The following is a 144,179-nucleotide window of genomic DNA, read 5'->3' on the forward strand; positions in this document are numbered from 1 at the left end:
GGTTCAAATACAACCTCTGATGTTTACTATCTGTGCAAACCTTGGAGAAATCACTAACCCTTCTTGGTCCTCAATTCTTTCATCAGCGAAATGAGGGATTTGAAATAGGTGGCCTCTAAATTCCCTTCAAGATCTATAATCCTACAATATGTCATGGAAATAGAATTAACAAGATTGTCAACTGATGGGAACAGGGGAACAAGGGAGCCTTAGTTCACATATGTTGGATATTCAATGTAGATAGACCAGGAACTGGGACCATAATTGAACAAGAGGAAGAAAGCATGCTAGATTTATTTTTTGGAAATTGTTCAGGAAAACAATTTACAAAGGTAAAGATATGGAGAAACATTAATTGTTCATAAGTAGGCCATGCCAGTATAATAAAAATGGCAATACTACCCAAATTAATTTGCTTATTCAGTGTCATACCAAACTACCAAAGCGTTATTTTTTAGAGCTAGTAAAAATAATAGTGAAATTCACACATAAAAACAGAAGGTCAAGAAGCTTAAGGGAACTAATTTTTTAAAACTAGGAAAGAAGGAGGGGTAGCAGTGCCATATCTCAAACTATACTATAAAGCAGTACAGATCAAAACAATTTGGTACTGGTTTAAAAATGGACAGGTAGGTAAGTAGAATAGATTAGGTGGACAAATTACAGAAAACACTAGATTAGAGATCAGTAAACTCATAGACCCCAAATACTGGAGCAAAGATTCACTGTTTGACCCAAACTGCTGGGAAACCTGGAAAACAATATGGCAAGAACTAGGTATTGACCAGCATACATCTACATTCCAATTTAAGATCCAAATAGATGCATGACTTAAATACAAAGGATAACACCATAAATAAATTGGAGGAACAAAGAAGAAATTAATTTTTGGATCTATAGATAGGGGAAGTGTTCATGACCAAACAAGAGATAGAGAGAATCACAAAAGATAAAACAGACAATTTCAATGGTATAAAATTTAAAATTTTACACAAACAAAACTAAAGCAGTTAAAATTAGAAGGGAAATAGGTAACTAGGGTCAAGAAGGGGATCTTTGCAGCAAGTTTCTCTGATAGAGATCTCATATCCAAGATATAGAAGGAATTCATTCAAATTTATAAGAACAAGAGCCATTTCTCAGTTAATAAATGGTCAGAGCATATGAACAGGCAGTTTTCAAAGGAAGAAATATAAGCTAACAAGAAACATGAAAAATGCTCCAAATCACTGATGGAGAAATGCAAATTAAAACAACTCTAAGGCTCTGCCTTAAACCCATCAGATTGGCAAAGATGAGAATAAAAGAAAATGACAATTTTTGGAAAGACTTTGAAAAAACAAGCACACTTAGTGGAGCTGTGCATTGGTCCAGTCATTATGCAAAATAATTTGGAATTATGTCCCAAAAGTTACCAAACTGTGTACACCCTTTGGTATAGCAATACCATTACTAAGCCTAAATGCCCAAAAAACATCAAAGAAGAAAATGATCTATATGTATGTACAAAAATATTTACAGCAGCTCTTTTGTATTAGCAAAGGACTTGAAATTAAAGCCTCATTTATTGGAGAATGGATAACAAATTAAGCCATATGAAGTTAATATAGTATTATTGTGCCCTAAGAAATAATGAAATGAATGCTTCAGAGAAACTGCAAAGACAAATATGAACTAGAGTGAAGTGAGTAGGACTAAAACAATTTATACAATAATAACATTGTAAAGAAAAACAACTGTGAAAGACTTGAAAACTCTGACCAAAGTAATGACCAACCATGATTCCAGAGGCATGATGATGAAGCTTGCTACTCATCACTTGAGAAAGAGGTAATGGACTTAAGAAGTAGAAAAAGACATTTTCAGACATAACCAATGTGGGACTTCGTTTTGCATATTTCTGTGAATAGTTGTTATATTTCTTCTTTCAGTGTGACAAGATGGAAGGATTAGGGAAAATAGGATAAGAAAAAAAGAAAAAGGAAGAAAAGAAAAAGGAAGAAAAAGGAAGGGAAGGGAAGTAAGACACTGAAGCTTTTTTTAATCAATAAACATTTATTAGGCACCTATTATATGCCAAATATGCATAATCAAACAAGTTCCCATCTTGGTCATGTCCAAAAATACATGTCTTATTCTGTACTTTGAGTCTATCATCTCTCTGTAAGAAGGTGGAAAACCTGCTTCATCATTAATCCTCTGAAATTGACCCTGGCATTGCACAGTTCTTTTTTTTTTCCTTAGAGGCAATTGGGATTAAGTGACTTGCCCAAGGTCACACAACTACTAAGTATCTGAACCCAGGAAGAAGAGTCTTTTTAACTCCAGGCCCAGTACTCTATCTGCTGGGCCACTTAGCTACTACTTACTAGTGCTGTAAGATGAATGGGTTGTTTGTACAAAATACTTATGACACCTCTTTTTGTGGTGGCAAAGAACTGGAAACTAAGGGGATTCCTATCAATTGAGGAATGGCTGAATAAGTTATGGTACCTGAATATGTACCACCATGAGTATGCTAGAACATCACTGTGCCCATAAGAAATAAAAAGAGGATAGTTTCACAAATACTTGGGAAGATTAAAAAAAAAAACAGATACAGAATGAAGTGAGCAGAACCAGGAGAACAATTTATACAATAGCAAAAGTGTAAAAATAACTTTGAGTTCTTTTTAAGAATTCTGTGCAAGGGCAGGTAGGTAACACAGTGGATAGAGCACCAGCCCTGGAGTCAGTAGGACATGAGTCATCTTTTTATTTTTTTTTAATGAAAAGAGAACAGACAAGCAGGGCATCTTTGAAAGTTACAGGTTGAATTATATACTCAAAAAGTAAAATGAGCTGTACATAATAGAGATCTGCAGTTTCATACATAATCCTCTTTTATGCATTTCTATAAATATAGAATTGCCCATGTTATTAAGTTCAAAATAAAAATAAATATTAAAAGGAAATTTTCCATGGCTTTTAATGACCCTGAAAGTCCCATCTCTTTAAGACCCCTGTTCTTCTGGTGACTGTATTGCTGCAAATCATGGAATACCAGAGTACCAACAATTAAATTTGTGGGTTACCCAAAAAGGGAGAGGTTCATGATTGGCAAAAAGTAGACTACAGCTTATCAGCAATTAATTGTGCAGTTGTGTGATATTATCAAAGAGAGGTAAAGTCTGAAAACAAAGTATGATGGATCCTGTAGTGAGAGGGAAAGATAGCAAATGGACAATGTGACCCATTGGTAGCCCCTAAGGACCAGAGGAAAGCCCCCTGCACCTAGAGTAGACCCTTGTGGAGGATTTATGAGAAGTGGTCATGAATAAAGTAGACACAGGATGAGAAGGCATAGTGGGTTGCTATCTGAAGATATGCGTACAAACTACTAGTCTGACTTTAACATGAAAACTTTAAGAATTGATGTTATGATTTGACAGGACTGGAAAGATTTCCCCTTCCCCAAAGGGTGCCTCTTGCTAATGCCTGAAATTCTACATTAGGGAAGGGAAGACAAGAAGAGAGAGGGAGAGAGAAGGGGAGGACAGAAAGGGGAAGGGGTGGGGAGGCAAAGGAGCAGAGCCTACTGGATGTTCATCTTCTAAATACTGGGAGTAACTTGTTCTTTAAAAAAAATTTTAAAGAATAAGCGTAATCACTGTTAAAATTCTGTGTGTCCTGTGTATAGCTATACACATGCACGTTTTTAACTGAAGGACTGGAGGAAAATGAAGTCTTATTTCAAACCAAGAGAAAACATAGCCAAATGTGCCCCAGTCCAGCCTACATTTTATAGTTCCCCGAAAGGCAAAGCCCAGAGGGAGGGAGGGAAAGAGGGAAGAAGCTGAAGGTGGACTAGCAGAGGAGGCGGCGGGGGGCGGAGGGAAGGAGTTGAGGCGCCAGGAGCAGGGTGTGGGGAGGCGGGGCGGGCGGGTCTGGAGAAACCAGGGAGGCCGAGGAGGAGGGCGCGCGCCGGCCGGGGCGAGAGCGCGCGGAGAACTGAGCCGCGGTCTCCCGTAGGGGCTGCCTCACTTGCACCGGCCCTGCGCCTCCCTCAGTTCCCTCCCTCTTTCCCTCCCTCTCTCCTCTTCCTCCTCCTCCTCTTGCAGCCGCTGCTGCTGCCAGACCTCACCAGCTCAGATTCATCTAGCTTCGTTCTGCATCGTTCATACCTTTACTGCCCCGGGCTGGAGGGGAAAACTCACCCTTGCAGGTAAGAGCCCCCTGGGGCGATCGTCGGGCTTTTAGTGTTTAGTTAGAGCCCGAGCGCTGCGAAGCGCAAACGTCCGAGTGTGCACAAGTTCATAGGTGGGTCTTGGTGAGAAATTGGGATTTGCACTGAGGGAATGTGGGAGCGACTCTGCTGACACACAGGTCTGCGTATCTCTCAGCACCAGTTAAGACTTTAGGTATCAGGTGTGTACACGTGTGTGTGTGTGTGTGTGTGTATTTGTGTATTTAGAGGTAGGTGATATTCCAGAATATGAGTGTCCATACATCGGAATCGATCTATGCATAGAAATTTGTATTTGCATCAATGTGTTTTTAATTTGTTCACACTATTGTGTACATGTAAATCAGCAAGGTTGCGTGGATGTAAGTACAATTTTGTATGTTTCAGATTGTTTGTGTGTGCATATGCTTGTAGATATTTATGCCTATCAATGTGCGTGTGCTTCTAAGCCAAATCTCTCGAGTCCTTCAAGAACTGAGTTAATTAAAAGTAGGAGCGCTTAGTTCTGCGGCTCTGTCCCCTGGAGTTAGGTAGGCTCGTCCAAAGAAGCTGGAAAACACCTTCACGCCCGCCCAGTCCACAGACAGCCGCGCCCCCAACCCTCCCAACCCCCAACCCTGGCTACCCTGCAAAGCCTTTCTCTGTGCCCTCTGCCTAGAGGCTATGCAAACTCCCAGGTCGTGCGTAAGGACTATGAAAAAAGAGAGCCAAGCACTCCAGGTTGCTTATCTGCCTTGCGAGGGGCTTGCAAGGCTATACCTGCTGTTGGCTGGAAACCTCTGTGGAAGCTCCAATGGAAGAATTTGTGCGGGGGAGGATAGAGCTACCAAGAGAGGAGTCTACCAAGCTGGGTGGGTAACAAGCAGGGAGACGGAAGAAAATGCTTAGAGATCTCTACAAAAATCCGAGACTAAGGAGATGTGTTTTCCCCCCAGGGTCTTTGCTGGGCTTTGCAGCTGGTCATTAGAAAGATAGTGAAAAGCCTTAAGAAATCTGAAGTTGTGTTAAAAATTCACACATACACACATACACACACACACACACACACACACACACACACACACCCTCCTCTCTCCATAATATTAGCAATGAATGCACATTATCTCCTTTGAAATCCATTGTGGTTAATTCTTCCTCTAGGTTTGATATCCAGTGTGTATACATAAGAACATCTTTATGACTGGGGACTTTGTATATGTAGATCTGGCTGCCAGGTGCTGGACACTGCACGGTGTCCAAAGGGTTTCTGCTGCTTTTTTGCTACCTTTAGTGCCTAGTTTGGCAGAAGGGAAGGGTGGGGTAGGGACAGACGAGCAAGTGAATTCTCAGTACGGTATGGTAGACTCAGCCTCCCCTGCCCTCTATTCTCCTTTAGAAGTTACATTACATCCCAAGTCTTGTCCTTTCAATCAGCAAAGATATTAAAAATCCATTTGTCTTGTGTTTCCTTTGAGATTCAGGATGTTGAAAATACTCTTCCTGACCACTTTGACTCTTGCTCTTGTAAGGTCACAGGAGACTGAGGAGACCATCACATACACGGTAAGGTTTGATGGAATTTGAGATAACTTCAGTTTATAGAGATTCTGTGACACAGGAGAGAAATTACCTACCTCTGGCAGCAGATGTGGGATTACTTCCAGCGGTCTTTACCATGATGTGTGTAATGAATTAAACAATGCTCCAGCATCGGGGCAGACTTTCAAAAGTTTATTTACATCATGAACTGAGATAAGAACAAAAACTTAATATGTTAGCCAAGGCAAGAAAAAAAACTGATTTATAAACTAAAGTGAAAGATATTTATACATTCTAGACATACTCATTAAACCAGACAAAGCTTGAAAGGGTAAATAGGAAGTCATACAGTAACTGATAATGCCAAAAACTTAGTCCCAGGTTGCTCCCAATTAAAATCTAAGTTGAGTGCATAAAACATTACAGAAGTACCTTAGATCATGTGTATATTTAACTGGCATTTCTCATATGAAAGGACACTAGTTTATTAAATGTCTTAAGGGCTATGTGTGTTTAATAATGCCAACAGCAAAGTCAAATGTTTTGATGCATTTAAAGTTTCCCATTTGTGAGAGACTTTACTTATATTAGTCAAAACCTAGTGTTGGGTAAAAAGTTGTCTTAAAATGTACTTTGTGCAAGTAGGTTATATGAAATTTTTATTAGAATACATAAAATTTCCAATAGATCTTTGAGAAAATAATTGTGTAGTTATGACCAATGGTTAATAAAATATTGGAAATATCTTCTCACTCCTCCCATTGCCGGGAATTGATGTGGTAAGAACAGAGGAGGGTCGGGACTGCCTCACTTCCGGTAAGTTTTTCACCCTGCTTGTGTTTTCTGCTTTCTAATAATCAGTGTTATGAGGAGAATAATAACATTTGCCCTGGCTTCAAATGATCAAAACAACAGTTGATCCCAATTTGCAAATTTAATAAGTTCTCTCCAAATATTGTGGAAATTTTTTAAAATTTTCTTGAAAGTGAGTAAGTGTATTACTGATAATAAACATCATCTCACTTTTTCAATACCATGCAATCCTCAAAATGCTAATTTTTATCTGGCACAATCTTTGTGTTATTCAGGCTAATTATAATGAAACACAATTTACAGTGAATGATCTATTAATTTAATGATCAGATGATGATTTCTTCCTCTCCTGGGATTAAGCCTGGTCAGAGAAATACTAAATTAGTGCATCTCCTTTTTTTAATCTCTAGGCTTTAATGTTCACTTATTAATTCAGCCCAAAGTCACTCTTTCAGAAAGCTAAATTAAATTTGCTTCCTTTTTATTCAATTATTTAATAAAAGATTGTTGCTTTAATAAATTAGTTAACATAAAGAATGAGTTAATCTTGTAAGTGAATATTTATCATTCACTTATGCTGTCATATACCTCACTTTACTAATCACTTAAAACTTTTTCAACCTTAGCAGTCATATCTGTGGATTTTCTAAGAGTACATAATAATTTCAACTTCTTGATTTAGAATCCACTATTCATGCATAATAGAAGACTTCCTAAGTGCAACAATATTCTCATTGTACTAAGCCTATACTTGTTGTTCTGACAATAATGTTTATGGCCACGTTAATACTAGATTTAGTTTAGTATATGCTTAATAGCAGCTCTATATAAAACATATTAGTGTTAAGTACCTAAAACTAACTGGGACAGCATTTTCAATTATCATACTGATTACTTGTGTGAATCAGTTTCCTCTTATTAAGAGGAAACTTAGCAAAAGGATTTCGACTTATCTGACAAATATTCCCGTGTTACCCATCTGCGTTATAACCACATTTCATTAAGCAGTTATGTTAGCAATTACTAGAGGATGGTGGGGTGGGAGGAACAACCTTCATGCCCCTTGTACAGATAATGTAACACAGTGTGCATGGTAAGGCAAGGCAGTAATCAATCTCAGGTTAGTTAGAGAAGATATGAAGATTGGTTTTGATCTGGTTCTTGAATGGAGTGAATGAAAGAAATTGAGTTAATTTTAGGGAATAGCATGAGCAGTGGTATGAAAATGGGAAGATATAAAATGTGCAAGAAATAATTAAGAGATCAGAATAACTCATAAAAAGTATTAAAGATATCAGAGAAAGGAGGTTGAACGGGATGGAATGTGTTAGACTAGAAGGGGTGGATTAAATGGTAAATGGAGATGGCAGTTCACAAATTTCTGGGCAGAGAGGTGATTTGGTGAAGAGTGTTTGAGAACTATTGTACTGGCAAGTATATAAAGTATTATTGCTTGTTGTTGAGTCATTTCAATCGTGTTTGACTCTCTGTGACCCCATTTGGGGTTTTCTTGGCAAAGATACTAGAGCAGTTTGCCATTCCTTCTCCAGCTCATTTTACAGATGAGGAAAGGGAAGTAAATAGGGTTGTGACTTGCCCAGGGTCACATAGTGAGTAAGTGTCTGAGGCTGGATTCAAACTCATGAATATCAGTCTTCCTGATTCCAAGCCCAGTGTTCTATCCACAATGCCACCTAGTGCCCTGTATAAAGGATAATAACTTTAAATTTGCTCAGTGTTTTACATGTTATCTCATTTGAGCCCCACAACCCTGGGAAATAGGAGATAAGTTTACAAGCTAGGAGTCTGTTAACATAATCTGGGGGTCCAGGTATGAAGACTCCTGAATGATATGATGATTATAGAAATGGAACATATCTGAATAGGAGGCAATGATGTAAAAAAATTGGCAGAACTTGGTGAGTAGTGAGGAATTCCGAGTTAGAGGAAGAGTCAGAATAACTCTAGGATACCAGGAGAAAATGAAGTCACTAACTATGGGGAAGGAAGACAGGTTTGGAAAGTCAGATGATATGGTTAGTTTTCACATTATTAAGCTAACAGTATTAACAGGATTTCTACCCATAGATGACAACAGATATGTAAATGGAGAGGTGGTGAAAAGTTGAGTTTGTAGATATAGATTTAGAAGTTATTAAATAAAAGTAACTATTTAAGGCATGAGAGTAGAGGAGCTCTCCAAGAATATAAATCTAGAGGCAAAAAAAGAAACCCAGAAAAAACGAATGTTGGGGGAATTTCCACTGTGGGAGGAAGAAAAATCAGCAAAAGAGTCAATAAATTAGGAGCTCTGAGTCATCAGTGTCATATCAGTCAAATGAAGAAAACTCAAAGACAGTGCTCAGCAGAGCTGAAACAACAGAGAAATCAAGGATTGGAATTAAGAAGAGTTAGTTAAATTTGACTAATAAAAAGCATGCCCAGTTTACATACTTACCTGACTTCTTCCCAAACTGTTAGATAGTACTCAAAACATCCATCTCATCATAGATCCATGACAGAGAACACATAGATTGTCACTATAACATAAGACTGATGTTTCAGAATGTTTTAAAGGAAAGTGTGCATTAGTTATTTTATGGACTCACTTTTTGATGTCTCATACACAGCAATGTACAGATGGATATGAATGGGATCCAATAAGGCAGCAATGCAAAGGTAAATTAATTCTAAAAGTTTTCCATTTTAATTTAGCTTTCCATTTTTCATTTCATGATCAATTTATTTCATTTCTATACATTTACTCTTGTGATAAAGTATGATGCACACCTGAAAAGTGCCCTACTTATAAGAAACATTTTTCCCACTAAAAATATTCCTCACTTGTATTATTACTGACTACAGATATTGATGAATGTGAAATTGTACCAGATGCCTGCAAAGGAGGGATGAAATGTGTAAACCACTTTGGTGGATACCTCTGCTTACCTAGAACAGCTCAAATTATTGTCAATAATGAGCCATCACAGCCTGAAAGAGCCCCAGAAGCACCTACAGGCCGAAATAATTTTGTCATTCGAAGGACCCCAGCTGACCCCCAACGCATAGCTTCTCATCCTCCTCATCAGATTCAGTGTGTGGCAGGGTATGAAGCGAGTGAGCAGAATGTGTGCCAAGGTAAGTATGGACTCCTTTTTAAACATTAAAGTGCTTATTTTATCGTCATATTATGAGACTAGGTCATACAGACACCTATTTTCTTAGTAAGTATCAATTTATCCAACTGGAATTTGAAATAGTGCCATTGAACAGAGTGTCACTCTTATCTTTTTAAGATGTTTAGTTTTGTTTTTTTCTCAAACTAGCCACTAACTTCTTTCCTTTGTGATATTCAGGAATAGGAACCATGTTCCATGCTGCCATTGAATGATGTCCTCTTAGCCCACCCACATTTATCACTGTATTTTCAAACTTTGATTTGACCACATTTCACTTGTATCCCTTGCACCACTGGCACTGTCTTCCTGATTTTTTTGTTTGTTTTTATAAAGAGTGCTCATCACAGTGTCACTGTGGCAACAACAGTAAAGTTAAATGTACAAAGTTGATAAGAATCTGGTGTTTTGAAGAGATATAGGCTATTCACCAAATAGCAAGACTGTGGTGAGTGATTTTTGTGTCCGCTTCCCCCTCTCCCTTTTCTACCAAAAATGGGCCCAGGAGGACTGTCATTCATAGTAAGGAAAAATATTGCCGCCCTTGAGAAAGTGCACTGCTTTGCATTGTCCTAAATGTGAAAGGGAGAATACAGCCATCACATTAAATATTCTCAGACCTATGCTTCTGGAGCCACCTATGAGATTATTTCTCATTGGATAGTATTTGATCAATATGACTATTCATTTAATGTATATATCCTACTCAAAAGATACTGCAATTTGGAATGCCCCATTCAATGAAAGATCAACATCTGTGAAATCCATCATCTGCCTTTTTTTTTTTTCTAAAGTACTCCCACATCATGTACTGACTAGGAACAGGATTGTGTCACTTTTCAGAGGATTCTTCATATTAGCATCTGTTTTTTGTTACTTCCATGAGTCAGTATTTAAATATTGATGATGAATTCTTAAACATCTGCATGATGTCCAGTATATTTAAAGATTATGTCACATGGGATGGAAATTAATCTGATGAGCTGATAATGTTCATTATAGTGAAGTCTGACAAAATGACTTGAGTTTGTTACAAACATATCAACTTTCATTCTATTATTTAAATACATAAATTGGTAAGCTTGGTTTTAGTTTTTTTTAATGTAGATTTTATTATAACTTTTTTTCAAAGATGTAACTCACTTTTAAAGGTGCTGAGTACCCTGAGTTTTGGGTATGTTTATATCACTGTGTCAACCACAGTTTAAAAAAATAATGATGATTTCTCAGTGCTGTATATTCATTCCAGCTGGTAAACATTGGTAAGTGATCTACAGGGAGGGTACATAAAGACTAGAACAAGGCTAGAGTCAAAAGGAAAGAAAAGGGACAGTTAGGTAGTTATAATTAAGCATTCCTAGTATTAAAATTAATTTAGACGTTTATTCTTTGGCTTTATTGTAAGATCGCCATTTGACATTATTGATGAGAATATATCTAAATCATATTTGGTTTTCATTGAAAAATTTAGGGTACTAAAAATTTATTCTCAAATATTTAAGAATACAAAAAAAACTTCATAGTACTTAGTTTGGGGAAAACTTAATTAGTAAGCTAGAATCATTAAATACTTCACATATATAGCATGAATCCAATAAATAACTGTTGATTAACTGAGTGCACACTAGTATTTCCAATCAAAAAGATTCTCTCTAATCCATCTTGTAAAAAAAAATGTGATGGGGTCTGTATAACTTTTTTGCAAGGTAAAAAGTCTTTTGGCTTAAATTGGATTTCTTCCCACTTTACAGTTTTGCAAAGCTTCTACAAATGTGGATTTACTTAATTATTGTTAAAAGGGGGTTATTTCGTATGATAACAACTGGCTAATCTGTCAAGGGAATCTGACTAACTTAAGAAGAGTCACCCTTAGGCTTGCCTTATTATTTAATCAAACATGTAGTCCAGCTTCTTCTAATTGCCTACAGATGTATGACATTCTCATTCCAGTCCAGCAGCACTAAATAATATTTTATAACCAATGTGAATGTCTGGAGACCTCTGTTTAAAACAATAGTGCACTCTGAGGACCTATATTACTGACATCATATTGGAGGTTGAAGAGCCTTCTGCTATAATAAAGATACCCACTCCCTTTTAAGTATTGCCTGGTCGTGCCTGGTAATGCAAACACATTTACCATAAGCTGCTGCCTTCAAGTAAATGAATGAGTGAATGCCTAAAGATGAGTCACACTGGCACTAAAAGTATCTCTCATTTCCCCATAGATTTTTCAACAGGTGGAGTTCATTGACACATAATGTTTTAAAACTGAGAACATTTTATAACTTATTCGCTGATAAGTCCATACTAGCTTCCTCCTTAAATAAATTTTCCATTATATTTTAGTTACCAATTTTAAAAGAAGTTTTTATTATTATAAAATAAGGTAATTGTATTTGCATGCTTTTTGATAAACTATTTTAGAGATACTTTTTATTTAGTCATCAATGTTTTTACTAACAGTTATCAGTTGAATGAAAAACAGTCATAAAATCTGAATATATAGTAAAATAAACACTGTACATTTCTACTATCTTTATTTTATTTTTCCAAATTTTTTTAGTTTTATGGGAAAACAAAAGAATGTTAACACAGTGTAATATGTGAATAACAATTCTCAGTGGCTTCTTGGGCAAACTTTCACCACGAGTGTACAGTAGCAACCCACAGAAAGATTTTCCAATGAAAGAAGCTGTGTACATATAAAGTAGATAAAATTTACTGTTACCACAAACTAGACTTTTAACATGTAAATAACCTTTTATCAAATTAATTTTATATCATCATAACAATAGCTAGCATATATATACATGTATGTGTGTATATACATATATAATATATATTACTTATATATATATGTATATGTATACACTTGAAAGTTTGCCAAGCACTTTCCAAATATCTCGTTTTATCCTCACAACACTGGGAGGTAGGTTCTATTATTATCCCTGTTATACAGATGAGGAAACTGAGGCAAACAGGTTAAATGACTTGCCTAAGATCACATAGCTTCTAAGTGTCTGAGACTGGATTTAACTCAGGTCTTCCTGATTCCAGGTCCAGTACTCTATGCATTGCCCCACCTAGCTGCTTTAACAACAGTATACCACCAAATGCATCAAAGAGTAAAGGATAATTGCCAATTATACTAGTTTTGCTCTGTATCTAAGGTCTTATTTAGTTCTCAACATTTTTATAATATAGCAAATCATATAATCTCAATGTACTCTATCAGTTTAACTGAAAATACCAGTTAAGACTAGGAAAGATTTCTGTTCTCAGTCTTTTTTCTGTTACTCATAACTTTTGCAAAAGATAAAGACTTGATTGTGGAAAATGAAACAAAATTATCAAACCGCTGGCCAGTGGTGGAAAAATAGACTGACCACTGGGGGGCTTGTGGGGGAATGTGGGGAATACATATGTACAAAGATGGATAGATAGACAGATAGACAGATCTATGTATGTTTATATATTTCTTTCATCTAATGATTTCATTAAAAGAAATAAATGTTTATGCAGTAGTTAATAAGGCCAATCCTAAATTTTGTTCCTATATACAAGCAGCTTTTGAACAGAAAGACTGCTGTTCTTAGATTCAGGAAACTAGATTTGAATCCTGGCGCTGTCACCTGCGAGGGCAAGCCTGGGTGGGGCATTGCTGCCAAGGGCCTTGGGCAGCATGAGGCCACCTGGAGAATAAGAATAACTGAACCTTCAAAGGGAAGGAGAGTGCCAAAGACAAACTTTACCTTAGCCACAATTTTGCCTAAGGTTGGCGTTACTGAAACCTTTTCTCAGGGTTTCAAACATTAGTCATCAATTGTCCACAGCAATTAGAGGCCCCTCTGATCACCTAATAGCCTGGGTACTCCCAGGCTTAACCTCTTCAAATGTGATGCCATGTGGCTAGGGACAAGGAGCCCACATTGCCTCATTTTGGCACCAGCCAGCCCTTGACCTGAATGAGTGATAACATTTACTGAGTTCTGAGTTTCCCTAAATCCCAGAGCCCTGAGAGTGGATAGACCACAGTAGTTTCTTCCCAATCTTAAACCCCACCCACATCTTTCCCTGCTTTTCCATGAGTAAAATGCCAATTCCTTGAATGTCTTGAAGAGGATTTACTAGAAAGCACTACAGTGGAATCAATCAGTCAATAAGCATTTATTAAACATTTACTTTATGTCAGGCACTGTGCTTAGCACAGCACATACAAACTGAAAGAAAGACAGTCCTTGCCCTCAAGGAGCTTACATTTTAACGGGAGAAGACAATGCATAAAAGAAAGCTGAAAACCAACCTGGGAAGTGGTAGAAAGCTTGGAGTACAGTAAGTGCTTACCAAGGACTTTTTTTTTTTTTGAGGCACCTCAACACTGCTTGATAGGTTGATGGATTCACCCTAGGGTCAGACCTTCCATGGTATTTCTTATCCAGACACTTGAAGAGGACCCTCTTTGACACCTCACTTCCCCCTTCCTCTGAAGGTCTTCACACTTGTGTAGAAGCCCTCATCTTGACATTCCACCCCTTTCTCTCTCCTAATTGGCCTCCTGAAGCAAATTCAACAAGTTGGGTCTTCCTCATAGTCTAGTTCATCCCGTAATATACAGCTGTCACCACTTTCACCTATGACATTCAATCTAAGACTACAGGGTCCTGGCCTAGACCTGGCCCTTCCAGAATCTGGTTGTCCTGGCCCATATCTTGTGGTTCTCTCCTACAGACACAATCTCACTCGCTAATTCATAGGATCCTTCCATCATAGAATTAAATCCAGAAGGGACTCTAGAGGTCACCTAGTTAACCTCATTTTCCATGTAAAGAAACAGGCACAGAGAGATTAGTTGACTTCTAAATTCCTATTCTTAGGTAACCCCATCTCTCTCACATGCAGTATTGGATTGGCTGTGGCAATTAACTGGATAACTTTTCTTGTTCTCAGCTAAAATATGTGCTCTTACACTCACCTGGACGGTGAGTCATCGATTGTACTTGGATCCCTCCCCATTTCACACTAAATATTTTTATAGTCTACACATGAAAATTGAATAATCATAGAGCTATAACAACTTTTCTTATGCCCAAAACCCTCAGACTTCCCTTAACTGAATGTGTTATTTCATCACACTAAGCATTTAGATCTACCTAATGATGTTAGAACTGTCCTGGAGTTCGACCTAGAGATTCTCAAAGCCTTTCCATAGACTTCTGTTACTCCTGGGATAACTTGGCACTGAGACTCTTATTAGCTATGTTACCCTGAACAAGTCCTTAACCTCTCTCTGCCTCAGTTTCCTCAATTGTAAAAGAATGGGGGTGGTCTTAATGGACTCTAAGCACCCTTCTAGTTCTACATTTATGGTCCTGTGCTCCTGAAAACAGTAGTACCTCTTAGCAGCCTAATCCGTGGGAAAATCCACACCAAATATACTTATTGCATGGTCCTGACTAACAAACAGGTCAGAAAGCGAAATAAACATCCACTCAAAGTTTCTACCTTCGTCAAGTAATTGCTAGTTATGTAAATGCCAGGTGGATCAGTTATTCCTATAAACTGTCCAATTAGGGCTTCAATGAAAAAGAGAAAAGCAACAGAAGTCTTAAGATAAATTCTGGGTCAAATAATTCAGTGTTTATCAACATGTGGTCCATTATGATCCCCAAGAGGTTTCTTTGGACTAGTCTAACATTCAGGTCAATCAATCAGTAAATTAATAAGCATTTGTTAAGCACCTACTATGTGCCAGCACTCTGGTTTGGACTAGTTATATAAAGATAAAAATGAAAGTCACATAAAATGTATGGTTTCTTATTCTTTTAAACATTGTTTTTCTTTTAAAAGAACAAAAACAAGTATTTAGGCACCAAAAAATACTTTTGTTGTTTTTTGTTCAGCAGTTTCAGTCACGTCCAACTCTTTGTGACCCCATTTGGGGGTTTTCTTGGCAAAGATATTGGAGTGGTTTGTCATTTCCTTCTCCAGCTCATTTTACAGAAGAGGAAACTCATCTGTACATTTTACAGATGAGGAAAACAGGGTTAAAGTGACTTGCCAAGGGTCACACAGCAAGTAAGTGTCTGAGGCTGGATTTGAAGTCAAGAAGATGAGTCTTTCTGACTTCAGGCCTGGCACTCTATCCACTGTGCCACCTAGCTGCTCCAAGAGGGGCCAGGGGTGGCAGGGGAAGAGGAAAACTTTTCTAGGGAAATAAGTTACATAAGGTGTGGAAGGGTGGAATAAAAGAGGAATATATGGAGTAGGTCAGTGGTGTCAAACTCTAATAGAAACAGGGACCATTAAACCATACATAAAGATCGGTACCCAGCTGCATATTGACTTAGAAAACTACATATTGATGTTATCTTTGTTTTATTTTTATTTATTTTGTTAAATATTTCCCAATTACATTTTAATCCAATTCTGGCACCCTCAGGAGTGTTATGTGGCTCTCTAGAAGAGTAGCTCGTCCAAGGGCCTTTTGTTTCATCAAAGTAATATGGAGACTGGTAAGTTAAAGTGCACAACAACAAATATCTCTTCATGTTATGCTGCCCCTAAGAAAAAGGTATGCCTTTTTCCAGGGCAGTAGTTCTTTGGACTTTCCCAGGAAAAATGTAAAGACTGAGGAACTTCTGGCCTTAGGAATTAGCAGCATTCTCTCCCTGCTAGCACATCCTGTTCGTTTTCAAAATTAACATTTCAGGGGCAGCTAGGTGGTGAAGTGGATAGAACAATGGCCCTGGAGTCAAGAGGACCTAAGTTCAAATCCAGCCTCAGACACCTAACACTCACTAGCTGTGTGACCCATTCATTATCATCAGGGAAAATAATAGTAAAAAGTTGAAGTCATTGCTTTGAATTGGTATCAGTGATCTAAAATAGCCTGATACAATAATAACTACAAATTTTTAATTAAGATATGTCACAAATGAAAATAAACTCAATTCAACATTTACTATGTGCCTAGTATGTGCTAGGCGCTGGGAATAAAAAAGACAAAAATGAAATATCCCCTTCCCTCAAGGAGCTTTCATTCTTCTGGGGCACTATAGCATTGGGGTACACATATAAGTAAATACAAAGTAATTTGAGGAAGAGGGGAGCATGACAACTAAGAGGACTGATAAACATTTCACAAAAAAGATGACATCAATGGGAAACTGGTCGTCAGACAACTAAAATCTATGGGTTTTTTCCTCATTCATTTTATTTATTGGTTTAAAAAACTGAACTACAGTAGTAATAATTGATTATATGGTACTTTAAAGTTTCAGAGTACTTTCTGTAGTTTATCTCATTTGACCCACATAACCACCCTTTGAGTTGATGCTTCAAGAATTATTTTGAGGAATCTGTAGCTTGGGGAGCTTAAATGACTTGTCCAGGGTCACACAGCTATTATAGTGTGAGAGGAGAGATTTTAACCCAGATCTTATCAACTTCAAGTCCAGCTCCCTCTCCACTGCACTACACTGCCCCTAGTCATCAAGTTATCTGTCTGCTCATATAAATTCTTCCTTTCAAGTCTCCATTGAAATAAGTTGCCAGATTAAGTGATAAAGTTCTTCGTTGCCACTATTCACTTTTTCTTAGTACACTTTTATTTCCCTATGAGCCTGCAATCCGGAAAAAGCCTTCTTAAATTTAAATAGATTCTTTTCCCAAACTAGAGGTGTGTCAAAACATGACAAATTCGGGGGGAGGGGACTTAATTTGTACTAACTAGTCTTTTGCATCAATCTGAGAACTCATGTTAACTGTCTTCCCTAGAGTATGGAACAGGAAAGAATTCCAAGCAAAAGACACAGAATGGCTATTCTGAACAATTTTCTCTCTCTTCCTTAGTTCTTCATGTTTGGCCAAAAGTGTTATAAATTCACAGAATATCAGAAGTACTGTTTATAAATCTACATAGAAGAGATTCTGTGGCTGAAATGAAAGTGATTTTTGCATCTATCATTTCTCATTATATTTGCTGCTGTTCTCCTTCTCCAGGTCATTTAATCAAAGCTGATTAAGGTTCTTTTTTAAAAAATATAAACAAACTGAGTATGAAAGTACAAATACAAAATATTGCCAAGTTTTCAAATATAAAAGAAAACCATGCTTATGAGGAGCTTGCCTATTAATAAATGAACTGATCTGCAAACTAATATATTATGTCTAGATCCAGGGAAAATTAAATCACAGCTTTGATTCAAGGGTTTCTTTAATTAATGGCTTTTAAATCTTAAATTCATTAAAATGAACAAAAACCCACTTGATTATTTAAAAGTGATACTTGCCAATATAATTATTTTAACACCATTTTTGTTTAAATGAACTTCACTGTTGAGGAGAGAGGGGTTGAGTCCTGAATTAAATTTGTCTATACTTGGGCCAGTCCAAATGAACCCTTTCATGCATACAGGGTATCTAGACATTAGCACCTCCTTACATACATGTAAATTTTCAGTTAGCTCTACCATTCAGACTGGTATACATGAAAATTTACTACATCCCCAAAATGCACATTCTCACTCATTTATAAAATCCTCAATTAGATGAAAATTGTATTCCCCCAAATTCACACACAGTATTCAGTTGGATATTCATTGATTGGTAGATTTTTACCATCTGTGACTAAGGTACTATTTAAAGGCTCAAAAAGCCTAGCCTCTGGTAAAAAGTCTGTGATGTTAAGCACATTATCCCCAGCAATTAAATATTTTATGCCCTCTGGGATCATCTATTATCTTGATATTTCCTTTACAGACATAAAGAAAGCTAAAATATTGTTTTGAAAAGGAAAGATGATCTTAGCCAGCCCTCTACTCTAAAAAAGAGAAACTTGAACTAACATGTATGATGCTTCTTAGTGGTTGAAAACATCCCACTTCGACTTCTTTAATTTGCAACTTAAGTTACCTAACAATACAGAAAAGATTTTTTAAATTACAGTGTAACTAAGTAGTTTAGCATACCTGAGATTATCATTTCCAAATAGCTTTCTACATTGCCTTGCTGTTGATCCACAATAATGTTGTTGTGGTCTAGTTAGCTCAATTCATTTTTTGTAGGGAAATACCAAATTTTGTTATGTGTAATTACATAGCATAGCAAAGAGCTTTGAAATCAGAAACTATATACTAAGGGGGGGGGTGGACTCTGTGTTACAATTGAGTAAATTATAGTATTAACCCAAAAAAGTATAATACAATACAACAAATGTTAGCCTACCAAGGCTTTTTGGTTGTTAATTAAGTCTTTCTGTATTTAAAAATTCATTAAAGCTTTATGTATTATAGACTAATTTTTAGGATTAATGGTATCAAACATGGAATGTTAAGTTAAAGAAGTCACAATCATCAGTTCTGAAATTTTGATGTCATATTTTAAAAGTTACTTTTGAGAATTCTTTTTATTTATAATTTTCTTTCACTTTAAAATATTTGTATTTATTTAGTGATGAATTGCTATATAATTGTACTTAGAAACAAGTTTGGAAATTTTCACCAAAAGGTTGGATGCTAGTGATGTGAGGAGAAGGGAGGCATAGGAAACATGAAAAGGATAGCTGTCATTTCTGCACAATTCTAAAAAAAAAAAACCTGCTGTTCTTCTTCTAGCAACCCAACCTTAACTTCAGGAAGGTATAAACAACTCTAGAGAAAGGAGATCAGAGGCAAAAACTCTATCATCAGTTTGTTTGGGAAATAGGAGGAAAAGAATATTGGCAGCATCTCCTTATATTCTGTTCCTTGGCTCTGAACAGTCAATTAGCACTCCTGTTTAGTTCTCTGACCTGGCTACTGAGCACTGGCTTTGATTGCCAATAGTCTGACTTCAAAATCTGAATTACAACTCAGATATTCTGAGAATTGATTAGAAGCATGTAATTAACTCCCTAAATCACGGGAGTGAGGTTTTTGGATGTAGGCCACAAAAATGGGCATCTAAAATCCAGCAAACTGCTGTCATCTTTCTGTAATCCATGAGCTTTCTTTTTTTTCATATATCAATGTGACACTAATAACCTGCTATCAGTAGGGTTTTCACTTTTTAGTTGTTTTTCTAGTCATGCTGATGAGGTGTGCAATGGAATTTTTTTCAACTATCCCCCCTTAAGATAAATGACATAAACTTATGAGATGACCCCTGGGAGTTAGGAATTCAATTTATGGTTTATTCATAGGAAATAGATTTAGAGTTGAAAGAAACCTTGGTAACATAGTCCAACACAATCATTTTACAGATGAGGAAACTGAGGCCCACAAAAGTCACACAGGGAATTGGTGGCAGAGCAAGGATTTGAACCAGGTTTTCTGTTACCAAATCCAGTAGTCTTTCCATTATACCATGCTGATTATTCTCAGGAAGGCAAATAGCCTCCAAGGAGAAGTCAAACTCAGTCTTGGCCTTGATGCACCTTTCATCTTGTCATTATAGTACATCCAATTTCTTTCTTTCTTTCTTTCTTTTTTTTTTTTAGGCAATTGGGGTTAAGTGACTTGCCCAGGGTCACACAGCTAATAAGTGTCAAGTGTTTGGTCTGAGGCCGGATTTGAACTCAGATCCTCCTGACTTCAGGGCTGGTGCTTTATCCACTGTGCCACCTAGCTGCCCCTCAGTATATCCAATTTCAAAGAACAAAAGAGATATCTAGTTTAATTATAGTTGACTGTTTACAATCAAGCTGTCAAGCATCTGAAGAGTTTTCATTTACTGTATCATCTGTTCAAGTTTTGTTAAAAGATTTATTTTCTAATAATCGGAGATGATTCTTGTTAAAACTAGTTGATGCAATCTGTAGAATGAAGTCTCATCACATAATAGCAGCAATGAGAAGCAGATTTTAGTGAAAAACTGCAAGCCTGAGTAGCCTCAGGAATGTGTACTGGTCTTTGCTTATTATTACTTTCTCTAGGAGAAAGCCTCAATATTTTGTTTTCAGAAATCAACAAGTGGCTCAACTTTTAAAGACTACCCTTGCACTTGCTGAATTATTGGCACAGTTTTCTTCTTTAAAATCGAAGAGTAAACTGGCTTTTTCCCACATGTGCTTGGTTTTGCACAAATGCACAAACATATAATTTATTCTACATCTAAAACTCATCCTCATGTTTTTCCAGGCAGTAACTATAAATTGCATGCTGAAAAATAAAGCTGCTCCAAAATTAGCAGAAGAAATCATGTCATTACAAAACATTTAACCACAATTGTAGCCTTGTAGCACAACCTAAATAAATGATTGCAAACATTTAATAAAGCTGAGGGTGAGGAAATTATATGAAAGGGAGGCACAGTGCACAGATCCTGGTCTTAGCGTGGATGGTTTATTGCTGCAGTTTCCATATGGTTACAAATTTAAACTAAGAAGAGACCAATTTATCAGGCCATTTAATCATACCCTGACCAAACTCAGAAGCTTTTGAATAAAATCAAATTAAAAGACTGTGTGCTTCTTAAGTAACTATGCATCTACTAAAAGCTGTTGGATGCTAAATAATTGGTGATCAAGTTAACTTCAAGAATAAAAAAGATCAACCAGATAGGATAAAATCCTGATTGCCATTTGCTAATCAATGCAGTATGTCAAGGACACATGATTTTGTAGGTATGTAGACTCCCTCTACATGTGCAGATTACAACCCTCCTTTGCCTTAGTATGTGATGTTCATGAGATCATAGGATCATAGATTTAGAGCCAGATATGACCTAGTCCAACCACTTCATTTTACATATGAGGAAGCAAAGCATATAGAGGTTGAGTTACTTACCCAAGGCCATTCATGGGGTAAGAATTAGAGGCAGAATTTGAATCCAGCTCTTTCTCCAAGTCCAGTGCTCTGTCTGCTACACCATTCTACCTCACAGGAATAGGATTTAAATGGAGGAACTTAATTCAATTAGAGACAAATACTATGAACTTCTACTAAAGACAGAATGCTATGTTAGGGCTTATGGAAAATACAAAGTACAGAAAAAGCCCTTATCCTCAGTATGGTTAGGGAAATGGCATAAAAACATAAAAAGTTAAACAATAATACAGTAGTTAAGTAATAGTTCCATATAACAATGAAAGAAATGGCATGTGCAAGATGTGATACATTTACACAAACAGACAGTAAAAATATAGTGCTAACTCTTGGTATCTGAAACAGACTCTACTTCTGTTAACTAAAGCATGAATTGGGACAAACAAAGAAAGCTGAGTCTTGAAGGGTTCCAAGAAGTAGAAATCAGGAGAGAAGGCATTTTAGGCATAAGGAGTCAGCCTGTTCAAAGACACAGACAGGGGTTGGAATGAAATATGTGGCATGAACAGCAAGTAGACTGGAGCATAGGGTATGTGAGGATGAGTAACATGTAGTCAGCCTAGAAACATAGTCTGGAGCCAGATTGTGAAGGGTTTTAAATGTTAAATGTTTTAACATTTAGTATTTTATCCTAAAGTTTCTATTTTAGTCTATAATCCCTAGTGAGCCATTGAAGCTTCTCAAAAAGAGGAATGACATGGTTAGATTTTCATTTAGGAACATCAGTTTGACAATTGTGGGGAGGATAAATTGAAGAGTGGAGACTAGAGGGAGGGAGACCAATTAGGAGACTATTGTAATAGTCCAAATGAGAAAGCATGAAGAGAAGGACTAGAGCAGTTATGATATGTCTAGAGGGAAGTGGACAGATGTAAGAAATACCAAGAAGGTCAAACTGGCAAGGCTTGGAATCTGATTGGATGTGGGAGGGTGAGTCAGAGTGCCAAGGATGACTTCTAGGTTGCCAATGTGGGTGACTGGAAGAATGGTGGTGACCTTGACAAATTCAGGAAAAGTAAGAGGAAAGGTGAGTTTAAGAGGAAAGATAATGAGTTCTTTTTGGACATACTGAGTTTGGGATGCCTTTGGGACATCCAGGTGGACAATCCAGCAGATAGTTGGAGTTGTAGGAATGGAAATTAAGAGATAGATCGGGACTAAATATGTAGATTTGGGAGATATTTGCAAAGAAGGAATTGAATCCATGGGTACTGATGAGATCATTGGGGAAAAAAGTATAAAGGAAAAAGGGCTCAGGACAGAGCCCTGCAATGCACATATGGAGAGAGGATGAGGCATGAATGATAAACCCAGAAATGAGACCAAGAAAGATCAGTCTGACAGGCAGAAAGAGAATCATTTTATCAGAGCAGTGTCATGAAAACCAGGTGAGGTCTAGAAGAAGTGATAGTCAGCAGTATCAAATGCTGTAGAGAAAGAGATAATGGGTAATCTTACTAATTAATTCTTTTTGAAGAACTATCTTCCTTCAACCCACACTCCCAATTCTCTGAAAAAACTATTCAATAATCAGGGCTTCAACAAAATTCAACTTTCCAAGTCTTGTAGTATTATTTAAATGTACCTTTTATTCTAACCATTATTGTTTCAGCATACAGGGGCTTTTCAACAGATTTTGTTGTCTAAGGTATATCTCCTCTGAATCCATGGCCCCATTAAGATTGGTTAAGTTGTGTCTTTTCATGAGCAGCCTGTTCAAGACCTGGTATCAAAATATCTCTGATCTCAGAATCTATCCAGAAAGAAAAAAATCCAGCATAAGCTTTTAGAAAATGTTTTAGAAGCCCAGTTATTCATTCAGGATTAACGTCTTACTTCCTTGCCTACATTTAGCTCATTTACAGTTGTATTTATATGTAACACACATACACACACACACACACACACACACACATACCATTTATATAGACAGAGAACTATTATCTGAAATTGTACTAACTAAAATTGTATGATAAAGGGGTGCATAGTAATCCACTTCACTTTTCTCTGAATTTTATTCTCTGCGAAATAAGACATTAAAGCTCCAAAGTGATGTGATTTTTCTATCAAAAGAAAAAGGGGCACCTTGGACAGCTACCATATAGTTTTTCTCAGCCAATGGTTCTAAGGACTCCTATTAAATGTCAAAAAGGTCATCCATCCAATGTAAAATAACCTTAAAATAGGCTTAGATAGAGGAAAAGTATAAATGTTTCTTCTGAAGATATAAATTTGCCTCATCTCAAATAATGAAATATCATTATCCAATTTCTTTAATTTTGTCCTTAAGAAATGCCAACTTCAGTCCTCATAGGCAAATGTGTATTTCTTCCTGCAACATATTTTTTTAATTGAACAACTAAATTTATGGCAAAACTTAATATGATACAATAAAATAGAAAATAATAATGTTCTAGGAACTAATATATTACAATCAGAGCTATTTTATTCTTTGGACTTATAAAAGTTTTATCATCAGAAGACATTTTGGAACAGAACTCCATTCATTGAGCAAAGGTAGAAAAATCTAGTCATTCATGATAAATTAATCCTCTGTTTAGCTGTACACTGATCTCTATTTTCCTGCTTCAAGGGTCAGGTCAAGGAAGAAGCAAAAGGGCTATTAATCAAATATTCTGTGGTATGAAGATATATTTGGCCATTTCCAAAGTCTCACCAGGATTTTATTTTCCCTTTCTGTTTTATGGTTTTTAACAATATCTAGATCACAAAGTCACTCCAATAACTCACCTACCTAAGCCCCAAAGCAGTTCTTGTTCCTTATTAATTTATCCATCCATCATAATCTGCTTTCTTAGTCTTGACCAACAAAATACCTAATGTTTCATAATTTTACTTATAAAATGTCTCCAGTTGGAGATAATTTTTAGTGATCTCGTAACACTTAGGTAATGTGAAGTTTGTGTTCCTATTTCTTACTTTTACTCTTTAAAGGGGAAAGTTTTATGAATAATTTTTAAATTCTATATTAAATTTAGAACGCTAACAGCATTGGCCTCCATGACTTAGATTTATAGTGGATACTCAGTATCCCATGAGGGATAGCAGTATTCCATTCTAAAGTTAGTAGCCATCTGAATTGATTGAAAACTGTTAGACTGGCTATCTAACATGATCACCTTTCCTCTCCATTAGAAAAATCAATGAGATGTTTTTCATCTCACTTAGGTATTAGCTCATATTTACATTAGTTTCATTGTTTAACACTTTATGGAATGTAATAGATTCCAAAAAATATTTCCTGTTCTCTCATTAATGTCCTAAAATTGTTCTACTAAGTTCAGACATTTGCACCAAGACTAAACTTTGTTTTGTCTCATAGGTTCCTTTCAGTCATTTGCTTTCTTTAATAATTAAAAAAGGAATTTATTGCATTCATTGAAATTCAGCAGGGAAAGCTTTGCATCTTTTCTGATTAAACTAGTGAAATTTCTATTTAAACTTTAAAATTATTTAGAATTATTAAAGTAGGTGCTACATCTCATCTGGTCAAAGGTTTTGTTTATCAGGAAGGATATTTCATCAAATTTTCCAAGTGGAAAAAAAAATAATTCTTTCATCTCCTATCAGTTAGATAAACCCCTTAACTACATAACTGACATCATAAAAGAGTTAAACTATCCATTTGCAGGAGAATCAAAACTAGTTGCTGGTATCTAAATGACTTAAGTACCAAGCTGGACATGGATAAATTTTTTTCAATGTATATCCCAGGTTGTGTTGTTGGGATTATAAGACCACATATGTAGCTATACTAATTTCTTCCCCTTCTTCTTCTGAATGATTTATTCAATACTGTACTGAACAGTTTGCAGAAATTTAAATCCAGGTGCTAGTAGACAAAAGCAAAGGAAGCTGGAAAAATGACTGAGCTAGAGAGGAGTAGAATATAAAGTATAAGTCATTACGTTATACCAAAATGTGGGCTCCTTACTTTGGAATATGACAGCACAAAGAGTATGGGAAATAAGAAAAAGAAAGTAATAGGAAGGAGAAAACCAGTACTGCAAAGAGAAGAGAATAGGACTAAGATGATGAAGGAAAGAAATATTGTCCAACTGTAATGGATACTCAAGTTTCTTGTAACTATAAATAAGTTCTGTCACATAATCTTATGGGTAGTCAATTCAACAAGCATTTATTTAGTGCCTATTGTATGCTAGGATTGGTGCTGAGGATACAAAGACAAAAATGAAACAGTGCCTACCCTCAAGAAGCTTATATTCTACTAAGATATAATTATCAAAATCTACATTTCCATGTACAAACCTATTTATGAGGCAGGCCCTACATTAAAAGCAATACAAATCTTGCTCAAGGAAACAGGCTAAGAAAGAAAAAAGAACATAAAACTTAAATAAATGGATATTACTGTTGGTAAAATTTGACTTAGAAGATTAAAAACAATGGCTTACAAAAATTTAAGGTTTCCCTTGTTTAATACCTTAGAACATCTGTTTTACAGGAACTGACATTCATTTCTCTATTAAATTGCCAAGAACCATTAGAAAATGGAGACCATGTTTAATAACCTTTTTATATGTTTTCTGTACACAGAGAGATGAAAGACAAGAGATGGGGAGAATAGGGGTGAGAGAAGGGGGGGAGAGAGAGAGCGAATAGAGATAAGAGAGATGTTATGAGGTTATGATATAGTAGATAATAGAGGACCATCCTTGGAGTCTGTAAGACTTGAGTTCAATTCTTCCTCTGACATATACCAGCTGGATGACTGTGGGCAAATCAATGATCACTTAATCCAGAGGTCTTCAAACTTTTTTTATCATATACCTCTATCATATAGAGAAATAGGTAGAATATTTATTGAGCACTTACTATGTGCTAGGCACTGGGCCAAGCACTTGGTATACAAATACAAGCAAACAGGACAAAAAATTAACTTCCTCAAGGAACTTACGTTATAATAGAGAAAGAACACCTAAGAGGGATCTGGAAAGCAGGGAGGGGCACACAGAGGCTAGCAAGGAGGAGGAGAAGACATGGAAAGTCAAGGCATGGTTGAGGCTCTTCCTGAAATGAAGTCACCAATTAGGAGAGTGAGGTCTGAGGACACGGTTTTCTCTGGGGTGGAAAGGCAGCATAAAAAATTTTGGAGCACATACCCCAATGTGTATATATGCACCTATTTATTTATTTGTAAATTATATATCTATACTACCATACAAATAATTAAGTATATTATTAATGTATATATTTTTATATGCTAAAAAATAAAAATATAAAAAGTATGAGAAAAAGATGAAATCCTATTTGATCCTAGATTTAATAGGGAGCCACAGGAGGTTACTTAGAGGTGCAAGTGACATAGTCAGACTTGTCCTTTAGAAACATCATTTTGGAAGTTGTGTGGAGCATGAAATAGAGGAGAGCCTTGAAGCAAAGTGACTAAGTAAGAGGTTGTTGAAAGAGTCCATGTGAGTGGTGATGAGGGCCCAAACCATGGGGGTAGCTGTGCAAGTAAAGAGAAGGAGGCAGATATAAGAGATGTTTTGCAAATAGAAATGACAGGATTTGGTGACTGACTAGACATGTTGGATGAAAGAGAGTGAGCAGTTGAAGATAACACTTCAACACTTGAAGATAGTGAAAATGGGTGACTAGAATGATGGCGGTGGGGAAGTTTGGAAGAAGAGTCAGTTTGGGGAAAAAAAGATAATGTAATAAGATCACAGTAAGATGAAAATCTAAATTGATCCATGTCTCCTTATCCTGTGTGACTTTCTTTAAACTATCCAAAACAAAAAAAGAGAGGACTCTTACTTACAGGTAACAACTGCCTGAGGCTCAGAGTTTGAGGGACACCTCTGGCAGCCACATGGTGATCTGGAAGGCACAGGAGAATTTGCCCAGTGGTGATTGTACAGATGCTGCTGTAGATATCTCTACAATTTTAGGTTATACCTGCCCCTGAGGGTGCAATACCCAGTTCAGAAGCTGGGGAGGTTGGGAGTTTGTACAGAGAGGGAAAAGAAGGAGGAGAGGAGTATTAAGGGGTAAGTATAGGTGTGGATGAATTGGAGGCAAATCCTAAGATTCTCTGTTGTGGGGACAGTGAGATGTGACCCATCTTCCTACCCTCTGATCGGTTGATCACGTATCCCTTGGGGTGCTCCCATGGTCCGCACTTTGGAAATCATCTGATAAATTTCTGAGGCAGTTGTCTAAGACAATGAGTTACAATGGAGCCGTTAATTTACATGACTACAGAGAGTCTCTTTACAGGGAATTCCTTGTGCTGACACAGATCTGGACCAAAATAACAACATATCTGTGTACATATATACATGGGTTTTAACTGGGGAAATAGTTTTATACAGAGTGGCATTCAAAAGTATATTTTCTAATTTGCTTTTTATTTTCAGTATTTTACAATACAAATTAAAATGTAACTGTTACTATTAGAGATATTTTTAACTGCTTGGCAATTAATATGTTTTAATGTAATGGAAAAGCAAGAGATGAAGATACTCGTTTTTTTAAACTTCCTGATTATTGACATTTGCATAAGTTTTAAAACTTTAGAATCTCATTTAATATACGGTACTGATAAATGCCATATATTTATAATTTTTTATTAATAGCTTTTCCTTTGTTATTTGGATGGTATCTTCATTGGGAAAACATATCCAGGCATGTTAAAATGTACACTCAGAAGAGTTCATGCATATCTATGATCACAATGTGAATGACTCAAGGACAAGAACCCAAAAGTTTTAATGTTCTCTTGCTGTATATATGTAAAACAGGAAGTGTGATGTATGACGTAGGAGATAGGGTGCTGGAATTGGCTCAAAATGCACCTTGAACACTTAGTAGTTGTGTGACCAGAGGCAAGTCCCTTTCCTTTCTGCAGAATTGAAGGGAGAGAGTTAGGACTCAGTGGCTTTTGGAGTCCCTCCCCAATCTATGAACTAGTGCTAGTTGTTTGCTAAAGTCTGGACCATAATGCTGAAGCTTTTAAAGAGTAGAAATTTTTTATCTTGTGGTATATTCAGGAGCTAAAAATTTTTAACTCAATTCAAATCTTTGAGTTTCTTCTGCACTACACAATGTATAATCCCTCAGAGATTAAAGTAAGCTATTTTGCTTATGATTATATGATGTTAGACTTAGGTCAAGATAACATCAAGAGCCCAGAGTAGTTCTTTGTCCATTTCCCCCAAAGATGGATCTAATGCAGGGAAATAATTTCTTGGACAGTGCTTAAAAAGAAAATGGAAGGACAATGTTTAATCCAGAATTTCAAAGACAAGGTAACAATATTTTTAAGCACCTACAATCTTTCAGGCATTGTGCTAATAAGCACTGGAGTACAAAAGAAGGCAAAAAGGCCAATGCTAAAGTATCGCATAATCAAAAAGAACTTATTTGTACTTGATTTATCAACCCTCATAATGTATTTGCTCGACTAACCTCTCCTGTCTACATCAGAGACATTATTAGTCATTGTTGATATCGAATAATATGCATCTATATTTCCCCAGCTGGGATTCAGTCTTAATCAGAAATTAGCAAGGCTCAGAGTTTTTCTTGAGCTAATATGTGATTGTCTTTCACCAAAGAATTACAAGTAGAACCTTTCTAGTTACATCTGGATTTTTAATTTTTTCCCAAAAAAACTAAGTAGGAGTTAAAAGAAAAACTTGTAACCCCAGAAGGGCAGGAGCCTGGATGATTCAGATACACAGCCTGATGGGTGTGGTCAGAATAGGCAGTATACTGTCCAAAAGAAGATTTGAGCTGCTTCTAATATCTTTCTGGGAGGTTTAATAAATCTAATCTATTTTCCTCATAAAAGTGAAACTTCTAAAAATGGTATCAACTTATTTCTAAATGACTTAATAATCCTGGCTATCCTCTTTGAGTTCTCTGTTTTGATTGTTAAAATTAAAAAACACTTTTATTTGGATCTACACACAAAGAATATCCATGAAACAAAAAGAAAGTAGAAAAACATACATGCTAAATTAATCTATACAGATTGGCATGTTTCCATATTTCACTGGAATAAAGGAAATTCAATAAACACCATTTCTGCTCCATATTAATTTTTTTTGTTCAGTTTGGGAATTTACATTTTAGAGGAATTTAGAGTATGACAGCAAATTCAGAAACTGCTAATTTCAACACAGACTTTCCAATGCCTTGAAGAGGAGGTATTGTTAAGAAGCAGCTGGGTAGTATAGGGGATAGAGCATATGTAAATGTAGAGTCATGAAAACTTAAGTTCAAATCTAGCCTCAGACACTTAAAAGCTTATATGACCCTGAGCAAGCCACTTAACCTCAGTTTTCTCATCTGTAAACTGGGGAATAATAATAGCACCTACCTCCCACGGTTGTTTTGAGGATCAAATAAGATGTTATTTGTAAAGGACATTGCAAATCTTAAAGTTCTATATAAATGCTAGCTATTATTATTAAGGAAAACAATGGTTTATTGTTAGGAGAAAAATGATGAGAGAGATGAGCATAGACAAGGATGAAAATGTTTGATGGGAAGTTTGAGCAAAATCCTAGGAAACAGAAAAAATGGGAAGTTATTTTATTAGCCCCATTTTGAATTAACTACAATAGAAACACTTGGCATCAGTAAAGAACAAGAAAAATGCTATAGCATCTAAGAAGAAAAGTGACCGAAGAGGATTCTGTAGGGAAGATGGAAAGAAATCAAATATTCCTAAGTGGCTTTAAAAACCACATAATACAGTACTGTGTGGAAGACAGTCATTTTTCTCTTCTATTCACTCTCTCATCTGGATTTTTCCATGCTTGTTCAGTTTTTAGATGCCAATATTAAAAAACATTATGCAGCTCTATTAAAGTGCAGTTCGGTGATGAATGGGTGCCATGCAAGCCAGGTACATGCCAGCCTCTGGCTCCAGCATAAGAGGATTCCCAGGAGGTGACCCTGATCCAGGGCTATAACCAGGAATTCTTGGCAGTTCCAAAGTGGCGGCCCTGGTGTACATTCCTTACTGGGGTAAGCCCCAGGGTGTCCAGGTTGGAAAGAGAAGCTTTGTTTCCTTTGGTTTTCTTTGTGTTGTACTTTGATTGTATGGCATACCTATCTATTTGTGAATCCATTTTCATGACATAAGTAGACCCTCTGAATTCTTTTCTCTCCTCATCACTAAATCCAGATTGATAGTTTAAGGATTGCCCTTTCTGCCACTTACTATGAAAGACAGATCCAAACCAGTTTGTTTTACATTTTTTTACCTTAACCACATAGCTGCAAAGCTGAGTGGATAATCAATCATCTTCTGACTAAATCCATCTGGAACAAATTTGAAAAAGTGGTCATGTATGTTTCTTTCTTTAAAAAAAAAATAGACTAAAATCAGAGTTGATCTTTTCGATGGTTCAAAGAAAAAAAATTAATATACTCTGTAAACAAGATTTATTCCCTGCCCCTCCCTTGCTACCCCAATTCCCACCATCCAATTAGTATTGAGTTTAATTCACCTGAGGGCAGCATAAGAATTTCTGGGGAAAAGGGATGCCTGTTTGCACCCTAAGCAATGAAATCACAATCTCTGTTCTGATTAAATGACTCTGATTAAATGTGGCTAGGATACTGTCTACACATTCAGCACCCAAACAGGTAGAGATCACTTTGGAAATTATAAATTAAAATGACAATCAGTAAGGAAGAGCATGTTGTTATGGAGCCACTTTCCACAGCTCCATGCTTTGCAGATTCTAAATGGAAATTTAGGTATCAAGAACCATGTTTTGTTTTTTTTAATAGCCAACCTTTAATTTATAGAATTACAGAATTTCAGAATTAGAAGGAGCCCTGAAAGTCATCCAACCAAGATCTAATTAGGAATCCAACAACATCCCCAACAAATTGTCATCCAGTCTCTGCTTAAGGAAGCAGGCCTGTTAGGGGAAACCCACTAATCTCCCAGGAGATCCCATTCCACTTTCATTAAGTTCTAATTATTAAGGCAAGTTCTTCTACACTCCCCAGCCTTATGAGGTAGGTACTACAAGTATTTCTCTCCATGTAATAGATGAAAATAGTAAAACTTAGAAACATTTGCCCATGGTCATACAGTTGGTAAGGAAAATTTAAATCCAAGCCTTCTTGACTTGAGTTCCAATACTCTATCTACTATGTTTATATAAGAGAGGAGTGGGAAATAATGAAAAAGTTAATTTGTAACCAGATTAAGAGAGTCTTTGAATGCCAGGATAAGACTTTGGACATTATTCTCTAACTAATGGGGGGAAACGATGGCAGGGCCATATGGTTCAGGAGAAGCTGGGTTCAAAAGCTGCACATACTGACTTTGTGACCCTGAGAAAACCATAGGATCCTAGATTTAGAGCTGGAAGGAACCTTACAGGTCAATTTTTTCAACCCCCTCATTATACAAATGAAGAATCTAATTTCTCCATGCCCCAGTCAGCTTTCTTAAGACTATGTATGAGTTGCAAAGCAGTTGTGGATCCACATTGGTGGAAGGAGTAAGGAACCACAGAATGATTTTGAGCCACAGTAACATAATGAAAGCATTAACTTCAAATATTTTTAATGTGGTAAACAAAGTAATTACACATACATAATTTAACTTTGCTAATTTACCCTCATTGTGGCTAGTCAATCTGGTAGTCAAAAGTAAGGACATTTCTCAGGAAATAGTTGTACTAACTTCAAATACACTCATGACTTTATAGATAAGAAAGTAAAAAAAAATCATACATCACTATCATAGCAAACTTTATTGGAACTTTAATAAATTTATATTATATTTATATTTAATTGTATTTAATTTATTTAATTATATTTAATAAATTTATAATGAGCCTGTTCATGGTTGGAATGTAAATGCTATTAATAAAATAAATGCTATTTAGAAACAATACTTTCACTCCTAAGTAGGGTAAATGCTTTCCCAATTAATAGTAGTAATTGTTCAGCTATCACATTTATTCTAGATAAAGATAAGTATCCCCAAGACCCAGAGAGATTTTTGTGCTACCAGCAGCTAGTTGATCCAATCCTTCTACCAGGAAAAATACAGGAATGGGTAAAGAAGATAAATCCATTCTCTCCTCTGCTTCAATGGATAGTTTTTTTCAGAGAAAAATTGTAAGAGAAGAGAGTGTGACACAACAAAATTTAGAAAAGTGGCAGTTTGATTGCTGGGCTAATAAAATCAAAGCTTAGAGGATTTGAGAATAAATATATTGGCTAGCTTATAGTAAAACTCCAAAAGAATTTTAACTATGTTTAGATCCCATTTTATTCAATCTTGACCTTCCGGCTTTTCTTTGAAGACCTCCCCACAGCCAAAATTTGGCAAAGGTAAAACACCTGGTTTATCCATTTATTGGCCAATTTAAGTTTCCATCTTGGAACAACTCATAAATAAGGAGCATGCCTTTACTCATACTTCTCGGAGGTGAAGGTCTGCTTGAGATGATCTGTATTGACTGTGTAGACTTCCCTTTTTATTTCCCATTAGACTGGAGAATCTTAAATCTTGACATGTGGAAGGGAATTTGCTTTGTAAGAAATAGCACAAGAGAAAAGCATAAACATAGGACTTCAGAATCCATAAAAATCACTTCAAAGTAGAAATGAGCTTAGATTCAGTGCCCAGTAGAATATATTTTGTTAATAAAATGCCTCAGATCATGTTGAAATACAAATCTTTCAAAGAGCTCCCTCTAATGTGACTAGTTAGCAAATTTGAATAGGCAAATCTGACAACCTTTCATTCTCTGCAAAATGTAGTCTTTGGTCTGCAAATCTGACAACGTTTCATACTCTGCAAAATGTAGTCTTTGGTCCATAAAATACATTTTATTTTCTCCTAAGGCCAATTTCTGACAAATAGGTTAAACTGGTTAGGCTTTTAATATAATTAATTGGAACTGATTTTATAAGTGCTGCAAATGTAAATAAAGATGCATGTCATTAAAAAGAAAGTATGGTTCTGTTATTATGGACTTATGTCAAAACTCAAGTTACTCAAGGGAGACAAGTCTTTTCTCAGGAAAAAAAAAAAAAACTCCACAAGCTGCCACTTTTGTTTTTCTTGTACAAAGTATCATGACTTGCTGGACAGTCATCTCTCAGGGTCTATTGTATTTTGAAATGAGGATTTAAGAACTTTCTTAAGGGTACTGTTAGGTCCTGACTAGTTCAGATCCCATGAAGTGGCCATATATATTTCAATTCACTAGTCAAAGTTAAAATTATGTAAAATATGATAACTAGCTGTAGCCTAATGGAAATAGGCATTGCAAATTCAAATTATGCAGCCACTGGGGGTGAAGGAAATTCATTAATTTCACTAACAAGGACCTAGCTGTAGTTTGGAATTGAAATTGGAACATAACTAAGACTGAATCTAAATATTAATCTGATTTAGTATACTACCCCACAGACCTATGAAAAAATAAAATAGTGTCTATGTAATGGTATGCAAATCTCTAAACATTTGATCCTAGATATCATTTTAAAAAAATAAGATTATCCTTCTCTTTAGTATGCTCACGCTAGTCTTTATACATGCATGAAGTATGATTTTTCAAATGAAGACTTCATTTTCATTGCTTCAGGAAAATAGTGCAAAGAAACATGGAATCTAAAGTGTCATTATAACCTAAAAGCAATGCTTTAACACCACTGCTGCTGCTCCCTTCTTCATCTGTCCATTTCATTTTTCCTATATTCCACAGAATTGTATACTCATCCTCTAGATCAACTCTAGGCTTGGGAGTTTATTTTCTTAGTAGTTTTAAACAAATTAACAAGTGAACAGTCTTTAAAGTGAAGAAGATGGTACAAAAACTGGAGAAACAAAAAAAAAAACCTGGGGCAATTTATTGACAATACTTTCTCTTTTCTTCTCTAGCCTCCCACACAACCGCCTCCAACATGTTCACAGACGAGAATCTCATCTCATACTTCAGAAAATAGAGACCATTCACTCTGAGCTTCCTCTTCTTCCCTTCCTTACATCTCACAACCTCTAGACATCATTTCCATTTTCTGCTGCTTTGTTCCAATATCTGATGATGAAATGACCCTTCTCTCCAAAGCTAACACCTCTCTATATGGACATTTGATCCCCTCATCTTCTCTAGCAAATTGTTCTTACTATCATCTTCTCTGTCTCTATGTCTCTGTGTCTCTGTCTCTGTCTCTGTCTCTCTCTCTCTGTCTCTGTCTCTCTCTCTCTCTCTCTCTGTCATATCCAGCTTCTCCCTATTTCCCTAAGTCATATTCTGTGAAGTTTGGATTCAGTCAAAGGGTCATGCAGGTTCCCCACCCCTGCCTAAGGTCTTTCCCTAATGTCTACAAACATACTCAGGTCTCTCTCATTCGCAGAAAGAAAACCTCACTAGACCCTAGTATTCCATCAAATTGTCATCTCATTCCCCTCCGCCTCAAGGAAGCCCCGCCCCAGCTCCCCTTTAGGTGTTGTTTTCTTTCATTAGGATGTAAGCTCTTTGAAGGCAAGAACATCTGAAATGCTTTTATTTGTATCTGTCATGCTTAGAACACTGCCTGGCACTTAAGTAAGCACTTAATATATTTCCTATCCATCAAATCCCTTATGAAATTTCATGTTCTTAGGTTTAGTCCACCATTCTGGCCTATTGTTAGTGAACAAATTAGCAATCTGGAGCTTCATGTCACCTGTGAATGTGAGAATCAGAGAATTAAAAAATGTTAAAGCTGAAAGGGACCTTACAGATAGTTCAGTGACCTTGTTTTACAGGTGAAGTAAATGAGGCCCAAAGAGTTGAAATTTCACAAGTAGCAGAACTGGTACTTAAACCCAGGTTTTCTGATTCCAAAGCTAAGTTTTACTATGATATGCAAGCCATGCATATGTTCCCGCAACAGTGGGGACTAATAAGAAAAAAAGAATGAGAATCAGACTTAACCATAGGAGCATCAGTAAGAGATGTTTTAGGACTTCATTGTATGCCTCCAACACAGGGATTCTTCACCTTTTTTGTGTCATGAACCTCTTCACCCTTTGTGGAAGCCCATGGACCCCTCTCAGATTAATGTCTTTAAACTGATAAAATAAAATCAATAAAGCAATTATATTTAAAGATAGTTATCAAAATATTTTAAAGAGCAAGTTCGTGGACCGTAGATTTAAAACCGCTGCTGATATTTCAGATTGTGACCTCACATAAGTCCTTCAAAGGGAATCCCCCCAATGTGCCTTTATGTTATTATGATGGTACCAGTGTAGCACTGGTTTATTCATCTCTTATCCCTTCCTCTCCATATGTTACTGGTCTCTTTTTTTAGTTGCTATATTTCCTTTTAGACCACTTTTGATGTATAGGTGGTTGTTGTTGGTAAAGTCCCCTAACTTTTCACCCACCGAATGGGTGTTGTTGCAAGATCTTTAGATCACCTACAATGTTGACAATTTGGAGACTAGAACGTTCCATGATTTTTAGCCATGTAGCATTATCAGAGGAATTTTAGTGTTCAAGAGGTAGATTTTTGTTTCAGTGAGAATCCTAATCTAGCCTGGTTTTTTTCTTCCTACTTATGGTTGATTGTGGGTCAATCAAAAAGATCTTAATAAAATAAATACTCCTCACTTCAGTTTCTCAGGGAATTGTGCTTTTGTCCCTGTAGGTGCCCTATCCACATATGCAGACCACAACCTTCTCCACACTTGGGCCATCTCTCAGATGATAGGCATAAAGCATAACATAGGGCTCACACTTGAAGTTTTTCCAAAGTTATTCAACCTGGAGAAGCTTGTGCTCAGTGGCATTACCTTCAAAAATTATAGGTCCCCTCAGCACCACAATGAAGTATCAAAAGAGAATTTTTGTTTGTTATTGTTCAGTGGTTTCAGTCATGTCCAACTCTTTGTGACCCCATTTGGGGTTTTCTTGACAAAGATGCTGGAATGGTTTGCCATTTCCTTCTCCAGTTCATTTTACATATGAGGAAACTGAGGCAGAGTTCAGTGACTTGCCCACGAAAACACATCTAGTAAGTGTCTGAGGCCATATTTGAACTCAGGTTTTCCTGACTCCAGGCCCCAGAGCTCTATCCACTGTGCCACCCTAGCTGCTACAAAGAAGAATTTTAGTGGAGAGTAATAGAGAAATGGACTGTAAAAATGAAGGTAAAGTTCAATAAGGGAAAATGCAAATGTTTAGGGGCCCAAAAAAGAGCAACATTTTGTGTGTGTGTGTGTGTGTGTGTGTGTGTGTGTGTGTGTGTGTGTGTGTAATCAAGGAAGGTTACAATAAGAAAACATCCATCAATTCACCTGTCAGAGTTGTCAGACAACCTTTTACTCTCAGAGAATAAGACATCAGGGAAGAGTGGAATAAACTACTAAACTCCAAATAAGCAAGACCTGAGTTCAAATTCAGCCTCTGGTACTGATTAGCTGTATGACCCTGGGCAAATCAGTTAACCTTCGTCTGCCTCAGTTTTATTATCTGCAAAGCGAGGGAGTTGGACACAATATCCTCTAAGGTACCTTCAGGCCCAATAGTTATGATCCAAGAATCCATGAAAATCTGTGATCTTATTTCAAAGTTTTCCTTTTTTAGAGGAGCTGGTGGTATAGAGGAAGTTAGTATTGCAGTGGATAAAGCACTGGGCCTGGAGTCAGGAAGACCTGAATTCAAATTTGACTTCAGACACTTATTAGCTGGATGACCCTGGGCAAGTCACTTAACCTGTTTGCCTCAGTTTCCTCAACTGTAAAATGAGGGTCTTACCTCACAGACTTATTATGAGTATCAAATAAGATACTATTTGTAAAAGTGCTTAGTCCAGTGCCCATCACATAGTAAGTATTACATAAATGCTTATTCCTTTCCTTTCCTATTAACTTTAAGTACCATAGAATATACCCTCCATCTTTGAGGCCTAATATACACTTAATTTGCCCTCTCCTACAGCAAAAGTCTCCTTTTTTTGTCATTTGGGATTAAATAAGCTTTTTAAGTGGGATACTGTACTGTTTTCAAATGCCATTGGTCACTTTTAACATTAGCACTCAAACAGTCAAATGCTTTTTGAGCATCTGGATTCATACAGCATGACTTTTTTATTCAGCCCCAAATCAGTCATGTGGATGCTAAGATTAAATACTCCTTCATTATGTGCATGTGGAATTGATCAACAAGCAGTTTGGGGGAGTCTTCCAGGGTCTGCTCATCAGGAGGCCATCAGTCCAATTTTTTTATTTCTTACATACCCTCAATGAATCTGACCCTGAGCTTTGATCTATATAAATAGCATTCCTTTTCTGTTCAGCATACGTACCTACTAGTGATCATGGACATGGACAGGAAAGTGATGAGCTCTAGAAAATAATCCTTTCTCCATAAAGAGATGCTTTTATTCAGATAAGCCATTTATTGGATTGATTGGACTAGATCAGAGCTTTTTAACCTGAGATCTGTGGTTGTTGCTTTTTTTATATTTTAAAAACTATTTCAATATAATTAGTTTCCTCTGTAATCTTATATATTTTATTTTGTGCATTTTAAAATATTATTCTGAGAAGGGGTCCATGACTCAAAAATATTTTTAAAAAAACCCTGAACTAGGTGTTATTTTAGGACCCTTCTAGCACTGACACTTTTCTGTTTATAGCATGAGGCTCAAGGCTTAGAAGAATATCCCTTTTCTTGGCGGGGGGGGCGCTAAGCAATGAGTTAAGTGACTTGCCCAGGGTCACACAGCTAGTAAGTGTTATGTGTCTGAGGCCGGATTTAAACTCGGGTCCTCCTGAATCCAGGGCCGGTGCTCTATCCACTGCGCCAACTAACTGCCCCAGAATATCTCTTTTTTTGTAGGTAGTATTTTATTTTTTCCAATTACATGTAAAGACAGTTTTCAACATTCATTTTTATAAGATCTTGAGTTCCAAATCTTTCTTCCTCCTTCCCTTCCTTCTCCCCTCCCCAAGATGGCAAGCAATCTGATATAGGTTATACATATGCAATCATGTAAACATACTTCCACATTTGTCATGTTGTGAAAGAAGAAACAGAACAAAAAGGAAAAGCCACAGAAAAAGTGAAAATGATATGCTTTAATCTGCATTCAAACTCCCTAGTTCTTTCTCTGGAGGTAGATAGCATTTTCCATCGTGAGTATTTTGGAATTGTCTTGGATCATTGTATTTCTGAGAAAAGGTAAATCAGTCATAGTTGATTGTCACACAGTTTTACTGTTACTGTGTACAGTGTTTTCCTTGTTCTTCTCACTTCACTCAGCATCAGTCCATACAAGTCTTTCCAGGTTTTTTTGAAATCCACCTGCTCATCATTTCTTATAGCACAATGGTATTCCATTACATTCATATACCACAACTTGTTCAGCCATTCTCCAATTTGATGGGCATCCCTTCAGTTTCCAATTCTTTGCCACCAAAAAAGAGCTGCTATAAATATTGTTGTACATGTAGGTCCTTTTTCCTTTTTATAATCTCTTTGGGATACAGATGTAGTAGTACTATTGCTGAATCAAAGGGTATGAACAATTTTATAGACCTTTGGGCATAGGTCCAAATTGCTCTCCAGAATGGTTGGATCAGCTAACAACTCCACCAACAATGCATTAGTGTTCCAATTATCCCACAACTTCTCCAACATTTATCATTTTCCTTTTCTGTCATATTAGCTAATCTGATAGGTATGAAGTGGTACCTCAGAATTGTTTTAATTTGTATTTCTCTAATCAATAGTGATTTAGAGCATCTTTCATGTGATCATAGATAGCTTTAATTTCTTCCTCTGAAAACTGCCTGTTCATATTCTTTGACCATTTATTAATTGGGGAATGATTTGTGTTCTTATTAATTTGGCTCAGTTCTCTACTTATTTGAGAAATGAGACCATTATCAGAAACACTTGCTGTAAAAATTTTTTCCCAGTTCTCTGCTTCCCTTCTAATCTTGGTTGCACTGGTTTTGTTTGTGCAAAAACTTTTTAATTTAATGTACTCAAAATGATCCATTTTGTATTTCATAATGTTCTCTCTTGTTTGGTTATAAATTCTTCCCTTCTCCATAGATCTGACAGGTAAACTATTTCCTATTCTCCTAATTTGCTTATGGTATCACCCTTTGTATCTAAATCATGTACCCATTTTGACCTTATCTTGGTATATAGTGTGAGATGCTGGTTTATGCCTAGTTTCTATGATACTATTTTCCGTTTTCCTGAATAGTGAGTTTTTGTCAAATAGTGAGTTCTTATAACAGAAGCTGGAGTCTTTGGATTTATCAAATGGTAAATTACTATAGTCATTTACTATTGTGTCTTGTGTACCTAATTTATTCCACTGATCTACTGCTCTGTTTCTTAGCCAGTACCAAATAGTTGCAATGATTGCTGCTTTATAATACAGTTTTAGATCTTGTACAACTAGGCCACCTTCCTTTGCATTTTTTTTCATTAATCCCCTTGATATTCTTGACACATGAATTTTGTTATTTTTTTCTAGCTCTATAAAATAATTTTTGATAATTTGATTAATATGGCATTGAATAAGTAAACTAAGTCAAGTAGAATCATCATTTTTATTATATTAGCTCAGCCCACTCATGAGCAATTGATATTTTTCCAGTTGTTTAAATCTGGCTTTATTTATGTGAAAAGTGTTTTGTAATTGTGTTCATACAGTTCCTGAGTTTGGCTTGGCAGGTAGACTCCCATGTATTTTATATTGTTTATGGTTATTTTAAATGGAATTTTTCTATCTTTTGCTGCTGGGCTTTGTTGGTAACATATAGAAATGCTGATGATTCATGTGGTTTTATTTTATATCACACAACTTGGCTAAAGTTTTTAATTATTTCAAGTAGTTTTTTAGTTGATTCTCTAAGATTCTTTAAGTATACCATCATATTATCTATAAGGAGTGATAGTCTTGTTTCCTCATTGCCTATTCTAATTTCTTCAATTTCTCTTTCTTATTGCTAAAGCTAAAATTTCTAGTACAATATTGAATAATAGTGGTGACAATGGGCATCCTTGTTTCACCCTTGATATTGGGAAAGCTTCTAGCTTATCCCCATTACAGATAATGCTTCCTGATAGTTTTATATAGATATTACTTAATTGTTTTAAGGAAAGCTGTCTTTATTCCTGTGCTCTCTGGTGTTTTTAATAAGAAATGGGTGCTGTATCTTGTCAAAAGCTTTTTCTGCACATTCTGAGATAATCATGTGATTTCTGTTGGTTTTTTTATTGATATGGTCAATTTTGCTAATAGTTTTCCTAATATTGAACTAGACCTCCATTCCTGGTATAAATCCCACCTGGTCATAGTCTATTATCCTGGTGATAAATTTCTGCAATTTCCTTGCTAATATTTTATTTAAAATTTTAGCCTCAATATTCGTTAGGGAAATTGGACTATAATTTTCTTTCTCAGTTTTGACTCTTCCTAGTGTATGATGCATTTAATATTTCTGCCTTTCTGCATCTAATTGAGGTTTTTACACCCTAATACATGGTCAGTTTTTGTGTAGGTATGGCCATGTACCACTGAGAAAAACGAGTATTCCTTTGTATCCTCATTCATTTTTCTCCAGAGGTCTATCATATCCAACTTTTTAAAAATCCTATTCACTTCCTTAACTTCTTTCTTGTTTATTTTGTGGTTAGATTTATCTAGTTCTGAGAGGGGGAGGTTGAAATCACCCACTAGAATAGTTTTGTTTTCTGTTTCTTCCTGTAACTCACTTAACTTCTTCTCTAAGAATTTGGATGCTGTACCACTTGGTGCATATATGTTTAGTATTGATATTACTTCATTATCTGTGTTACCTTTAAGAAGATGTAGTTTCCTTCCTTGTCTCTTTTAATTAGATCTATTCTTGTTTTTGCTTTCTCTGAGATCAGGATTGCTACCCTTGCTTTTTTTACTTCAGCTGAAGTATAATATATTCTGCTCCAGCCTTTTACCTTTACTCTGTGTGTGTCTGTCTGCTTAGAATATCCCTTTCTAATCTTTACAATTCAAAACTTTGCAAAATAGGTTAACTTCTGAACTGTGATAGAGTGTATCTGCTGTTCTGGTCAACTCACCATCATTTTCCATTACCCAATTTCTCCTACCTACCTTGACCAAAAAAAGATACAAAAGTGTAATCTTTCACCTACATCTCTTTATACCTTGACCTTTGAAGCACAAACATTACAGCAGTATCTCCATGTTAGGAATTATAATTTCACCATTTTCCATTTGTCTGAGGTCAGAGTTAATCACTCTTACTCCAGAGCACTGATCTTGAAGAAAACAGTCCAACATGCTTAACACTGAGTTAGTGAGAGTTGAGGGGAACACTTAATCACTTGTGTATTCAACAGAGTAGCTCAGTCAACAGATAGCATGATGGGTTTCTACTTGTGATAATTGTTACTTGCTGGGAGTTTGGGATGGGAAGAAAGGAACGCAACCTTGGAATTGCATTTTTTTTAAATGACTGCCCTTTCATCAAAGAAAAATTTATTTGGAAAAAAAAAATGACCTTCTATTCTCTCATTCCCATTCAGCAAACAACTATGATAATTAACACCAAAATGGTTTTTTGTTATATCCAGTTTGTTAAAGGAAAATTCACTGACACTGTTTCCATCAGGAATTTTTTTTCTTTCCCTTATTATCTACAGTATATGTTCGCCTTAATGAAAGCTGTATTAAATTTTAAAATTTCATTGTTTAATAATAAAAATATATTTTATTGCTATGAAAAATTGTAGTAAACATCAATAACAATTCATTCTATTTTATTTATTACTATGAAACTTCCCTTACCAAAGCAGATGGGCATCTGTTCTGCAATTCATAGTCTTCTTTGCCTGGGACACTTAAAAGTTAAATGACTTGCCCAGAGTCACATCATGGAAGTAAATAAGCATTTATATGGTACCTGCTATGTAGTGTGCAGATAGTGCGCTAAGCACTTTTACAAATATTATTTCATTTGATCCTCACAACAACCATGTGAGGTAGGTGCTATTATTATCCCCATTTTACAATTGAGGAAACTGAGGCAGGCAGAGTTAAGAGACTTGCCTTGCTAACAAGTATCTGAGGTCACATTTGAACTCAAGCCTTCCTGATGCTAAGTCCAGTACTCTTATCTACTGTATCACCAGCAGCTACCAGTAGCCAGGATATGACAGAGATGAGGCTTGAATTCAGTTCTTCCTGACTGCAAAACCAGTTCTTTATCCTCTGTACTGTACTCTCTCTCAAATTAATAGGGCCAAATGAATTTAGAGCTGTTAAGGAACCTCAGTTCCCATCTACTCTAACCCTTTCATTTTATGGAACCTGGAATGTAGAGAGGTTAAAGGATTAGCCCAAGATCATACAGCTATAGACTTATTAAATGCAAAAAATCCTGGATTCCTTGTAGCTGGTTTTACAGCCTCTCTTTTAAAAAAAATTATTAGCACATTTTGTTTTTATATAACTCTTATATTTCAATATGTTCTTCTTAGGGAAGGAAAAACTAACATCAGAAGTGGGAAAGTAGTTTTAAGAAAAACAATAGAGTGTCCATTTAAATTTGTAATTCCATGCTATTAAGAGAACTACAGTGTTTAGCTACCCCTGGAAATAGTGAAAAGAGTTTTCACAATTAATGATCACTTATTGGGACCCCTTAAGCCAAGTCTGACAGCTTCACAATAAACAAAGTTAACCAAATCAGTGTGCCTGAAGCCAAAAGTCTTTATTAAAAGGTTTCCATAAATAAACCACTGAGTTAGTAAGAGAAAAGCTAATTTTGAGATTGGAAATTTAAATTGATTCCTTTTCTTTGCAAAAAAAGAAAACAATATTATAGAATCTATGGAAGGACTTCATACCATAATTATTTTAAGGAATATATACCATATCCATGGAAAATAAAGCAAAGCAAACTTTTTGATCTATATTCCTTAATGCTAAGAAATTCACTTTAAGGGTTATTTAATTTGTCTGTCTCTCTTAAATCAAATATGTGATATTTCTTCTTTGTTTTGTGTTCTCTGTGTGCATTACCTATTGTTTCCTTTTATAATTTTTTTCTGAATTTACCAAACACTAAGCAGTTCTGTAGTTTAATGACAATCAAGCAACACCACAGCTCCTTTGAGTAGGTATTGTATCTTTTTTCTTTTTTTTTCTTTTGGAACCCCAATTCTCTTACAATACCTGGCAAACAGTAGGTCCCTGATAAATGCTTGCTGAGTGATAGTTGCATGGTTGATTCTCAAAGAGAAAATTATTCCCAACACACTTGTGCAAATGAACTGAAAATTAAATAAGTCAGCTATCCTGATGAAACTGGTCATTTATCTAGTTGAGAAAGAAGGGTCACTTCTAGACTACTTTTTGCCCCTTTGATTAGGGAGCTCCTTATCATTCATGTTTGCCTTGGCTACCCAATTTAAATGTGGAGGGAGTTCTAAAAATAGGAACCTAAAATTTCATTTGACTCTGGAATTTGGGAATTCAAGAAAGCTAACTTCCAATGGGAACTTCGGATAAAATGTTACAAGCATAATTAAAGAGCAGAAGAATGTACTTTTTTGTGATTTCTTCCTGAGAAGCTTTTTTAAATGAAAACACTTAGCTTTCTTAAGTACTTTCATTAAACAAATAGTTTTTCTTTTTTCCCATCTTGCTTTTAGATATTATTTGTATATAAACACTTAGACAATTGTTTCAACGCTGCTGTTTCACAAGAAGCTAGCAAATCTGATAGATGTTCACATTTTTTTCCCTAACATCGTAAAATACAAAGACAGCCCATGGCATTAATCATTTGTATCTGCTATCAACATAAAATGGAAATTGATTAGTAGGATGAGGAGAATCTTGCTTTTTAATGATCCCAAACTCCTTTTAACATTAATGTCCTCTGTATTCCAGTAACAGAAATAATAGTCCTCTACATTTTACAAGCACTTTTCTCACAACAACCCTATAAGATAGATAGTGCACATATCATAATCTCTGTTTTGCATATGAGAAACTTGGGCACAAAGTAGTGACCTGACTTGTGTCAGAAGTTGGGGCTCTCAAGGCCAGTACTCTTACCAGAACACTACAATGCTATGTCTGAGAATAATGTAATGTCATGAAAAATTAAAACAACCAAGAACACAAAGGGCAATGGAAGACTCCTGGTGGTTGGAATTATAGCATGTTACTAAGAATGACTTGCATGTGAGCAGTAGCCTGAGAGGCATCATATAGAAAAGTAGGTTAGACAGTCTTCTAGGAAGATGGACAGCCCCAGGGCTAAAGTGGTACTTAATACTCTAGAGGATTGAGACTCCACTTCTAGAGCAATGATTGTGGACAAACACTAGGGCCAACGTGAAGAGAAAATAGAATGCTAGGCTTAGTGTCAGGAAGACCTACACTCCAGCTCTGCTTCTGAGTACCTTCTGTGTGATCCTGGGCAAAGACATGGCATCTCCCTAGGACTTACCTACAAAGTTAGAGATGGCTACAAACTGCCTGCTACCTTGAATTCTCCATACTGACAAAATCAGAAAGATCACAGCTCTTTTGGATATTTGGGTAAGAGCTTAAGGAAGAGACCTTATATCCAAAAAGAAGCTGTGGTTCAAGTTGGGTTCTAAGACAATAAACAGAATAGTGTGCCAGGTGAAGCCAAAGTTCAAAGGGTAGATAAATCCAAGGGAGTAGGCAATATTAAAGGAGTACATGGCAAGAGTCCAAACCAGAGAGTTCAACACATCAAGGAGAAACATACTACTACGGGAATACTAGGTATCATTGAAATGATCATTTTTCTCACACAACTTCTCTACCGAAGCATACATTTATGGCATCAGTATGATAGATGGTAATAATATGCACACATACACACACACACACACACACATGCATGTACCCCAACTCTATTGCATCAACATCATTATGGACCTGAACACTATAATAAAAAGGAAGGCCTTAAGTGAGTTCTCTATGGAGGATTTATGGGAAAAGATGAACAAAAATCACATTGCCTGAGGAGGAAGGGAAAGGTTGCAATCTATATTGGTAGAAGGAATACCCAGATGGATTAAATCATGGATCCATCAAAACATGCAACAGAAAAATATTATTATATTGAAAACTCTAAGAGAAATGATGACCATAATCCCAATATGGAACCAAAGCAAGGAGCCATTTCCTATTTGACTTCATGGCATGAAGGTCTCAGGCACAATATCATCATTGTTTACCTATAACATCTTGGCCAATAAATGTGAAATGCCTTAAAGCATATTGAGAGTTGTAGATTCTCCCTCATTAAAAGTCATCAAAAATACACTAAACCAGAGATTCCCAAACTTATTTGGCCTACTGCCCCCTTTTCAAAAATAAAATTATTCCATGCCTCCCTGGAAATCTACTTTCTTTAACCCTTTAACTTTTCTTTTAAAAATTGCATCATTTGAAAAAATATAAATTTCTTAAATGATGCATCTTAAATTTTATAATTTATTGTAAATTTGTGGGGTTTTTCTTGCATTGAAATTTTAATGATGCAATATTGTGTCATGTAACTATATAGTATCATATTATAAACAAGTCATTACACGCACATATTCCTACCAACGCATGCTGGACTTCCCAACAATGCATGACACACTTACCTGCCAACACTTGCTTGTTAAGACCTGTTGGCAGACTTGACCACTGATGGGTTATAACTTGCATTTTGTGTGTTTATTTGGAAAATAATGTAATAACTACAACTTTAATTCTGTTACACAACAGATGAAACATGTACAAATGGTTTTTCAAAATTTTCTTATCTTTTCTCCTTTCCTTATGTTTCCACCACCCCCTTATTTTTATTCAATGCCCACCAATTGCATGCAAGGCTACTACTGCCCCCCTGGATTATTCCAGCACCCCCAGGGGGTGGTAGCACCCACTTTGGAAACATCTGTGACTAGACAATCAGCTGTCCAGGTTAGGCGTGAGTACTCATCTGACTAGAGGACCCTAAGTGATCTTTGAAGATCAAGTCTTTTCCACGCATGCTTTGCCTAGCAAATTAACTTAAACCATCAGAAACTTAGGTTGCACAGTAGAAATTACACAAGGTCAAGAGAAGGAAGTTGAAATGAAGTGGCAAGCCAGAGCACTTCTGCAGAGGAACAATTTTAAGGAAAAGAAAATTTCACTAAGAGGAAAATGTCAAATAGAAGGCAATTATCTATGCCTTCCAAACAGCTTGCATGTATGGAGGTAAACAAGCAAGACCTGTTGATAGAATACGTGCAAGACAATCTGATGCTAACCTCCCTTAAATGATGAGCATCACAGCAGGACAAAGAACCTAGGAACCCTGTTAGCTTCATCCCTTGCTCCTACTTATTCATGCACGTTGCCAAAGCAGAATTACAGAGCTAATTTTAAAATACCAATAATTCATTATTGTTTCTATTTGCCTCAGTGTATCAGTTAATCACATGCTTTCTCAGAATCAGCACAATTAATAGATGTTTTCCCAGCTTTTAACATTTCAAGAATCTATTATTTCACCAGTATGGATACTTTCACTATGTATGAAGCAGTTTGCAATCAATCAACAAACATTTTGATTAGATTCTAGGTGCCAGGCACTGTGTTAAGCACTAGGGATACAAAGAGGAAAAAAAAAAAAAAGCAAAAACACCCTGCAAGGAGTTGATATTTGAAAGTACTTGAGGGTTTCTATGACCTAAAACATTAATCATTAATATTGCGACTAATCCAGCAAGAAACATCTGTGAATTTAGCTAAACTGGTCGTTAGACAGCAAACATAAAGTCCATCTGGCCCCATGGTCAAAGCCTTTCTTTTCATCTTGGTACAGCTTACCCGTGTTGGCACTCTGCTGACCTAACCACAAGAAAGGAACCAAGCAGGACATCAATAGAGATTGTCATTGATATTCTTTCTACTGCTAACAATATCAGGAAAATACAAACAATGGTAGAAAGCTCAGAAAGGAACAACCACATATTTGAGTCTTATTTAGAAGATATTGGGAAGCCAACAGAAATTTAGAGAAAAATTACCAAAGTCAATACTGTTTCCTATAAGTAAATTAAGTAGCATATCTCTATTTAATAGTCTGGCCAAAAGCTTCTGGAATCTGGTGCAGTGATGAAAATGGGAGTGATTAACTTGGTCTGACATTATTTAATTTTCACAAAAGCAATGATGTTTGCTTCATTGAACATTCTTTTCCTCCAAGTGGTGGCAGATTGTTTATTTGTCCCACTGTCTTTCAAAGTATCAAATTTAGGGGCAACTAGGTGGCACAGTGGATAGAGCACCAGCCCTGAAGTCAGGGGGACCTGAGTTCAAATTAGGCCTCAGACCAAACACTTGACACTTACTAGCTGTGTGACCCTGGGCAAGTCACTTAACCCCAATTGCCTAAAAAAAAAGTATCAAATTTAAATATCATTTCTGGGGTCATCTTTTCCTCCTTTTTAAAAACTGAAACAGGGAAGCTCTACATGAATAAATAGATCAGTTATAAAAATTCCAGGATATATCCCTGAAGTTAATTTCCTTCTTTACAGAATGCTCTATTCTCTATAAACTGTATCGTGGAGTATCTACTTTGGTAGTGTGCAGGCAACCAAAGAATGATCATTAGGGCCCTTGTTTCTTTGCTCACTTTTGTAAAAGTCTCTGGCTAATTGGCTCACGTGTTTAATGAATGGTACTGATGAGTCATGGAATCAATTTCCATGTGAGCCACTTAACTTTTCTCTCTTCCACAGCCATAGACCACACCTCTAACCCCCATCTGACCATTTCACAGATGTGTGCCCCTAGTCACAGGGGAGACAAGTCAAGAGAGGGTTACTGGAAAAAGCAACTAAAAACACATGCAGTAGCATCATTTTTACATATGAATGACAGCATATTATTCCGTTATGAAATCCAGGACAGTTGACTTGGCAGTTTGTGCAAAGACTTAAGTCCCATTGTTTAAAACGGGAACACTGAAAGGACTTTGGAGTGCTATTTGTTGAATTTGGGAAAGATTTTTGTTTTTAATTTAGGGCACAATGAATTATTTACCATCTCTTTTTGCAGAACTGATAAGCAACTGGAGCTATTAACCTCTTGTTGGACATCAGTAAAGATAGTTTTCTTCTGTTACCTAATATTGACATTCACTTTCCCTCCCGTGACAGTTTAGCATGGATAAATTCTAGCCGATTATTTCAGAAGGGTGAAAAAGCTAACTTGGACTGGGCAGAAGGCCCAGATTAATTTGATTCCAGTATTGTGAAGGAAGAAGCAAGGAAAATAAAAAGTCTTTGACAGAAATCGTTGATAATTGGCTGAGGATTGGGGAGGGAACCCAGAAAACTTGGAACATTATGAATGTTATTCTAATATGAAAGGAAGGATCAAGGGAGGAACCAAAAAACTACAAAGTAACAACCTTCGTAAGGAAAAATAGGACAAATGAGAAGAGCGATACATTTCTCTGGAATCCTCAAGGAGTGAGTTGTTCTAGGTAGTAGAGTTTTCCAGAGTTCAAGCTTTATCCCCATGAAGTACCAAACATTATTTTATTTTCACCACCTATAAATGCATTTTTGAAATGCACCACATTCAACCAAGCCTTCTTTTTTTTTTTTAACCAAGCCTTCTTAAACAGAGTGTATTGAATATAGTTAAACCTTTTCTTCGTGACTCGTCATCATTATGAGCATTAGTGATTATGACTGTAATAAAGTACTGCCTTTTAGAACTTCCGGCTATGTAAGGTTCTTTGACCCTACAGCAAATGGGCCCCGATTGCCATGTATTTTGAATTCTCGTGTCTTCTCTTTATAGTTTTTCTTTTTCTCCTCTTGCTGTCAGCTCTTATTTCTTGAATGCATCCCTATAGCAACTTCTGTCTCCCTGTCAATTTTGCTATTTCTAAGTCTTTGTGGACTTTAAAATCAGATTACCAGATTCATTAGAAATGTGTGAAAAAAGTAAGAGTAAATAATCTCTGAGCAAGAGCCTAATAGGTTATCTTTTAAGTGAAGTTCTCAGTTATATATCATTTGATCTCCATTTTTGCTTCATAAGAACTCTTGTGTTTACCTAGTGGTTTCCAGCTATATTCCAATTAGATGCGCTATTACTGTATGATGAGACTGAATGAATTCTAACTAATAAAGGTTTGTTGAGTTTGAATTTGAATAACAAGCGCTTTAGAAATATTTCCTTTGTATTATATCAGTGCCTAGCCCATTGACATTTAAATGCTTGTTGAATTGCTGATTTGATGTCAAATCGTCATCGAGAAGGAATTATGCATTTAAGTTTATTTAAAGCATTCAACTTTTTTAAAGAATCATGACAATGAAGATAGTTTTTAAAAATATTAAGAAAAGTTTACAAATGTACCGTACCCAAGATTATTCCATAGGGGAAAGAGAATAAGTGTGCATTAAGCATCTACTACGTGCCAAGCACTATGCTAAGCACTCTACAGATATCATCTAATTTAATCCTTACAGCAACCCTGGGAGGTGGGTGCTATTATTATCTGCTTTTTTTACAACTGAGGAAACTGAGGCAAATATGTTCAGTGACTTTCCCAGGGTCACACAGCTAGTAATTGTCTCAGGCTAGATTTTAACTTAGGTCTTCCTAACTGCAGGCCCAGTTCCCTATTTACTGACATCTAAACTGCTACCTTTATAAAGAGTCTTTGTTTCATTAACTATATTTAAGGAGCATGACTATTTAGAGAGCCATTAAAGAATTGAGATAATGAAATGACTGTTGCAAAAATCAGATTAAGCTGAGAGTATTTAATTAGAAAATAAAAAAGTTAAAATATTTGGAATATTTGGAAATAAGCCAACACATCTGTGAAAACAAATCAAATGAATTCTAAACAACATTAGGCAAGAAGTAGACTTTTAAGGATAGGTAGATAATGAAGCTAGAGGTTATACAAGTGAGGACAGATTTATCAATGCAAGAAAGCTAGACATTCCCTAAACTGATTTTCTGAAGATACATCTCAAGAGAGCTCTATGTACATGAGATGACATTAGGGAGCTCTGAGGCCTTCCCTTCATTCAATTATTCAGCAATATTTACATAGCATCTGTGTATAGGGCATAGGTACTATGTGGTGATACCAGAAAAGCTCTGTGATACCTATAATCCCAATCCTCAAGAATCTTAAAATCAATTTCAGAATATAAGAACTGTTGCTATCCAGTCATCTGGGATTTTGTCAGTCTGTATACTTCCTCCATTGGCACAGAACACAGCCTCCATTTCTATGTGAATTTGACACCACTGCCCTAGAGGTCAAACTAATTCAGCCCCCTCTCCCCAGGAGAGAACTGTGCCTAAACCATCCCAGACAGATTGGCATAGATTCAAATCTCAAAATATTCTAAAGAAGGACCAACTATAAGTGTTGTGTCTGATACTCACTAGACATTTAGATAGTTGTTATTTATATCAAATATAAATCCTTCCTGCCATTTCCTCTCATATGTTCCCAATGTTAAAGGGCCCCAGTTGGAAACCAAGCACAAATTGAAGTTTTTAAATACATACAGATCAAGAAACACCTGGCAGTTTCCAGGATTTCAAAAAAAAAATCTCCATTAAATAAAAATTGTAAAACATCAACATTGTTCCCGGTACTATACCCCCACTCAGAATATGCCAAAGATACGGTCTTTGTCCTACAGGAAAGTGGTGTTTGTTTGTTTTATAATCTTTCCATGATCATTATGAAAGGGGCTGGGGTAGACATAATGTCCACTTTATAGATAGGGAGAGAGAGGGGGGAAAATATTGGAATTCCTGCCAAAGACTACACAATGAAAAGCCAAGCCATAAAGAATTCAAGTCCCCTGCTTCTCAGTACTCCTTTTACCTTTGTTCTATAATGTCTCAAAAAAGTGATCATGAATTATTCCATTTTAATACACATCCAACACTGAGGATCTTCATAAATCAAAAAAAGGCCCTGGGGGGAGCTTTACAGAAATGTTTCCAGTGAAGTTAATTCTTGCACTGGTGAAAACTCACCGAAATGCCCATGTGCAGTGCAGTTATCAAGTTGTGGAAAGAACATTGCAGAGATTAAAATGTTGCATAAGACAGAGAGCAAGCAGCATGAGTCAGGGGTTTGGGAAATGTGAGTCACAGAATCAGGAGAAATTGCCAAACTCATGGTTTAGAAAATGAGAAACTAAGCAAGGTCTGAATGGACATAGGTGAAATGGGGACACAATTGTCCCCATTAAGCTCTGAGAGAAACCAAAATATATAATGCCTTGAAACAGTCAACAAGCATTTATTAAGCACCTACTATGTGCCAGGCACTGTGCTAAGCATTGAGGATACAAAGAAAGGCAAAAGATAGCCCGTGCTCTCAAGGAGTTCATTTTGTGGGGGGACAATATGCAAATAGACATACAAACAAGCTATATACCTACAGGATAAATAGGAAACAATCAAGAGAGGAAAGGCACGAGGGTCAGTGTTTCAAAGAGTCTGAAAGGGAAAGCAAAGCATAGGTCAGACGGGTTTATTTGAGGCAACTGATGACTCAGAACTGAAGATTGTGTTGCCAAGATCAGCAATAGGGACACTACAGTGTATATTGTATACACCTCAGTGTACCACTGAAGAAAGGGAAGAGGTGGTCACATTTCTGGAAAATGGGGAATCGGTAACTATGACTATTAACTATATTTCAGGTATTAGAATAAGGAAATGTGGCTTGACTTGTGTTTTATAACATTTTATGGAGTTGCACTATTCTAAGTGTTTTGTAGCTGATTTCAGTCTCTGTACTCGGTTATTATATATCCAAGCCACAGCCCTTTGCTTGACCTTCCAAGCCTTCTACCACCTGACCTCATGTCTTCTTTACATGGACTATTTGTTTCAGCCAGCTCAATCTAATTACCATTCTCCACAGAAGACCTATATGTTCTTGGCCCTCTGTTCTGTGTGGACCATTCCCTCTGCTAGGAATCTCCTCCCTACTCTTCTATAACAAACCAGACCTTCAAAATCCAATCCAAAATTCAATTCCTCAAGAAACCTTCCATGATTTCCACTTCTGCTTACACTTTTCATTCTATATTTCTCAGAATGTATGATTAATCCTGTGATCATGACATCACATATATTTAGAGCTGGCAGGGACATTAGAGGTCCTTGAGTTCTGTCCCCTCATTTTCCAGATGAGGAAACTGAGAAAGCATAACGGACTTTCCAAAAATCACACAGGAGTAAGTGTCTGAGGTGGGATTTGAATTGGAGCATTCTTGACTCAAGTCTAGCACTCTATGCAGTGTTCCATGCCACCTCCAAGACAATACCGACTTTAAAAGCTATTTCATAGGTAACTCCAAGCTCAAGAATTCCTAAGCTCAGGCACCGTATCTTCTAAAGAGGGAGGAGCATTCTGCTCCTCAGAGAAAGAAGACAATAATCCTCATGGTCCTGGGCAGTGTCCTGATTGGAACACAAAACCAGATAAAAGTTCCTGCTCTTTCTAAAAGAACTTCCCAGTAAGTTGTCCAAACATTTCAACTTCACCAGATGTTGGAAGCAGTGGAAACCACAGCTGAGCAGCATCTGGCAGCATCCAGCCAGGCAACATCCTGCAGGATGCAATGCGGCAATGTCTGGCAGCAATCAGTTGAGCAGCATCTATTGGACACTGGAAACCAAGGTCAGCAAGAAGCAGTCATTGTAAAGATATTAGAGTTCCCACGGCATAAGAATAGGAGTTGCCCCTCCCAGGTACATACTGGCCACATACATGCCTTTCTACTCCTTTATGTAACCTTTATGTGCATCTGTTCTCTGTACTCATCCTGAGTATATTTGTGGGAGAGGACACCCAAGATTAATAGGAGAGATGTTTTTTTTCTGTTTTTCTTGCCCTACTTTTTCAGTGAATACCTTTGCTTTGAACTCATTGTGTCCTCTGACTATTAAAGGTAAACACATTGGTGAGGGTTCATGAGCTTAGCTTTAAGAATATAGACTAACAGAGTACCTTGAATACAGTATAACTATTCTCTGGGGAACCTATCCTGTGAGTTAGGGGGTACACCCAATACAGCAAATAAATATTGAAATAAGCTGTGAGAATAAGGAAGGGCATTTGGGTCTAAGGAAACAGCATGAGCCAAGGCAAGAATAAGTAGAAGAAAGAATTGACAGAGTTAATGATTCATTGATACCCTGTATACCTAGTACCCATGGTGCTCAGTAAGCATTCAGAAGTGTTACAGGAACAATCCTATTATATCACAGAGGTGTCACTTAGCCCGTGCGCTGCATGTAGCCTACAATACTCTCTAGTGTGACCTGAGCCAGACCAAACCATAATTCCTATCTGATTTTAATATGTTGATGTATTAATAAAAAACAAAGAAATATATAAACATGTATGGTTTATAAGTCAATACGTGACCCCTCAGGGATGCTTATATACTCTACAATTTAGTGACCCTCGTTTCTTTCTAAATTTGTCACTACTGCTCTATTCCATACATCCTTCTTTTAAAATGACAGAGGATTTTTTTTTAACAATTTAACTTTGATGCATTTTGTTTTAATCTTTCTGAGTAATTAGTTTGTTTGCTGAGAGCAAGATCTTGTTGCTTAAAGCTGCTTCCTAAACCCTGGAGTAACTTCTCCAATGTTGCTGCCTATAGAAAGAAAAGTACTGGTTACAGAGGCTGAAGAATGCATGGATATCACTACACTGGGGATGCAAAGACAAAATGAAACACCTCCCTCAAGGACCTCATATTCCTGATTTATTATGGGATTAGAGGGGGAGAAGGAAGGAGTGAGTAGAGGCATATACTTTAGTGAATTCTAAGTGACTTCAGTTAACACTAGTAGTGTTTATCTAATATCAAATCCTTGCCTACTAAATGTACTTCCTGAGAGATGAATGGACATAGTATTCAGGAAGTAAAAAGTTTAAGCCGCACTGATTTTATTTATGAAAGCTAATTAATTCTAAATTTACCTCACAAGAAAACTCAAAATCTCAATCAGTTTTATCAAAGATTTTGGAATACAAAATAAATGGAAATATAGGAGGGTCCCAATATATAAAAAATATGAATGGGGTGGAGACATTATGAATAGAGAAGTCTTGGAAAAGTATCAGTCATTTTGAGGTTTCCTTAGAAAATGGAGCAATACAAAACACAAATCCATAATTAACAGCCAGCACTTGCTAAATGGGGAATCTTGCCATATCTGAATCTAACATTTCAGTATCTCTAAGGGCAGTTATCACTGTAAGTCCTGGCAAAGTTTCTTGACCTAAAACAATAGGAATCCTGCAGTCATTTTGCATGAGAAAGTCATAAAGTACTGAAGAAATCCCTACAGGAATGTTTTCATCAGCTGCAAACGAGAATATAATAGAAGGCATAAAGATTGCACAGATTTCCAAGAGGAGGTAGGCTCCACCTCTGGCACAATCCATAGCAAAAAAAAAAAAAAAAAAAAAAAAAAGCTGGTAATTACTGCCTCTCAGGAGACTGTTGAACAGCCAAGGAATTTTACAATACATTCAGAGGAATATGTCAGTACGTGTCCATAGGTGTCACATTGGTATATATTTGTCTGTCAAGTATATTTATCTAGCAGTAGAATTTTCATTAAAATAAGAATCTGACAGGGCATTTTCACAAGCCCAATGCAAGGTTAAAAGTTAATCTTTTGAGAGTTGATATGAAACAGGTGGACGTATACACTTGTCTATTAGCACCTGCCCCTCCCTTTTCCTCAGGGAAAGAACCTGTCATATCATTTCAATGTCCAGTCAGTTTGAACTGATGTCTGAAAAGCCTACCCTCTGCCTGAACTCAAGCTGTTCCATTGGCCGAATGGGGCAACTCAGGAAGATATTTATGCTTTAGTAATCCACATAGACATGTGAAAGACAAGTCTATAGTAAAGTCTGAACCATATTTAAACCAGCCAGATTTAAGATGTGTTCTTAAAATATCTGTATACTTTCTATGTGCTCGGGGGGAGGCAAGCATTGAGAATTAAATTCACATTGTTAATGGTCTATTTTCTACTGACTCATGTGGTCAAAATCATTCTCATTTAGTACATAAAAGAATCCATCATTTTTTTCCAAAGCACCACCCAGGGTCTGCCACTGTGATGTTCTGAAATCCCCAGTACTTGTATAAACAGCCAGTTCGGCTAAGATATTTGTCAACTAGAAATCACAAGTTTTGAGGCATTTGTTGATGTAGTTTACCATCTCCAGTTGCTGAAAGATTGCATAATCCTTTCATTTACAACTTTACAATAAAGATCATTCAAAGTAATGGTTTGATGATATAGAAAAAGAAACTGAAATTAAATTGTGTAAATTGCCAAGATCATATATATTAGGATACATATTACAGTAGATAGTACATGTGAATATACATATATGTATACACACCCAGAAATACACACAAAAGTCATGCTTTAAGCTCAAATTGAAATTTTTCCAAGTAACTGCATCATGTCTTAGATCTGAAGTTAAAAAAAATTTCTGTCCTTTTCTCTTGTAATAGGCCTAACATGAGATTTTCACACATGTATGGATATTAGAAGGGGGGGGTACACAATCTGACATTTTAAGTTATTTTGTTAGAAAAACCAGGAAGCTTTGAGAAATTAAACATTTAAGTTATAGCGCTCTGTAGTACCCCACTAGGATGTAACCAAATGTGTTTCAATTCATTTTGAAATTTGCAATGGTTTTATTCTTTATATTCAAATTGTGAAGTTTGCAAAAATAGCAATAGTATTTGCAGGTCAGGAAACAGACAAACTGGTAAAAATGTGAGATTAAAATTTGACTATTGATAGAGTTCAGTAGAACTTGAGTAAGAGGGCTACTTAAGTTATACAGTGATCATTTGGTTTCATCATTGTTTGGTATTCCTGCCATTGGTGCATATTGCAGTCCCTCCAAGTATTCTTTCTCATGCCATTCATTACTTCTCCCTGCCTTTCCTTAAGTCCTTTAAGGAGGATCAACCCAATGTGTTGGAGCTCTTTATCCAGTCCTTCTAGTAGCAATGTCTTCTGAATAAAATGGAAACAGAAAATTGCAAGAGAAAGAGATAGAAATAACAATATCTTTCACAGCTGGCTAAAACTACATCTCTATGTCTATTTGTTTTTGAAAGACATCGACGAATGCACGACAGGGACTCATAACTGTAGGGCAGACCAAGTCTGTATCAATTTAAGAGGATCTTTCAGCTGTCAGTGTCGCCCTGGTTATCAGAAGCGAGGAGATCAGTGTGTTGGTAAGTACTCTAGTGGGATAAAGCATGCTGGTTCTGGATGACATTTTAGTTTCAAGTGTATAGGTTTTTATGAAAAACCATCTCTATATTCATAAAAGATGACAGCTAATGATGGGAGGAGAGGAGAGGGAAAGGGAAGAGCACAAGCCTTTATTAAGCACCTAACTATATACCAAACACTGTATTAAGTACTTGACAAATGTTATCTACTCTCCTGCCACCAGCCTGAACCTGAATGCTAAAGAAAGTGCCTGGCCATTACTTGGACTCTAATCTTTGACTTTGCTAGCTAAACCTTAGGGTTAGAAAAAGACAGTCTGAAAAATCAGCAGGGACTCAACTTTTGTTCACCTCTTTCTTTGTCAAATAACAACAGTTTATTGAACACAAATGATATATAAAAGTCATTATTGCTGAAGAGACAGAAAAAAATCACTCACAGTCTTTTCAAGAGCATACAGTCTTCTCAAAGACATAAAATAAATATTGACAATAAAGCAAATAGAGACTGTAAACTACTTGAGAGCAGGGACTGTGTTTTACCTTTCTTTGTATTCATAGCACTTAGCAGTGTTTGGTGCATATTAAGTGTTTAATAAATGCTTATTGACATCCATTAAAAAGGCACAAAAACACATGGAATAGCAATGCACAAATGTAACAATAACAAATTACTGTGAAAGTTAGATATTCACACTGGAGCCTTCCTATAATACTATTTACAATAGGATGGAATTCAGTAATTTCACAAGCTCGTATCAAAGATTTCAATTCAGATCACACAAGTTCATCTTGAAGATTAATTACTTAAAGGATCTCAGTATAAATTTCTTTTACCATCAGGTAGCTCCACCATATAGTAGTATCAGAGACATAAAAACTCAATATGAATTACATATAAAACAATTCTAAATTAATTAGATGTTTTACTGAAAATATTAACCTTTCTCTCTATTGCTTTAATGTAAACTTATATTGGGAAATACCATCAAATACCTACTAGGTCCTAAGCACCACGCTTAGGATCTGAGGTAGATATAATGCTTAGAGAAGACGTGATCCATAATACTAAATAACTGACAGTCTAGTAAGACAATATGACACACAATTAAATATCTAAAATACAAAATAACAGATGAGAAACATCATGGTAGAGTGGAAAGTATCCTGCTACTGGAATCAGAAGGCCTGGGTTAGAGTCCTGGTTCTCAATGCTTATGATGCCATGAGCAAGTCACTTAACCCTCCTAGGCTTCACTTTACCCATCTTTAAAATAAGGAGGTTGGAATAGATGACCTCTGAAGTCTCTTGCATTTCTAAATCTAGGATTTTATCAGCATATAAAGTGTACAAGAAAAGTGTTAAGTGAAATATAAGAATGGAAAGGTCATTACTGACAGGGTAATAAGGGAATGTGTCATGGAAGAGGTGGCACTTGAGTTAGACTTTTAAATGATGGATAGAATTCAAAGAAGGGGTTTCAAGTGTGGGGAACAGTGTTGTCAAGGGCAAAAAGCCTTGAAAATGTCAATGGGAAAAGGCAGTAGAGCAATTTGGCTGAAGCATATAATACATGGAAGGGAATTATAAGAGATAAATATAGAATGGTACCAGATTGCAGGTGACCGTGAATGCCAAACAGAAGAGCATAACTTTCCTCAGTAGACAACTGAGAGCCATTGCAGTGTTTTGCCCAAAGGAATGGCCTGATCAGGCTTAACCATAAGGAAAATTAATCTGGCATTGATGGAAATGGATTGACTTAAGGACAGAGAAAATGGCAGTAGGGAGACCTGTTGGTCAATAATCTAGGCAGGTGATAACAAGTAGGCAGTATAGCTTTGGGAGCAAAGAGATATTTCCGAGATAGAATCAATAGGGCTTAGATTATTTATCGTCTATGAGAGGATGAGGGGTGGGATAGAGGAAAAGAGAGTCAAAGACAATGCCAAGGGAGAGCTTATAAATATTGATGCCACTGACAAAAAATAATGAATGCAGAGGAAAAGGCAGGCTTGAGAGAAGGCTTATAAATTTAGTTCTGGATATCTAAGTTTGAAATGCTAAAAATGCATTCGGAACTGAAACTTTGGAGCTCGGTAAACAAATCTTAGCTGAATGTTCATATTTCAGTGGCATCTACATAACGGTGACAGGTGAAACCAGGGAAGTAGATGAGCAATTACAGAGATAAAGAAGGTCCAAGGATAGAACTTGAAGAATACCCATCTCAAGAGATCAAGATGAGGAAGAGAAGACAACTAAAGAGACAAAGAAAGAGTGGTGGTAGAGGCAGGAGAACCAGAAAAGCCTAGTGTCTCAGAAGCCAAGGGAAGAGAAGGTATCTGGGGTCTGGGGGGAAGGGGGAAATAAGAAGAATCAGACACTACAGAAGTCAAAGGGGATGAGGACTTTGAAAAAGGTCATTGGCCTTGGTTATTATTATGGGTAGCCTGAGAAATAATAATAGCTAGTACTTAGGTTGTCCTTTAAGGTTTGCAAAACACTTTATGTATTATCTCATTTGATCCCCAGAAAAGCCTTCAAAGGTAGGTGCTATGATTATCCCCATTTTACCAATGAGAGAACTAAAGCCAAAAGAGCTTAAGTGAATTCCTCAGGGCCACAAAGCTAGTAAGTGTCTGAAGGAGGATTTGAACCCGATCTTCCTGAGTCAGGTCCAATACTCTATCCATTATGCCACCTCAAAAGAAAATTTTAGTGGCTGAGTGAAAGCCAGATTTCAAGAGGTTTTGGAAGAAGGGTACATGATGAAGCAGTGAAGATAGCAATTGAGGCTACTTTACCAAGGATTTTAGCTGTGGAAGAGGAGAGAAATAGGATGACAGCTCGATGGTGCATAACGGTCGAAGGAAGGGATCTGAAGATCTTTGTTGGCAGATAGGAATGAAGTGAGTTTGAAAACAGTGTGTGAGAGAGAGGACTTCTGGACCAAAATCCTGAAAAGATGGTGAGAGATAAAGGTATTAGCATTAGCTAAGAGGAGAAATAACTCTTTTTTGGCCCAGGAGGGAGAGTAGGTAGTGCTACATTTTTGAAGTGTAATTTTATCCCCATTTTACAGAGTAAGAAATTGAGGCACTGAAAGGCTAAGTGACTTGCCAAATATTCAGTGATGGGCTTAAAACCTAGATTTCTAGGTTCTTGGACATGGATCTTTTCCAATGTATCACCCTGAAATTTGAATTCTCATTTAACTTATTCATGTTTAGGCATTCTAAAGATATAACCCCCTAAATGACACACTAATATTTGAAAGTAATCATTGTATTCTCTTTAAGTTTTATGTACACACGATATTGTTCATAACTGATTTGCATAAATAACTCATCGCTCTTCATAGAAGCTTATGATAAGTGAAAGAAAAGACATCCTCCCACCTTCCTAATATCATGGTGAAATTTAGACCAGAGTATTCAAGGTAGTGTTAGCTATACCCCAAAGTACCAGGTACAGAGGGAAAAAAGTTTTTGAATTTCCACTTCGTGAGATTTATTTGCATTCACACTTTTAAACTAGGGGCATTAAACACAAACCACTGGGGAATATGACAGAGTAATGATATTTTTGTTCTGTGATACCATAGACATAGATGAATGCAGCATCCCTCCTTACTGCCAGCAAAGATGTGTGAACACACCAGGTTCCTTTTATTGCCAGTGCAGTGCTGGATTTCAGTTGGCAGCAAACAACTACACCTGTGTAGGTAAGCCTTCTCAGGAAGGGATAACAGCCGCCTTCGCTTATTTAGGTCTCCAAAAAAAGTTCATGACAAATAACAGCATTGTTATTTCCAGTTTGATGTGTTTTAGTGAACTGGTTTTCATCAGGATCCTTTAAGCAAATCCCCAAACAAAAAAAGACAATAACCAATCTGTTTTCCAAAACATATCAAGATGTGAATGGAAAATTTTTTACTCTTGGTTTTATTTCTCCTCTGTGTATGCATTAAAAAAAAAATACAGAGCAGTTGATGTACACACACCAATTAGTCAATATTGTGTGAAATAAGGGTTGGAGGTGCCAAAGGGACTGGGGGTTATTGCAAGTTCATGTACATAAACTTTCCACTGACAGCACCTCCAATTCTCACATGCTGCTTCTCTTTTCAGAATGCACTGTCACGGCACACAATTTTAAGATTGGCATGACATGGAAAGAATCTAGCACGGGAAAAATGTCTTTTCACAATATTTTCAGTGCCTCAGAGCATTGCAAAACTCTGTATGGGTCTCAAAGGCCCATGTTATAATTGTAATGGAATTTAACAGAACCTATTTAAAAAGTAATAAATAGCACAGATAAATCTTCACCACGGCATGCTGAGAGACCATATCAGTGTGTGTTTCTTATATCAATTATTTATAGACTTGGCATTTTGTACCTGAAAAAAGAAAGATGCTGGAATGTACAGTTTAATAGCAGCACTAAATTGTTTTTGGAAAGGTTCATCACACGTTAGAATAGCTGTCATTCCTCGAAAAATGATTCCAGTGTTTCTAAAAAGGAATGTAAAGTCCTGATCTGAAATTGTTCCAGCAGCTGTGAAATCTAAATTGATGTTCTCCATTGAGCTTCTGCAGGGCAAAGGATTCAGCTAGGGAAATCAAGCACTTGTCATCAGCTGATGCAACTGGTACAAAGAAAGAAAATATGTTTAAAGATACGAAACCTGTCCTTTCAGATATCAATGAATGCGATGCCAGCAATCAGTGTGCTCAGCAATGCTACAATATCCTTGGTTCATTCATCTGTCAGTGTAACCAGGGATATGAGTTAAGCAGTGACAGACTCAACTGTGAAGGTGAGTTATTTCTCAAGTCACATCTAGTATAAATAGTACAAGGGTAGGGGTGGCAGGAGGTGGGAAGGAATCCTGTACCTTTTGTGAAATGAATTTTTGCTCAAAGAAATTCAACTTTGAATTCCAATTAATAGAGTATAGCTATAAAACTAGGGCAGGTAGATAGTGCAGTGGATAAAGTGCCAGGCCTGAGGTCAGGAAGACTCATATTCCTGAGTTCAAATCTGGCCTCAGACACTTACTAGCTGCATGACCCTATACAAGTCACTTAACCCTGATTGCCTCAGTTTCCTCATCTGTAAAATGAACTGGAGAAAGAAATAGCAAACCACTCCAGTATCTTTGCCAAGAAAACCCCACATGGGGACACAAAGAGTTGGACATGACTGAAAATGACTGAATAACAAGTAGAAGCAGAGTTGGAATATGAGTTATCAAAAGGAAACAGAAGAAACCAAAATAAGTATGGTTTTATGATGGGTGACAAGTAGGCCATTTAATTTCCATCAGAGAATAATGTGATGTAGGCACCTGAGTACCAGACAGGGATTCAAGATGGTTCCATCCCTGCCACCATTTATTCAGTGATATGACTGTGATCAAGTCCCTTCAACTCTTGGACCTTAGTTCCTACAGGGTTCTGATCCAAATTCTACTGTTAACTACCTATGTCATAGTGCCATTGTCTTAGAAGTGAAAGTGACCTTAGAGGTCATCTAGTCCAGTCCCCTCATTTTTCAGATAAGGAAACTAAGGTCCAGAGAAGTGAAGCAATTTGTCCCAGGAAACACAGGAAATGAGTAGAAAGATTCAAATCTGTATCTTAGCACTCCAAATCAAACACACTTTTCATTCTCTCTGTGACTTAACTGATCAATGCCTCAGTTTCCTCATTTGTAAAAGGAAGAGGTAGGACTGTGTGATCGCCTGTTTCCAAAGACCGAGTCTTCTATAACCCAGAATCATGGTGGTACTGAGCTGAGATTTATTTCTTTGTTATTTAGTTGATATGGGAAGGAAAAGTGGCTTATCCCTTGAAGAGCATGCATGTGCAAAGTCCCACAAGTATAATTCAAAAGACATGATATTTTCCTGAGGGTGATATCATCTACATTTCATATCCCTTTCCACCCAAAGGATCCTCCAAGTTTCACTTGGGGCCATGAGGGTCATGCCCCACCCTGCAAGCCCCACATCATGACTACTGTACTTCAGACTGAAAAAGAGTTGCTCCCTGGAACTTGCCATTTGCCCCTTCTGAGCAAATGAGAGGGACATCACCACAAAGAAATGCAAAGCACTCCTTGCCTCCAGGCCTGAGCATGCCATTTCCCAAAGCTTGCCAGGCCTTCCCACCCTGCCAGGGTTGGGACTTTTTTAGTCAATCCTCAGATCATCTTTATGGCAAATTCACCCAATTTCTGAGAAGTTTAATTTTTTAAAGTATGCTTTAAGACTGCTTACTCAACAACAAGGGAAATAGATATAATTTATTAACTAGTTCATTCTGGATTAGAAACTCCCCCAATACCCAGAAAAGATTCTATCCAATTCACTTTGTGCTCTGAAGAGCAGCTAATATTGTTAGCTTTTGCTAAAACTTGCCTTTGCTTCTCATATTGTATAATTCTGTTTGTGTCTTAAAAGATTTATGTGTTTATTTCCATTCTATTGCTCATCTTCAAATATATAAAAGTAAAATGTAATGAAATTAGCACCCAGTATAAGTCTCTAGACTTTGTCTTATTCCCCTCCATGAGCTACATGAGGGTAGTATGTCTTATCTAAACTTTGTTTCTTCTCCAACAAGGAACACAGTGTCCTGCATACATCAGGCACTTCCTAAATATTTTTATCATACATGTTTATTTTTTAAACAGAATCATACAATCTTAGAGCTGGCATGGACTTCAGAAAACATCTAGGAGTAGCTAGGTGCCAAAGTAGATAGAGCCTAGTGTTGAGCGTAGAGTCAGGAAGATCTGAGTTCAAATCCAGTCTCAGAAATTTATTAGCTGTGTGACCCTAGGCAAGTCATTTAACCTCTGTTTCCCTCAGTTTTCTCAACTGTAAAATGGTGATAATAATGGCACTTATATCTCAGAGCTGTTGTGAGAATCCAATGAAAGAACTGTAAAGTGCTTACACAATCCCTGACACTTAGTTAAGTATTGCATAAACATTAACGTATCATTATTATCATCTAGTCTAACATTTATATGATCTGTGAATCTCTTTAACATTTTTAACAAGTTGTCTCAGAAAACACCTTCAAGTGACAGGGAGCTCCGTCCCTGCTTTCACATTAGCATGTAAGCTCTTGAGAGGAGGGATTTATTTCATTTTTTGTATTTATATCCCCAGCACCTAGCATAGTGCTTGGCACACAGTAGATGCTTTAATTGATCACAGTGAATTTGTTTCAGATATTAGCTCTTGTTCTCTTCTATAGACATTGATGAATGCAGAACTTCAAGCTACCTGTGTCAATATCAATGTGTCAATGAACCAGGAAAATTCTCCTGTGTGTGCCCTGAGGGATACCAGGTCATTGGGAGTAGAACCTGTCAAGGTGAGTTTCCTTATCTCAATACTTTTTAAGTATTTGGCATTAGCTGGGAATTTCAAATGGGGGAGGTTTAAAAGAAAAAAATTATTGAATTTTCTACTTCTGGCCTTCATTTCTCTATGCTAGCTCATGTCATGTCTAGCTCTTTCCTCCTTCATTCAGCAAGAAAGGTATCAAATCAAAGCTCCTTGCCTAATTATACAAATGATTTAAAACATTAACTTTTCTTGAGATTTTGTAGCCAGTCTTTTTCTAGCTCATTTCTTAGTTTTTCATGGATGGAACTTTTATGAAACACAAATCTTAGTATTACAGAACTTTGTTATGCTATATATGATCAATAACTTCCCAGTATACCAGGAAAAGAAAGTTCTGCAGTGAGCTTAATTCTCTCAGTGCCCAAACTTCAAGTAAATTACTTAGGTTCTTTTGGAAGCTACATAAATTGTTAAAGTTCAAGTTAGAAAGTCACTTAGGTTCTGGGAAAATAGGATTTCTTTTGTCATAGAACCTGATGCCTACCTGGACATAGCTTGAGCTCTTTGGAGAAAAAAATCCTATTAATCTCAATCTCTGTGTGTTACAGTTAAGAATAAGGATATTTAAGGTTTATGCCAAGAAACAGTAAGAAACCACCTAGGTAGTATAACTTCAAGGATTCTGGGAAAAACTCTTTTGGCCAAAAATATGCCTCTCTCACCTACTCTGTAAAAATGTGAATTTCTGTTACTGTGGGAGCCAAATGCCACTAAATGTGGGAACAAGGTCATCTGTGATAAAGCTCAAAAGGCATATACCAAATGAACACTCAGGTATTGATAAGTGATATCAGATCCATTCTTGAAAGGAGGGTTTGGATGAACTCAATTTTGTACCTACTTATTTGCACCTTGTCTCTCTTTGAAGGCTATATTTTTGCCTCAAGGCTTAGAATAGTGCCCATCACACAATATGTACTTAATAAAGGCTTGCTGGCCAAGAATATGCTTGGAGGTGAATGTAATTCCCTTCAGGGCAGAGACCATTTTTCATTTTTATCTTTCTATCTTCATGATATGGACAGAAACAGTGAAGTGGTACAGTGGATAGAGAACAAGGCCTGGAGTCAGGAAGACCTGAGTTCAATTCAGCCTCACTTCAATTCCATCACTTAAAAGCTGCGTGATCCTGGACAAGTCATTTAACCTTGGTGTGCCTCAGTTTCCTCAACTGTAAAATGGGGATCATAATAGCATCTATATTCCAGGGTTGTCATGAGGATCAAATGAGTTAATATTTGGATCAATATGAGATAACAAGTAAGATGCTTAGCACATTGCCTTGCATATAGTAGGAACTATATGAACACTAGCTATTATTATGACCTCGCATGGTACTTTTAACATATTAGGATTTTAGTAAATGTTTGTTGAATTGAATTGACTTTACCTTGGACTATGCCTAAATAAACTTATTAACATTAAATGTGAGGGGCTGATATATATATATGTATATATATATTATTTTTTTTTATTCTGCATACATCTGTTTACCTATAGCCCAACTCCTAAAGAGAGTATAAAGATATCCAGACCAGGACATTTTTTTTAAAATGAAGCTTAGTTATTTTAAGTTATAAAGGGAAAAACCCCTTTTACCTTATATTCTGTAAGCCTATCTGACTTCTTGTTGTTGTTCAGATTGAATTGAGCTGAATAGCTCCATCCTTCACATCAGCATCCTTACTCCAAGTACTGGAATTTGCATAAACCATCAAAATCATGTAGTACCACTACATATATAAGACAAAAGACCACTTATATAAGACAAAAGCAATCTTTTAAAGCCCATCTAGATAGATAAAGGAGTTAAATCAAAATTCACATTACTGGAAGTCATGAATGAAACTCCAGCATAAAGGTTCTTTTAGCAGTTTCTAGCCTTTAATTAACAAACTGCTCTTGGCTTCTGGTGCAACTAGAGAACAAATGGTACCTTTATACTTCAAAAAAAATAAACAAAAAATATTAAGGGGGAAAGTCTCCTGAAATTTATTCAGGTGGAATCTAAGATTTCTATTAATAGCCCCATTGAGTTTATAAGAAATCTCTCTTAATCATTGGATCTTAAAAGTTGTATGACATTTTCTAGAGATTTAGGTTAATTATAGACAAGTCAGAAGCCCAGCATGTTCATTCTTTACTTTTTTTTTTAATAAAATGAAACGTGGAAGACATTCATTTGAATGCCATTCATTTTGTTGAAGTGGAAATAGTGGTGACCAGGGCATAATCCTGGCTCAGTAACCAACTTTGTGACCATGGACAAATCATGTGACCCTTCTATAACTCCATTTCTTCTTCCATTAGATGAGGTTAATATCTAGCCCTATTCTACCTTACTAGATTTTATGAGGTTCAAAGTACAAAATAGACATAAAAGTGTTTTGATGAAAGGTAAAGTAATACGCAAATACATTACATTAAGGCAAAAATATCTGTTCCTAATAATTTTTAAAAGGAAAATAGATACCAGTCTTTGAAATGGTCTAGCCACTGTCCTTTCAGGAATCATGGTGATGATGATATAGGGATCTTTGCAGCTAGGTGGCAGAGTCAATGGACCCCAGGACTTGGAATCCGGAGATCTAAGGTCAAATTTCTGCCTGAGACAATTATTAGTTATGTGACCCTGGGCAACTAACTTAACCTCTCTTTGCCTCACCTTCTCCCAGAATTTTTGCGAGGATCAAATGAAATAATATTTGTAAAATACTTTGTAAACTTTGAAGCACTATATAAATGATAATAATATTTATATAGCAATTATATAGTGCCTAATATGTGCCAGGCACTGTGCTAAGTGCTTTACAAATATTATCTCATTTGATCCTCACAACAACTCTGGGAGGTAGGTGCTATTATAATCCCCATTTTTTACAGTTAAGGAAACTGAGGTTAAATGACTTGCCCACGGTCACACAGCTACTAAGTCTGAAGCCAGATTTGAACTCATTTATTCCTGACTCCAAGCTTAGAACTCTATCCACTGCACCATCTCCCTTCCTTATTATTATGACTGAGATTCCAAAAACTTCCCCCAAAAAATAAAAAAAAAACCTGGAAAAATCCTGGAAAGATGGTAGAATGAGTAAAAAGCCCCAAAATGCAGATGGAGAAGGGTCAAGAAGGGATTCAACATTACTAGATCTCAAGATATATAGTAATTAAATTTTTTTGACACTGGTTTAAAAAACAGAAAAGTAGACCAGTGGAACAGACTAGATAAATAAGAAGTGTAAGTAATCAAAAGCAGTTATATCAAGGAAGGAATCCCTTTTTGACAAGAAGTGCTGGGAACACTGGAAAGTAATATAGCAGAAATTTGGTTTACAACAACATCATATACCATATTACCACAATAAGTTCAAAATGGATAGGTAAACTAAATTTAAAAGGTCACACCATTAAAAAAATGGAAAAGAATGAAATCAGAAACCTTAGCTATTGAAGGGGAAGAATTCTCAAACAAACAAGGAAGAGAAAAGATTATAAAACATAAGATAAGCACTTTTGACTACATGAAATTTTAAACTTTTTGTATTAATAAAATCAAGAAAGACAGGATTAGAAGATAAACAATGGGAACAGTTTCCAAAAGAATTGCAAACCATAAATGACCATTTCAAAACTTGCTCCAAATCATTAATATTAAGATAAATGACAATTAGAACAACTCTGATGTTTTACCTTATATAGTAGAAAATGGCAAAAATGACAAAAGTTGGAATAGTCAATTTTGGGAGGATTACAGGAAGAAAGGCATATTGATGCACTATCGGTAGAACTGTGAAATGGTTCAACAATTCTACATACCATTTTGAAAGTATTCGAGAAAAATTGCTACATTGTCCATACCCTTTGATCCAGCAATGCCACAACCAGGCATATACCCTATAGGAAAATAAGTCAAAGACAGAAACTAAACTCCAGTATATTTCAAAATATTCAAAATAGGTCTCCTTGTGCTATAAAAAACTGGAAACAGTGTATCTATGCCCATTGATCTGGGGATGGCTGGAAAAAAAATTATGGCATATGACTATAAGGTAATAGTCTATTTTCAGTAAGAAACAATGAATTGAGTAGTTCAGAGAAATATGGGAAGAGAACAGAACAAAGAGAACAATACACATGGGGACTACAACAATGTAAATGAAAAGTTCACTAAAAGGAAGTAGAATTTGAAAGAACTCAAAAAAAGGAAAGTCTCAGAGAAGAAATAATGAAGATATGAGACTTTCGTATTATTGTATATGTTATCAGGTACACTTATTATATCTAACACTTTTGCTTAATTGTTGTTCTTTGTCATGATGGAAATGATGGGCAATTACTGTGACACTGATGCAAAAGGCTTCTATAAAACATTTTTGAAAATTAAATCACCTCCATTCTTTGTAAAAAGTTCTTTCTTTGTAAAAATCAGTATTTGATGTGTATACACCTTTATTTTTGTACGAAAATTATCCTGACCCATCATCTCCAGATATAAATGAGTGTGAGACAGCAAATGAATGCCGAGAAGAGGAAATGTGTTGGAATTACCATGGTGGATTCCGCTGTTATCCACGAAACCCATGCCCAGATCCCTACGTCCTGACATCAGAGAAGTAAGAAAAGTCATATCTCTTTCAAAAGATGGCACTGTTCACAACTCAGAAAGTCAAAACAGTTAGCAGCTTCATGAATATATGTCCATTTTGAATGCTTTCATTTTGTTTTGTTTTGTTTTGCAGTCGTTGTATTTGCCCTGTATCAAACGCAGTGTGCCGAGATCTTCCTCACTCTATAGTCTATAAGTATATGAGTATCCGATCAGATAGGTCTGTGCCATCAGATATCTTCCAAATCCGGGCTACTACTATTTATGCCAACACTATTAACACTTTCAGGATTAAATCTGGAAATGAAAATGGAGAGTTTTACTTACGAGTAAGTATTTTACATTAAGTCTCAGCTATGGAAAGGGGTGGCAGTATTATTTCTTGATAGGATGTCAGGCACCTCCACTCAGTCTTAAACAAAAGTAGAAAAATAACCCTTAAAAGTTTATTATTTTGTTAATCTCACAAATTTTTCATTTTTCACATGCAATCAAACGTACACACTTTCTCTCAATGGGTTGAGAAATGTTCTCCTTCCCAAATGAACCATTTTTGGCACTGGTACTATCACCATACTCCCAGTCATCACAAGCTAGAAACCTTAAAGTCATTTTCTCTTCTTCCCCTCCATTTTTCACTGAGCCCTTTCTTAGTCAAATCTACTCTTTCTTTACAACTGTCACCACTGGAGTTCAGGCACTTAACACATCACAACTGGATTACTGCAGTAGCCTCCTAGTACACTTGGTCTCACTGTTTCCAGTCTCCCCCTGTGCCAGCCTACATAATCTTAGTGAGTCTGTTTTTGGTCTTAAATCTGGCACATTTTAAGATAGGATCAACGCCCTTCACAGAGCAGTTACAAGTTGGTAGGGGCCATTTCATTCTAAAATAACTTTATTCATGAAGTTGAAACTTTCTCGAAAATACCTTTAGGAATAGTTTATTCTTAATCAACTTTAAAAGTCGAGGTTTCATTTTAAGAAAAGGAAAAATAAACTGGGAAAACTATGTTTGTGGTAAGGTTTGCACATTTTTACATGTTTACATGTTTACACAGTTCTGTGATGTGTATGTGTTTCTTTGCCAATGAGTTAGATATGATTAATTTCTTATAACTGACTTCTAAAAATAAAAAAATGGCCATCTGTAATTTGACTTACAGCTCTTTGCTACTCCCTTTGTTTACCTATAAAGAAGCATAGATTCACTCAATATTTAATGTCTAAAGCCTAAAGTGCCAGACATAAAATTTATTAGGGTGATTTTTTTCTTCCTCAGATAATGCTAGGCGAGTAATATTGGATCATATAAATTACCATGATAGTGCACAGCAGTTGGATAGAAACATGTCAAAACCTTTCTTTTGAAAAATTAACTTTAGAATTTAAAATAAGCATAATTTAAGACCTGAAGAAAATAATCTTGGGACAACTAACAAGCAGTTAAAAATGGGATACAGTTCAATCTGTCCTTTTCTATGAACATAAATATGTATTCTTTGAAAGTTGAGTGTAGTTCATCTTAGGGCGCTCCTCAAAAGTTAACTAAATTCCTTATTATTTGTTATCAATACAGTATATTCAGCTTGCTTATTTACAAACCAAATGCTTTCCCAAATGAAAATAATGAATCTTCCTTGCCATGAATGAGATAAAGCACTGACAGCTTTGGGATTTTAAATTTTAGCCATTTTTTTTTCTTATTTGATTCAACAAGAATTTTTAAAATGACTGTGGGAAGAGTATGATATTCCATAGTAATAGTGATAAAAGCATGGTTATTTCATATCCCATGATTCAAGAGTAACCAAAACAACTGCTGCAAAATTTCTCCCAATGAATTTTTACTTATGCAAAAGTTCAACCCATAAGTATCAGAGATTCACGAATTTCTTATTTAGTAACTACTGTGTGCCCCACCCCATGCTGGATGTATTGCAGGATGAAGAAGAAATATTAAATGTATTCCTGTCTTCAGAGAGTTATCATTAGACAAAATTAACAAATCTAAAACAAGCATAGAACAGTTTTGTACGAAACCAACTGGTGTTGATAATACTATTATTGAAAAAAGAAAAAAAGAAAAAAGAAAGAACAGTGTGAACTGCTACAGTTAGTCAGAGAAAGCTTCCTGGAGGAGATGAGAAATATACTGAGTTTTGACATTCCCTTTTGAGTACAATGACTACAATTTGAGTAACTACAATCAGATGAACAGTGACTGCAGAGGTCAACCAGGTAGCTTTTTCACAATATTGCATGATATCTGTCAATTTTCATTTTCCTATCAAATAAATTCTGATTAAAATTATCACAAATATTAACAATCAAATATTAAATTTTTTCTTTGTGGGCACGGACAATGTTTTTTGTGTCCCTCACAATTTCTGACACAGTGTTTTGTACATAATAGGTGCTCAAGAAATATTTGCTGAAAGAACATTGTATAAGAAAAGCATTCTGTGGTACATAGACACCTCTGACTATCGCTCCTTTTCTTTCAAGCCTCAACACAAATTTATGTAAAAAGTCATTACAGATCATTTCCATCAACCTTCATCTTCTCACTCTGTCAACTGGTATTAAGCATGCATTCATACTCTTACTTCTCTAGTCTTCTTTGCCCTTTGGATTACCTTACAATAAACAGAAAGAGAGAGGCAAAATGCTACAGGGTGATTCCTGTGATCTCCATGACACCCATCTAGTGCAAGGTTCTTAATCTCGGGCTCCTGAATTTGTTTGTTTTCAATATTTTCATAACTGTGTTTCAATATAATTTATTTCCTATGTAATCCTTACTTTATATATTTAAAAATATTATTTTGAAATGGACTATCCATTGGCTTTACCAGATTGCCAATGACACAAAAAAAGTTAAGAAATACCTAGTCTAGGGGCAGCTAGGTGGTGCAATGAATAGAGCTCTGGCCTTGGAGTCAGAAGGACCTGAGTTCAAATCCGGCCTCAGACACTTGACACTTACTAGCTGTGTGACCCTAGGCAAGTCACTTAACCCTGATTGCCTCACCAAAAACCATTGCCCCTTGCACTGTACCATGAGACCCCTTACTTTCAGTCCAAAGGGAATAATTTTCACTCATGTCACCATTTAGCTAATGTCACTCAACAAACATTTATCGCCTAACTTGCTTGAACATTCTACCTCCTTCCAATTATCCACCTTGCATTTGCACAATATCAGTTTCTTTAATAAGCTTTGTGGTTTTACTACTGTTTTACAGTGTGTCTCTGTCAGAAACATCTGAAAATAGTTTGTTTCTGACTTTTTAAAGAGGCCAGGCTCTTTTCCTTAAACATTGTAAAATCTCATTCAACCAAACACAGCAGTGTTTAAACAGAGATATGTTGTGGTTTTTCCATAAATGTCTTTTGAACTACAGAAAGATTTGTAAGTTGTTCAACTCCAGAAATTCATAATATTATACAGAATAAAGGGATATGGTACTTTCCCTTTAATATAAACATGATTGTTCAGTATTTTTAATATGCTTATTAGCATAGGCATACTAGCAAATGACTAAAGATTAAACATTTAAATTTATTGTATATATTTATTGTAGTTATAGATGTTAACTGAATTCCCACGCTTGGGAAACATTAAAGCCTGAGAATTTGCCAACCTTAGAACCTACTTATGAACTTACTGACCCAATTAGAGACTCACATGCTGAAACAACCATTTGTACATTACATATCTATAATTTTATTGTTTATCATCTTTAAAATATATGAGATCATAACTTATTTAGTTATAGGAACAAAATTTTAAGAGGTACACTAATATTATGGCATTGAACACTATCTAAAGGGTATATTTAATACTTTTAAATGATTTATAATCATAAATCACTGATATTTCCCAAAGCAATAGTTCTCAAACTTTTTCACCATCCTTCTCACATAGTCCATGCCTCCCCTCCACCAAAAGGGAGTCAGTGTATTCCTATCCCATTGAGACTTTTCATGTCTGACTCTTCATGAGCCCATTAGGAGTTTTCTTGGCAAAGATATTGGAGCAGTTTACCGTTTCCTTCTCCAGCTCATTTTACAGATGCAGAAACTGAGGCAAACAGGGCTAAGTGGTTTGCCCAGGATCACACAATTAGTGTGTGACTCACAAAATGCAAGGTCTTGTTGAAAATGAAGGACAAACAACAATAGCATCCCATTGAGACAATGATAATAATACCATCTTGACTTTTTCTGTTTATTTTTAAAGTGATCCACTTCTCATCTGAGTGATCTTTAGCTAAAGTTGGGTTCAATTAAAAGGAAGACTATATTAAAAAAAAAAAAAAGGAAGACTATAGGCATAGATGGAAGCCTAGAGGACAAGGTACTATCAGAAAGGCAGAAACTGGGTACCTGTGAGAAGGTAATAATGATTGGAGGTGAACAGGGAACAAGGTGAGCATAGCAGGCTACATTGGAAAAGGGTGAGGTAGTGAGAAGAAGATGATACCTTTCTTGCAGATTTTCCCACAGCTCTTAAAAGAGCTATAGTTCCTAGTGAAAAAAGTAGCAGCCTGAGAGAAACTTGTCTTCTTATTCTCTTTTTTTTCTAATTGCAGCAAACAAGTGCCATAAGTGCAATGCTCGTGTTAGTGAAGTCACTATCTGGACCAAGAGAATATGTTGTAGATCTCGAGATGTTGACAGTCAACAGCATAGGAACCTTCCGGACCAGCTCATTGTTAAGACTAACAATAATAGTAGGGCCATACTCATTTTAGTCATTCATCAGAAACCACCATAGGCACTTAAATCAGCCAAAGAATATTGTTATCTTAAAGTACTAAATATTTTATTTATAGACATATCTAGTAAGCCTACATCTGTAATCTGTACACTCACCTATAATTCAAAAAAATTAGCACCGTGTTTATAAATGGGCATTGTCACATACTGTCAAGATTCAAAGTTTGCCTTTATTACTGTTTCTGAGTTAGACATTAATCCACTAAAGAGGTCTAGTTCAAGAGATCTATGAATATACTATCCTGTGAAATTTCAGGGTTGGTTTGTTTTTTCCTATCACAATAGGACAAAGCAAAAGATAATACATGACACTCATAATGGTTTAAAAAACAATTTAATACAACTTTACTGACAATCACATAAAGGAAACAAAAATTTAATATTAAGTAACATACAAGTGAAAATTTATCTAATAGGTTAAATGTATTTCTTTTTTTAACTGCCTTGTAAGGAGGAGAAAAGGTCAATAAAAATCTATTTCTTTAGAAAATGAGGACCTATCTTATATTTGTGTTGTTTTTTACATCTGGCTTAGAGGTGGTTATTTATTACATGGCAGAGGAGAGATTGTATTGAAGCTTTGATTACAATATGATGATGTTCATTTCCAAGGGCCATCCTAATTTTCTTTTTTTAAAAATATGGATTATGATTATTCATTCTTTCATTCAATACATTCAATAAACATTTATTAAGCACCTACTATGTGCCCAGCACTGTAAATTTTGTCCAACAGTGCATGAAATTTTTAATAGAAAATTATAGTGTTGAAAAATATTTTCAGTGTTCTTTGTATAAGAAAATCATGACTATTTCTAGCTCTATGGCATACCCGTTGTCACTGATCTGAAGAGTCCCAAGGAACAGGAGAGTTTCTTGTGACATTAGAGTACCATGTGACATGAAACAAAATGAAGATAAAACACAATTTTTCAGAATTCTTTTGCTGAAGGGGTTTGCCTTCCTGGTTAGAATTTAAATTCCAAAGTTTGCTGCCTTATAAACATAGCTTTTAATTAGTACATGACATATGCACAAAGATGGAAAAAAAAAAGCAGGTCTGGTCTGATGTATAAGACTTAAGATTTTATTCCTTATGTCCAGATTAGGGAGGGGCTGGGAACTGACATTCAAGTGAACAAAATCAAATTACCTTTCCATTTATATCTGTGAAAAAGCTTTAGTGTCCTCTTCTTTGTCTCAAATGTAACAGTTTTTACTTTGATGTACAAATATATTTTTTATAAAAATAAATGTAATTCTTATAGTGGATCATCTAGTCTCTGGCTTATGTGAGATTCTGACAGCCTATACAATTTTGGTTTCTGGAAACAAATGAGAAGATTATTCCAAATCTGTGCCCCTTATGGGAGGTGGACTACAACATTCTGGTAGTTAAGATCAATTAATAGGATTTACTCAAGGAAAAGTAACCTCCTGAGGAATAAGGACATGGTTCAGGTCTTGATATACGGAAAACAAAAAAAAAAAAAAAAGAAAAGCCAATATTGTACCAGTCAATGCAAAGTTAATAGTCTTACCTGTCAACAAAATCCAAATGAGTAAGAAGTAGGAGTTTACAATAAAAGTCAAAACCTGGGTTAGTTACCACAAGGTTGAACAAGGAAATTCCCTTGACTGAGCAATGGGTATTGGCAAAAAGGTTGGTTTATCTCATAAAACTTCTTCACCCAAGGCACCATTCTTTTATTATGGTGATATCACAGCCATGACTGCTCTTTGTTGTGCTATATCAGCATCATTGTGAGCCCAGACGCTACCTTTCCCTATAGAAAGTGTGGTGAGTGAAAGATGAAATAACTAAGGAAACAAAGATTTGATCTTCCAAAAATATCAATTTATTAAGCAATGCATGCTAATTACCTAACAAATTGGACCAGGCCACTTCCTTAGTTTTGGGATGGACCCCGAATAGAGGGGGAGACAGATTTTTATACATTAAAAATAATTAATAAAAAAAGGAAATAATATGACATTAGGTAATCTGATTTCTAATTGGATAAAAGATTAGGGACTTTCCAAGTTGGGAGGGGGAGAGTGAACAGGTGTAATTCAAAAAAAGAGGTATCCCATCTCCCCCCAAGTGTCAGTGAACAAAGGAACATGGAAACAGTAATTGTTTAGTTTTCAGATAAGACACGTGGGTTGCTTGAGATAGACAATTGTGAGAAAATTCCTTGCATCACTCTTTGGAGCTGACTGAGTTTCTGATCAGCATAGCCGAGGTTCTTTGTTAAGAGTGTCTAAACAACAGGAAGAGATGGTCCAGTTTCCCAGTCATGAAGAGCTAGGTTCAAACAATGCAATAAGGTTTTCTCCTAATTCCCACAATTGAATAAATGTTTCTCACAAGACAAAATTTGGACTAGACCCATAAATGAATAGAAAGGAAACTGAAGCAGCTCCTGAATTGAGTCAAGATGGAGTCAAAAGCAGAACTCAAGTCTGTGACCTGATAGGGTAGAGTAGGAAGACCTTTTCCAACCCTGAGATATACATATTTTCCTCTCTTCCTCTTCTCAGGGCCATAACCCTTCATAGGACATACAATATTACAGATGGAAAGGATTTTGGAGGTCATCTAACGAAAGGTCAGACTCAAATAGAAATAGGAACAACTAAACTATATACAAGGATCCCTACAAGCCACATATTGACAGTTCTAAAATGTAATAATATCTGTTTATTGTATATTATTTGTTAAATATTTCCCAATTACATTTTCATCTAGTTCAGGTCACACTCAGGTCTCACACATGTGAGCCACATGTAGCCCACAGGCTGTGTGCTTGACACCTCTTATCTACCACGCACTCATTTTACTCACAAAGAAACTGAGGGGCACAGAAGGGAAGTTTTCATCTCTCCTTCCCTTAGGCTCATGTGTCCTCTATAATTCCCCTGGACCCTAAATTGCCCCATTTCCTCTTCTCCACAGGCCCTTCCTTAGGGGTTTCTCTAGTCCTCTTCTGGCTATAATACCCATGGTCCCTTCACCTCCCTCCCTCATTCCCCCTATGCTATGCTTTGTCTCACTTCACCTCACAAGTCCTTTCCAGACCACCAGATACTTGAAGGAGCCTATTGGGAGTCATGGTTCTCTTTGACTACATCTTCTTATTGCTTCCAAGATTATTAGGGTGGGTTAGGATTTAGGGACCAAGGTGAACCCCCTACAGTAAGGATGAAGTGAATACAAGATTTCTCTGTACCAAAGAAAATAGTCCTAATTAATAGGGCCAAATGGCTCCCCACCTGTATTATGTGATTATATTATGACCTTGCCTACAAGTTTCCAAGATTGATTGGTATATGTTTCCAAAGATAATCAGATCTGATCTATTATACTTAAAGCCTCCTCCCAGGGATGCTATGGTGGTTGAGCCCCAGTTTTTACACCCCTTTTTTTCCATACCAGTAGAATGTACTGCAAATTGGCCTGGACAGCCCCTGACTTACTCAGGTAGTTGTCAACCATGGGACTATGATGCACAGGATGGGTGGAGAGAAAAATCAGTGATAGAAACCATAGTTTGTTGAAGGAACAAAGTAGACTGAGGTGAGGTGGGGTGAATATTTCAACTGCATTATTATTACATGAAAGAAAGTACGGTGGTTAAATTGATTGGTCTACAGGCATATTAAACTCTCATGGTTCATGTGGATAATGATGGGTGCCATGTTCTCTCAATATGGTGCCTTCATGCCTCAAAAGTAGACTTACTTTGAATAGCTATTTCTTTTATATTATGTAGTTCCTTTTCACTGCAGTCAATATGAGGGATCAATATACACAGGGCCAAACCATGGAAGAGAACAGTGTGGCCTGTGAAAAGATGACTCCTACTGTGACATTGGATACATCAGCCATAAAAGAATTATACACACACACATATACATATATATGTCATATAAATATAAATATAGATACATATAAAACCAACATGGCTAAATTGTATAAAGGTAAAAGATTACAATATATACTTAAATAACAGATAGAATTCCAATTCACTTGATCATAAGCTCAATGTGATTCACAGTTGATGTTTGATAACGTTGGAAGTATAGGAGTACTAGTCCTCACTGTACCACCATCTCCATGACCTTGGCCAAGATTTTCTCTGGATCTTGAACTATTCCATCTATAAATATAGATAATGACACCCTTATGGTCCATTCCAGAGAAAAAAAGAGAGTTATGATAATGTGAGTTATGAGAACATTTACTAAAATATATATTTTTGTATTAGCACCTCATCTCACATTATCATACTGTATATGTATATATGTATGTGTATACACACACACATACTGTCCACTAATAGTGTAAAGTATCTTAAAGTACATGATGTAACCTTTAAAGTCTGCCACTGCATAAATCCTTTGACTGAGCAGCCAGGAATAGGGTAATATTCTATTGCAGAATCCCAACTATCTGTTACTTCCCTCACAATGTGTTAAATGAAAACTGTAGAAAAAGAAAAAAGCTAATGGTGCTAACTTCTCTTCTACACTGCCTCTAGGTGGTAAATGTTTCAGCAAACTGAATACATAGAAAGTTCATTCAATACCCCAAGACCACCTGAACATAGGATGATGAGATTATTTTCTTTGGAAACTTCAAAAATCAAATTTATTGTTGAATCATGTTTCCATGATTCCAAGCAACTGCTTATGTTTTGAATAGCCATGCATGTCTCTAACTTTATAACTATCCTGTTAAAATATAGAACAGCTGCTGGACTGGTCATGTGTCATGCATATGGAGCCCACCAGGGACAAAACCCACTGTTAACATGTAGAATTATTTTTAACACTCTCACATTTCTATACCAAATCATTATCTCAAAACTGTGGCAAGGTTCCAAACTTCCCAGCTGGGAGAACACCTGCAGAACACGAACCTAAGTTATGATACATCTGGTACCAAAAATCAGAATTGTTTCATCTGGCCAGTAGACCAAGGTATCAGGTCCACTGAACAAAACTGGGGTAAAAAAAAATGAACTCCTCCTATTTGGTCAATAAAGATGCCTAGGTAAGATGTTTGTTAGCAGAACACAGACCCATTTTATAAGACAGGTGTGATTTAAGAGAAATTAAAGATATGAATTCCACAACTCAATTTTAACCTTCCCTAAGAAAACATTCTTCCATATCAAAGTGTTGTCATTTAACAAGGGGACACAGCACATACTAACCCCAGCAAAGCAATTTAAAGTTCTCTTAAATCACACTTCTCTATCTTATAAAATATCCTGTTTCTATTCAATTGAACCTGGGGTTCAGTTTTAATTTCCCTGAGCCTTAGTTTGCTCTTCTGTATAAAATAGGGATAAAAATACTTTGACTTTCTGCTTCACAGGTTTTTTGTGAGCAAATCACTTTGTAAATGGTAAAGGTCAGCATATAGGGGAGTCATAATACTTCCTTTAACTCAATTGATTTCTCACCCCTGCAGCTAAAAACTGAGATGCCTTATCAACCAAACTTTTCTAATCTTGACCTCATAAAATATACCTGGCTTCTTCTCATCCTAAATGTAGGGATGTTATATAAGGGGAAAGAGTGGAAGGTTAATTGTCAAATAGGTGGTATGTACACTAAATGAGATGAATTCAGAAATGAGAAATAATAGGGAAAAGATGCATGCAAGAGGAACCTGAGCAGGGCCTTGAAGGACAGGTAAGCTTTGGACAAATGGAAAGGAATAGGGAGAATATTCCAGACCAGGCAGATGCTGAAAGTCAAGACAGATGGGCCCTGGCACTGGCATGACCCAAAGATGGGTCTTTATTTAGTCCCACTGATGGCACTAGAAAAGTCTAGAAAAAAAAAGTCTAGAAAAGTTGCTGACCCTTGGCTTACACTCAAAATATGGGAAATGCAAGCAGCTGGGTCGCACAGTGGATTGAGTGTTGGACTTAAGTCAGGAAAACACAAGTTCAAATACAGCTTCAGACAAACCTGGGCAAGTCATTAAACCTCTCTGTTGCCTCTGTTTCTTCATCTATAAAATAAAGATAATAATAGCAGCTATCTCCCAGGGTTGTTGCGAGGATAAAATGATGTATTTGTAAAGTGCTTTGCAAGCTTTAAAGTGCTATAAAAATGCTAGCTATTATTATCTCTTCTTGTCAGAGTTAGCTTGGTCTTTGAGCCACATTCCTATCAATTAGTTGCGTGTTTCTGAACTGGCTGCCACCAGAAGTCTTCTTACCTTTATTTTCCATTAAGATTTGATGAAGAGACAGTAACAAGTTAACAGAGACTCCAGAGAAATCACCACTACAAGCCTGCATGTACTCTTCTTCCCAAAACCAGCCTCATTATTCTAATATATGTGGTATAGCTGGAAGTTTCCTATCATGCCCAGAATACTTTTGTTTTGGGAGGAAGGGGTCTAGACCTGTGATTTCATCAGAGTGCTAAGTAAGGCTTAGGCTGGGACCTATTGTTGGTCCATCAATGAGAGCTAGAGTGATTTGGATTTAAGGCATAGTCCTTAAAAAAGAAATCTTGAAATCCCAAGATATCTTGTGTGGTTTCAGGGATCAAAATTTATATTCCTTTGGGCAGAGCACTCACAGGTAAGGGTATGATTCCTTATGTGGACAGAGGGAGAGGAGAGAGGGAGAGAAGGAGTGCAATAAGGAAGGAGGGAAGGAAAGAAGGGCTCTGATGGCTCAAAGTCAGCGTAAATAGCAATTGTCTCTGTTTTGGCCAGAAACCCTGCAGCCTTCCCCTCCCAGATTGATTATGATTTATTTCATTTTGTGGGGTGTGTGTGTGTGTGTGTGTGTGTGTGTGTGTGTGTGTGTGTGTGTTTAACTAGGTAAAAGAGGCCATTCTTTGCCTCATTTCTTACCTAGACTTAATCACTAAATGGGTATTGCCTCAGACAAACTGAGACCTGGAAAAGAACTTAGCTTAGAAAGGCCAAGGTCTCCTACTGTATCTGGGACCATCACCAGTCATTCTGATCTGTATCTTGCCACTGGACTCAGATGACTCCGGAGGAGAAAGTGAGACTGGTGCTTTTACACAGCCCTCCTTCACTTAAATCCAATTCACTTGCAAGTCATGACATCACCTTCCTGATGTCATGGTCCTCTTTGAGAATGAAGGACAAACAACAAACTAAACGATCATCAGGTTAGGTCATTACCAGCATGGAAACTCCCTCCACCAGTACAGATCAACTATTCATCTGTATCTTAAACTTCCGAGAGTTTCCTCAGAAGTTAAGTAGATTACCCATGTTATCACAACTGATATTCATCAGTTAGGACTTGAGCTCATCTCTTCCTTGCCCCAAGGTGGGCCCTCTATTTATTATGCCACACTGTGGTGGACTGAGGGCTAGGCAATGAAAATAGCTATTCTTTCCCCCAGGTAAAAAGAGTAGTCTGTGGGAGTAAAGGGCAGACTCTGATTTCCCATTTTATTTTGAAATCCAATTCTTTTGTTTCATATTTCTTCCTTTTATCATCCTCCCCCTTTCAAAGTCGAGGATTAACAGAAAGTTAGTTCCCATATTTCTGTATATTCATGTCCAATAAGACAAACCATCCCCATGTGAGGTCTTTCCAGGGGACTCATCCCTGTCTCAAAAAGGACAGTCAGTCTTCTATTACTTAAAGAAGTAACTGAATAATAATGGAAAGACAGTGTAGATAGACAAAAGAAAGCTTTTGGAAGGAGCTAAAAATTAAAAATAAATCATATTTCTATAGCACATTATGGCTTAAAAAATGATTTCCTCATATCAACCCAATTTCTGCTACTGTACAGAAACTAATTGTTATCTTCTATGTTTTATCTACGCAAAGATCCATTGGCCAACTTCACTCAGCATCAATAATAATCTGCTGGGGCTTGTAATTTATACTCTAAGTAAAATGACTTACCCCTGACCACAAGTGGAATTTCCCACATATGGTCCTGTCTAGCACATGCATGGATATCCACCTAAACAATCCTGAGGTTTCTAAGAACATGGCTGCATTGCTTCCTCGAGGCCTTTGTGACTGTTGACAATTGTAGTGTGATTTCAAACAGAGCTGAGTTCTGTTATCTCCAGATATGACAACTGAGATATCTCCAGATATGAAAACTCCATATGACATATCTCTAAATATAAGAATAGGGAGTGTTTTAGGATAAATTTCATAGAAAAGGACCTCAGACCCAATTTCATTATGGCATCTACTTTGGCATTTGCTTTGAGATTCAACAATTAGTATAATTTTAGAATAGCAGTTCCTAACTTTTCTTAGTATTAGGATCCTTTTTTAATATAAAAAAAATTTTATAGACCCACACAGGATAATAGTTATACTATTTGCATCCATTGATTGAGAAAATATGTAACAAAAAACTACTAAGAACTTAGTAATATTTTAAATGAATTTATGTTTATTAACTCCAATATCATCTATGTACATTTCTTAAAAGTAAGCCATATGTTTGAGATATATTTATTCAGCCTACAAAATGCCAGTGCTTGGTGCATATATGGATTTTCAGACCTTTCACAACCAACTTTCTGATGCTACAGAGTTCAGAGACTGAAAACTACTTTTTTAGTTCTTTTTGTGGTGGTAAAGACTTGGAAACTAACAGGATGCCTATCAATTAGGGAATGGTTGAACAAATTATGGCATGTGAATGTAATGGAATACTATGATGTCATAAGAAAAGATGAAAGGAGTGGGTTCATAAAAACCTGGGAAGAATTATGAATTGATGCCAAGTAAAGTAAGCAAGAAGAAAAGAACAATCCATACAATAAAAAGTATTGTAAATACAAACAACTTTGGAAGACTGAAGAATTCTAAACCATGTAGTGACCAACCAGGATTCCATGGGGCAGATAATGAACTACGCTACTCACCTCCTGATGGAAAGGGTGCAGAATGAAAGTACATTTTTGGAAATGGACAACAGAGGAATTTATTTTGCTAGGTTGTGCGTATTTGTTACAAGGGTTTTCCTCTTTTTTTACATTTTAAATGGGGAGTAGTTAGGAGAGATAGAAAATAAATACTTGTTTATTAAAAAGAAAAAAGTGATTGCTTTAGCTAGAAGATATTTAGATCTAAGTATCTACATGTTTGTCTAAATATTGATTTTTAGAAACAACCAGGGCAGAAAGAAAGAAAGGAAGGAAGAAAAGAAAGAAGGAAAGAAGAAAGAAAAGAAAAAGAAATCTTAAAAGTTACATTCTAATATATGTCACATGTTTCACATTTCCCTGTTCTGGAATACCAGTTAGAATTGCCCCCCCCAAAAAAAAATACCCAGCACTGTTCCAAATACAAAAATCAACATAGATATGTGGCCTTAAGAATTCCACAAATACTGACTGGTTCAGTTAGGAGCATGAAGTGAAAACGAATTGCCATAAGGTCTTGTCTAGAACAAGGTAAGGTAAAATTTACCAGGTAAAATAATCAAATGAGATAGTTTTTTGTTTATCTTATTCCACCTGGAGAAGTATATACCAAATATAGCCAACCTAATTAGAAAAAAATTCCCATCAAAATCTCAGCAACAGATTTCAATGCCTTCTAGAGAACTGAGCTATGAACCAATAGAAAGATCACCAAACTAGGGCAGCCCATGACAACCAAGAGCCCAGTTCTTGCAGTTCTGTAGCTAGGCATGACACAACTTTGATTAATGGTTCTCAGGGAATTCTTTCCATTTTTGAAAGCGTTTAAAGAAGGTTGCATAAACACAGACTGGGCTCTAACTGGGGGGAGTCCAACTTCTGCCTGCATCAAAGCTGGCAAGATCCAAGGGGACAAAAGGAGATGTGTTTTGAGAAGACTGTTTTTTTGTAAGCTTTCCCAGTTTGTAAGATGTATAGTGTGAAAAATGATTCTCAGAGCTTCCCCCCAGCCATCCCCCTTCTGAAAAGTTCTTCAGAAGGATATTACTGATAGTAAGATTGCATTGAGTCTTATCTTGGTCAAACTCCAACCCAGGCCTGGGTTGATTTTATCTGCTCAGGTTTGGGTGGAGACAGATTCTTCTGCCTAGATAGCCCAAAACTGGGGGTGATATTTCCTCTGTCTGGATGACTGGATGATATCAGCCTCTTTTGACTAAGATTAAGTGACCTAAGTCATGCACTCAAGATCTCATTTTAATATAGTCCCTCCCAGGGACTTGACCAATCAGAGTTGATTGGCACCCCTTGGGAACACCTACTCTTCGAAGGGCATGTAACCTTGTACCCCTAAATGCCAAATTGAGCCAGTTCTGAACTGGCACCCTTAAGGACTGAACTCTCATACAATGCATGTCAAACCAGCTTGAGAGAAATCAAAACGTGACACATACACCCTAATCCGTTTTTCTCTTTCTTAGAACAAACTCTGTCTTTTTTATCTGGGGGTGACAATAGCATCTCAGCCCTGTAAAACAAATAAACAAAATATCTGGTCCATTATTTAGCTATAAAGGAGCCTGGGAAGACTTAATCAAGTAGCTAGCTACCTTTGTACAATAAAATTTCCGTAGTATTCCCCAGGGTCCAATAATAGTAACCTTCATTATCATGGTTTATGTTCTCTAAGAAAATTCATTAAAATGCATTGCCATGATGCTAAAAATTATAACCATGGAAGCACCAGCTAAGTTTTCTGAGGCTCCAGCCTGGGTCCAGCCATGGCAACTGCACCTCTTCTGAGTCCATGTTTCCTCTATCACTGTTGTTGTTTGTCCTTCATTCTCAAAGAGGACCAATGACATCAGGAGGGTGATTTCATGAATTGGAGTGAGGCAGAGCTGAACATAGTCATCAGCCTTGCTCTGTCTTCCAGAGTCATTAGATTCTGATAGCAAGATGAAAGTCAAGACAATTGATGATGGCCCCAGTGCAGTGGGTGACCTTGGCCTTTCTAAATTAAGGTCTTTCCCAGGTCTCAGTTTGTCTGAGGTCATACCCATTCAATGAATAAGGGCTAGGTAAGAACTGAAACAAAAGGTGGCCCAATTTACCATCCTAAAGATATCAAGACCCTCAGAGTTTCTAGCCTTAACAGAAAACAATTTCTATTTACATTCATTCTAAACCAACAAAATCTAAACAATGAGCCACAGAGGCTTGGTCTGGGCCTATTATTGGCCATTCAAGGAAAGTCAGAATGATTTGAGTTTAAAGGGTAATCAAGTAGCTCCATTTAAAATACAATGGGCTTTTTTAAGCCTTTTTTTCAGAGCTACACTTCAAGAAATCAAAAAAAAACAAAAACAAAAACAAAAACCACACAGGACAAAAGTAAATTGTCTCAGCTTTAAAAAGAAATAATGAAGGAAGAGGAGGAGGAGGAGAAAAGAAATAATAGCAGCATTTCCCAAGTTCTGTTCAAATTGACAGGTTGGGTCCCCAAAAGGCAGCTACTACTACTCTCAAATTTCATGGTAAAGACAATTAATACAAAACCTTCTTCTAGGAACCTGTTTCACTCCTTCCTGCAAGTACACACAGCATCCATGGGAGGAGTTGGCTTAAACTTAGAACATAATAGTAGTGAGGCCCAGATGTAAGAAATGCATGTCACAAGGTTTAACTCCCATCACCTGTTCTGGAAGTCCTTCTCTCTGCGTAGAGACTTCATGCAGAATCTTTGTGGTTATTGTTGTCCTAGTGTCTCCCTGCAGCCAAACAGCCAGAACATGGTCCTCCGGGGTGCTTTCACCACAGCCTTGGCCTCTAGGTGACTGCAATTTTGAACTCAAATAACCAACCAAGTTGCAATTGGTCATTTTTTCCTGGAATCATCACAAGGATGAGCCCATGAAGGAAAACTGTGAAAATATGTCTCCCAAGGAAGGAAAGCCCTGAGGTGGCAAAATCAGATGAAACAAAAGATTACATGAACCAGTTTTCACATGAAGTACTCTACCACATCTTTAGGTATCTGACTCTGGAGGATATCATGTATGGAATGCCTCTTCCAGAAGCTGAAGGAGGCAATGACCCCGCATCTGAGAGTAGTGAAAATCACAGATCCCTGTGCAGGCCACTTGTGGGAATATATGCCAACTGGCTTTACTGATTCCAGTTTTCTAACACTCAAGAAGATGCCAGGCATCAAGCAGTTCTATGTCATTTACCTTGAGAGGCAATGGTCCATAGCCATGAAGTCTTTAGCATTCCTGATGTGCTAGAAGCTTTGCAGGCTTGCTCACTTACTGGGCATGAGACTACATTTGGAGTTAGTGGAAGCCATCTGGATGTATAGGCCTCAAGTTCATATTTTGGGGAAGTTTCATAATCATAATGAAGTTTTTCCCATCCCTTCTGAAAACAAACTGAAAATTCTCATAAGAGCCAAAATTCAAATCTTACATCTAGTATGGATGAATGTTCCTGAAATTCCTTGTATCCCAATGCTTAGGCACTTGTATTTGAAGTGGGTGAGATTTACCAGGTCCCAGTCTTTTAAAGATTTCTCTACATCAGCATATGCACTTTGGTCATGAGGAATGGTAGAGGGTCTACAAACTTTTTGAAGTATGTGCCATTGTTAACAGTATTAGCTTCTGCTTGAAACCTGGAACAATTAGAATTGGTTCAAGTTCCTTTCCTTAAAAGTCTCATCCAACGCATAGTTGGATACAGTTGGTGATCAGGTTGTTTTTTAAATTTGTATGCTATTGTTTTGGAGCTGTTCTGGAAGTAAATCTTGGCTACCTCATCAACACTGCTGCTCGAAGATTACATGAAGTAAGAATACAGCCTTCTCCAACCAAAAATGGCATCTTTTCTGCCCTAAAGATGGCAGAATTGGAGTTCCCACAGTTTGAAACCCTCCACTTAGGATATGTAGATGAGTTTTTACTGCAGTGAAAAATGAGGGGTGATGAATTGGTGAAGGCCTAGCTGATGTTGTAGAAAATCCTGGCATTCTCACAGTTAACAGGACAAAGGCTGTCAATGAGGGTTTTTTTTTTTCCTATATCAAATACCTGCTTATTTACAATTGCCTTCATTTGCATAACCCAGATATTTGGATCCCAGACCATTCAAGTTTATTGACCTTGCCTTGGTGAGACATTATGCAGTAACACTTGAAACTTTCTATCAGTTCGTTGAATTGTTGCCAATCCTGGAATTTATCTCTTTAGACTAGAGGTTTTGAGAACCATCCAAGGTTTGTGGACTTGTTGGTCGGAGTGCAGGTATAGGGAGTGACATTTCATCAGCCCTTGTGAGCAATAAGAATTCCAATAATGAAAATGACCATCATCAAAACATCAACCCCAATGTGCCCAATAATAATTCCCAGAAGGTCAATAATCAGAATGAGGAGAACAAGACTACCAGGATGGACAGGCCAAAGATCAGTAGACTGCAGTTGAGGCATTGAATGAAATGTAAGAAATGCTTCACAAAGATAGAGTAGAAACGAAGGCCCAGTTCACAGCCAGGCTGTTTGTTCCATGAAATTTGTGGGAAACCTATCAATCCATCAATTCATAGAGGTTGATGAAAAGCAAACAGGACTCAGTAGTCTTTGGCATGCTTCAAAAGCACCACCAATTACCCTTCCTGATTCAAACAGCAAAGATGAGAAAGAGAGTATGGGAGTCCCCAGAACCTGCATTGCTAAGAATAATTCTCAGAACTACTTTAACAAAAAAGACAAAATTAGAAAGCCAGTAGAATACAGGCAATTCCCAGTGAGTGAAAAAGGCAAGAAGCCATTTCTAAAGAAATGTAACTCCTCTCATCAAATGGGCCATTTGAAATCATCTATAGCAAGGAAAATAGCTTTGAGAAAGGCTGCCAGGTCACAAGCGAACAGATCCAAGCAGATATGAAAGCACCCAGGGACATGCCCAAGAAGAAAAAAAGCAAAGATGTTTATCCCAGTTGTGACAATAAGTCCAGGTTCTATGGGCAACCTCCCCTTATGAAATACTGCTTCTCAAAGCCATGGTTTTGTAAGGGTTGGTACTGGAAACTTTGGTGAGCCCAGCACCACAGCACCAGACCCATCCCAGCCATGTATCTGCTCTCCTTGTAAGACTGAAAGTTCAAGGATTATTGATAGAAAAAACTCAGTTTTCTGCAATAGATTTCAGGAAGCATATAGCAGAACTAGCAGATGTTCTAATGATGAACAGCCTTTGACCAGTAGAGACTATGTTGTAAAAGGTCCCTGTGGCATAGGATCAGAATTTTTCTTTAGGATTCTCCCAACTGATAGGTCTCCAAGTCCAGTCAATGACAAGAGGACTAATGGGAACGCCCATGGAGCCACAGGAGATAACAGGACAGGAAGCTCCCAATCTGAGAGTTTTGAAATGGAGTATAATGAAGACTACCCTCAAAGACCTCCAATGAGAGCCAGGAGCAAACATTCCCATGGACCACTGGTATCTGAATCAGAGGTTGCCAGATCAAAGTCATGTCACGTAGTGAAGTGGAAAAGTATAACTGATATGTCCATAAGCATCAGCTAGGCTATTATCAAAGATGATCATAGGCAGTTCTTGACTTGAAATTCAAAAATCTTATTGGAATCACAATTACCAACTGTGGAATCACAGATGTAATACTAAAAGATTGTCCTAAGATGATGTTTATTCATTCTACAAGATGTCAAGTCCTGAAGTACTTGAAAGTTAAGAATACACCAATTGCAAACCAATCTGACTGCTCAGTGCCAGAAATTGAACATAAATCAGGTACTAGATCAAATTGTAAGTATGCCTCCAAAAAGAAATCAAATCTCATACCTTTTTGCCCAATGCAGCAGGTCAACACTCCAACTTTGGAGTAGAAGATATTCAGTGGCCTCTATCACATCTGTATCATTCACAAATTTAATAACCCTCCAATGTACGGAACAGAGTTCACATTCGCCATTGGATGGATATAGTAGCAAACATCAATCAAGAACTAATTAAATATGAGTTATTTCCTGAAGCCATATAAAGTGAAGAAGACCTGAAGAAATATACCAAGTTCCCTTGGGGAAGAGAGATTTATATTCTAGAAGGTGTTGTAGATGGAGCCTTATATTTCATGATTATAGACTTCCTATGGCTGAAGTCACTATGGACAGCAGAGCCTAATAGCTATTCAAAATATGACTTTAAAGATGATGAAAGAACCACCATTTACGATCCTCAGAGGAAAGGGCAGAAGTCTGCCAACATTTGTAGGGCAACAATAGAGGAGGAAATCTCAAAGTGGCATCAGATGAAGAAAGGAGTTCTTCAGTGAACGGTAACCATTTTTAGCCAGTATTGTGATGTCAATATGGAGCCAGTAAAGGATGACTACATATGATTGGGTTGAGTGTGCTCCACCAGTCACTGGTCACTCCCACTTTCCTGCTACTCCTCTGGCAGAAAATAAGAGGATATGTTGGACTACCTTAGTGCACTACAATTTCTCAGGGCCAAATCCTTGAAAGGGGTCAGGGACCTAGCTTGATTTTGTTTAGAGTATGTAGTAAATATATAAGAACATTAAAAGTATGTACAAAGATTTGTACATAATGGAAATATGGAGGGGGGAGAAGTTTCTTGAACCTCAGACTTTATATTATATGTTTATACAATTTAATTTAAAAATTCTTGTTAATGAAGGCAGGTAACACAGAAGAGTTGACACAGTTGTTTGTTTCTTCTTGGCTTTTTTCATTCCTAAGTGTCTCTTCATTTGCCAAGTCAAGACTTCAGTGGCTACATTCAGAAAAATCATCAGCATCTTTTTAAATCTGTGCCTTTTTCTTCCTGAGCAAGTTTGAGTAAATCTATTGAGCAGTTTTCGTGTCTCTTGTGCATTAAAAAAAAAAATTGACTGCTGTACAACAGGAGAACACGATTGGAGAGGGTGGAATAAGATTTTCTGTATGAGACAGTATTATATATATTTTTTTTAAGTATTGCAGTTTCCACATTTCTTAAAATCAAATAAATAAAAAAGGCTTATGGGCTGAAATTTCCTGAGTTTGAAAACCTGAAAAAAAATTACGACACAGGTTGATTTTTTTTTCCCATAAAAATATGATGATTTCCTTCATCATATGGCAGGCAAAGCATCTTTCCTGGAGAAGAACCTAAATTTGGAGCTGGCAAGGGGGGGGGTGGGAAGGGAGAGGGGCAGGAAGGAATAACAATCGAAAGCTTACTTCATCATTTTCTCTCCTCACTTTTATTTGGGCCCTCTTCCCCACCCAGGGGTGTGCTGGAGCTAGCTCAAACCAGCTTGTGAGAGCCAATTGTTAAATTTTCAGTAGGAGTATTCATACCTCAGAAATGCTTGTTTTAAAACACCCCTGAGGAGGGACAAGGTCAAAAGAGAGAATAGAATGAACAGGGGGTGGGATAGGATGAAGGGAAATATAGTTAGTTTTTCACAACATGACTACTATGGAAGTGTTTTGCATGACTACACATGCATAACCTGTATCGAGTTGCTTGCCATCTCAATGAGGGTGGGTGGGGAGGGAGAAAGGGAGAGAATTCGGAATTCAAAGCTTTAAAAACAAATGTTAAAAATTGTTTTTACATGCAACTGAGAAATAAGATATATGGGCAATAGGGTATAGAAATCTATCCTTCCCTACAAGAAAATAGAAACGGGGGGGGGGGGAATAAGAGAAATGGAAGGTGATAGAAGGGAGGGCAGATTAGGGAAGAGGTATTCAGAATGCATGCCATCTTGGGGTGGGGGAGGGGCAAGATGAAAAAAATGTGGAACTCTAAATCTTGTGGAAATAAATGTTGAAAACTAAAAATTAATTAATTAAAAAAAGAAATGCTTTATTGCTCTGTTGATTGTCTAGAATTAAGAAAATGATGGAGAAACATCTTAATAATGCAGATTAAACTTAAAAGTACATTGTATGAACATTTTTTTGAGAGCTGGTTGTTTAACATTTACCAGTACACCCGTGCCTACACCCTTATATTAGAACCTGTTCTCAAGAAGGGATCTGATGGCAGGTATCTACACCTAGAGTATTTCAACACTTCAAGAAGCAATTATTTCATTCATATAGATATTTCCTCTGCTGATATAGAACATAGTATTTCTCTGCCTTAGTTGGTGGCTTTTATGAAATTTGTATAGTCAAAAAAATTGTTGGCAATGAGAGCTACTGAGAACAAAAAGAATGACTCTAGTCGTTATTTGTCGATTATGAAAAGGCATTTAATTTGGTAGAGAAAAATAAAATCTTAAAGGCTATCCTCCAACTAGGAGTCAGCCATGTATGTGCCAAGGTCAAATGAAATGTAGTTAGGCGCTGCAGTGGACAAAGCCTTGGACTTGGAATCAGGAACATCTAAGTTCAAATCTGGCCTCAGAGAGCATACAACCTTGGGCAAATCATTTCACCTCTGTTTGCCTCGGTTTCTTCATTGGTTAGATGGGGATAATAACAGCACCTCTCAAGCATCTCTCGTAATAGCATCTCTCAAGGTTGTGAGGATCAAATGAGATAATATTTGCAAAGCACTTTGAAAACCTAGATGGAACTATATAAATGCTAATTATTAGTCAACCAAGCAGTAAGCATTTATTATGTATCTAGTGTGTTCCAGGCACTGTGCCAGACTCTGGAGACATAAAGATAAAAGTGAAACAATCTCTGTCCTTTAGAAACTTATAATCTAGCTGGAGAAGACAACATGTACATATACAGGTTTGAAAAAAATAAGATACCAGGTAATTTTAGAGGTAGACTATTACTAGCTGGGGCTTGGGGATGGGGAGGGGGGGATCAGGAAAAGATTCACTCAAAGATGTTTCTTGAGTGATGAGTCTAAAAAGTAGTGAGGATGACTACATTCCAGGAATAGGGGACAATCAGTACAAACAGAGGAAAAGAAGAGATGAAGGGCATTGCATGAGGAATAGTGAGAAGGCTAGGACCATAATGTCTGTGAAGAATACTAATGTAATGTGTAATAATAAGGCTGAACAGGAAAAGCAAATTGGGCCATTAGGACCAGACTGTGGAGGGCTTTAAATAGCAGAGAAATTTATACTTGATCCTAGAGGTAATTTAGAGCTATTGGAGATTTGTTTTGATTTTTTAGTAGGGAGTAACATGGTCTCACCCTCACTTTAAGAAAATCACTTGGCTGCTGTGCAGAGGATTGATTGATATTGGGAGAGACTTGAAGCAGAGAGACCAATTAAGAGGCTATTTGAATAGTCCAAGTGACAGGTGATGAGGGCCTGAACAAGGGGGGAAGGGGATGACAACTTGAGTCAAGAGAAGAGGATTAGACTGTAAGTTTCAGATGTATGGTCCCATCTGAATCAATGGAGAAAGTTTCCACACCAATAAAATTACACAAATAAAATTTCCAGACCAGGAAATAAAAAGATGCTAAATTATAATTAATTCAGACCTGTCGAAGAATAAGGCAAATTTCATTACAACATGTTCAAGATTTGGCATCTTTCCCCTCTGTAAGAGCAAGCCTAATTAGCCCTGTGGAAAGCTCTAGATAACAAGCCTACTCCATTTAGCTTCATGCATAATACAAACTGGAAAAACTGTTTACAAATCATCAGGGATTTATTCTACTCTTCTCTTTGTGATTGGGCCTGAACAAGTTTAAAAGGGAACCTTGGAGCTTCAACACATGTGGTCCATTCTGTTTTCTCCATCTTAGCTATGATTTCCAACTTCTGCAGAACTGCAGCATCCTACTGTGCTTAGTTTTAACTTATTCTATTTCCTCACCTTTCCCAAAAGAACATTTTTTTTAAAATTTCAAATTGATAATAGGAAAGTATTTTTGTTCAGAGACTACTTTGAGAATATTGTGATGCCCCTTGAGAAAAGTAGAGACAAATCTGAAGTATCCCAAAACCAAGACTGCATATAATTACCTTAAATTACAATGAGTTATGAGTTAGCAAACAATTAGTAATTACCTACTGTCTGCAAAGAATTGTACTAGGCCAATATACAAAATTTAGGTAAGACTAGAGTCTGTGCCCTCAAAGAGCTGACGTCATAAGTACTTTAGAGCAAAAAAAAAAAAATGCTTTGTGAGATTCAAGGTGGAAAAGGTGATTACCAAATGGAGGAGACCAAGGAAGCCTTCATGGAAGATGTAGCATTTGAATTGGACTGTCAAAAATGGGTAGGAATTCAACAACTGAAAAGAGATTTTAAAATTTCTGGCACAGGAAACAGCATGAGTGCAAGTATAGACAGGAAAGTGAAGGGCATAGCAGTACTTTTTGATAGCAACAAAGAGCTAGAAACAAAGTGGATACTCATCAGCCAGGAGATGGTTGAATAAACTGTTGCCAATAAAAATAATGGAATATTATTGTGTAGTTAGAAATAATAAATATGAGGAATTTAAAGGAAGACTTCATTGAACTGACACAGAGTGAAGTAAGAACTAGGGAAATAGTTTGCAGTGACTAAAAGGATATTAATGAAAAAAATTAAAATGAAGCCAAACTATAAATGACTATTGTTATGTCTAGGTCCTTGAAAACAGTAAATGAAATATTTCTCTTCTCTTAGCAGTGAGATGGAGGACTGCAGGACCATGATATTGCACACATTATCAAATTGGTCACTGCTTTGCTTAACTTTTTTCTTTATTACAAAGGAAAGCTTAGTTTGGGTGGGCATGGGGGAGGGGCAGGAAAGACCCAGAAATGGCTGTGATATAAAGGTAAAAACCATAAATCTTATTTTTACAAAGGAAGAAAGGAATGAAGGAAGAAACCTATTTAGAAAACAGAGTAGTCCAGTTTGACTAGAGTGTAAAGGTAAGCAAAATAAAATAAGACTAGAACGGTTGGATGGCACCAGATTGTGAAGGGCTTTTTTATAACAGGCAAAGGGATGAATGAAATGGATGAATGAAAAGCATTTATTTAATACTTACTATATACCAAGCACTGTGCTAAGCATGGAGGATTCAGTACAGAATCATTTACTTAGAGAGGTAAGAGTCTTTGCCTTCAAGAAGTTTATATTCTAATAGGAAGAGACAATACAGAGGAATATAATGTCCAGGGAAAGATGTTTTAGTCTGGTAAGTCACAGAGATGGTGAGTGAAGAGAATTGAGATGTTCTTTCTTGAAGTCCTGGTAGTACTGATTTGATTGATTTGATTACCATTTCCAGAGCAAGAAGTGAAAAATGGAGGAGGAGGGGGTGAGGCAAGAGGAAGAAGATGCAGGTAGGACAGACATCAAGAAGACAGCCAGAGTGGACAGCTGGATCATATGTAAAACATAGTCTAATAGGTCATTATCAGGACAGCTCCTGCCCAGGGCAGGAGTTCCAAAGCTGAGTAGAGTGAGTCCTCCAGGGCAAGCTCTCCAGAGGTCTGTGGGTTCAAGGCATGCAGTAACAGGGGGATGGAAAAAAGACGGCTGGGGTAGAGAGCAAATTAGGATGTAAAGTATCTCAAAGGGTTTTTGAACTTTATCTCCAAGGCAATAGGAAGACAGTGAAGTTTTTGAACACGAGTGGCATGTGCATAATAATAATGCACATTTATAAGGCACTTTTTCAGATCTGCAAAGTGTTTTCCTCACACTAACCCTGTCATATAGATCCCATGACTACAATTATTCCAGTTTTCCTGATGAAAAAACTGAGTTTCATAAAGATTAAGCCATTTGTCACAAGCACATCACTAGTAAATTCCAGAGCTTGGATTTAAACTCAAGACTCCTGACTACAAGTGCCATGTTCTTTCCATTAAACCTCATTACCTCTGCTTAGTCGGACAGAGGTATGAAGGATGGTTTGAAAAAGAGAGGGAAAAACAATGGGGGGGGCAGAGCCAAGATGGCAGAGGGAAAGCAGTGACTTGCCTGAGCTCTCCCTCAAATCCCTCCAAATACCTATAAAAAATGGCTCTAAACAAATTCCAAAGCAGCAGAACCCATAAAAAAAAACAGAGTAAAACAAATTTCCAGCCCAAGACAACCTGGATGGCTGATAGGAAAGGTATATTGCACCAGGCAGGGAGAGGAGCATAGTTTCATGTGCTCCAGGGTTGCCACAGCGACCCTGGAGCAGGCGTCAGAGGACTGAATCAGGGGCAGCTGTGTTGGTTTGCAGACTTCTCAACCCACAAACACCAAAGACAATTTAGAAAGTCAATGGGAAAAGTCTGTGACTGCAGTGAGAGAAGAAGCTAGGTCTCAGCCACCCCAAGGGCAGTGGCTGCCTCCTGAGCTTCCGGCCCACAGACTGAGGGGGAACCGAGTGGCTGATCAGAGGGGGATTGAAAGGATCTCTTTGCCAGTGTTGAGGCAGGAATCTCTTGCTTTGCCCATGCTTGGATCTGGGTCACAGTTCTGACGGGCGATCCTGAGGCAAGGAGGAGCGCTGGCCTGGTGGACCTTGTTGTGCCTGTGGAGAAGAAACACCTCGACCCTTATCATAGCACCTTGGAAGAAGTCCCTAGAAGTATCTCTGAAAACAGCTGTACAAACCCCCGAAGCTTGGGACAGTAAATTCTCTACATTGGAAACAGACTCTTACCTTAACAAGAGTTTAAAACTCAAGTAATTGGTTGGGATCATGAGTAAGCAGAACAAAAGGAGTCAGACTGTATTATCTTACTTTGGTGACAAAGAAGATCAAAACATACAACCAGAGGACAACCGAAGACAACAAAGTCAAAGCTCCTACATCTAAAGTCTCCAAGAAAATCATGAATCAGTCCCAGGCCTTGAAAGAGCTCAAAAGGGATTTTGAGAAGCAAGTAAGAGAAGTAGAGGAAAAACTGGGAAGAGAAATGAGAGTGATGCAAGAAAATCATGAAAAGCAAGTTAACAGCTTGCTAAAGGAGACCCAAAAAAAATACTGAAGAAAATAACACCTTAAAAAATAGCCTAACCCAAATGGCAAAAGAGGTCCAAAAAGCCAATGAAGAGAAGAATGCTTTAAAAAGCAAAATTGGACAAATGGAAAAGGAAGTCCAAAAGATTACTGAAGAAAATACTTCCTTAAAAATTAAAATAGAGCAATTGGAAGCTAGTGACTTTATGAGAAATCAAGACACTGTAAAACAAATCCAAAAGAATGAAAAATTAGAAAACAATGTGAAATGTTTCATTGGAAAAACAACTGACCTGGAAAATAGATCCAGGAGAGAGAATTTTAAAATTATTGGACTATCTGAAAGCCATGATCAAAAAAAAAGCCTAGACATCATCTTTCAAGAAATGATCAAGGAAAACTGCCCTGATATTTTAGAACCAGAGGGCAAAATAGAAATTGAAAGAATCCACCCATCTCCTCCTGAAATAGATCCCCAAAGGAAAACTCCTAGGAATACTGTAGCCAAACTCCAGAGTTCCCAGGTCAAGGAGAAAATATTACAAGCAGCCAGAAAGAAACAATTCAAGTATTGTGGAAACACAATCAGGATAACACAAGATTTAGCAGCTTCTACATTAAGGGACTTCAGGACATGGAATGTAATATTCTGGAGGGCAAAGGAGATAGGATTACAACCAAGAATCACCTACCCAGCAAAACTGAGTATAATTCTTCAGGGGAAAAAATGGTCATTCAGTGAAATAGAGGACTTTCAAGCATTCTTTATGAAAAGACCAGAGCTGAGTAGAAAATTTGATTTTCCAATACAAGACTCAAGTGGAACATGAAGAGGTAAACAGGAAAGAGAAATCATAAGAGACTTACTAAGGTTGAACTGTTTACATTCCTGCATGGAAAGATGATATTTATAACTCATGAGACCTTTGTCAGTATTAGGGTAGTTGGAGGGAAAAAATTATATGTATGTATATATATAGGTAGATAGATAGATAGATAGATAGAGGGCACAGGGTGAGTTGAAGATGAAGGGTTCATATCTGGAGAATAAAATTAAGGGGTGAGAGAGGATTATACTAGGAGAAGGAGAAAGGGAAAGGTAGAATGGGGGAAATTATCTCACAAAAAAACAGAAAAGAAAAAGGCTCTTACAGTGGAGGGGAAACGGGGGAAGGTGAGAGGGAATGAGTGAATCTTATTCTCATAGGATTTGATTTAAGGAGGGAATAACATACACACTCAATTGGGTATGGAAATCTGTCTTACCCTACAGGAAAATAGTGGGGAAAGGGGACAAGAGAGTAGGGGGATGATAGAGAGGAGGGCAGATTGGGAAAGGGAGTAATCAGAAGCAAATACTTCTGAGGAGGGACAGGGTCAAAAGAAAGAATAGAATAAATGGGGGGGGCAGGATAGGATTAAGGAAAATAGAGTTAGTTTTTCATAGCATGTCTACTATGGAAGTGTTTTGCATAACTGCACATGTAGAGCCTATATTGAGTTGCTTGCCTTTTCAATGAGGGTGGATGGGGAGGGAGGAAGGGAGAAAATTTGGAACCCAAAGTTTTAAAAACACATGTTTAAAAAAAATGTTTTCACGTGCAACTGGGAAATAAGAAATACAGGAAATGGGGTACAGAAATCTATCCTGCCCTACAGGAAAATAGAAGGGGAAGGGGATAAGAGAGGAAGGGGAGAGATAGCAGGGAAAGCAGACTAGGGGAAGGGGTATTCAAAGTGCATGCCATCTTGGGGTGGAGGGAGGGGCGAGATGGGGTGAAAATTTGGAACTCAAAATCTTGTGGAAGTGAATGTTGAAAACTAAAAATAAATAAATTTATTAATAAAAAAAAGAAAAGAAAATCAATGGGGAGACTTACTAAGAGGCTGCTGTAATAGTGCAAGTGGGTGTTAATCAAGGCCTGATGAGTGGCAGCAGTTGGAATAGAGAGGAAGAGAGCTCTTGCAGAGACAGAATTGACAGGGCTAGATGTGAAAGCTGAGGCAGAGAGAAGGCTCAAAGATAGTGATAATAATTTATATTGTGCTTTAAAGTTTACAAAATATTATTGTCACAACAGCCCTATGAGGTAAGCTGCATCAACAGTACTATTATATTTTATCAGTAAGGAAATCGAGGTTCAGAGAGATTAAGTGATTTGCCTGAGCACACAAACTAGTAAGTGTCACAATAAGGACTTGAAAGCAGGTCTCCTGTTTCCTGGTCTCATATTGTTTTCATGACACCATACTGCCTGTCAAAGATGACGCCAAGCCTTCCAACTCTGGAGGCCAAGGTGAATGGTAGGGGAAGCAATCAAATTGGAAGGAGAAACAGGCTTGGCCTATGTAAAGACAATAAAGAAATACACCCAGGGTTGTGAATGCAAGCTACAGAACAATGGAAAGTCCAGTATAGAATTTGAAATCTGAAATCCTTTCAGCATATAAGCTGCCCACCCTTGCTCATGAGGATGGAGAAATAAAACCATCTGCTACAAAAGCATCAAAGAAACCTCTCTTTTTTTTCTAAAAGGCCAAACCAAATCAAAGAAGATATTTCATCTTGAGGACACTGAATGATATCGATGCACATTTTTTATTCTACAAGACGTGCTCAAAAGAGGGTGGGACCAGTTTCGGTGTCAAATAAATCAATGGAAATGATAAATGAAAAGCAAGAGATGAAAAATGATGTAATGCAAAGCTATTTAACTCTGCCAGATGCTCCCGTAGCGTACAATGCGGAGCACAAAGCAAATTAAATCTATGACTCTTTATCTTCTCAATAGTTTCCGTAACAAGCTATTTGGTGTGGCAGCAAGATCAGTCCCTAGCTCTTGACAGTTTTATAGTTCCTGGTCAAAATTTCCAACCACATTTTGGTCAGGGCTGACTTTAGATTTTCACATAAGCAGTTTCCACTTGCACATACACAATTTCATCCTTACGGTATGCCAATAAACCAGGTTATATTAGGCCACAGACAAAGAGAAAATGACCAAAATAAAATGGGAATCCTGGATTTGATCCTATGGAGAACAAAAGGATCCAGAACATTTCCATTATTCCTTCTTGCAATTACCACAGAAAAGCATGTCAATTACCAATACATCTTCTGGGTTATAAGCTGAACGTGCAGGAAGGAACAAAGTGAGCACCGGGATAGCACTGGGTATTGGAAACATAGCTGGACTTGGAATCAGGAGAAACATAGCTTTGAATGTTCCCTTCAGTGGGCAAGTCACTTAACCATTTTTCAACTCATTTTACTCATCTATAAAACAGTGATGATACCTACCTCACAGGATTATTGTAAGGATCAAATGAGACTTCCTTATAATTAGAGCTACCAAAAAATACAATGGGCTGCCTTGAGGAGTAGTGGGTTCCCCCTTACTACAGATATATTCAAGCAAAAGCTGTATATGTCCTTGATTTCTTTATCTGTGAACACATTCAATATTCCTAGTAGACATTCTTCTATTTCTCTTGAGGGCAAGAACTATCCCTTTTGGTTTTGTATCCCTAGCACCTAACACAATACTGGCCTATAAGTACATGCATAATGAATAGTTGTTGGTTGGTTGATTGTTCATTATTTGTAGGGTGTTGTGTAGTGGAAGGTTTTTGGTACAGGTTAAACTAGATAGCTGCTTCTAACTCTGAAATGCTGTGATTCTATGAAGTACTATAGAAACACCAGCTGTTACTCCTTCCTTCCCTGTGTTTCATATACTCACTTTTCCCCTCCTCCCCAAATCAGAGAGGGATCTGACACAGTGATTGATTGCATATTAAAAGTGAGGTGTTGTCAATGTTACCTTAGCCAGTAATCTCTAATTTTAAGATGAAGGACTTTGTTTTTCTGTTATAGAAACTTTAGGCATTCACAAGAAAGGAGGAAAATATTCAGAAAGGATAATGAAGAAAGATTGTCTGTACACTTGTGTGTGCAATTTTAACAAGTGTTTAAAATATCCTGAATGACAAGAATGTAACAAAAGGATTTGGGAAGAAACCCATATAACCCATATGTCCCTATTAACCAACTCGCAGTATCCCAAATCTGTTCAAGGTCAGGACTTCTGAAAGATTTTAGCACTTAGAGATAAAAAGTTTTATATGTGTGTCTGTGTGTGTGTGTGTAAAACTGGGATATTTGGGTTTATCAAACACTATACTATTGTGTTTGTTCGCTTCTCTCTGTTTGTATGCCTAATCTGTCCTACTGATCAATCTTTCTTTTTTTAAACCAATACTAAAATGTTTTAATTATTAGTGCTTTGTAGTACAGTTTGAGATCTGATACTGAAAGAATTCTTTACTTCTCACTTTTTTTCATTATTACCCTTTGTTCTTCCATGTGAATTTTGTTATTATTTTTTCTAGCTCTATCAAATATTCTTTTGGAAGTTTGATAAAATATTAAATAATTAAATTAATTTAGGTAGTGCTGTCATTTTTGTTATGGTGACTCAACCTATCCATGAGCAATTAATGTTTTTGTATTGTTTTTAGGTCCTTATTTCTATATAGAGTGTTTTATGGTTAGATTTACATGGTCCCTGGGTGAATATTGGAAAATACACTCTCAAGTATTTCATTGCTTCTGTAGTTATATTGAATGGACTATCTCTTTCTAGTTCTTTTGGTTGAGTTGTATATAGGAATGCTAATGATTTATGAGGATTTATGTTATATCTTTCAACTTTGCTGAAGTTATTAATTATTTCAATTAGTTTTTAGTTGACTTCTAGGATTCTCTAAGTACACCATCATATCATCTGAAGCCTTCTTACTATACCATGATGCCTATTCGCATAAAAAATCATTCCTATACAATGTAAATAGTATTCTTTACAATAATCTTTAAAATGTGACATACAACTATCACTGGAAAGGAAAAAGTAGTTGATTTCAATTTACACATTGTAGGCTCAGTGAGTCCTATATGGGTATGAGGACATCTGGACTTTTCCCACTCATAGCAATGAAAGAGAGGAAAAACGAGAATTTTTTCATATGAAAACAGAGCCAAGCCCCTATTTCTCTGCTAAACAAGAAAGAAAGAAAGAAAGAAAGAAAGAAAGAAAGAAAGAAAGAAAGAAAGAAAGAAAGAAAGAAAGAAAGAAAGAAAGAAAGAAAGAAAGAAAGGAAGAAAGGAAGGAAGGAAGGAAGGAAGGAAGGAAGGAAGAAAGGAAGAAAGGAAGAAAGGAGGAAAAGTAAAAGACTGTTTCCTTGTGGCCAAGCAGAAAGAGAGAGAGCCAGAAAGGTAAGAGCAAATATTTCAGAAGCCCTGGGTCTAACACTATCTACTGCTTCCAATCAAACTAGGTCAAGTACTTCAAGCTAACTTCTCAACTACTGCCTCAAAGGGTGGAACAATACCTAACAATACATTGTTCTCAGCTCAGAATTTTCTGGGACCCTGCTTCTTTACCCCACACATTTTCTGTTTTGCCACCATATGCTTACCAACTCTCCCTCTATCTCCTCAGCTTTCCACCTTGTTCTGAGAACCCAGATCAATATTGTAATCATCTGTAATCCAATCATCATTGACATTGTTTCTGAAGAAGGTGTGTCAATACATTTCTCCATTCCTGCACTCTCCATTCCTGCAGCATCCCAAATCAAAATTCTTTTCTCTGGTCACCACTTTCCTATATGAGTGGCCTCCCCCTAAAAGAATATAAGAATATGGACTGTCATTGCTTTTGTATTTGTATTCTGAACATTTAATAAGTGCTTAATAAATAGCATATAATAAGTGCTTAATAAAATATTTTAATCCATTCATTCATACATTAGAAGTTCCACCAGCTTGTAAGTACTAAGTTTTGGAACAGAGGGAGTATGACATCATCATTATCATCATCATAACTAGCATTTATTCAATTTATATATGTGTGTACATATATGTTAAATCTTAAAACAGCACTAAGACTTTTGGGACACTTTGTATAGGGCCTTCAAAGCTTGCAAAGCACTTTACAAATATTATCTCATTTTATCCTCACAACAAGTCTAGGAGAGAAAAAGAGAGAAAAAGCAGTCTCCCTTAATACAGACCATGTAACTTCTCAGGGATAGCACAACTAGATTAAGGAGATCCTATCCTGTATATATTATAGAAAGTCATATTCTACATTCCATAACCTTTTCAAGAACCATAGTTACATTGGCAGGAACTAGACAGGAAATAGGCTCTTTCATGACCTTATTCATACAATTATAGGGTATAAGTTGCTAACTGATAGTGTCAGGGAAAGTGGGGAGCTCAGGATGCTTCATCACATGCCTAGGAAAACCTGGGTGGTAAACTGAAAAGAATCTCTCCCCACCAACTGTTTTATAGCCAGTAAGTCATTTTGACTATTATAAATACCCAAATTAACTACAAAGGACCTGTGAAGGAAGATGCTTTCTGCATCCAGAGAAAGAACTGATAAATAGAAGTCTGTGTAGAATGATCACACACAGACATTTGTGTCTAATGGTAGCTATCTTAGGGGGGAAGGGAAGAAAAAAGGGAAAATATAAAGAAAGCTACAGGGCAACTAGATGGCACAGTGGATACAGCACTGGACCTGGAGTCAGGAGGAGCTGAGTTTCAAATCTGGCCTCAGACCAGATACTTGACATTCACTAGGTGTGTGACCCTAGGCAAGTCACTTAACCCCAACTGCAAAAAAAAAAAAAAAAAAAGTTATATGATAAATATTATAGATTTAAAGGAATAGTAAGTTGTACAAAATAGATTTGCAGTTTCATGTGCACTCATCTTTTTTTCAATTCTACTATGTTATGGAAATGCTTGCATTATTTCATAAATTTGAAATATTTTAAAAAAGTATTCCAGGCATGGAGGTGAGATGTGGAATGTCATATTTGAGGAGCAGCAAGTAGGCTAGTAGGAGGGAAGGGGGAAGGGAAGAGGAAATGCGTACTATATGCCAGGCACTGTCCTAAGCATTATTATTTAATAAACATTATTTCATTTGATCTTCACAATAACCCTTCCAGGTAGATGCTATTATTATCCTCATTTTAGAATCGAAGAAACCAGGCAAACAAAGGTTAATGACTTGCCCAAGGTCGTAGACCTGGTAAGTATCTGATGTCTGATTTGAATGTAGGTCTTTCTTACTCCACAGCCAGCATTCTATCTAGTGCTCCACCTTCCTGCCTCCAATTGGCTGGAATGTAGATTACATGAGAGGAAGTAATATCAAATATAGAAAGTCCAAGTGGAACACTGGGAAGGGCTTTTCAATGCTCAACAGGATAGTCTCTGTTTTATCCTGAAGCCAATAAGGAGCCCCTGAAGATTTTTATGTACAGGGAAGTGACATGGTCAGACCTATGTTTAGAAATATCCATGGAGCAGCTGTTTGGAGGATAAACTGGCAAGAGAATGGAAGCAATGAGTCCAATTAATAGGTTACTGAAATAATCCAGGTGAGAGTGCTCTAGAACATTGACCCTGTGAATGGAGGAAAGGTCCCAGATGTGAGAAATATTGTGGCAGTAAATAAGTGTAGAAGAGTGCCTGACTCATAGTAGGCATTTAATAAATACTTACTGATAGCTTGATAGAATTGATCATTTAACATTTACACTCTAGTCCCACTCTTTCAGGACTAGGCTCCTTCATTGCCCCTCAGTGGTCCAGGGTACTCTGAAGGGTGTATGGGGTATTCTTTCCTACTGCCATTGACTCAAGCCCCATTAACTGTTCCCCTATTTGTAAGGAACCTGTGACTAGTGCCCCAATTCCATTTTACCACTTAACATTGATTGGTTTTTACAGAGGGATGTTAACTTCAAAAATACAGCAAAAACAAACATACAAACGTTTCTCCCAATCCTTGAAGGCATAATTTCCCCAACACATCCTTGGTTTCTGGTGGAGATTAATCTCAAAACTTAACTCAGTTCTTATATAGTATTGGTCCCATAAAGTTCACATGCAAAAGTGGCATTGCTGTCATCCTTTGGGCTGGGGTCCTGGAATTTACTCATAAAGGTCACTCTTTGCTGCCTTAGAGCATCAATATTGAGCTGGCTGCAATATCAAACTACTCCCAGATTCCTTTAACTTTGTACTCCCAACCCAGATTGGAAACTCTACTCCCTGCACCAGGTGCAATGAGTGAGGAAAATCACCTTGCTCCACCAGATGCCTTTTTGAAAGTCTCCAAAGTCAATCAGACAACTTTCCTTTTATCACAGAGTTAGTCCACTGAAATCAGTTACAGAAGGTCCACACATGTTTCAGACTCTCCAAGGCACTTCACTTACACATCATCACAATTCTCTTGGAAGTAACTCTTCAGCATCTTCCAGATGGTAGAGAGACATCAACTCAGGTGGTCTGGACCTGTGCCAGACTCTCATTGCAATAAGATTTGGCAACTGATCCAATATGGAGATGAGTGAGGGGATGAGTGAAAGTGACGAGTCAAAAATGACTCTGAAGTTGTAAACTTGCATGATTAGAAGGATGGTGGTACCTTGTCAGAAATAAGAGAAGTTATGAGGAGGGATGGGTTTAGGGAGAAAGACAATGAATTTGATATGCTTATGAAACACTCGGGTGGGGATGTCTACCCAGAGTCTGGTGGTTCAGGTAGGGACCTCAAGTTCCACAGCAACTGGAGGCTCAATAGATAGAGTTCTGGGTCTGGAGTCAGGAAAGAAGTTCAAATTCAACCTCAGATACTAGCTGTGTGACCCTGAGCAAGTCACTTAACCTTTCTGCCTCAGTTTCCTCATTGTAAAATTGGGATAATAATGGCACCTACCTCCCAGGGTTGTTGTGAGGTTCAAATGAGATAATTGTAATGTGGTTAGTACAGTGCCTGGTGTGTAATTAGTACTATATCAATATTAGCTATTATTGTTTATGAAATCTTTTCTAAATACCCATAGTGTCCTCTTACCTATATGTCCTCCAATTACACTTGCTTTCTGTACCATTTGTTCAGCACACACATCACACCCTGCCTTAAAATGCTATCTTGGATTGTCATTTATCTTTTCACATGTGTTTATCTTGTCTCCCATCTAGGTTGTCTGCTAGACATTTTCACCTAGAGGTTTTACTAGTATATCAAACTCAACACTTTCAAAATTGAACTCATCAACTCCACCCCCCCCAAAAAAAAAACCAACTCTGCTTTTCCTCTATTTCTTGTTAATGATTCCACTATTCTTCTAGTTATCAAGGCTCAAAAATCATGGTGGTCACTGACTACTCCATCTCCTGTGCCCCTAACATCCAATTAGATGCCAAGTCTTAGACTGATGAAAAGAAACCAGGTTGATGATAGCCTTATGTCCTTCCTTATCCACAAGCCTAATCAAACCAACAGCAATGAAATCATTCCATATTGAGCTACTTGATTTTCACTAAATTTGGAGGAAACTATCTTTTCTTGGGCCAAGGTGACTTCCTTCATCCTGAAAACATGATGTAGGCAGCAACTGGACAATTATTTATCTTGTGGATGTTTTTTTTTTCCTCAAATATAAACATCTTTTTTAAAAAACATTTGCATTGGTGTAATTGCCATTCTCATTTACCAACACAACCCCCATCTCAGATTTAATGAACCTATTTTGTTTTATGGGTGCTACAGAAGATTTGGCAAAGGGCTGAATGGAAAACATGAACTAACTTGCTACATACTAGTTTCAAGGGAGGGGCTTACAATCCCCTTCCAATTCTAAATGTCCGATTCAAAACTTAGTCAAACTAGAGGCACGCAATTTTAATAGGAGAAGGAGAATTCTTGCTCTTCTCTCTTTTGCATAAATCTTAAATAGTCAAAGATTTCAGTAGAATATGAAAGATCCCAAGAGATCATGGCAGCCTACTCAACAGTATTTAAAGAGAATTGTGTTCTCATCTGCCACACATGAGGGGCGCCCAACAAACTCCCATGATAGATCAGAATCATTCTGCCTTTCTTGTCCAAGCAACAGAGAACTCGGACTCTGAAGAAAGCCTAGATCACCAAACATTGACAAATAATTTACTCAATACCCACCATAGTACAATACACATAATAGGTGTTTTAAATGTTTTAAATATGAGCAACATCAAGGAAGATCATTATCATTGTTACCAAATAACTTGGTAACTTTCTTTGTATGAAGTAGCTATGATAATCAGAATAAAGCTTCATAAGGGTCAAGTCTCCTAGCAACTCTAATCAAGGTTGTAGTGAGGTCAGTCTAAAATGAATTAAATTCAGTATTAACTGAGTTGCTACTGGGGTTTGGCTACATTTCTCCGGCTGGAAACTTCTGCACTGGAACCCTTTCTCCACTAGACTAGTTTACCACTTGACTATATACCTCTAAACTGACTTCTTGTTTTTATGTGGTAGCTCAAACAGTCAGTCAGTTGGCCAATAAGCACTTATTAAGCACTACTATATGCCAGACATCGTTCCAAGCACTGGGGATATAAATACAAGCAAAAAGAGACAATCCCTGACCTCAAGGAACATACAATCCAATGGGAAGAGACACCACATAAAAACAGAACTGAACAGAGTTTGAAGATTTGTGTATAATTCTTTTTTTTTTTTGCTCTTCTTTGTATGTTCAAATAGTCATTTTATTTGGATTCAATTCAGAACAAAATTTTTTTTAAGAATTGTAAAAGAATTGGTCTTTTTTATAGATTTATTCAATTTACAACTGATAAGAGTTCTCTGTATTTTATTAATCCAATTTTTCTTCTACAATTTTACAAATCCTTGCCATGTTCTTAGAAAAATACATGTTATTACCTTTTTCTATGTTTCAATCTTTAAATATACATTAACATGTTTTTAAAAAAAAACTTGCAAATTAAATAATGGAACAACACACCATTTTAAAGTGCAACCCATATTTTTAAACACTTTTTAATGATAACCTGGTAACTATTTTTAAATTACAAGATAAAAATGAAAGCCTCAGATCATAATTTTAGAACTGGAAGGGAACTTAGAGGCCATAAAGTCCAACTGCTTCATGTTACAGAGGAGGAAACCAAGGCAGAGAATCAAGTGAATTGCCCAGAGTCACATAGGTATTGGGTCTCTCAGACAAGATTTGAACTCAAGTATTCCTGGCACTAAATCTAGAGCTCTGTCCACTAAGCCACCCAGATGTATGGTGTTGTCAGAGGACTAGGTAAATACAGCAGTCATGCTTGATTTGTGCTACAAAGACCTAAAGTTACAGTGTCCAGTGAGGTGGTGCATCATAAAAACAGAAACTGCCTGTACAAGAGATGTATCTTGTCTAACACTACCATTATAGAAGAGAGTATTGTCACAGTGTCTTACAAAGAAATAAGGCAGGGGAGGAGAACCTTAACTAGCACTGTATAACCAAAGCTTTGCCTCCAGGCACTGACATGCAGGGAGCATGCTTATTCCCCAAAGTGATTACCAGTTGCTCTCACTTCTTCCCCTGGTCCCCATCTGCCATACCCTAGGTCCTGTTGCTGTGGTACCCCTCTCTACTCCAGTACACTAGACATTTATTAAGTACTTACAATGTCAATATTTTTAAGCAGTTAGCACAGTTGGCACATAGTAGGCACTTAATAAATGCTTATTCCCTTCCTTTTGAATCAATATGTGCTATTTACTATGTACTAAGCACTAGAGATAAAAAAAAGAAAATGAAGAATAGTCCCTGTTTTACATTATATAAAAGATATGCAACATCTAAACAGCTAAGAATATATATGATAGTTTGAAGGGAAGGGAAAAACATTATACCAAAGGAATCAAAAAAGACTTCCCACTGGAAGCAGTATATAGGATTTAAAGGAAGATAGGAATTTAAAGGGCTGGCAGAGGTACAAGAAAGTGCATTCCAAGCTTAGGAGATAATTACATGTGTGTGTGAATGCCCTGTATGTAACCTAGCATTTCACAGGAAAGAAGGAAACAAACATTTATTAAGCCTGCAATGCTAAATAAGTTTTACAATCCTGGCATGTGGGTGCTATTATTACCTCCATTTTACAGCTGAGGAAACCGAGGCAAACAGAGGTTAAGTGATTTGCCCAGGGTCTCACAACTAGTGTCGGAAGCCGAATTTGAACACAGGTCTGCTTGACGACTTTATCCACTGGGCCACTAGGTGTCCTAACCATCTACCCAAAATAGTAGAACATTTCAGTTTTTTCCAAATCTCAATCCTAGTTCATTGCTGCATTTTGTCTCACTGATTAATTTTTTAGAACAGTTTAATTTACATGCTAACATAAGTATTATTTTTAAAAAAACTTGTCGATATGTATAAACTGATGAAGGATAAAATGATGAAATCCAAGAGAACCATTTACACAATAACAACATTGTAAAAATAAACAAGTTCAAAATCTGTGAGAACTCTGGTCAATGTAATGACCATTCATGATTCCAAAGGACTGATGAGGAAGCGTTCGCAAGAGTAAGATAAATATAGAGATAGTTAGATGGATAGATGGATGGATGGATGGATGGATGGATGGATGGATGGATGGATGATAGATTTTTTTAAAGGTAGAAAATTTTGGCAGCTGGGTGGTACAGCGGATAGAGCTCTGGGCCTAGAGTCAGAACCTGAGTTCAAATGTGACCTCAGATACATACTAGTTCTGTGACCCTGGGCAAGTCACTTAACCCTCAGTTTGCCTCAGTTTCCTCATCTGTAAAATGCACTGGAGAATGAAACGGCAAACCACTCTAGTATCTTTGCCAAGAAAACCCCAAATGGGGTCAGGAAGAGTCAGACACCATGACGAGACAGCAACAAAGAGGGAGTTTGCTTTGCTTGACTTTACATATTTGTTAAAAGGAATTTTTTTTCTTTTTTCTTTTCCAGTGGGATGGGGAAATGGTGAAGGTAGAGAAAATAAATCTTTGTTCATTAGAAAAAATTTTAACTTCAAAAATTTTAGAGCATTAACTACTAGACTATGATTTTTCAGGCCCTCTTAGCTCAGGTCCTATAGCATGTACCTACTTTAGCACTTGCAGGAATTTGGTTGGTTTAGTTTTCTCTAACCCCTTCCCCTCCAACACCCTCCCCCTAAGCTCCTAAGAATAGTTTAGTGAATGGCTCCAGTATTAAACATTTTATCTGTTTGCTTAAATATTCATATCTGTATCTTTTGATCACCTTCCAAGTTTTGTTCCAACTCTTATAATTCATTAGTGGAAATTATATTTCAGTTTGGCACAACCTATTTATCTTGGAGGCATGGTTACTTTCCACTAAATATAATAAAAAATTCCAGTGACCACAGATTGCAACTTGGAAAACTGTAAAGTCTTCAGGTGAACCTTTTCCTGAAGGATAGCCTGAAGAAAAGAAAATTGCTGAAGTAGTTCTTACAAAAGAAGATCTAATTGCTAAATTAATCCAATCAAATTAATGCAATTAAACAAGTACTGAGTCGCTTTATTTATAAGTAGAAAAAAAGGAAAAAAAGAACTCTATTTTCAATCTAACCAGCTGTGTTTTCTCTAATTTCGAGAAAGGTAACTAAAAAGTCATTTAAAGGAAGAGGAGTAAAATGAAATTCATCAATCAATCAACAAACATTTATGTACGGTTCAGGGTATGTGTGAAGTACTATACTTGAACCATAGGCTCACAGACCTAGGGCGAGAAGGGCTCTCAGAGGTCAGCTACTCCAACCCTGTCATTTTACGGAGGCGTAAACAGTGGTCCCAGGGTGATGAGTTGTCCAAGATCACAAAGGTTCAGGGGTGAGATTTTTACCTAAATTCTCTAAAGTTAGTATACAAAGAAGTGAAAGGCATAGCCACGGCCTGGAAAAAAAAAAAAAAAAAAAAACACCTTATATTATCTGTAGAGCCAAGAGATAGATATTGTTGAATGCACTTGATCTTGGGCTGACTGCTCCTGCCCTTGCTGACCATGAGCTGACTGAAACTGACCTTGTCCTCGGTCCCAAACCCATGAATTGCCTGAGGCTGACCACATGTTACCAACCCCCAGACTGACTATTTTGTAAAAATTCAATTCTCCCCTCCCAAGATTCCCAGCTTTCTCTATGGACTTTTGGTTGTTATGGAAAACAACTTACCTTGTAAAATCTAGTATGTCCCAACCCCCTCATACATGCAGCTGGGTCATCCCGATTTGTACCCATCTCCCTCCACCCTGGTTCTCTATAAGAAGCTCTCCACCTAACCTCCTCCTAAGATACTCCAGTACTTTGGTGCTTCCAGTTGGCCCCAATTACAATCCCCTTTGGTAGTATTCTTTATTTCAGGTTGACAACATGTAAACAAAGATAATATGAAAACATTTAGATTTAATGTGTTAAAATACCACATGTATTGTAATATATAATATTTACATATAACACAAAAATAAGCATTTTCATGTGGCACATGAAATAAAATATGTAAGATATAATATTTACTTGTGGTGTGTGAAATGTAGCATTTGCATGTAGCATATAAAAGAATGTATTTACTTATGGTATAAATTCTAATATTTACATGTAACATATTTTATTGTTGGGTTGTTTTTCAGTCATGTCCAACTCTTTATGACCCCATTTGGGGTTTTCTTGGCCAAGATACCGGAGTGGTTTGCCATTTTCTTCTCCAGCTCATTTGACAGATGAGGAACTGAGGCAAACCAGGTTAAATGACTTGCACATGGTCCCACAGCTAATAAGTGTCTGAGGCCAGATAACACTTCAAAAAGATGAGTCTTCTTGACTTCAGGCCCAGCTCTCTATCCACTGCATCTCTATCCACTCTATCCACTCTCTATCATCTGCTATGTAACATATAATATCAAAATATAATATTTGTGCATCATATGTAAAATGTAACATTTGCAGGAGATATGTAAAAAAAATAAGGCAACACAGACATTAAGTCTGTGAGGAAAGAAATGGGAACTGTGGGTTTGTTATCTGGGAAGGAGAGTTGAGCTGAATCTTAAAAGATAAATAAGATTTAAATGAATAATAGAGAAGTAGAGGACATTGGAGAACAGAATTTGCAAGTGGAAGAAATTTCAGAGATGATTTAATCTATCCACTCATTCTACCAATTAGGAAATTGAGTTCCCTGAACACCTTCTGTTAATTGAGTACATAGATATTGAAATAACATCCCAAAAAAAGGTTTAGAAGGATGATACAGGTTGCTAGAATTATTTCTAACAATAGTTATTAATCATATTTCTAGATCTATTTATAATGCACAAAGTATTTTCCTCACAACAATAACTCTGTGAGGTAATTATCACAAATATATGAATACTCTAGGGTTCTCCTGGTTACTGGAAGCCTGTGTGGCCCTGATGTTATAATATCAAGTAGGGAGGAAAGACAGAAAGTTGTATACCTTAGAAGATTTAGGAATTCATCTCAACAGGATGTCCGGCTTTTCAGAGACTTTCTGAGCCTCAGGGCCATTTCAATCAATGAACATTTATTAAGTGCTTACTATGTGCCAGGCACTGTGCCAAGTAGAGAAATTTTAAAAAAAAAGGCAAAAACAATCCTAGCCTTAGGAAGCTTACACTCTAATGGGATAGTACAATGTACAGCCACTGACCTTGGGAGGAGCTTAATTAGATTTGGGTTTGTTTGGAGGGTTGGTGTCTTTTTTCTTTTGTTCTGACCCTGACAAGCTGCATATGACTGTTGGTAAGTCACTTGAAGATATCCAACAAACATTAAGAACATTGTACTGTGTCACTTACAATTCAATGAAGATTAAGTCACTACTGTATACATTATACTCTGCTAGATGCAGAGTATCTTAGCTACTTAGCAGTAGCTAAGTCAAGCCCCTGCCCTCAAGGGGTCTTTTAGACTCTCTAGAACTCAATCTAGGTTCTGTGAGCCTCAGTTTTCTTACCAAAATGGGAAATCTGCAGCAAGTTAACTGTGGCAAAGTGCTAGATGGAGTGCTAGAGTCTCAAGGTCACAATGCCCTGGGTTCAAATTCCACTGCTGACATCTATTCACTGAGTGATCCAGGAAAGCCATTTAACTCCTCAATACCCCCAGGCAATTCGCTATAACTTTAAACTACAGAATCATTGTCAATCTGCCTTGGTAGAGGCAGTTTCCTCACTGAGGAACTGTCTAATAATAAAATCACAGGTATGGGCTTAAAAAAAAAGGGAGGGCTTATTCTACCTACCAAGAAGGAGAGGTTGTAAGGCAATCACAAGGCACCATATATAAATGTAAGCTGGAAGCTATTATTAGCATGGGATTTCTCTTTTCAGTTTAGCAGAGTTTATTAACTCAAAATTAGTCCAAGCATATAACTTCCTAATATAGAATAGACCAAGGAGGAGAGGAACGGTATGAGCCAAGTGTTCAGAGCTAAACGCATACTGAAACATCTGCGCTGGGGAATCTAGGATAATAAGCCAAGAGGGACTGAATTTCATGATGTGTATGTTATCTAGCTATATGACTTTGGGCAAGTCATTTCAGTGCCCTCAGTTACCTCATTTCCAAAATCAAAGGGTTGGACTAGATAATCTCTAAATTCTCTTCCAACTTCATCTATCTCTAAAGTCCCCTTCCAGCTATGATTCTATGATCCACCACACCCAAATGCATCTCTGCATAGAATCATGGCATCTCATGGCTGGAATGATCCTGGAGAGGTCATCTAATCCTCCACCACCACCACACTTGACACCCCACACCCACACCCACACATTCAAACAATTCCCTGTTTTCTTTCAGAGCCCAGAGACATATTTTCTGTAAACTGAACAGTATTAAGCAAGCCTTGGGGGCAAGCTTCATTAGAGTTCTGTGATGATATCTCTCCCCAAAGGGCTGGAGAAATGAGAAGAGATGCTAGGGAGATGGGGGGGAACAAGTCGGTTAGCTGAGAAGACAGAGAAAGAAGCAAGGAAGAGGAAAAATAGAGAAATAAAGATTAAGGAGGAAAAGCCCAGGAAAAGAATCAAAAGGAACTTGGGACAGATAAAACCAAAGAAGTGGAAAAATAAGGTTTCAATTTTGTTTTGTTTTGGCATTTTTTTTTCAAAGGCAATGAAAGCTTATAATACAAAAGAAACATTACAATATTCTATACTCTGGAAAGAGGAGAATTTCTGAGGCAAGAAGAGAGAAGTAAAGGACTGGAAAAAAGGAAGTATCAGGGTAAAATGTCTCAAGCCTACCTTACATTTGTTTTTCAAGAGATTAAACTGAATAGCTAACAGGAACACTCTGAAAAGCTTTAATTTTCCTTCCATGCTCCCATGGCTTCATATCACTTCTATACAGTGTTCTTGTCTTGTCAATTTGCACTTTCACAAATGGGGTTTGAGGAGAGATATATGAGTACATGGAGGCTCCTTAGATTGGAAAGACTCCAATCTAAGGGGTCCTGGGCTTGGTTCACTTGCATTTTGGGAACTCCTTTGCTCTCACTTTGCTTAGGGGCAATGTGCTACAAGAGCTTTGAGCAGTACTTTATTTATTAATGGGCCTTCTAGAAAAAATTTCTCCCCCTATTTCCTGATTTTGGAAGGTGGGTTAACTCTTCCAAATGACTGGCTTTCCCAAGCAATAATTGAAGCATTAAGAGGGCAAGAAAATTTGAGTCAATGTGCTTGTGACTGACATACTGTGAGAACCTACTGTGCTGTAGGTACAGGGGAAAGAGTAGTGGTTTGGAGGGGCAGCTAGGTGACTCAATGGATACAGCACCAGCCCTGAAGTCAGGAGGACCTGAGTTCAAATCTGGCCTCAGACCAAACACTTGACACTTATTAGCTGTGTGACCCTGGGCAAGTCACTTAACCCCAATTGCCTAAAAAACAAAAATGAAAACAAAAAACAAAAAGAGTAGTGGTTTGGGAGTCAGAGGATGTGGGTCTCAATCCCATTTCCCATGATCACTACCTCTATGACCTCAGATAAGTCACTTAACCTCTCTGTAGCCCAGAAAAGGGGAGAACTAGATTAGATGGCCCCAAATCCTTCCAGTCATAGATACACGATCCTATGGGTTTTTCCCTAGGCTGTATGTCTTGCTCCAAAATTGATTTAAGAAGTGAAGCATTGACGGGGGACCTCTGGGAGATCCAGTCCCAACTTGAGATGATGGGTCCAAGACCCAGAAAGAACTCCCTCCTCTAAAGGGTAAAAAAGTAACATCAGCAGGGAATCACTTCAGAGTAAATAAAATGTTTTTTAACAGGAAAATAAAAAAAAAAAAGAAGTCAAGGAGGAGGCATAGTAACTCCCTCCCGGCCCAAAGCTGACTCCCTGGGAGGGGCTCCCCGGAGCAGCCTTCGAGTCTGTTGACCTGTTTTTTTAAGCTGCTAATGTAACTTGCAGCTACAGTGGTTTGTTTTGTTGTTGTAACATGGTCTCCATAGATGTGCATTGAAATGGTGCCCAGCTGCACTGAAGCCAGTAACCATGCAATCGAGAGGTTGTGCAAGCACGGCAGATTACAAGGATCCAAGGTATCCAGTGCCTGCCTTCCATGGCCCCTCCTCTTACCTCTGGAGCTCTGGCTGTCCAGCCCATGCCACTGAGCCCTGCTACAGGTCTTGGATCAAAGGCTCTTAGACAGGTAACTAGGTAAACAAATAAGACAATAAAACCAGAGATTCACTTACATGAGTGTATATTGGGGAGTGAACTATCTATAGTAAACTGAACCAGACAGATAAAATTGTGAAGATGAAATTTCACTTTAGGGGCTTTCTCTTCCCGTTCCTGTGCTCTTTTCCCTCCCTCTGCAGGAGCCAAATGATGTGCTCCCCACTACCACCTTCTCAATCAAACAGGCTTCTACTAAAAGATCTGGGAGAAATTCATTCACAGCAAGGGATACATTGACTCATGAGTTAAGGTATTACCAATTCATCTTTAACGAAGGCAAAGCCACTTTTTTGGCATAAACCAAAGGAATAAAACCATCCATGAAACCAAAGGCTTCTGACTAACCTTAATTCGTCATTCGCAGTAGCAACATATGTTTTGGTCTCCAGATTTAAAAAATGAAACCCAAAGATTCTAGATAAATTTTAGCCTCCATTGAGAGACTCAGTGTCCAATGAGCTGCATATACAACTATAAAAGTTATGAGTCCAATCTCTTAGCTCTCAAACAAAACCTCCTCAACTGCTACGTATCCATTCAGAGCCAATTCTGGAAGACAGTCAATCAACAGCATTTATTAAATGCCTGCTATGTGTCAGGCACTATGCTAAGTGCTAGAAATACAAAGAAAGACAAAAGACAGTCCCTGCTCTCAAGGAGCTCACAGTCTAAGGACTGAATATACAGTCTTCACTAGGTTACCAAAGGGGAATACAGTGGTGGAGGAAGAAGAGGAAAAGGAAAAGCCAAGGGAAAAAAAAAAAATGTGAAAAGAAAGTGAATATGTAAGAGTGCATATGGAAAAGATCAGGGGGTTTTCTAGGGTTGTCAGTGCGACATGGCAGCTTGAAAGGCTGTCCCGGTTATAAGCTGCTTTAAGAAAGGTATAGGGTAAAGGATGAAAAGGCATAGGGTAAAGGATGAGGAAGCTCACCATCCCACTGTGCTCTACCCTGGCCTGCAGTATTGTGTTTGCTTGTGTGTGTCGAACACTGTGACTGTCAGGACAGTGAGGTGACTTGAAATAATGCCACTGAAGGCTCAGAGGAAGGAACTGAGGTTGTTTAGCTTGGAAAAGACTTAGGGGGAACATGATATTTGTCTTCAGTTATGTGAAGGCCTCTCATGTGGAAGAGAGAATTAACTTAATCTATTGGGTCTTAGGAGTGAGAATGAGAAGCATTCAGTTAAAATTGCATTGAGAAGAAGTAGATTTTAGCTCAATATAAGGGAAAGTATCCTGACATTTAAAATTGTCCAAAAGTGAAATGGACAGCTACAGCAGGGTTCCCCATCACTGGACAACAATCTTGTCTGGATTTTTCAGTGGTTTTGGGGGGCCTAGCTTATTTATTGATGAGTCTTCCAACCTCATTTTGCAAATAAAATTGCTTTCCTCAAAGTTACAAATGATCTCTTAATTGCCAAACCTAATGGTTTCTTCTTAGTTCTCATCCTTCTTGACCTCTTTGTAGCATTTGACACTGCTGACCACCTTCTCTTCCTTGACATTCTCTTCTCTCTGGGTTTTCATGACTCTGCTCTCTCTTGGTTCTCCTCATACCTGTCTGACCACTCCTCAGTTTCTTTTGTTGGTTTTTCATCCATGTGTCACACCCTCCCACAACACTCCACCTCCTGTCTCCATGTCTTTGTACTAGACATTCCCTATGTCTGGAACACTCTCCCTACAAAACTCAGACTCTAAGAATCTGTGGGTTCCTTTAAGATTCAGTTCAAAGCTCACCCCGGAGACCTTTTCCTGGTCCCTTTCACTGCTAGTGCCTTCCTCTCTAAGATTACCTTCCGTCTTCTCTGTTTTTTTTCTTATATGTTTTGATTTTGATACACTGTCTCCCCTATTGGAATGTAAGTTTCTTGGGAGCAATAGTGTTCTTGTCTTTTTTTTTTTATTCCCAGTGCTTAGCACATTAATAGTGCTTAATAAATCCTAAATAAACTAAACACCTGACCCCATTTAAAATAACTAACAAGACAGTCTAGTTAGGTATCTTTATCAGGTAAGAACAACATTATCAAATCAATCAGTCAATCAATGGAATTAAACTAATGTATACTCTGTTATATCCTGTGGAGTCTTTTTTTGTTTGTTTGTTTAATATGAAATAGCAAGCCAGTGTAGAACATAGTATTATTTGCATATCTGGAAGCTTTGAAAAGACAGTAGTTCTAGTCAAATGACTGCAAGGGAATCCCTTGGGAGGGAGAGAAGGAAATGATGAGACGAGAATAAGATTAGGATGATCTTGTGAACTTTGGAGGATCAGAGGTTTTGGACCTCTCATTGGCATCTTAGCCCCATTATAGGAATAGCAGTGCATACACCGGAGCCAAGGACACCCTGAAGAAAGATAGCTTTGATACACTAGAAGGAGCCCAGTAGAAAGTTACACCATACCTAAGGACAGCATCTTTAGGACTCTACCAAGATTTCCAGAATCTATTGAGTTATCCCCCTGGATGTTTGAATAGCCTTCTTAAGTGCCATACTGCTAGCCTCCTGGCAAGAGGAAGGGCCTAGAAAAAATGCCTTTACAATTGCCTGCTTCCCCCACCCCTGGCCTGCTTACCACAAAAAAAAAAGGTCAAAATTTTTGCAAAGATCATTCCACTCAGGCTTGGCACACGGAGTGTGTGCATGCTCATGGACAACAAGAAATCCAATAGACCTGAGAGATAAATAGCTCTAATGGCAAGGGAACTCAGGAGATACCACACCCAAAGAGCAGCCCTAAGTGAAACAAGGCTGGCAAATGAAAGCCATTTTACTGAAGTTGGGACTATATACGTGTTTTTCTGGAGTGCGGTAATGGGGAGCACCATGAAGCTGGTGTAGGTTTCACAATCAGATCTAGTCTATTAAGCAAGCTTGTACGCTTCCCAAAAGGAGTAAACAACAGGCTCATGACAATGCAACATCCACTTAAAGGAAAGTGCCAGGTCACCGTCATCACTTCATATGCTCCCACCATTATAAAGCCTGATGAGGTCAAAGAAAAATTCTGTGAAGACCCTTGTCATCAATGGGCTAAAAGGGGACAAGCTTGTAGTTCTGGGTGACTTTAACACTAGAGTAGGCACAGACTATCAGACATGGCAGGATGTCTTTGGGAGGAATGGAGTCAGAAATAGTAACAGCAGCAGTCACTTATTACCGAAGACTTATGTATCTTATGACCCTCTCACCACTAACACTGTCTTCCACTTACCCAAACACAATAAAATGTTGTGGATACACTCTTGAAGCAAACACTGGCATTTAAGGGACTACCTCATTATAAAAAGGGACAGGCAAGGTGTGAGAGTGTTGAAGGTGATGTGTGGCACAGAAAGCTATACTAATCATAAACTTATCCTCTCCAAGATAAACATTCAAATTCAACAAAAGCAGTGCCCCCAAGGCAAGACAACTATCAGAAAAGTCAGTGCCAACAGATTAAAGCCCTTCTCCGTGCTTTTAACAGTTCATTGCTGAACTGGAAAGAAAGTTGAGCCAACACATAGTTAGCAACAGTGGAGTAGGAAAGGAGTGGTCAGGTTTCAGAGATTTGGTGTAGCAAACAGCACTCACTGCATTTGCTCATCTGGGCTAGAACACTTACAAACATCAGGATCGGTTTGATAAAAATGATAGGGAAATTCAGAAGCTACTAAATGAGAAATGAGAATTCCATAGGGTTTACCAGTAGGACTGCTTGTTGGTCTCCAAGAATGTAGCATTTAACTCCATCAAAAGTAAAGGGCAAGTGAAGCTTAGAGAGATGCAGGATTCTTGGCCCAGTAAGAAGGCAGATGAGATTCAATTTTATGCCAACAGCAACAATCCAAAGCACTTCTACAATGCCCTGAAGGCTATTTATGGGCCAAAGGTGTAGGGTACATCTCAACTACTAAATGCTGATGGACCCACATTAATTAGTGATAAGGATTGGAGCCTGAAGAGATGGTCTGAATTTCCATAGTGTTCTCAACAGACTGTCATCAACCAATGCAGAAGCCATTGACCATAATGCCTCAGGTTGTAGTCAATCCTTCTCCAGTCAAACTTCCAAATGAAAAAGAGGTTTTGAATGTCATTAGGCTCCTCTCCTGTGGCAAAGCACCTGGTGCTAATTCTATTCCAGCTGAGATTTATAAGGTGGGGGTCCATTGCTCACACAAAAGCTGACTGAAATTTTCTGGATTATATGGCAAGAGGAGGGTATCTCCCAGGAGTTCAAGGACACCTCCATTGTCCATCTCTATAAATGTAAAGGAAATAGATTGTTCTGTAACAATCACAGAAGGATCTCTCTTTTAGTCATTGCTGGCAAGATTCTTTCCAGAGTCCTCCTTAATAGGCTGATCCTTCCCCTGGAAAAAGGTCATCTGCCTGAGACTAGCATGGTTTCAGAAAGGGCCAAGGAATGATCAATATAATATGTGCTGCCAAACAACTTCGGGAAAAATGCCAGAAGCAGAACAGAGGTCTGTACACAATGTTCATCAACCTGACCAAGGCCTTCGATACTGTCAATCATGATGGCTTATGGAAGATCATGGTGAAATTTAGCTGCCTGGAAAAGTTCACGAGTATTGTATGCTAGTTTCATGATGGTATGCTTGCCTGGGTTCTGGAAAAAGGACAATGCTTTCACAACTTTCCCGGTCACCAATGGAGTGAAGCAGGGCTGTGTGTTTGCTTCCGTGGTTTTTAGCATGATGTTTTTTGCAATGTTGTCAGATGCTTCAACAAGGATGAAAACAACATCAAGGTAAACTACCACACTGATGTTAAACTATTTAACTTGAAAAGGCTGCAAGAGAAGACTAAAGTGGAAGAAGAGTTGGCGTGTGATTTTTTTGTTCTCAGATGATTGTGTGCTCAATGCAGCCTTTGAGGCTGAGATGCAAAAAAGTATGGATTGATTCTCTGCTGCTTGTGCTAATTTTGTGCTAACAATCAACACCAAGAAAACAGAGGTTCTCCACCAGCCAACGTTGCAGCATCCATATATGGAACCTTTGGTTACAGCAAATGGAGAAATTTTGAATATTGTGGATAAGTTCACTTACCTTGGCAGTATACTTTCCAGGGATGTCCACATAGATGATGAAATTGATGCACACGTTGCCAAAACTAGTTCAGTGTCTGGGAAGCTCAGAAAGAAACTATGGAAGAAAAGAGGTATTAGGCTGCCTACCAAAACGAAGGTCTATAGAGCCCTTGTGCTGACTTCACTGTTGCATGCCTATGAAACCTGGACAGTCTACCAGTGCCATGCCAGAAAATTGAATCATTTCCATCTGAATTGTCTTAGGTAGATTCTGAAGATCACCTGACAAGATAAGGTACCTGACAATGAGGTCCTCTATCAACTGCCAAGCATTCAAACTCTACTGCAGAGAGCACAACTCCAATGGGCTGGCCATATAACCCAAATGAACACTTACCTAAAAGACTATTTTACGGAGAATTCACACAAGGCAAGCGGTAACATGGTGGTCAGAAGAAGAGGTACAAAGACACTCTCAAGGTCTGTCCTTTTAAAATAAGGTCCCATGGTTCAGGTTAAGAACACTTGGACTAAGGTTCCTCCCAGTCAACATGACACCTTGAAGGTCTTGAATTTTCTGACAGGGAGGCGTTGGCTTCAAGTCCTCTTTCAGTCCCCTCTCCAAAAGCATCTATCTGTTCATTCTACCTCATCCCCATCCCCAGTAATCAGGCTTTTTTCAATGCCAAGTGAGAAGGAACAACTAATTATTCCTGATAATTAGTTAGCATTGGGGCTGAGAATGTGGGTGGGCAACCCCTCTAGCAATGATCTTATAGCTTCCTAAAGTCCCTGTCTCTATTTCCATCAACTCAACTTAGGGAGCCTTCTGCACTGTTTGCTTCAGTTTGTGGTGTTTTTCCCCAGAGTAAAAACAAAAAATCCTAGTTTTGGCTGTGGAGATAGATACCTCTAACCCCTAAAGAGCTTTGTACTCTCTTACTATAAAAAAAAGTTCATGTATTTCATGAGTAGGAAATAATTCAGAAGATTTCCAAGCAGTCAAGAGAATCTGAGCTTTTATTATGTCCTCAAAAAAAACCAAAACGCTCCCATAATTTCATTATGGCCAGTTTTGCTTATTTTACATGTATTTATTCAACAATTTCTAAATCTATGCCGGTCACCAAAACAGCTTCCCTATCTCAGGTACAATAAAAACATTAATTAAAATGTATGTAATTAGAAATACCCAACAGAAAACCTAAAATAACATAAAATGTGCTTTGTCACTCGCAATCATATAAGATAAAGGTGCCCATTTAGAACTTGTAATTGACCCATCTGGATTCTCATCAGTTTCTTGAACTTTACATTACTGAATAAAATTCATTACTGAATTAGACATCCTATGGCTATTGAAGCTGTAACCCTTCTCTTCAATTTCTTGATTTGCCACAGTCCCTACCTGCCTCCTGTTCACTTTGCAAAGAGAAATTCATAGAATTCTCAAATGTGGCATAAGATGTTGGTGTATGAAACTACACAACCACTGGCCTCTGGCAAGGCAAGAATCATTAAAATTGGAACCCCTCAACTGAACTGTTCCTTGCATTAGTAAATGACCTGACTGTCTGAGGAAGTTTCCTCTCCTTTAGGCTCTAAACAGCTCCAAATCCACTGAGAGACATCCTAGTTAATACAGAATGCACCATGCTAAGGATAAGGAGAAGATATTAGCTAGAGGGGGGGGAAAAGTCACGCATTTCAGACGATGTAGTTATCTCTAATCTGGGGGAAAATATATTTGCTAAATAACCATATTAGATTGTGGCTGATTCCCTCCTCCTCTACTTCTAAAAATTCCCTAAATTCTTTATTTGTTTACATAGCTAATTGTGCTTGAAAAATCCAATCTAGCATGGGCCTGTTTAAGAAGTAAGATCTTGTTATTTGCAGGCATGTTGTGTCAAAGACTTGTATCCAGTGAGGGTTGCCTGCTATGAAAAAATGAACTCATAAGTTCCTTTCTCTTTTTTTCTAAGAGCTCTCAGGTAAGACTAAAGTCGAGCGTGACACACACACCCCCAATAATCTACCTCAAAAACAATGCCATAAACTCGTAGAATGAGCAGGAACTTTAGAGATCATTCCATCCCATCCCCTCATTTCACAGTTTAAGACACTAAGATACAGAGAGGATGAATGACTTACCCAAGGTTACATAGCTAATTAGTGGTAGAATAAGGACCAGAAACTAGGTTTTCTAAATCTCCTAACAGTCAAAGAAATTGAGATTTGAAAGAAAAGCATGATCATATAGCATTTAAATAGTGGTGGGAATTCTATTATTTACTATTTCATTGGATTCCAATTTATTCTTTTTTTATCTTCAAAAATAAATAGTGCCAACATCTTAATACAAAGTGGCTATTACCAAAGTGGATAATAACTACCTTTTATCGTACATCTGGCCCATTTTATAGCTCTGGAAACTCATATCAATTATATACAGCAGGTCTTTAAAAATACAAAATTTTATGATTTTGTCAAGTTGGCTAGGTGTCTTTTGATGCCTTGCTACTGCATTCTTCAGTGGGGGAGTCAGAGAATGGGAGAATGGCAGGCAGGTACCAAAGAGGAAGAATAACATTTTTCTTCACTCTTAACCTACATTCCAACTTTTCATCCTGAATCCAATTCCTACCTAATTAGTTCAAGAGCAAGCAACTCTAACCAAGATTGGGTATTGCTTTCCTGTTTCTGAGAGCTGGGCTTTCACCAAATGCAGCTCTCTTGTTACCCTTCGAATTTTAAATAAGTCATTTTGTAGCATGGTGCTTGTTTTTTCTTTAATATATGCATCCCTTGGGATTACATTGAGACTTTAAATGGCTCTCTGCCTGCAGTCAGGGCAGCAGAATGTCTACAAGATCCTGCTTTGTCCCACAGTTGGCTTTCACTGCAAAGTCCTACTTGTAAAAGAACGTTACAAATCAGTTTCTCAGAAACACGGGGTCCCTGGTTCTCCAACAATGAGTCCTGAATTTATTTCTGGTCCTCTGATTCAGTTTTGTTCAGTGTTTTTGCTTTAATACGATATTTATACTTAATAGAATTTGTTTTACATGATGCTATTGGGGAATGAAGTTACACCTAAAAAAATTTACTAGATAAGTTATGCTTTGCATACCCTCCAAATAGTTATGCTTTTAACAATATTTTGGTTTAAAGTGCTAAGTTATTCAAATTATGTATTCAACCTGAATACAGATTTAAGTTATTAAAGCTTAAAACTGCACTAAGATGTTTGGGCCACCTTGCATAAAAGGTCACACCATTAAAAAAATTAGAAAGGAATAAAATCAGGCATTTTTCACAGCATTGGCTAGGTAGAGAATTCATGACTAAGTGAGGAAGTAAAGGGATCATAAAAGAGAAAACAGATAATTTTGACTACATAATATTTTAAAACTTTTGCATAGATAAAATCACTAAATACAAAATTAGAAGAAGAAAAAATTGAGTAGGGAAAATAGTTGCATTAGATATCATTGATGAAAATCTGATATGAAAAATGTACATGGTATTGACAGTTAGGTGGTGCAGTGGATAGAGCACTGGGCTTGAATCAAGAAGATCCATCTTCTTGAGTTCAAATTGGGCATCCGAGGTTTACTAGCTGTGTGACCCTGGGCAAGTCACTTAACCCTATTTGCCTCAGTTTCCTCTGAGATGGAATGATCTGAAGAAGGAAATGGCAAAGCCCTTTAGTATCTTTGCCAAGAAAACCCCAAATGGAGTCATGAAGAGTTGAACACACCTGAAACAACTGACCCACAAAATAAGATTGAGCCATTTTTCACTTAATAGTTGTGTTTAAGGAATATGAACAAGCAGTTCTTAGAAGATTTGCAAACTACCCACGATCAAATGAAGACATGTTCTAAATCACTACTAGTAAGAAAAAATGCAAATTAAAAGAACTCTGAGGTTTCACCTCACTCCCAGCAAACTGTTAAAGATGAAAGAAGATGGAATTAGTCAATGTTGCAGGATTTAAGGAAAGAGGTATACTGACAGTCACTCATTTTTCCTAATCATAATGAAGTATTTATTCTGGAAGACGTGAATAAGAAATGAATGTGATGTAAAGACAAAAGGCATCAATAAAGCATATGCTAAAAATGAAGTGCAACAATTCAATTATTTTGTTTGTTTTTAAGCAAAATTTCATTCTTGAGAGCTTTCTGTACCTCCTGAGCTGACTGATCTCTTACGCAGAATTTTAGTCAATGATACATGCTCTAAACCAGTGAGGTCAAACTCAAATGGAAATGGGAGTCACTAATCTGTGCATAAGTATCCCTGTTGCATATTGACTTAGTTTTAAAATGTAATGTTGTCTATGTTTTATTGTGTTTTTGTTTATTTTGTTAAATATTTCCCAATTATATTTTAATCTGTTCAGGGGCACTCAGGAGTATTGCTGCCTGTGTGTTTGATAACTCTGCTGTAAACCCTTTTAAATCTTCCCAAAATCTAGGGTTCATGTCAACATGTGCAAAACAGTTCATTATCTTTTCCCCAAAACTCACCTCTCTTCCTATTTCTGTTGAGGTCGTTACAATCCTTGCAGTCACCTGGGTATATAACCTTGGTCTTATCCTCAATTCCTCGCTCATTCACCCTTCATAACCAGTCAGTAACCAAATCTTTTAGTTTCTAACTCCACAATATTTCTTGTATACATCCTTTACGCTCTATTTACATGAGCCTACCATCCTAGTTCAGGCACTCATCACCTCTCTCCTTGACTACTATAATAGTCTGTTAACTGATGACCCTGCCTCAAGTCTCTCTTCATTATAATTGATCCTTCACACAACAGTCAAATGATTTTCCTAAAGCACAGGTCTAACTCTGTGACTCTCTTACTCAAGAAATTCTGGGGACTCCCTATTACATCTGGAATCAAATTTAATCTCTTCTGTTTGGTGATTAAAATGCTTTACAACCTGGGTTCATCCAACATTTCCAGTCTTATTAGGCATTACTCTCCTTCATGCTCACTACAATCCAGTTGAATCGACCATCTTGCTGTTTCTCACACATGGCACTGGATCTCATGTCTCCATGACTTTGCAGTGGGTTTCCCCCATGCCTGAAATGTACTCTCTCCTAATTTTCACCTCTTAGAATTCTTTTGAGGTTCAGCTCCAGCATTACCTTTGATATGAACCTTTTAATGATTCTAGCTGTTAATGCCTCCCCTCCCAAATCATCTTCCATATATTTTTATATACTCATCTATGTTCCTGTTGGATTGTTTCACTTTGATCTTAGTACCCCTGGCACAGAGTAGATGTCTAATAAATGTTTTTGATTGATTGATAGCAGATCATACCCAATCTTCCTTTCTTTCTATATTTCATAATTTCTAAGATAGTCATGTTCCCAAAGCTTTCATCATTTCCACTTTAGTAACCAGTTCTTTGTTCTGGGTAAGAAGTAGGTCCAGGATTAGTTTTTTTAGTCATTATCTTTTTTTTTTTTTGTGAGGCAATTGGGGTTAAGTGACTTGCCCAGAGTCACACAGCTAGTGAGTGTTATGTGTCTGAGGCCGGATTTGAACTCAGGTCCTCCTGACTGCAGGGCCAGTGCTCTATTCACGATGCCACCTAGCTGCCCCATTTAGTCATTATCTTGGTTCACACTGAGTTTGTTGTTATTTCAGTCATTTCAGTCATGTCTGACTCTTTGTGACCCCATTTGGAATTTTCTTGGGAAAGATACTGGAGTAGTTTGCCATTTCCTTCTTCAGAGCATTTTACAGATGAAGAAACTCAGGCAAACAGAGTTAAGTAACTTGCCCAGTGTCACGCAGCTAGTAAGTGTCTGAGGCCAGTTTTGAACTCATGAAGATGAGTCTTTCTGATTCCAAGCCCATTGCTCTATCCATTGAGCCATCTAGATACTCCTATTTTGAGTTTACAATCTATTAAAATCCCCAAATCTTTTCTGTATATGGATATGGACAGTTATCTAAGACAGTCCCCTGAATTGTATCTTGTGAACTCAGGTGAAGAGTGCTATATTTATCCCTATTAAATTTCATCTTACTAGATTTGGTCCAACATTCTAGATATTTTTGGATCCTGACCATCATGCAGTGGGTTAGCTACCCCTCCCAGCTCCATGTCATAGGCAAAGTTGATAAGCATAACATGATGCTTTTCTACCATTGTTCATAAAAACGGGATCAAGCACAAATACCTAGAGGGTTTCATTAGACATCCGCCTTCAATATGACACTGACCTATAAATGGCCAGTTCGAATCAACCTAATGATACTAACCCCCTTTTCTAAACTGCTATAGTTCTTTTCTACAATAGACATTTAATTATATATTTTCATTTGTGTTAGGCAGCTAAGTGACACAGTGGATAGAGTGCTAGTCCAGGAGTCAGGAAGACCTAAATCTAAATCTGGCCTTAGATAATTAATAGCTATGTGACCCTGGGCAAGTCACTTAAACAATTTGCCTCAATTTCTTCAACTGTAAAATTGGAACAGTTATAGCATCTACCTCCCTGTGTTGTTGTGAGGATCTTACCATATCATAGTGCCTGGCACACAGTAAGTGCTTAATAAATACTTGTTTCCTTCCTTCCTTAGCCTTGTTTCCCAACTATGTCATAATCATCTTAAAGGGTAGAAACTACGCTTTCTATTCCATTTGTATCCTACATACTACCTAATGCTAGGCACAATAGTGAGTGTTCAAATAAAAAACACTTAATAATGCCAGTGACCAGGAAATCATACTGGTCTTTAGGCTCAGTGACTTCTATGATGGGGATAGGAAGATGGAACATGACTGTTGTTCTCTAGGAACCAGGAAAAAGAAAACATTTTTCACTTACAAGAACATATAAAAACTAAAACATTCATATAATAACAAAATGTTAACTTAGCCATGAACTATTTCCAAGTAATTTGGGAGAGCAAACCAGTAATTTTGATAGAGTAATTTGGTATATAATTTGACTTTTCTCTTTGTTATCTTTGAGCAATTACCACTGAAAACTGACTTTCTGAACCATTGCATAATCAAAGGCCATGAGGAAGGAGGTTAAGAGGGGAAAGACAGGACAAATAAATAGGCCTGAGTATGTAATGGTGGATTTGGAAAACTATGAATCTGAACAAATTTGGAGTTGAATGACTTGACTATTTAGGTGGCAGAGTTAACAAAGATGTTATGTGTAAATAACTCTTGTTTTCTTTTTTAACCTCAATTTCTCTGCTCTTTTTGTTTTGTTTCTTGTAGCTGCAGTTGCCATGAGGACAGTAAAGTTGTGACCTGCAAGTCATGCTAAATATTTATATTTGAAATGGAGGCTTCACTTAGATCATTCAGGTTTATTGGCCACATGCTCTGGGAGTGGGAAATCTACACTCATCACACATAGGCTCACTAGTAAAAACACTTGGCTCTTGGTAGCCAAACCACAGAATCCATTGGCTCTGTGAATCAGAACTTTTCCCCCTCTCCTGCTCAGCCCCTTTCCCACAACAAAGAAGGTAAAGGATTCAATACTTTTGTATTGCATCTGATTAAATTTGGAGCTGAAGGTTACAGATCAACTGGGTTCCTGTGAGCTTAGGGAGGTGTTAGAACAGACAAGGGATCAAATGCAAGTCTTACCTTAAAGCTCTTCAAAGTCACTCATTAAATTAACATTGGGTGTAACAGTTGTTGAAGGTCAATATCTGGTATTAAAGGGACTATTCAGAAGAATTAGATAGCCAGTCCAGACTGAAAATAATAAACCCCTTTTATTTAACATGTTTTGGAGGAGGTCAGCTGACTTAACTGTATACACCCAAAAGAACAATAAAAGAGAGGCAGAGGCAACAAAGGAAGAGTTCTGTCTGTGTCAATCTCCCAAATTGGAGCATTAGCTTGATACCTCCTCATACCTACAAAATTAAGGCAACCACTGCTCTGCTTAGGGGCTAGGACTGACACCACCAAACTAGGGTTGTATACCAACTAATTTCCTCAAAGATGGATGGGGAAGGACAGAGAGGGATCCAACCAGCAAAGTCAAGAGAAAGCCTCAGGTATTCTGAGCCTGGCAGGAGAAGATCCAGGATCATCTTTTGAGAGACTGTTCCTAGGACTTGGCACATTGGGACAAAATCTCTCTGGGATACCTGGCTCCATCTTGACTCCGGAGGGCAGCTCAAGAATCAGGGCAGTTGGTGAGTTTTATGAGAGAGGTGAAGTCCTACTCAGGAAAATCTCAGGGGTTTCTCACTTCTAAAGACACAGGCAAGGAACAGTCACTTAACTACGACAGTAGAAGTTTCTAGCTTTCAAGTTGAAAGTTTCCAGGCATAAAAATTCCAGGGGGGATAGAGGTAGAAAGGAGGAGTTTCCAGGCAGGCAGAGGGAATGTGGTTAGGTAGCTGGTTTGGTTGTTGTCCTTCGTTCTCAAAGAGGACCAAAATAACATTACTCTGTTAGGGTCAAGGTACAGTGTGTCCACCTGTGGCTGATCAGAACAATACAAGCATGGAAGGCTCCATCACAGGTGAGGCACAAATAGTCCATATAAACATTTGAAGTGGAGATGTCTGGATTTGCACATCTCACATATCTTTCGAGCTACAGCAATTCTGCTTTGCATATAGAGCACAGTACCTTTTTGATGAGGGCACACCATGCTGGGCAGTCCTGTGCCAGGGTCTCCCATGTCTCACAACTGATTCCTAAGTTCTTTAGAGAGAGCTTGAGAGTGTCCTTGTATTGCTTCTTCTGATCTCCATGTAAGTGTTTGCCTTGTGTGGGTTCTCCATAAAATAGTCTTAGGCAAACATACATTTGGCATTAAATGGCCAGCCCTTTAGAGTTGTGCTCCCTGCAGTACAGTTTGAATGCCTGGCAGTTCAGTTTGAGAAAGGACTCTTAGCGTTCAGTACCTTATTTTGTCAGGTGATCTTCAGTATTTTCCTAAGACAATTCAAATGGAAATGATTCCATTTCCTGGCATAGTGCTGTTATACTATCCAGGTTTCATAGGCATACAACGATGAGGTCAGCAAATGGCTCTGTAGATCTTCAATCTGGTAGCCAGTCTGCTTCTCTCCCACACTTTCCTTCTGAGCCTCCCAAACACTGAGCTAGCTCTGGCAATGTCAGCCTCATCATCTATGTGGACATCCCTGGAAAGTATACTGCCAAGGTAAGTGAACTTTTCCATAGCATTAAAAATTTCTTCATTTGCTAGTAACTGATGGATGGGAAAAGACTGGGTCTAAAAAATAGGAGGCTGCATCTAAAGTTGCAAACCAAGTATCTACCTTTCTTGTATATACAATTTGAGATGTTGAGGACCTTTTAAGCTATTTTTTCTTTAATGCATAATATCATAGCATTAGACCTGAAGGGATCCTTGGAAGTCATTTAGTCCAGATTTGACAGATAAGGAAATAGAAGTGAAGTGAAGAGAAGTTAAATGTGCCTGCCACCCACTGGAAGCAAGTGATAGAGTCCGTATTGGAACCCTGGTACTCTGACTCCAGACCTAGCCCTCTTTCTGTTATACTATTCTGCCTCATTTTACAAAGAGGAAACTGAGGTTCTGAAAGCTAGTTGACTTGTCTGTGATCACACAGCAAGTATCTGAGGTAGACTGAGCACAAATCTTCTAATTCTAAATCTAGTACTCTACAATTATTAAAGTAGTGGGAAGGTCATTGATCTAGGAGTCCTGGTCCAAGATTTTCTACTTCTTAGCTGTATAACCTTGGAAAATCTCATAACTTCAGAGGACTCACCTGAAAAATGAATGAATACATGAAAAAGCATTCATTAAGCATTTACTATGTGCCAAGTATTGTGCTAAGCACTAAATATAAAAACACAAAAGCAAAGACAGTCCCTGACTTCAAGGTGCTTACATTTTAATGGGGAAAATAACAGGACATAAGAGCAGTAGCCAGGGAGGAGTCCTTTGTCCAGAAAGTTGCAGAGATGGTGATAAGGACATCTTCTCCAGGAACAATGGAGAAATTGATCATGGCTCCAGAATACAGATGGGTGATGAGGTGAATTGAAAGATAAATGAATATATGTGCAGCATTGAGTTGGTTGGCTAAGAGGCTATGGTGTAAGACCAGAAAGGAGGAAGTGAAATGAAGCATAACTGCAGCTTTCTTGTAAAAGTGATCTGGGAGAGGTAATCACTAATCAGGAGAGTTGAATGTCAGGGCAGAAGTTCCTCCCTGCATATTGTTCTCTGGTGTGAGTGGCAAGGTGGCTGGTAAAGAGACTGTGGAGGGGGTGGAAAAAATTAGAAAAAGCACTGTGAATCAGAAGTCCTGAGGTCAAGCTTTGGTTATGCCACTAACTAGTTGCATGACTGCGGGCAAAGGCTTTTAACCTCCCTTAGGCCTCATTTTCTTCATATGGGAGAATAGCAATGGGAATGTTACCCAAATTAGTCTATTACAGTTATCTGAGACACTAAAGTATGGGACCATCCCTGGCTCCAGATGTACTCTGTGAGATATTATGTATTGATCCCTCTCTCAAAAAGAGGTGCCAGGTCAAAATAAAGGAGTACCTAGTCTCAAAAAACAACAACAGATATGTCTTTAAAGTTTCTATTAATGAATCTGATAATGAAGACCACAGTGTAATGGAAATAGCACTGAAATGTGAGTTAAAAGACTCAGCTATGTGAGTTTAGAAAAATCATTTAGTTCCTCTGGGCCTCATCTATAAATTGAGAGTATTAAACCATATGGTCTCTAAATAATCTTTCAACTCTAAAATCTATTTCTCAACATTCATTCATCTTCAGATGGAGAAACAGATATATACACGCACAATAGTGTACCTGGTATCAACAAGAATGTTTGATTCCCAGAAACACTTTACCAGGTGGAGAAAGCAGCAGGATTTGTAATGACCAAAATGCAACCTCAAAAGTTAAAGGCAAATATGTATAATAACAGCACGAAAATCAAACAGGGTCAGAGGCCAATGACTATGCCTCTTTCACATAGCTATTTATTATTCTATCTCCTAGGTTAATTCGCATGCCACTCAGGAAGAATCTCGCCATCCCAGCCCCTACATAGCCCCTGTAAGTTGTTGTTTTTTTTTCTTTTTGAGGGGAATGTTTCAGAGACAAAAGATCACAATCAGGGATTTAAGAGGGCTTAAAAGGAATTTCCTAATATGAAGTCAGATAGTTGTCAGTTCTTTGGACGCAAAAAGCCAGCCTTTGTGTTTCATCTCTAGTTAACCACAGTATTTGATATTGGCAATAGAAGGTGGGGAAGGGAAAAAATTAATTACCTACTATGTGCTAGATACTATTCTAAGCACCTTACAAATAATATCTCATTTGATTCTCAGAATGATTCTGGGAGGTAGGTACTATTACTCTCTCCATCTTACTGATGAGGAAACTGAGGCAAAGAGAGGTTAAGTGACTTGCCCAGTATCACACAGCTAGTAAGTGCCTGAGGCCAGACTTGAACTCTGGTCTTCCGGACTCCAGGTCCAGTACTTTACTCACTGAGCCACCTAAGTAATTATTGAGCATTGGTCTTTGGAGTCTTCCAAATCAAAATTGCTTACTTGAGATAAGGTTCACATGACCAAAGCAAGGTGAAGTTAGCATAATTATATAACAAATTAGTCAATCTATGTGATTCTGGCCAAAATATTTTTGTAAGGTCACATCTAAAGCTATTTAATTTAATTAAATAAATATATATTAAGTGTGTAATATGTACTAGGCATGAGGATAAAAAGATAAAACATTCCCTGTCCTTAAGGAGCCTACATCCTATTAGAACAAGGGGGAGGGATACAACATGTATACAGTAAGTATAAGGTAAGGTGATTTGAGAAAAGGACACTAGCAACTGAAAGATCAGGGAAAGCTTCATGTAAGAGATCTGTCTACATGATCAAATTTTTTTGAATGTTAAGCCATTGAACTAATGCATTTAATCAAATTTGATGCATCGCCAAAGCTATAACTAGCACAGGACCATTGGGGCTTTGCTACAGGTCACTAACATGGGAGAGGAGGGCTCTTCCTCCCCACAGTGCTCACTCTGAGAGAGGCAATGCCATCTCAGATGACTGGGCCCTCCCCAGAAGTCAGGCCAGCATTCACTAAGAGTTCACCTGACTTCCCAGATTGCTCCTTTGATACAAATTGCCCATATGCTGTCTGGCTTGGGGATCCATGCCATATAAGACCCACCCACGATGAACTGTGATGGCTGCATATACCATCTTTCACCTCTGCCAACTGAATTTGCCCCCGATGCAGGCATTCCCAGTTATTACTCTCTGTGTCAACACCAGGAGCAGACAGGGGAGGCAGCCAGGATGGATAGTTAAGGATTAACCTATGAGTCAAGTTCAGGCAAAAGTAGAGACATCATCAGATTTAGCTAGGCATTTAAAGAAGATAAGTCAAGAAGAATTTTTTACATACTTATTTTGTGCCTAGAACTTGCCAAGTTCTGGGAACACAATTATAAGCAGAAAATAAAGACAATCTCTGCCCTCAAGGAGCGTACATTCTAATTGGAGATGACAACACAAAAAGTAGCTGAACAAAGAGGCAGTGGGGGTCAGGTCAGGAGTTAATCAAGGCTTTTCCCTGCTGGTGGACTGCCTCTCAAGTCTGTTAGACTGAATGACAATCCAAGATCACAGAATTTAGAGCAAGAAGGAAGCTTGGAGATAACAGGTCAACTCTCCCTACTCATCCTTCCTCTCACCTCTTTTTAGCTAAACCTAACTCCATTCTGTGTATCTGCTTTGGCTTAGAATTCTGACTTAAACCTTCTATGTTCTTGACCTTTGCTTCTTGGTGAGTGTAATATCTGTGTTACCCCAGTACATGATATGACCCCAGTCTGGCAACTTGAGTCCAATCTCCTCGTACTTTATTAGACAATTTCATTTGATCTTCCACACCCTGGATTGGTTCCTGACTCCAATTAACCCCACATTGATACATCAACAAGCTCCTTCCCTTGCTGATCATGTTAAAAATATATAAACCTGCAAACCCCTTACTTCTTCCTCCAAGGCAAGTTAATTGACCTAGATCATCCCAGAATTTATCATAATGCCTGGCACATACTAAATACTTAATAAATGTCTGCTGACTGATTGATCTATATGACAGCATCACTTTTTTTGCATGTGATTTTGTCCATCTAGATGCTCTCTAAGTGATCCAGATGAGTAATAGATTGCCTCAAAATTAATAGACAGTTGTACCCTTTGACATTACTGTAGACCTGTCCGTAGACTTCACTCCTTCATACTCTACCCTAGCTGGCTACACTTCATGGAGGAAAACAGTCAACCTGAGTTGAAAGCTAGCAGGGTATCACAAGGTATAGGAAGCAAACAAATAACAACAACTACTACTACTATCAATATATTCAAGTTTTACTCATCTCTTCTGTGATTTCCTATAAAAAGAGCAGTTTAAGGTAAAGGTGGCAAACCCAAATCTGTCAATGAACTACTTTCAAAACTATGAAGTGTGGCTTTCTTTTTTTCTGAGGGTACAATTCTTTGGAAGGTTGAAATAGCTTCTAGCCTAAAACTTCACTAGAATCAATTGCACTTGTTTAAAGGTGTGCTTTTAGTGTTATTCTAAGTGCCTATTTTATAACTTCAGTAAAACATTGTTAAGCATAATATAATTAATGACACTCTTCTGGTACACCAAGAGCCCTCATCTCTGCTCACAGCCTCAATACCAACCTGAGGCATCCCATTCATCATCATTACAGCATATGCTTGTCCTATCCTATTGCTAATTACCACTTTGGTTATTCATTTATTTAATGGACTAATTCCCAAAGAAAGATCAAAACAACAAATGTCACTGTCCACTGATTCTGCTGGAAACACAGTCCTGGGAGTAGCTAATCCAAGAAAATGGAAGGTCAAGAAGTTGGTACTATTCAGGAGGATCTTGATGCACATCCTCTCTTCAAGTAAATGAATCCCACAAACAATACTTTCATCATCCCCAAAACATATTATCCTACATATTTCCTCAATACTTTCTCTTAGAATGAGCTGCCCTTGACCTTTTGTTGATCCAAATTTTATATCTTTCAAGGCATAAATTAAATTCTAATAATTCCATGATACTTTTGCCATATTACTCCAACTCATTGATCTCCATCTCCTTTATGCCATTATAGGCACATATAGTCTATACCACCCAATTTTGTACTTAATTATACAGTGATTTATTTTAATCCTGATTTTTATACTAATTTCTTGTGTCTTATTCTCTTCTCCCCAATCAGAACAGAAATTCCTTGAAGGAAAGTATTTTCTCCTATGCTTCCTTGTATCCTCCACTGTACACAGTATGTAGAATACTATTTGTTACTATATACTAAGAATACTATTTGTTAATTGATTGACTAACTCAGATAAAATTTCTGTCCTCCTTTCAGAACCATTTGTAGATAATTCCTGATATCAAGACCTGAAAATTCTTCAAACTTAATTATCAGCCAAAAGATTCTTTCCTTCACACAAAATGAGAACCTTGAAGAGAGCATTAGTTATTCTAGGCTATTTTTCTATTTATTTTTAATATTCATTCTAAGAGAGCCAGGGAAAAAGTTGGTGGTTTCCTGCTGGTTATTCTACTAATTTTTAATAACCAGGAAAAGACAAAATTGTAAACAAAGTTCTGTCTCCATGGCAATATATGATACAACATTTCAACACATTTTCCCACAATGTATAATTATAATAAGAGTCCATAATTCAACCAATCAATAGCTGCTAGATTTTCACTAGTTTTCAAAAGAAGGCTTTGGGGCAGCTAGGTAGCGCAGTGGATAGAGCACTGGCCCTCGAGTCAGGAGTACCTGAGTTCAAATCTGGCCTCAGACACATGATACTCACTAGCTGTGTGACCTTGGGCAAGTCACTTAACCCCAATTGCTTTGCCCCAAAAAAAAAAAAAAAAGGCCTTGAATTTAGAGCAATGTTTTTGTTGTCTTTTTTTTTTTTTTGGCTAGGCAATGGGGTTAAGTGACTTGCCCGGGGTCACACAGCTAGTGAGTGTTATGGGTCTGAGGCCAGATTTGAACTCAGGTCCTCCTGAATCCAGGGCCGGTGCTCTATCCACTGCGCCACCTACCTGTCTCTTAGAGCAATGTTTTCTACAGGAGCCCATGAAAATCTTTTCCCTCCGTCTATTCTCTTTAGTTCCAATGTGATTCAATTGGGACCCAATAGGTCAAATGAGACTATATGACCCAAAAGTAATGAAAAAAGGAAGTAGGAGTAAATGAGAGTTTGCAAGAGACAAATTTGGGACTGGAATTAGGATTAGTAAGAAAGAAAATCTTGAATTGGAAAAGCAAAAAAAAACAGGACTAGTAATTTGTGTAAAGGAAAAAGAACTGTTCTGAAGGGATGGTGAAAATAGGGAAGCACTAGGCACAAAAAAAAGGACATTTCCATGTAACAATCTCTAAAGTTCCTAAAATTTAGTCAGAAATGGTTCCATAATTAAGGAGGTACCTTTTGTCTCATAAGCCAATGATCCATAGATAGGACACTTGACCCAAAGATTAATACCCTAGATACTCTTGCCTGATTTATCAGGTAATCATATTTACCTTATAGCAGTAACACTTAGCAGCTCTCAACCTTTTTGCTCCATCCAGGAAATAGGAAAAGCATTTACTTTCTCTACTTTTCCACTCATGTGTTTCTTAAGAATGTCACAATGTGAATGGACTTTCTTTGTTAGCACTCTTCAATTCAGTTTAACAAGCATTTATTAAACACCTACTACATGCCAGGCACCGTATTGGGGCTGGGAATTTTGTTTATTTGTTTACCAGGACCGTAATTTCATTGTTATAATGATATCCCCAGAGTCACACTGCCAATGTGTATTGATGTGAGCCTCCTCTTCCCTCATTCTTTTGCATCTCAAAACCCCTTGACATCACCCCACGCATACATACCACTTTATCTCCTTCTCCGACAATGAGGCAGCCCTTCTTGCCAAGGCCAAACTAGTTCAGTTCTCTTTCCACTATTTCTGGCTTTTGTTCTTCTCATCCAAGTTTTCCTAACCAATCTTATATTTCTTTTTCACTATCAGGAAACCTCATTCTATTTATCATTGCATCTACCCACTGGTCCTGTGTGGCTAATTAGGATAAACTCTAAAATGAGATTCTTCCAGGAGTTAAATGGGAAGAAATCAAGACCATGATATAGGAGATTTATGTATGGGAACTGAATTGACTTTATGGTTCCTTGGTTAAGGTTTTATTTTCAAGTAGTACTTTCCTAAGGTGGATAATATACATTGTTTTTCAAATATTAACACATATATGTTATTCTGGTGACTTACGTAATTGGGCCTTGTGGCAGACTAGATCTCCAAGTTTTCAGATTTCTCTATCCACCACAGAAAATCCATTCCAACTTTCCCCCTTATCCAATCTATCTACCCATGCTAATATTCTCCTTTCCCCTATTAGGAGCAGAATTTCAGGACTCCTGTAATACATTTCAAAAAAAAAAATAAAACTATTCTACAACATGAAGTCATAATTTTCAGAGGATTGTGTCCTACTGTGGGAGGTCACTCTCCTGGTTCTTTGCTGATAAGATGTTCATAATTTACAACTCACATTTTTTGTAACTTTTACTCAGCCTATCAAAGGTATAGTAGACGCATGAAAATCTTGGGTTAGCTAGCTTATGCCATCTATAGGCTGCAGAGAGAACCACTTTGGGGGAAAAAAGGAAGGAAGGAAGGAAAGGAAGGAAAGGAAAGGAAAGGAAGTAAGAAGAAGGAAAGAAGGAAGGAAAGGAAGTAGGAAGGGAGGAAGGGAAGAAGGGAAGGAAGGAAGGAGGGAAAAAAGAAGGAAAGAAAGAAGGAAGAATATTATCGCAACCATTAAAAGAATTTATTGAGCAACTTTTTAAATAGACTATTCGAATCTGTAAAGTTTAAAAAAAAGCATAATTCATACCCTCTAAGGGCTTATAATCTAAGACATACAACAAAAAATACAGATAGAACATTTTTATGGCAGAAACAAATTGTACGATAGTGAAAAAAAGCATGGTTAGGAGTCAAGAAACCCCAGTTTCTAGTCCCAGCTCTGCCACTAAATTGTGTAACAATGACCAAGGCATAACACGTAGCTAGGTAGTCTAGTGGCTAGAGTGCTGGCCTTGGAATCAGGAAGACTTGGATTCGAATACTGTTTCTGACACTAGCTAAGTGACCCTGGGAAATTCACTTAACCTCTCTAAGCCTCAGTTCCCTCATCTATAAAATAAGCGTAATACTAGTATCTACCTCACAGGATTGTTGCAAGGAATAAATGAGATAGCATATAAAGCACTTTACAAACCATAAAGTATTATGTAAATCCATCTAGCTACTATTTCATTTCCCCTGTGGCTCCCTTCTCCCATTGATCAGTGCCTCCCAGAGCCTCCATTTTAAGGAAAGGTCCAGATTAGTCATCCTTTATTCTACAGATTGACTTCCTTACCATGACAAAGCTATATTCTCCCTCCATTCTTATAGACCTCCTTTCATTGGTGAGTTCCTCTCAGAACCTCCTGAAAGATATCTGCACCAACACCTACCTCCCCAGCTCTTCAGTCTTTTTTATGTATTATCATCTTATATTAGAATATAAGCTACCCCAGAGCTTAACAGAGTACCAGGCCTGTATAATAAGTACTTAATAATTTTTTTTCTGATTTGACTTGATTCTGAGCCTCAGATTCTACAAAATAAGAGGGTTGTATTAAAGGACCTCAAAGATCCCACTTATTCATCACTCACTCTTTTACTCCTATGAGAGACCTACCCTTGATGAAGGCTGAAGCAGGAGTATGTAAAATCTACTTGTCACCATGGGAGAGTCCATATTCTGGAGAGAAAAAGTAATCACAAGAGATGAGGATAAATCACTTATGATGAGGGCCAAGTTGAGGGTGAGCATCTTTCCAAAAAGCAAGTGGGTCAAGGAAGGGGCCACCTCCTGAACATTTCTAAAGCAGAGCAATCCAGGTGAAGCCAGAATAAGGAGGAATCTCTTACCCATTCTTGCTAGCCCATGAGTTTCCAGATTTCAACATGCAAATTCTGACTCAGTTGGGAGATAAGGGTGGTGGATGTCATGAATATGACATGTCACAAACATCTTATGAACATCTCATGTAGATGAACCAAGTGACTGGCCAAAAGACAGAAGTTGAGTGTTACAGAAATAGCAAAAACATATGTCCCTTTTCTGACTCCAGACTCAGATCTAATAGAATAAAATTTCCCAACAGAATCAAAATTGGTTTAAAAAAAAGCAATGAAATACTGAACAAATATATATGTGCATCCAGCAATACTACCAGGCCAATTATAACCATCTTTAGGTTTCTCTTGGACCCTCAGTGATTGCTTGGCCTCTGTCCCTCTGCTTCCAGAAAAGTATATGATCCTAATGCTTGAAAAACTTAAATGTGACCAAAGCAGGGTCTTCATTTAACTTGCATTGTTTTTTTTTCAATAAATTTATTTATTTTTAGTTTTCAACATTTACTTTCACAAGATTTTGAGTTCTAAATTTTCACCCCATCTCACCCCTCCCCCCAACCCAAGATGGCATGCATTCTGAATACCCCTTCCCCTAGTCTGCCTTCCCTTCTATTTCTTCGCCCCTTCTTTTATCCCCTTTCCCTTCTATTTTCCTGTAGGGCAGGATAGATTTCTGTACCCCATTTCTTGTACTTCTTATTTCTCAGTTGCATGCGAAAACACTTTTTAAAAACATGTGTTTTTAAAACTTTGGGTTCCAAATTTTCTCCCTTCCTCCCTCCCCACCCACCCTCATTGAAAAGGCAAGCAGCTCAGTATAGGCTATACATGTGCAGTTATGCAAAACACTTCCATAGTAGACATGCTGTGAAAAACTAATTCTATTTTCCTTAATCCTATCCTGCCCCCCCCATTTATTCTATTTTTCCTTTTGACCCTGTCCCTCCTCAGAAGTATTTGCTTCTGTTTACCCCCTTTCCCAATCTGCCCTCCTCTCTATCATCCCCCTACTCTCTTGTCCCCTTTCCCCACTATTTTCTTGTAGGGTAAGACAGATTTCCATACCCAATTGAGTGTGTATGTTATTCCCTCCTTAAATCAAATCCTATGAGAATAAGATTCACTCATTCCCTCTCACCTTCCCCCATTTCCCCTCCACTGTAAGAGCCTTTTCTTTTCTGTTTTTTTGTGAGATAATTTCCCCCGTTCTACCTTTCCCTTTCTCCTTCTCCTACTATCCTCTCTCACCCCTTAATTTTATTCTCCAGATATGACCCCTTCATCTTCAACTCACCCTATGCCTATCTATCTATCTATCTATCTATCTATCTATCTACCTATATATATACATACATATAATTTTTTCCCTCCAACTACCCTAATACTGACAAAGGTCTCATGAGTTACAAATATCATCTTTCCATGCAGGAATGTAAACAGTTCAACCTTAGTAAGTCTCTTATGATTTCTCTTTCCTGTTTACCTCTTCATGCTCCACTTGAGTCTTGTATTGGAAAGTCAAATTTTCTATTCAGCTCTGGTCTTTTTGTCAAGAATGCTTGAAAGTCCTCTATTTCACCAAATGACCATTTTTTCCCCTGAAGGATTATACTCAGTTTTGCTGGGTAGGTGATTCTTGGTTGTAATCCTGTCTCCTTTGCCCTCCAGAATATTACATTCCATACCCTGCAGTCCCTTAATGTAGAAGCTTCTAAATCTTGTGTTATCCTGATTATGTTTCCATAATACTTGAATTGTTTCTTTCTGGCTGCTTGTAATATTTTCTCCTTGACCTGGGAACTCTGGAGTTTAGCTACAATATTCCTAGGAGTTTTCCTTTGGGGATCTCTTTCAGGAGGAGATGGGTGGATTCTTTCCATTTCTATTTTGCCCTCTGGTTCTAAAATATCAGGGCAGTTTTCCTTGATAATTTCTTGAAAGATGATGTCTAGGCTCTTTTTTTTTTTTGATCATGGCTTTCAGATAATCCAATAATTTTTAAGTTCTCTCTCCTGGATCTATTTTCCAGGTCAGTTGTTTTTCCAATGAGATATTTCACATTCTCTTCTACTTTTTCATTCCTTTGGATCAATGTTACAGTGCTTTGATTTCTCAAACTGTCCCTAGTTTCCAATTTCTCCATTCTAATTTTTAAGGAAGTATTTTCTTCAGTAAGCTTCTGGACTTCCTTTTCCATTTGGCCAATTTTGCTTTCTAGGGCATTCTTCTCCTTATTGGCTTTTTGGACCTCTTTTGCCATTTGGGTTAGGCTATTTTTTAAGGTGTTATTTTCTTCAGTATTTTTTTGGATCTCCTTTAGCAAGCTGTTAACGTGTTTTTCATCACTCTTGTGTTGTTTGCATCACTCTCATTTCTCTTCCCAGTTTTTCCTCTACTTCTCTTACTTGCTTCTCAAAATCCCTTTTGAGCTCTTCCATGACCTGGGACCAATTCATATTTTTCTTGGAGGGTTTGGCTGTAGGAGCTTTGACTTTGTTTTCTTCTTCTGGTTGTATGTTTTCATCTTCTTTGTCACCAAAATAAGATAGTATAGTCTGACTCTTTCTGCTCAGTTTACTCATGATCCCGGTTAATTGCTTGAGTTTTATACTCTTTGTTAAGGTAAGAGTCTGCTTCCAATGTGAAGAATGTACTGTCCCAAGCTTTGGTGGTTTGTACAGTTGTTTTCAGAGATACTTCTAGGGACCTGTAAATTTTCAGTTCTTCCAAAATGCTATGATAAGGGGTGAGGTGTTTCCTCTCCTGTGCCACAACAAGATCCATCAGGCCAGTGCTCCTCCTCGCCCCAGGACTGCCCCTCAGAACTGTGATCCAGATCCAAGCACAGGCAAAGTAAGAGATTCCTGCCTCAGCACTGGCAAAGAGATCCCTGCAATCCCCTTCTCATCAGCCACTCGATTCCCCCTCAGTCTGTGGGCCGGAAGCTCAGGGGGCAGCCACTGCGGCTTCTCTCTCTCACCGCAGTCACAGACTTTTCCCACTGACCTTCTAAGTTGTCTTTGGTGTTTGTGGGTGGAGAGGTCTGGAAACTGCCACAGCTACCTGTGATTCAGTCCTCTAAGGCCGGCTCCAGGTTCGCTGCGGCCTGCACGCCCACGTCAAACTGCACTCCTCTCTCCGCCCGGCACAATATACCTTTCCGATCAGTCATCCAGGTTATCTTGGGCTGAAAATTTGTTTCACTCTGTCTTTTTGTGGGTTCTGCTGCTTTAGAATTTGTTTAGAGCCATTTTTGGAGGTTTGGAGGGGTTTGAGGGAAGAGCTCAAGCAAGTCACTACTTTCCCTCCACCATCTTGGCTCCGCCCCTAACTTGCATTGTTTTTAATTATATACCTGTGTGTATATGTATATTTTAATCATACCTCTGTGTAAATGTTCGCATTTATGTGTGCAACCTAATGATCCCACTAAAAGGCATACATACCAAGAAGTTCAAAGACTGAAAAATGACAGAGATATCATCTATATCTATATATGTAGATATAGGTATATATATATGAAGTAGACTTAAATATGCACAACATCACTCCTTGGGGAAGCAAAGAAGCACAAACAGAGAAGATGCCTATGTACTGGGGAGTGACTGAAGAAACTGGCACAGGAATGTAATGGAATATCATTGTGCAGTAAGAAAAAAACAGCAGGAATTCATAGGAACATGGAAAGATTTGTATCAAATGATTCAGAGTTCAATAAGTAGAACCAACAGGAAGAAGAGAAGTAGGAGCTGGTATTTCTGTAGTGCTTAAGGTTTGCAAAGCACTTTATAAATATTATCTCCTTGGTCAGTGCTATTATGATCCCCATTTTAAAGATGTAGAAACTGAGACATACAGAGGTTAAGTAACTTATATAGGGTCACATAGCTAGTAAATATCTGGGGCTAGATTTAAACTCAGGGCTTTCTGACTCCAGATCCATCACTCTATCTTCTGTATCACCTACCTGCCTCAGATTAACATAAACAATTACAGCAATCGTAAATGGAAAGAATGCTAAAAGGAAATCAAACTCTGAGTAATTGGAATAACCAATCTTGGCCCTGAAGAACAGATAATGAATCGTATCTCCTTCCTTCAGTAGAGAAGCAGGGGACTCCATGGACAGAGTATGGTATGTATCACCAGGCTGTTGTACTTAATTCTCAATTGAGAGCCTCAACGGCAAATATTAGCATGCAGAATGTAAGTGCTTTCTAAACATTGTTAACATATTCATTTTTTAATGAAACTAATTTTTTGGATTAAAAAAGGGGGGACTTACAGGGGACCCATAGAGTCTGACTCATTTATCTACAAACCCAGGTATCTAGGTTTCTGGCATCCTGGGATTCAATCAATATTTATACCTCCACCTAATACTGTTGTCTCAGGACCAGAAGGACCAGAATTAGAATAGTCATACCCGAGGGGAGTTCACCAAAATTAAGATTGTGTCAGCATTTGTACAAAAGGAAGAAAAGAAAGGCAGTAAAGTCTTAAAAACTGGTACAAATTTTTTTAAAAGACTAGATTTATGCAATATGCAAGTCGTCCAGGAAATTCAACACAGAGTTGGCCTTCCCACTTAATGAACATACTCCATGGTTCATAAACACAGCAGGGAATATTTTCCTAAACTGTGACTATAAAATAAACTTTACATTAAATGCATATGGGAAAACTCCTCAGTTCTCCTAGGCAGCAGCATGCTAGGTACTCAATCCAATTCAACAAACTTTTAAGTGCCTATTATGTGGAAGACATATATGTATGTGGATACACAAACATAATACAGATTTCAAGTAATTTCAAGAGGGAGGGAACACCAACAATTAGGATTACTAGAAAAGGTCTTCAAGTTGGAGTTAGTACCTGGAATGTGCTTTAAGGAAACTAAAGATTCTATGTAATAGAGAGAGTACATTCCAGACATGGTGTGGCACTCATGCAAAGACTTGGACATAGATTGTGTATAGGAAAGGGGTAGGAGGCTAGTTTGCCTAGCTTCAGAAGCTACAGGCGAATTACTTTCCTCACTTTCCAAGCAGAATTTTACCAATAGAGATACAGGGCTCATTAAATTCTATATTTTAAAGCATTTCATGCATGTATATGTTATATAATATAGATGTATTATATAAAGGATATATTAAGTTTAAAAAAATTCAGTGTAGCATTATTAAGGTTACAGACCAGGTATAAAGCACATATGAAGAGAGTAAAATGAAGAAAAAATGGTAAAAGTGTAAGATTATTGAAGACTTTACATGGTAGGCATGGTAAGAGCACCATTTGTTTGATGTAGGTTGGGTTAGTTTCTCTTTAAAGGGGCAAGGAAGGGGGCAGCTAGGGGGAGCAGTGGATAGAGCTCTGGCCTTGGAGTCAGGAGGACCTGAGTTCAAATCCAGCCTCAGACACCTAACACTCACTAGCTGTGTGACCCTAGGCAAGTTGCTTAACCCCACTGCCTCATCAAAAAAAATAAAAATAAAAAAAAGGGGGCAAGGAAGCTGTTATTTGAATTTTATTGGTTCTGGAGATTAAGGTGTGAATCTTGGCTTGGCTTCCAGGTATCCTGAGATATGAAAATCCTAGCCTGTTAGTAATCAGGTCTCTTCAGGCTCAATGGAATTCCTCCTGTCAATCAAGTCAATACATCTACCTGATTGAGCACTTGTTGCCTTGACTAATGAGGGGGGTAGAGGTAGAAAAGTCCATCTGAATCAGTGATTGTATCCTTTTAACATCTCTTATTGTTACGTAAATCTTTTATTGAATTTTATATGGTCCACAATTGTTTAATTGCATTCCAGTTCCACACCTGAATCACTGCAGGGGCCTGAGCTAGGCATGGCTCAGATCAGCAGCAGGCCAACGATAGAAATTGTTGTCTACTGGGGTTAGGGAGTGCGTATAAAGGATTACAGAATTTAAAGCTATAAAATCTGACTTTGGAGAGGGGCTGGACCTTAAACTGTGAATTTGGTGGGGAGTGAATGGATCAGGAAACAATAGGAAAGGTTCCTTGTCTACACAGTCAAATTGAAGCATCAAAATAGGAAAATCATTCAGATAACTCAGCCAAAAATTTTGCTATTAAGGAAAATGGAGATGAATTATTTAGAATAATTCTTAACCTTTTTCAAACTTTTATTACTTGCCCATACACACTACATCAATCTTCCAAGAAATATAATATGTATCTATAGATTTTCTCCCTGTCATTATAATATCAGATCTTAAAGACCAGGAAGAGTGACAGGAGAAAGTCCAGGAGGAATACTGGATACACTCGTCAAATTTACATTAGCTCAGTGTTCACTCCTACCAGTACCAAATAGCTGTAAAGAGCTCCAAAGATCTGGGCTCACCGATTCATTTACTCAAACCCACTAATTTCAACTGTTTCCAGTGATGGAAATGATTGGAGAACTTTTGCCTTCCCATATCAGTTTGCCTGTGTAGACAACAGGAGTGAGCATGTTTAAGTGACACAGACACAAACACTACAATCAGCCATTTTCTGAGTTTTTTTTTCACTTTTCATGCTTTGAAAGATAATCAAGACAGACATCAGATAGACACAACAGATATGCAGAAGTATATTTTGCTTGAAACATCCTCTGTTGTCTTCATCATTTCCTCTGAGCAGTGTGGGGGGATATGCAATGAATAATCTGTTTCTGAAATCAAGGGGGAAAAACAGTTGTTCCAGATATAGCAATTAAAAATGGCAGATATATTG

General features: G+C 37.4%; 1 protein-coding gene and 1 pseudogene across 3 annotated transcripts; both read left to right on the forward strand.

The window, feature by feature from the left end:
• The first annotated feature begins 4,003 nt into the window (after positions 1 to 4,003).
• Positions 4,004 to 75,037, forward strand: EFEMP1 (EGF containing fibulin extracellular matrix protein 1). Of its 3 annotated transcripts, none has more exons than XM_027865219.1 (12): positions 4,004 to 4,204; positions 5,680 to 5,767; positions 6,533 to 6,559; positions 9,187 to 9,235; positions 9,422 to 9,694; positions 56,819 to 56,941; positions 60,550 to 60,669; positions 61,648 to 61,767; positions 64,220 to 64,339; positions 68,864 to 68,987; positions 69,114 to 69,309; positions 73,579 to 75,037. In XM_027865219.1, the coding sequence occupies exons 2-12, from the start codon at positions 5,687 to 5,689 to the stop codon at positions 73,738 to 73,740; spliced, it is 1,395 nt and encodes a 464-aa protein (XP_027721020.1). In that variant the 5' UTR covers positions 4,004 to 4,204; positions 5,680 to 5,686; the 3' UTR covers positions 73,741 to 75,037. The 3 variants fall into 3 exon arrangements, with proteins under 3 accessions (XP_027721020.1, XP_027721021.1, XP_027721022.1); XM_027865220.1 differs by having other exon boundaries at positions 5,686 to 5,767; XM_027865221.1 differs by lacking the exon at positions 6,533 to 6,559.
• Positions 75,038 to 85,587: 10,550 nt separating this feature from the next.
• Positions 85,588 to 89,102, forward strand: LOC114045204 (annotated as a pseudogene).
• Positions 89,103 to 144,179: the final 55,077 nt, after the last annotated feature.

Source organism: Vombatus ursinus, unplaced genomic scaffold (assembly GCF_900497805.2).
Source record: "Vombatus ursinus unplaced genomic scaffold, bare-nosed wombat genome assembly UNPS02014778.1, whole genome shotgun sequence".
Classification (NCBI taxonomy): domain Eukaryota; kingdom Metazoa; phylum Chordata; class Mammalia; order Diprotodontia; family Vombatidae; genus Vombatus; species Vombatus ursinus.

Bases quoted from the DNA above. Each gene is read 5' to 3' on its own strand.
- EFEMP1 (XM_027865219.1), top strand. From the start codon at position 5,687: ATGTTGAAAATACTCTTCCTGACCACTTTGACTCTTGCTCTTGTAAGG. The intron at 5,768-6,532 runs GTAAGGTTTGAT...TGGTAAGAACAG, and splicing joins AGGAGACCATCACATACACG to AGGAGGGTCGGGACTGCCTC. The intron at 9,236-9,421 runs GTAAATTAATTC...TACTGACTACAG, and splicing joins AATAAGGCAGCAATGCAAAG to ATATTGATGAATGTGAAATT.